This window comes from Boleophthalmus pectinirostris, unplaced genomic scaffold (assembly GCF_026225935.1).
Source record: "Boleophthalmus pectinirostris isolate CB_2022bp ecotype Guang Dong unplaced genomic scaffold, ASM2622593v1 HiC_scaffold_16, whole genome shotgun sequence".
NCBI classification, from domain to species: Eukaryota; Metazoa; Chordata; class Actinopteri; order Gobiiformes; family Gobiidae; genus Boleophthalmus; species Boleophthalmus pectinirostris.
In genome coordinates this window covers 20,286,779-20,430,329 of record NW_026571095.1, presented here as the reverse complement: position 1 = coordinate 20,430,329, position 143,551 = coordinate 20,286,779, and the positions used below count along the sequence as shown (strand labels likewise).

The following is a 143,551-nucleotide window of genomic DNA, read 5'->3' as shown; positions in this document are numbered from 1 at the left end:
AAAAATGTCACTTAAAATACCTATTAACTAGAGATGTTGACAGTTTAGCAGTTACTTTTACATACTTACAATAACATAAATCTGTTTATGGTTAGCCTGTTTTTAGACTGTCAGAAAACTGTCAATGTTGTCATTATCATATTATGAGAAACACTGCTTACATTTGCATTGCAAAAGCAAGAGACCTAATTCTTGACCCATCAAATTTCACTGACTTAATCTAAGCAACTGAATGTCTAAAAAAGAGATTACATGTAATATACTTGGTAGCTGTATAATATAGATATACTCACTGTTGAGCTGGCTAATCTTGGTCTTGGCTCCGAGGAAAGCTTTTTTGGTCTTTTCTTCTTTGTCGGCCATCTGCTGTTTGAGCTGCTCCTCCCGGTTCTTGCTCTCAGTTAACTGTAGGAATTAAATGTTTTATACCACGGTCAATCAATTGTATTGTGTATAATATGTAGATTATTAATTAAAAGGTGCACTAAGCAACTTTTCTGGGTATGCCACCCAGTGAGGCCAAATTACAGATTAGGTCTGCGGAGACTGAAACCTGCTCTCAGTTAGAATACATATATTTCAGGGTAATAAAAACAAAAACACATGTAATTGAATAAATGCAAGATGCAGATGTTTAAGGAAAAGCAATGCCATCTCTATGAAGACAAGCAGGTGGTAGACAAATGATAGTGCACCTTTAAAAAAAAAAATCAAGAATAATGTTTCAGCTTAAATAGAAAAACACCCTTCATACCTCCTGTTTGAGTTTGGTGAGCTCATCCTCTCGTCCTGGGTCTCCACCTGTGTTCCCCTCACTGCTGTGGCTCTGTGTGGGCTGTGAGCTCTGTGCTGCTTCATATGCCTGTTTAACCTCCGCGAGCTGCTCCTCCAGATGCTTCACTTCTGCATCACGCTCACCTAAAGTCTAATAAACACCAAGAATTGCACATAAGATAAATTAATACAACAAGGCATGGTAGATCTTTTGATTTATTAAGAGTAATGCAGAGTGAGCCATGATTCACTCGCATCATCTTTTTGGGTAATCTAGCCAGTTATTTATTACTAGATCATACAGAGCAGAAAAACATCATAGAGCAGCCTCACAGCAGATGAACTAAATGTCAAATATCAGTAGTTCACTGCATGCATTTTTTTTTTTAGCTCAAACACTTCACTTCATTACAAACAAATAATTTTTCCACAAACCTTCTGTAGGTTGTCTATTTGTTCTTGAAGCGCTGTTCCCTATAACAAGATAATTTGTTTACCACCATACAATTATAATAAACTTATTTTAAAAAGAACAACACTACAACTATACTGAAATAAAAACAATTATAACAATTACTTCCTTACCTTGGCCTCTGCTTGGCTCAGGGCTATCTTGAGGTTGTTGACTTCTTGGTTGAGGCTCTGTTGTGAGCTTTGTTGAGTTTGTTGAAGTTCTTTCTCTTTTTGTTGGAGGTTTTCCTTTGTCTGCTGCAGCTCCTTCTGGATCTGCTGGATCTGATTCTGCCGGGTCTGAGATTGAGTCTGTGCTGTCTTCAACTGGTTTTGCAACTATAAACAGTTAAAATAAATCATTATTTACAAAGTGAAGTTTTAAAAAGTGTTCATATCGATAAGTTAATGCAATACTTGAATGCGTCTTACAATGCCATAAACTACATTACTATACAAACATTTCTTCAATATTTTTTTAAAAGGACAAGTCAATGAATTTCTCTTTAATAATTTAATACTTTAATAACTTAACATGACTTCTTTGCAAGTTGTATGGCCAGGTAAAGGAAATAGATGAATGTTTTGCAATGCCATAAACTGCATATTTCAATATTTGCTAAAAGTGTAGGGAAAATAACTGAATCTGTTTGTGCAGTCTTATACCTGTTGGCTGTGGGTCTTTGCCTGCTGCAGCTCCTTCTGACCCTGGGTGAGCTGGTTCTGATTTTGCTGGAGTTGTGTCTGTGTTTGAGAGAGTTGGGCTTGAACCTGAAATACAAAAAGTTATTAGTTTATTAATGCATTGATTTTTCTTATGATCATAGTTTTCAGGTTGCAGTACTTGTGTGAGTTGATTCTGGCTCTGGTTCAGCTGGTTCTGAAGATCTTGTAACTTCTCTTTGGTTTGTTGACTTTCCTTTTGAGCGTTCTCCAACTCCGATTTGGATTTCTGAATCTGAACAAATGAAGTGTATCATCAGTCACCACAAAATATATTGTAAAAAGGTATATGGCAGTGCACAAAAACATCTGTTGGTATGCCACCAGCTTGTCTCAATGGAGATAAATAGTTTAATGTCATAATGTTGACTATTCCCACAAAGCAATAACATCTCCATGGAGACAAGCAGATGGCAGACCCCCACCAGAAAATGTGCATAACGCATCTTTGAATAAATAAAATATTTTGCTCACCTCTTCTGCTTTCTTCTGCATCTCATCTTTGTTTTTATCCAGTTCTTCTCGGGCTTTCTTCTGCTCTTCCTGTGCCTGAGTGAGGAGCTGCATCTCCTGGACCAACTTCAGTAACATAAAAAATGTTTTATATTATACTTTTCCAAGTTTAACCATGTTAACATGCTATTGTCATACTAATATAACTATTTATTAATTTTAACTTATGGAGATTTTAAAAATTCAATTGTGCTGACTTATAAAAAAAAATCCTATACCATTATTATTGGTAACACAATTTTAATTATATAAGTTTTTTTTTCCAAGGAGCCCTTATTTAGACTTCCATACTTCAAATATCCTGTACCTTGTCATGCTGGGCTTTGAGCTCCTCGTATTGAGTCTTGTAGCGGCGTCCAATCTTCTTCACTTGAGTGATCGTTTTGTTTTTCTCCAGGATGTCATGGTTTTTGGTCTCCACCTCTTTCTTGGCATTGTCCCTTTCTGTAGTTAGCCGTGCCACTGTCTGATTCAGTGCTTGCAGCTGAGACTGACTGGAGTTATTGCTAGCATTGGCTCTGGCACACATAGAGACAATCAACGAGGTTATAGATACATGCACTCAACAACCTTTTTATGTATGTATACTTAAAATTTACTTAACACCTAAAATACGCTTTAAGGAACAGTGGTCATGAAGAATTACCGTACTGGCACATCAAGCTCAGCTTCCACTGGATATATTATCTTTGACGTATTTACTGATGTAAATGATGTATTTACTGATATGGAGCTAAAATAGGACATTAATTTCTTACTTGGCTAGTTCAGTCTTTAACTTGGCGCTCTCTTCTGAGAGATGTGTGATGCGTTTCAGCTGAGCGTCTCTCTCAGTCATCAGTTTCTGTTTCTCCTCAACGTCCCCATCTTTCTGTTGGTTGGCCATTTGCTTTGGGCAAAGGCAAAAACAAAGAAATTCTTAATTTGGTCATTAGAACAACTGACATGATCCATGTTATTCTACAATAATGTGAGGAATTAAAAACAGCTGAAAGGTGCCATTGCAGGTTGTTATATTGTACTTGAGTGTTTTATTATATTCAGCCCATTAAAGAATGGAAGAACTACAGATGGAAAATAGCTTGTAGTTCAATCTGGTGTTGAGCATTTTTTGTCTTTGAGAACAATGGCTGCACACTGTCCTTGTTAAAAATAAATAAATAAATAAATAAAATAAATAAACAAAACTTACCTGGGCTTTCGCTTTCCAGCGTTTAAGGTCCTCCTCCAGTATTCTCTTATCTGCCTGTAATGAGCCGTTCTTCTCTGAGAGAGCAGACAAATTCTGGTGTAGAGGGGCTATGTCTGACTGCAACTTGGACACCTACACAACAAATATGCAAAAGGTACTTACATAATTGGATGTACTTCATGTAGTTATGTACATTTATGCCTCTGCTTGTAAATAATTACTTTAGAGCGGAAGATCCTGAGTTCATGCTCGAGCTTGTCTTTGTCGAGTTTGAGCAGCCTGTTGGTTTCCTGAAGTGAATTGATTGTCTCCATTTTCTTCAGCTGTTGCTCCTGCTGGGCTACGGTCTTTGCAGTATTCTGAAAAAATTATAAAAGGAAAAGTAAGCTTATAATTGTATAATTTTAAGTAATAAGTAGAAAACTTGAAAAGCTTTGGCTGAAATTGAATGTGGCAATGTGTGATGTGTGAACATTTGGTGGTGCCATACACTAAAACAACATTAACTGTAAAACTTTGAAGGATATCTTTACTATATTGTTTTACTGTAGTAGAAGGATACTGAATTTAAAGAGAAAACACTGTAAATGCCATAGTTATTCTTAGTGAGGTATAGTTCAGATCAATATATTTGAAAGTAGAGGTGGGCGATATTAAAATTAAAATGGAACATTTACACAAATGTGCAGAATTATCACCTTACACCCTCCTGGTTACACTGTTTATGTTCTTTGTATTTTGTTAAGTAGTTATTAATGACAATATGCTGCAGCATTTATTTGTACCTGCATCCTTTCCCGTTCAATATTCAGAGCCTCCTGTAGCTCCTTCAATTCTTGATTTTGATATTCAACACGCTGTTTGTACCGAAGAGCTTCTCCCTCAGATGCCTCAAACTGAGCAACAGCAATCTCTTTCTCTCGTCGCACAAACCTACAAGACATTTCAGAATGTATTCAATACAAACGGTTTGGAAAATGCAATCCAAATAGAGTATATAATGAAAAAGATACCAGAATTAATTCATTTTTTATTTATTTGAAATGATTACATATATGCTACAAAATATAATCTTCAGTTTTAGAAAGACAATTATATAAGTTTTACATGCCATTTGATGCCATTGATACTACTTAATATACAGTGTTACGGGATTAAGAAATGTTACAAAGTTTGATTAAAACAATTGTTAGCATAATAGGTATGTATCTATAATAGATGGAGTACATTAAATAAGTTGTGTTTACAGTGCAAATAATCGTGGGACCTCCAAGACGTAAAGAAATGGTAAAAATGTATTTGTACGTCAGTGTTTTTGTTACATAGAAAAGCTTCTTCTCACAATAACACACTTACCTGAGTATCTCCAGAATCTGCTCTGTGGTCTTGCCCTCTTCACTGAATGACAGGTCCAAATTCTGTTGCTGAGGTTCTTGCTGTGATCGAGTTGCAGCGGCCAGTTCATCCATCTGTTTGTGAAGAAGTGAATTTTGTTTCCCCAGCTCCTCACAGCGACGGCTCTGATTGGCCAGATTTTCCTGTAGAAAAAAGGTAAAATATGTAATCATGACTAGGCGATAAGGTTTTAAAACAATTGTTCTTTAATTGTAAATAAAAAAAATTAAAAAAATGACTGGTGTAAAAATTTAGTAAAAATGCTGGCAATATTTAAATTTATATACACCCTTTTTTCACCAATAAAAAAAATTGTAGAATTATATTAATATAATCAATTTAATCTACAACAAAAAATATGAACTGGTATAATCTCATTTTAAACATTTTAAAGGATTTTTACCTTCAGCTGTTTCTCCACTGTACTCCATGTTGCGTTTTTTTCCTGTAGAAGCGCTGTGGTCTTGTTTAGTTTGTCCTCTACTTCCTGCTTGGTTGTGGAGATTTCCTGGAAACGTTTTTTCAGATCATGCAGCGCTTCGACATCAGCTGCATGAAGCATTAACTCCTTTTCGTACTTGGCTTGAGCCTCTTCTGCAATCTTGGTCTAAAAATAAATGAATAAAATCAACAGAGCACTTAGTATTTCTGTGTATTTCTACAAATTAGAAGTCGAACAAGAATAAATACCTGCTGAAGACTCTCTTGAATGGCTTTCTCCTCTTGAGTTACAGCTAAAGTGCACCTCTCTAAAGCCTCCTGCTGCTCTGTCTGACTGGCCTTCAGAGTGCGCTGGAGCTCAATCACCTGTAACAAACAATAAAAAAAAAAACATTATCCTTTATTACAGGAAAGGTGCTGTTTAGAGTCTGATTAAGCATGCAACAGAGTAAATAGAGATACTTGTTTCTCCACAGCATTCACAGCTTTCCTGCGGTCCTCTTCCCCCTGTAGCTTCATCTTCTCCACTTCCACAATCCTCTGCTCCAGCTGCTTCTGTATCTCCTGAGCCTCTTTCAGACGGATCTCCAGAGGGATGCGGGACTAAACAGACAAAATACAGCCAACATAACTTTCATCAAAAGACTATGACATTAGGCTGATATTAGTGTAATAACTTGCTGCTGATGAATAAAATTTGAACTCTTATTTTTTATTGTATATCTTTGAACTTGAATGTGTTTCTTCTTTGTGCTGCAGAAGTTTGAATTTACTTATAAAATATCAGTAATAAAATGTATTTTATGCAGTTTATTTATAGCAACTCAAGTTTTATTTACAATATGTCTAAAGTGGCTAAGAGTGATCAATATTTTCTTTCATGCAATATTTTCTGTAGCAAAATATCACACTTGAAAATGTTTTGTCAAATGTAAATGTAGTTATACCTCTTTCTCCTTCTTCAGACTGTCTTCCAGTGTGAGAACCACAGATCTGTACTGCTCCACTGTAGCATTAGCATTCTTTAGCTGCTCTTTTAGTTCATCCTTCTGTTCTTCAGCAGTGCGCAGCTGACTTTTGACCTCATTGAGCTCCTGTTCTGACACAGTCGGCTGCTGGGAGACTGGGGGTCCAGGTGAATGCACTAAACACATAAGAATGAATATTAGTATCATCCTCAGCATTGATTTTATTTATTAATGGTGCATGCGTTGTGTAGTTTAAATCCACAGTTTGCTAAAGCTGTAAAGGGTATGGTTTATATGCTTTCATAGATGGGGTAATATAAAACAAACTATATCTTTTGAATGGAGAAGTCTTCAAAATGGTGGCAATAACAGAAAACAAACTGAACTGCACACTGAAAATGAATTCCAAAGATAATTTCACTTACATTTGATTACAGTATTTTTGGGTAAACTTTTGTTGTAGTTCAACGGAAAATACATTTTATCCTGAACTAGAAAATATTTTGGTCCAGGCAGAGCTTCCATACATTTACAATTTATCATCAAAGTCATCTATGCCATGTTAGAGGTATACTGATATACTGAACTGTGGATTTCTATTCTTTTTGTAATGTTGTCTATATATCTTTTGTTCTGAACACATTATTAGACAAGGCAGTAAGCAGTGTGAAAGGAGGGTGAAGAGTCATTCAGCTAAATAGTTTAAGCTAGGAATTGTGGTTAGCAGGTGCATAGACCAAACTGCACGGCCATTGTGAAACCCAATTATTGTAGATGTCCAAATTATGCTTTACTTCAAAATTGTTCTCTAATAATAAAACATTTCCACAGCATTTATAGATATATAGTCTCTAACCTCTCAGTGGGGCCCTTAGGGCCACTGCTCTTCCGGCTGGTGTTGCAGAAGTGGTGGTGGCAGTGGCCTCTGGCCCAGAGGCAGCCGACGCCAGCTGTGCTTTCAGAGCTGCCACTTGCTGTTCAGAAGAGCGCAGCAACTCTCTGGTCTTCTGCTGCAGTGTATTCTGTGTCTCCAGCCGTTTCTTTGCTTCCAACAACTGGGCCTACGAAAAGAGCACAAAATATAACAATAATTTATAGACTAGATTTTATAATGGAGAAAACATTTGAACTTGAGACACATACATCCATGGATCGTCCAAGAGCGTGCCGTTGTTCTACTTCCTGGTTCAGCTTGGTCTTCATGGCGGTCAGCTCTGACTCAAGTTGTTCAATTTTGTTATTAAGTCGCTGCCGAATGTCTGTCTCTGTGCGCTCCATTGTAAGCTACAGAAAAATACAGATTAAAATATTTAGGAATATGTCATATCTTTTTGAAGCAGTGTAAATTGTTACTGTACCTGTATAGTTTTAAGGTTGGTCAGTAGTAAGTTCTGGTTACGCTGTTCAATCAAAATGGCCTCCTTTTCTTTACTGAGTCGACTCTCCGCTTGTCTCAGCATTTCCTTTTCTTTGGTCAAGTTCTGTACACGAACCTAAAAACATAAAAATACCAATGATATATAAAGTACTGTGTATTGTATTTATTACATCACAGCTTTAATAAAGTATTACATACCTCCTCCAGTGCCAGTTTCTCATTGACCTGCCGAAGATCTTGACTCATTGTGAGGAGAGCATGTTCTTGACGCTGGGCGGTAGCTGCCATTTTCTTGTTCCTGTCCTGTAGAGCTGCAATCTCTCTGCGGTATGCAGCTAGATTCTCCTGGAGCATGTCGTATCTGAAAAATGAAAATATTATAAGTAAAATATAAATAGCTAAATATTCTGGTCAGGTAAAACGTTATAACCACCATCCTATTAATCAATGTTATGTATATAATTACGTGTTTTGACCAAGTGTCATCAACTTAGCCACTACTAAAACCATAACACCTTATTTCTTCATGAACTGAAAAGATCAACTGTGAGATCAATATTTTTGCCTTACTCATAAATCACACACACTGTTTATCAGTCTTTGTTGTTGGTATGCGGTATATCTTTCTACTGGTTGAAAAACGTACCTTTTGATGTTGAAATCGAGTTGAGAAGTGAGTTTGGCATTTCTGGAGGAGAGCTCAGATAACTGCTTCCGTAATCTTTCATTTGTTTCATTAAGCATTCGATCATTCTCTGCTTTCTCCTTCTTATACAGCATGAAAGAATCATTAAGCTGGAAATGTAAATGTAAGGAGTTTTTAGGTAAAGTAAACCGAGCTACACTGTGCTGTATGAAGTAATTTCTAAAAAAGATTCATAGAGTAAAAAGCATGTTAATTTTCTGTACCTGTTTTAAGGCAGCTTTAGCCTGGGCGGTCTGTGCGGACTCCACAGCAGCTGCTCTCTGTGGCATGGAGCGGGTGGCTGGGAGTGAAGGGCGAATCTGAGCCGACTGGGTCAAAGACTCTGGTCCTACGACAACATGACACACATTTTATAGTGTTCTGCAGTATTAATAGGAACATTTGTAAATAAATTAAATGTGGAACCTATCATAAAAGCAAGTAGCAGTATGATGTGTGCGTATGTGTGCGTGTGTACGCGTGTGTGCGCGTGTGTGTGTGTACTACTAATTGCTAATTTTGCAAATGTAAAACCACTGGTGAAGTACAATACAGATAAACCGAAAAAATGCGATTACTTTTGTTTTGTGAAACAATTCTTGATACTAACAAACGACAATAATATTAATGTCAGTTAAAATTTGGTATGGACAAAAAGGTGAACTTGATCAATTTTGTTAGAAATTAGAAAGTAGTAGATGTACAAAAGTAAAAAGTAACAGCTATTTGTATATGGTATATTTGTACAATTTCAATTTCTCATTGTAGTGTATTAATACCTTGAGGAGGCAGCGTGTAGCCAGTACTCTGTGTCAGTAACGCCTTGTACATGTCCCTTTGTCTGGCATTAGAATCAGCCAACTGTTTCTGCAGGTTCCTCTGCTCTTTTAGCTGTACAATTTCTTTTTGCAGGTTATCTACACTGGTCTCCAACTCAGACACTCTAAAAAGAAAAGAAGTAGTAGTTAGAAAAGGTATTTATTACATAAAATTCCTTTGAATTTGGGGGGAGATTTTTTTGTAAATTGTGGTTTTCAGATTCTATGAAATATTCTAAAGGTGAATGCACACATGTTGAATCTGATCAATTCTAAGACTGAGTTGACTAGGGTCTACTCAGTATTTTACAAGGAAAAAATCAGCATTTTAACTATATTCATTTTAGTTGCCCCAACTGTATTAAATAATATTGCCCTATAGAATCTTATGATATAATCTGAAATACAGCAATAGATTCCTACAGTATGAAAATGGCTGATATCTACCGTTCTGATGTAATTTTGGTCTGCTTCTTGTTCTTCTCATCCTCTAGTTCTTTCAGTTTTTTCAGAATGTTTTGGTTTTGCTGTTGAAGTTCCTGGATGCTACAAAAAGACACTTGTTGTGGCCGGCCCTCCCCCATAGTGGAGCTGCCTTCGTTTTTGATAATCTGATTCCCACGTGCTTCTTCCAGCTCCATAAGGAGAGTACACACCTGGAAAGGCAAAATCAAGGAACGCTTAAAAAGCATTTAGGTCTTTGTGTATGCAATCAAAAGTAAAAAAAAAAACTGTGTGAAGAATATGATTTTTATATTAAAAAGAAAAAAGTATTCTATGCCAGTTGTCTTGCACTAAATTTGAAAGGTGCACCGTGTTTTCAGATGGCTGTGCACTTAAAGCTTGTCTCTCTTGCTTATTGCTTTTAATGCTAAGGAACCTCCCAGGCAAAGCAATAACACAGCCTGGGGGAGAAAAGCTTGTGGTGTACCATCACCCAGAAAAGTTATAAAGTGAAATTATACATATAGAAAAGTTAAATTTTGGCTTCACCTGTGCAGATGTGTCATTAAGTTGTCTTTCTGTGCAACTCTTCTCCCTTTCAAGGACATCACATTTTTGTTTTGCCTCATCTTTCTCTTTCTGTAGACTATATATTTCCTGTTGACAAACTCCTGTTAGTTATCAGTTCTAAGTAAATGTTAATTTAATATTGTAGCTATATTTAAAAACAGACCGAGCGAGCTTGTTCCAGTTTGTTACAGAGTGAAGCCATGGACCGCTGCATGCTTTCGTACTCTTCTCTCTGTCGTTTTAGGACTGGTGCTTTAGATTCAACCTCCTGAACAATCTCATCCAGGACCCGGTTGACTCTCCTGGTCTCCTGCTTCTCAAGCTGCAGCTGAGTCTGACACTCTGCATATGCATTATACAGCTAAAATACAGAGAAAATAGAGTCACAGTTAATTTATAATCAGGAAGAATGTAGTATTGTCATTTTGAATCTTACATCAAAAAACTTCATGCCAGGTTTGACAATGGCAGCGATGGCGGCTGCTGAGGGACACATAGCATCTAACTGCTCCTCTGTTAATGACTGTGCACCTAAAAGAAAAGATCTGTATTAAGTATGATTAAAACTTAATTACATTAACATAATCAGTGTATTCTTCTTACAGCAGTGTTTGCCAGCAGCCTTCACTGATACATTCTCAAGCTCCTTTTCCATTTTCTTTATCTTCTCTCGGAGTTCAGCCTCAAGCTGCGTCTTTTGTTCCTCCACCTCTGAGACTTTCTTTTCCAGGACTTTATTGGCTGCCATAATTATTAGATTATCAGAATACAGAATAGTAAACAACACAGTTTGCTGAATAGTTTTTTAAAAATTCCTCATTACCTTCTCCTGTCTCTTTAACCATCTTACTGAGGCCCTCCACAGCGCTGTTCAGTTCATTGTTCTTTGCCTTCATTTCAGATGCTGTGCTCTACAGGTATAATCAGTTATTGTAAATGTTTCCTACATTTATTAGTAATAAACAGTCTTAGTAAATAAATAGGTTAGATAGAGACTGACCTCGTGTAGTGAAACCAATTTAATCCGTGCATTAAGTTCATTCTGATATTTCTCCTCCATGGCACAGTGTTCCTCTTTTGCCTAAAAGAAAAAATATATATTATTAGTTGTATTATATTAGAATATTAATTTCAATCTATTTTAGTACAAATATATCCAACTGGCTTAAAAATGTAGAGTCAATCAATGTGTCTTTTGATTAAAAAAATTGCTAAAATGACCTTTTTCAGTTTGTTGTTGAGGTCTTCTGATCTCTTGGTCTGACTTTCACTGACATCCTTTAGTGAGGTCAACTGGCTTTCTAATCTGGACACCTAAAGTATAATAGTTAAAAAATGTTAATGGGGATGACTGCAGTGCCACAATATGGCATTGCATTCCTATTGAATAAAAGCTTTACCTCTTCCTTGCAGGTCTGCAGATTTGATTGTAGCTCAACTATCTGTTTTCCTTTCTCTCGGTTCGTGTCTAGTAGTTCGTCAGTCTTTGCTTTCAGTTCAGACGTGAGCCAGTCGATTTTCTGTTGAAGTAGCTCTTTCTCCTGCTCCATGCGTTTCTCCCGGTGTTGCACAGAGGCTTCAGACGACTGAATCTCATCCAGTTTCAACTGCAGATCCATCTTGATTTTGTTTGTCTCAACCAGTTTCTCATTCAGTCGTGTCAAATCCTCTGCACAAATATATCATCACAAATTGGATGTAGATATAAATTTGTTGATTGTTATTTAATATTTAGAATTATTACCATTCAGGTTCTCCACCTCCTGTGTCCTCTTCTCCAGCAACCGAGCCAATTCCCTTTTCTCAGCTTCAATTTCATATTTTGTTTTGGTCTGCTGTGTTAAAGCATTTGTTTTGTTATAAGGAAATAACAAAAATAATATTCAACACGTTCATCACAGTCAAGTAATGTATACCTGTTGTGGTTGAGATGTTTTTTCATCTGCTGATTCTCCCTCTATTCCCTTTAAAGTGCTCAGCTCCTCATCTGGACAAATGAAGCCCATCAGTGACAGACTAACATAATACAGCTTTATCTCAGCAGCAAGTGTTTCAAACTTACTTAGTTTTTTGTTTTCCTCTTTCACGCTTTGTAAGTCCTTTGTGGATGTGAGGAACTGCTCCTGAGTTTCTGCAAGTCTCTTTTCAATGTCAAAATACTGTTGCTCTGTAGACACAAAAATAGTCTAAATTTATAAAAGGAAGATATTATGTGGTCAGTTTAATCTACTAGTATTTGCACAGAGCAATATCAGCATAATGAGGATTGTATTAATGTACTGTTTGTGCAAAGTCTCAAAAATTTAGTCTTTAGTTTATACAGATAAATAAGACTGTTTTCACAATACCCCAACATAGCCCATTTTCTCGTCTAGTTAGTGCATTAGCCTCAAAATACTGCAACTAAATAATATGGCACTTAAATATCAAATGAAATGTACATTTAGGTGTTTTTTTTAATGACGATCAAGTACTAAATAAGTTAGCTCAAATGAGAGGGCTAACATGAGGACACATTATTGAATCATAAATCATACATTCATCTGACAATCTTAAAAATAATCTGGTCCTAAAATTAAAATCTTAATTAGTAAAAAATATCTCTTATACGTGTTATCTAGGAGGTTGAATGGGACATACCGCTGTCAGCTTTGAGTCTCTCCCGCTCGGTCTTCAGAGCCTCGTTAGCATTTTGGAGCTCCGTAACAAACCTCTCCAGTTTGTTTTGGATGCCTTTGGGAAGTTTGTTCAGCTCCGTCCGCTCCAAAGCCTGCAGCAGGACGGCCGCCATCTCCACCAAAGTCCCACAGCACCCAAAACGTGGGGAAATGCAGAACAAACTTTAGAAATGTAGTTGTAGGACTCGTGTTTAACCCGCTAAGGATAAAAACGTGTAAAGTCGCACGGCACGAGGACCGGATGTGTAATCTATTCCTTCATCATAAACTTTCCTTACTAGAAAAAAATGACAACAAATACCGATTAAGTGGCATATGTAGATATTAATTAAATATTGTATATGGGTATTTCGATAATATCCGATCATTAGGGCACAAAATCGTTAATATCATTTATTCATTTACCATGAAGATCATCGCTATAAAGGCTCTTTTTTACAAATTCGCAAACTTGGCCGACTTTATAATAGTTCCCATATAAAGACCGAAAAAAAGACCCGAAATGATTAATATTTGGTTCCAAATGATGATAGATCCATGTAGGATATGCATAAAAATGTTCGCGCTTGATTCACTTACGTAAAATATATGAGACGGAAATCCACAGACGCACAAAGCATATTGGGAAATGTAGTTTTCTTGCTTTGCTGACGAACAACCACGATTAAATGCCAGCTGGCATGGACTACGAACATTTTGAAGGTTTATAGTGCACTTTTCGGTGTAGTCAGCATTTTAAGTCAAAGGTAAGCCTTCAGAAAACACATTTTATATAGTGGTGTGAACCTGACTGTTTGTTAAAGCTGAATAAAGTTGCTGTGTTAAAGCTTTTACTTTCTAATTCACATCACACCAACCGCGAGGAGAATACCTTCTACACGCTTGATTAACATAATTGTCCGAACAGCGTGCTTGTGTACACTGTTCTGTTACTCTTTTTATCTAGAAAACATGGGTCGTGGGTACGTTGTTGAAGATGCTGTGGAGAGTTATCTGTCTCAGTTATGTGAAATAAAATCGACTACAATCACAGGCTTGCTTATTGGACAGGTAACTGTCTTTGTCACTCTGTCATAATATTGTAATGCATTATTTACAATAAATCCTTTATTGCAGAGTTCAGCTCAGAGGGATTACATTGTTATGGCTTCAAGAACACCTCCTAAAGAAGACTCAACTGGAAACTCGTTGGATAAGGATTGGGTCACAGAGCATGCCCGCCAGGTAGACAAAATTAGTAATAACATTGTATTAAGGCAAGGCAAGTTTATTTGTATAGCACAATTCGTACACGAAGTAATTCAAAGTGCTTTACAGAATAAGAAATACATTAAAATCATAATAAAAACAAATCAAAACATAAATAATCATGAAGATTTAAATTTTAAAAAGAGAGACATAAATTGGAGAGAAGAGTGCGGAATGAAAACCTTTCAGTTATATGCACAGTTAAACAGAAATGTTTTGAGCCTGGATTTAAACAGCGTCACAGAAGAGGCCTGTCTCACATGTTCAGGAAGACTGTTCCAGGTTTTAGCTGCATGAACCTGAAACGCTGACTCCCCTTGTTTAGTCCTGACTCTCGGCACCAGCAGAAGGCCGGTCCCTGAGGTCCTCAGAGTGCGAGGTGGTTCATATGACACTAACATGTCACAGATGTACTTTGGTGCTCGGCCATGGAGAGACTTGTACACAAGCAGAGCTGCTTTAAAGTCTATTCTCTGAGCCACAGGAAGCCAGTGCAGAGACCTGAGCACAGGACTTATGTGCTCATACTTCCTAGTTCGAGTAAGGACCCGAGCTGCAGCTTTCTGGATGTTCTGCAGCTGTCTCACAGCTCAAGACACTTAATGACATTAATCTACTTAACATGTGATGTAACTTTAACTTTTCAATGGTTCATAGGTGTCCCGGATGCTGCCTGGAGGCTTGTCTGTTTTGGGAGTTTTTATAATAACTGAAGTTGATGCCAAAGACACACAAACGACTCTGCGACAGGTAAACAACCATTGTCAATCTTTAAGCAATGTTACAATCTCTGCCTCTAAATTAAAGTAAAATTATTATTTATTTGTGTCTAGTTGGTATTTTCTGTGGAAAACCTCATCTCTTCTGAGCGTCTCTGGAGCCCAGCGGATGATGATGTTACAGACTGTGTGACTTTGCACATCAACTCCAAAACAAGAAAGTATCCTTTTCCATGACATTATTGCTGGTTTTAAGGACTCTTTGGGCATAATACAGTTTCTTAACCTAATTCTACAGAACTTTGTGTAGAACCTTTGACGTTAAAGACCCAAAGGTTAGTACTTGTTTTTTCTTTCCAAATCAGTACTAAATTGTGTGGAGGTTAGGGCTTAGTCATCTGAATTCCTTGGCTTAATCATAGACGCATAGCAGAAAACAACAGTCTTGTTTATAAAGATGTGTTGTGTTCCTCAATGGGCTGATGTGCCTTTTATACTCACTGTTTTTCAGAGTATGGCAAAGCCTGCTGATTGGAAATATCAGTCTGGAGTGTGTTCATCATGGATCACTGTGTCCTGTTGCTTAAATGTCAACTTATATTTCTCGCTACCAACTGGCCCAAACACCCCAGAAACAATAGAGAAATGCATTAAGGTTTGAATGCCTGTAGGCCACATTATAAACAATCTACAATACACCTATTTCTAAATGATGTTTTTTGTTTTAGAATGAACTTCAGATCTGGGCACAGCAAATTGAGAGTGGAGTGTGTTTGCTTGATGGCAAAAGGATTCCAGATGATGCTGAACTTACTACAGGACAGGTAGGATGTAAATTATTTTGAAAATGTTGTTTCTTGGTAAAATATTTCAGATTCTGGAACTAAAATTGATAATTGATAATAATAGCTGCAAATATGAATGACGTATAATTTGTCCTGTTTGTTTGTAGAGGAGGAATGCAAAGCAAACATACACAGTTCAATTGTTAATTTCCCCGGTAAGAATGAATATATACACTATAGTTTGAACAGTTTTGTTGTTGTTATTGTTTTTATCAACTACATTGTTTTTACATTGTTCGTGTATATTTTATTTGGTTTTCATGTCCATTGCATTATACATCGGTGCGTCTTATTGAGTCCAGTGTGAACAGCGGATAAGCGATGTGGTGCAGAAGTGTGGAGGCAGTGCATCCATCAAGGGAGCTATCCACTGTCGAGCTTATGTGCACAGCAACAAACCAAAGGCCAAACTGTATGAGAAGGTAAACAACCTAATTTGATTGAACTATCCAATGCCTATGTTGAATATTTTTATATTTATATTTGAATACTTTATTTATTCCAGCTGTTAAAGAGAGACATTATTTCTACAGTGGCTACAAGGGTTCATATGCTTTTGGAGGAGCTTGCGACAGCAGAGGGGCAAAATAACAACTTTGGAGGTATTATCATGCAGGGCTTGACACTGCAGACAGGGTCAGGGTCTTGGTGATGGGTGTGAGAGATCAGCCAATCCACAAGGCAGGAATTAGACTTGTGTAAATATATCATTTTACCTGTCTTAACAGAGTTATTAAATTTTCCGTTAAAATCCTGAAATACTCGAAACACCTTTACCTAAAATGTTCATAGGTGGTTATTGTGAAAAATATATATTAAAAAACTCAAGAGACTAAACCCAGAAACCTGGATTAGACCAGAACAAAAAAAGGTCCACATTCTTCATTACCAGTCTTGTTTTTTTTTGTTTAGTTTTTTTTTAAGTAGCTCACTATAGTTCATAAATCATGGACACTGTTTGCATTTTTAGTTTTTAACCGTGCGACTGACGAGATGTTTTTTCTTTCCTTTAGATGAACTCTTCATCCCCAGGCGTATCTTCTGCCCGTTGAAGGGGAGGGGTCCGATTTCTGTTTGTGATTATCAATTCAGTGACGAAGGACCCTCAGAGGCCACTGAGCGACTGAAGGAGATGCTGGATCTTGATGCGGCAGAAGAAGATATCGACACAACTCAAGAAATCATACCTGAAAATATCAACATAGAAACTGAAAGTAAAGCAGGTGGGAGGACAAACCACTGTATTGTTCTACATTCACCTTCAGGGATGTCACCATATAACATTTTTGAGTAATTAAATTATTGAGATGATTTTTTTAAAACAATGATTTAACACAATGGCCAAACAATAGATAAAAAGTTTATTTTCTTTCATCCACATTGTCTAATGCAAATTGTTTATTATAGTATAGTGAAGTCAGTCCTATGAAATCTACCAAAGAATTTATATTTGTATAATTAGTTGTAACTACTTCTCCATACTTGTATGTAGTTTCTTACGTTAAAATTCTTCCTCTGCAGAGCTGCATTTTGCAAACATCACATCCTCTCATGTAATCGGTTTGTTGTAATAAAGCTCACTTTAACTGCCATTGATAAAATCTTCTGTAAAGGTGTGGTTAGTGTGTAAATTTACGAGTGTCTGTCTTAGACTTTGGACATCCGTGTTTCAACAGTACAATGACACCACAATATCAAATATTTTTGTTTACAGACCCTATCCAGGAAAAGGTTGAAGACCCTATACCCCAGAAGAACAACTATATTGGTAAAATACATTATATTTACACAAAACAATTTTGCTCCCTAAACTGAATACAGTAAGAAACTGAGATTACAAAAAATTTATCTTTTCGGTGATAAAACATAATCCAAGGCATGTAGTTTACTTCAGCACTAATCAGGATCACAGACATATGTAACTATACAATATAACTCACCATCTTGGCTGAGTTGAGTTTACAATTATCAAATATTTTGACAACTTTAATTTAATAATTTGTTTCAAAAATTCAAGGTATGATCCACCGCAAACAAAAAATTGAATTCAGATATGGATCTTACCTGGACGACTGAGGGATTACACAGACATCTCTATAATTTATTGTTTTTTCTTTTTTTCTTTTTTTAGGTGTTGTCATGGCCTCTGCAGTCGCCTTACTCGCCACCGCTGCCTCACTTCTGTACCTCACTGATGTTTAACACACCGTCCACAATAAAGTAAAACCAAATGACTTAATTGCATTTCAATAATTTGAGTCACATAGTCAACATAAACAAACATTACAGCACTGTTCACTGTGTGCAATCATGACTTATACTCATGCAGAAAAACATTGAACAGGGAAGTAATCTAATATTTTGAATATATATTATATTTGCAATACAAAAAACTGGCTAAATGTATGTAAACATAAAGTAACTAAATTTTCAGTACTCATAACAACCCTAATCCTATAGGGTTGTCAAAATGGGTACCCAGATACTAAAACTAATACTGAAACCAGTATTGAAACTAATTAATTAATGATTTATTAATTCTCAATGAAACTAGATCCTAGATTAATCCTGAAAGAAATAGCATAAATGTGGCCAAATTTGACCTTTTAACAATAGCTTCAGAACGGTCTTAATCTATGTCTGATATTTCTATGTGATCATATAATATAGTTAAGAAAATTATGTTTTTCCTGTATAGTGGGGTTTTTGTTTTTTTGTAGTAGTATCAAATATTGAGCATTTTCGTATTATCAACTGTTGTGGAAATATATCTTGATGGTAAGCTTTGGTGAGTTACAAAATACAAAAAGGGTTATTCTTTGTTACAACCACCCATGCCTTCCCTGGCCACAGACCGGCAGCCTCCCCCAGAGCATCTGTGTTCTGAGTATTTATACTAGAATTATAAAACTACATACATATCAAAGCAAAGTGACTTTTTTCACAGCCATAAGCTAATCAACTTTTACACTTGAAGACAGGTAAAACAACAACAACAAGGGTTTCCTGGAGGGTGGAGATAGCTGTGTCACACATGTTAATGACTGTTCTGAGTCTCTTGAATAGATCAAATGTATTTTCTTGAAGATATATGATAAGAATATTTTCTTCACAACCTGAATTCACATGCATTTCCATCACAGAACATTTAGCAGAATAATTTTAGTAATGTGAAGAATATGAGTCTAAATTCATATGGACATAAATTTAATCTTATTGAATCTTAATTATCACTAACTATTATCATATTGATTTATCTGACTTGCCCTGGCAGGCTTGTTATTCTACGAAATGTCAGTGCAGGTTTATTCGAACTGGAGTTGGAATTTGGACCCAGAAGATTACTACTGCCACTGTTTGGTTTGCTGAAGCAGAAACCTTGAACTTAGACACAGCTTTAAACTTTGACTCGTGCAACAGAAGAAAGCATGTCTTTGTGAAACTTTCTAGTCACATAGAGAGAGAAGACACATCAGTCGCAGTTGCTTTTGAGGAGACGAGTTGTCCCGGACAGTGTTTCGGACCTCTATCCACAAAGCCAGAAGACTCAAGAAAGCAGAGAAAATCATTTGTCAGAAAGGATCAGCAGGCATTATGTTGAGCAAAGATCTGCCAGATATTGAGGTATTCCTGTCTACTTTGTTATCATGTCACTTAGATTTTGCATTGCATTTGCATTTTTGTTTATGTAAGCATTTATTTTCTTTATTTCAGAAGCATAGAATTAAATAATTATCAGCAGTTAATTTAATGAAATATTTTAGATTTATACATGAGTCCTTTTATATATTGTAGTTAACTACATTACTATTTAACAGTGCATGGATGTACAGATGTTTGAAATATTTTGAATGTCTCATCATCAACTTTTAGTTTCTAAAGTTATTTTGTACCTTATCTTTTGAGATTAATTTGTAACTCAGTACCAGCTCCCTCACCAATTAACTTGCAAATTAAAACTGTGCAACTGCTTTCCTTCCTTCCTGTAACCAAACAGAAAAATTATTGAAACTTCTGATTTATTAAACTTTTATTTTAATTTAATATTAAGCTTTTATTTAAGAGTAACTTGTAACATTAATTTATCTTTTTGTTCTGCCCTGCACTTTATTTTTGAGCTGAATAGTTAAAACCAAGTTGGATTGTGTGGCCTGTTGTAACCTCTTACAGTGTTATGTAGAGGGGCATTAGTGGTTAGGTAAGGGACACATGGTCATTGTTGAGGGATATTGACTCACATGGAGCAATTGGGCAATACATTCAAGTGGTCAGCATCTCAGGGCAAACACATTATCAAACCAATTGTAAACTTAATGACCTAAGTAAGGGGGTCTGTAGAGTCGGAGTAATAGTGAGCAGTGACTTGGCTGCACTTTTTATCTCTGAAACCTCAGCTATGTAATCTTAAGTAGTAGTAAACTTTCTGCAGCAGTTCTTTTGGGTTTGGTGCATTGTGTGCATAGTAAATAGTATAGTATTATATAATTCTAAAAATAATAATAACCAAACTTATGTTGTGCTATTTGGACAGCCAAGTATATTTCACATTACAAGAAAACAAAACAATGATGTAAAAAATAGAATACAATCAAGGAATAATACATTTGAACAGGAGGGAATTGGCATTGCTTTGTGCACCTAAAATGTTCAATTTATTATTTAGAGCATCCTGGCTCTTAACCCCCGGGTGAAAAGTCATGCTCAGATCATGTCCACATCCAACAAGAAGAAAGAGAAGAAACACTGGAAAAGAAACCAGGACAGAAACTGTGATGTGAGTGTGCCTATACATGCTCTTTGTATCAGAGTAATCAAATCTAATATGATTAAATTGTCTCTGTTTTTAGTCCTGTGTAAAGCTAGAAAACAACTTTGATGACATCAAACACACAACACTGAGTGAACGTGGAGCTCTGCGAGAAGCACTCAGGTTTAAATAAAAATACAGTTACTACTTATGTTATAGTGGTCATTGTTATGAAATAGGAAAGCAGTATTTCAAGCAGGAGGATTCTAACTTATTTCTCTGACATAAATTTGTGCTTAGGTGTCTCAAATGTGCTGATGCCCCTTGTCAGAAAAGCTGCCCTACAAACCTGGACATCAAATCCTTTATCACAAGTATTTCGAATAAGGTAAACCTACATTTTAATAGTAAGGCCTCTCCTATTAATGCTCCCCTCAAAATGTCTTGTGTATATGTGTCTTGTATTTATCAGAACTACTATGGGGCAGCCAAGGCCATCTTGTCAGACAACCCCCTGGGCCTCACCTGTGGGATGGTGTGTCCCACGTCAGAGCTGTGTGTCGGTGGGTGTAACCTTTACGCTTCCGAGGAGGGGCCCATCAACATTGGGGGGCTGCAGCAATTTGCCACAGAGGTATGATAAATAAGTGGTATTCAAAGGATGTCTTTTGAAAATCTAAATCTGAATCAAGTTTTCTATTACCAGGTTTATGAAAGTTATTTTTTTTGTTGCACCTTATTCTGTTTTAAAGTGTTGCTATAGAAAAAATAAAAACTTGATGATGAAGATTGGTATTTTTATGTTTAATGCTGTACTGTGGGGATCAGTCCAGGCAAAACAGCAACATCTCCACAGAGGCAGGCAGGTGGTGACGCTCTGTAGTGCACCTTTATAATGCATTCCTATTGTCCTGTCCTTAGATATAGTATTGAATTGACAGACACAACATCAGAAATATAAACTTCAGTAACTGACATAAAATCTGCTGTTTCATCAGGTGTTCAGTAAAATGGGCATCCCTCAAATCAGAAACCCTGAGCTCCCTCCGGCCAGTGAGATGCCAGAGTCGTACCACGCTCCAATCGCTCTGATTGGCTGCGGCCCGGCATCCGTCAGCTGTGCTTCCTTCTTAGCCCGCCTCGGATATGACAACATCACTATATTTGAAAAACAAAAGTACACTGGGGGGCTGAGGTACGGGATTTGTATTAGAAGGCTTTTTAATTTAGTGCCAGTTTTATTTAGTTGATTTGTCCCTGCATATGCATTATTACTATAATTTCTAATTCATAAATACAGATCTCCCATAATGCATAGTTAATTAACTTGAGAAATTGCTTTATAATATTAAATAAGTCATATGCAATATTGCATACTATGTGGTCTTTTCCCAGTACATCAGAAATCCCTCAGTTCAGACTTCCATTTGAGGTGGTTCAGTTTGAGATCAGTTTGATGAAAGACCTAGGAGTCAAGGTGTGTACATAAACATCTATATATAAAGTATCTCTGTAGTATAGGCCTATTGTTAAAATTTCTATTATGTTCATATTGTGTAGGTGTTGTGTGAGAATGGACTTGGTATTGGTGGAATGACTCTGACATCATTGAAGGAAGAAGGATTCAAGGCTGTATTTATTGGAATTGGTAAGCCTAACAGAAATCAATGATATAAGGAAATGTTTATTATCAAATATATACATGGATTATTATGTTTGTGTCTGTAGGTCTTCCTCAGGCCAACCGAGCAAAAATCTTCCAGGGTCTAACAATAGAACAAGGTTTCTTTACGTCTAAGGACTTCCTGCCGATGGTGGCCACAGCCAGCAAGAAGGGTACAGTCAAACACACACAGACTTCATATTGTATTTTATAGTAATGCAGTGAGATTTAAATTTTTGTACACAATTGCAGGTATGTGCCAGTGTCATTCCTTGTTGCCTGAGTTGAGAGGAGTGGTGATAGTTTTGGGAGCTGGAGACACTGCGTTTGACTGTGCTACCTCTGCTCTGCGCTGTGGGGCTCGCAGAGTCTACGTTGTGTTCAGGAAAGGATTCACCAACATCAGGGCTGTGCCAGAAGAGGTATAAGTCATCCTGGAGTAGAACTAAATTGAGTATATACTAAGGTTTTTACTGCGCGTTTGTTACTGACATAGTGTAATTGTCAATTTGACGGCACAAACAATATTGATTTTAATAAAAAAATCTCTGAGTTAAATTAAATTAATCTTTCTCTCCTAATTTTATCTTAATAATAAAATGGACCCCCCTTATACATGGGTTTTAGTCATGTTGTTATCAGTCATCATGCTATGGACACAAATATAAGGTCAGTATGGAAACAGTGCTTTTGTTTGTTTGACATTTGAAAGCCATGTTTGGTGATGAAGTGCTTATCCTTTGTTGCACAGAAAAGCATACAATTACATCTAAAGAGAAAGTAAAAATCTTTGTCGTTAGACTTTGTCAAACCAGCCATCATCCCAATGTTAGAAAAATATGAACATCACAAAACATTTTTCAGATGGAGTTAGCCAAAGGGAGCAGTGTGAGTTCCTGCCCTTCCTGTCTCCTCGCGAAGTGATCATGAAGAACGGGCGAGTGGCGGGGCTCCAGTTCTGTCGCACAGAGCAGAGGGAGGATGGACAGTGGATTGAGGATGAGGAGCAGGTCGTCCGGCTGAAGGCCGACTACATCATCAGCGCGTTCGGTTCCATGCTGGATGACCCAAAAGGTACAGAACACCAAAAAAACCTATTAAAGCTACTATGTGACCATGGAGTTTTTACTGCTATGCTTGGAATATTTCACATTATGACAATAAACTTAAATATCTTACATTTATTCAAATACAGGAGTTTTTATTGCCCAAAAACATTCTTACTGTGTGTAGGCTTACCTCTTCATAAATCTGGCCTGCAACTTGGGCTGGTGGTGTCACCACTCCCCTTTGCTTTGAAACAGGTAAAGCAATCACATTATAACAATAATTGGTCAGGTTAAGGATCCCAGTTCAAAAAAGTAGAACTTGAGTAAAACTCAAGTTTTTAAGTGCATTGTGGATAGCCACTCTAAATTGTAGTCCTACATAAAAATCATGGACTGCACCTAAACATCAACATCTTTTCTGTTGCCACCACATTCAATAGAGAAGAGTAAATGTTTGAAAAGACATTTAGAAACAAACTCTGAATCTGTCATTTTTGCAAATTGTTTAATAACAAAAGTTTCTCTGTTTGCCCTCTCTGAAAACCGTAAAGTAAGAGGGTTGCTCATACAGTATGTTGTTAATTTTGTTTACTTCCTGAGCACTTGTGGCATGTGATGCTACTGTATTTTTCATTCATATCATATTTCCATCTTTCATATTTGCAGGGATGTTGCTGTTATTACAGTAACAAAAAATAAAATTTCAAGTGTCTTTTATTCCTCCTCTTGACTGTGTGTTGACTGTTTTGTGTGCAGTGGCGGAGGCCCTGTCCCCTGTGAAGATGAATCGCTGGGGCACTCCTGACATAAACACGGAGACGATGCAGACTTCGGAGCCCTGGGTTTTCGCTGGGGGAGACATTGCTGGTTTGGCAAACACCACAGTGGAGTCGACCAATGACGGCAAACAGGCCTCCTGGCACATACACCGGTACATACAGGTACAACTGGCTTTCATTTTTAATTAACATAAGTTTTTAAAAGGGATGACATATGGAACAAAAACAAATCATTTGAGCTATTCATATGTTTGAATGTTAATGAGAAGACCTAACTGTTTTTGGCATAATTTGGTATACATTTCATTCCATTATCTCTGTTTGAGCAAAAGCTATACTATATTTAGCTGACAGGATACATGAAATGTTGTTCATTAAAGATAAAAATGTATACCTGGATAGAATTTTAAATATAGGTACTTATTTAGTAGTTATAGCTGACATAACTGACAATGAAATACAATTGTACTTGCACATAACATTGCATTATGTGTTTTTTGTATGTCTGTTCTTTTTTTACATGTCTAGATTATAAAAAAGGTGGTATGTTGTAGTACTTGTTAAGAAGTAGATGTTGTGTATCTAAAATGTGTATTTTTTTTATTCTATTTTTTTTACCTGTCCTAAAATTGTTTTCCTACAGTCATTGTATGGACAGACCATAGACACAGCCCCAAAGCTGCCGTTGTTCTACAGTGCGATTGACTTGGTAGACATCAGTGTTGATGTTTGTGGGATAAAGTTTCCAAATCCGTTCGGTCTGGCCTCTGCCCCTCCCACCACAAGTACAGCCATGATCCGCAGAGCCTTTGAACAGGGCTGGGGGTTTGCTCTCACCAAAACCTTTGGACTGGACAAGGTACTACCCGGTTATTAAACACAGACAGAACAGACATTAAATTAAATTCCTGGGAGGCAGATGGTTCACTTGGTTGGGCTGTTTTGGTATTACACAAAATATACAAATACACAAAATGTAATAATGTTTACATTACATAATATACATTCACATTATTTACATTTACAGTACATAAGCCCTATAGAGTAAATTAAGGTATTTGAGATTACAATGAATAAATGCAGATGATACAATTGCAAGCATCTTAAAACATGTAGTGGAGAATTTAATTTGGGGGCAGGAAGTCATTGCCAAAACATCGTATGTCTACATCATAACAGGGCAAATAATGTGTTAAATGGTGACTTGTCAGAAAAAGTTATATTTTCAAACTAGATCTATCAATGAAATATAGAATGTGAAAATCTTAAATGTATGTACTAATATAATTTACACCAACCGACTACTCAAATTCTGCGTGTGTCCATGTGTCGTCAGGATTTGGTGACCAATGTGTCTCCACGTATTGTTCGTGGGACCACCTCAGGCCACGTGTATGGCCCAGGACAGGGGTCATTTCTCAACATTGAACTCATCAGTGAGAAGACTGCAGCCTACTGGTGTCAATCTGTTGCTGAGTTAAAGAAAGACTTCCCAAATAATGTAAGACTTAAGTTTTATTACCTCCGCCAAGGAGGTTATGTTTTTGCCGGCGTTTGTCTGTTTGTTTGTTTGTTTTTGTTTGTTTGTCAGTTAGCAACATAACTCAAAAAGTTATGGACCGATTTTGATGACATTTTCAGGATTTATTGGAAATGTGAAAAGGAAGAACTGATTTCATTTTGGGGGTGATCCGGAAGAAATCCTGGATTCTGGATCACTTTGAAATTTTAGTTAACATTGTGGTAAATGGGGCCAAAAAATTTGTTTCTCAATATCTCGGTTAATTATTCACCAAACCCCATGAAATTTGACTCAGGGATGGACAATGGGATCCTCTTTCATATTCCAAAGGCTGATCCAGATCTGATCCAGAAGACTGATTTTATCGCAATTTATATAAAAAAATGGGGGTAGTCCTTGGCGGAGGTCTGCGCTCTCTGAGTGCTTTTCTAGTTAAAATTGTATTGCTGTATTATACATAACAGTAATATTACTTTTTGTTTCACGTTCAGGTGGTTATTTCCAGTATAATGTGTAGTTACAACAAAGAGGACTGGACTGAACTTGCAATAATGGCAGAGGTGAGTATAAAAAAGTGCAATGGTAAATGTTTTAGGTGGTTTAATTCTAGATGCAGCACATTCAATAGTACACACAAAAGTATATACTACAGTATATATACAGAAGCATTTGTTGTAGTTGACTATTCCAATATGCAACTATAACATATGAAATCCTTTTTGTTTTTACATGCTAAATCTTCATTTAAAGTATATTTTTAAAATATCAAATTATCAGTTATTTATGATGTTTAGAAATCTGGAGCAGATGCTTTGGAGCTGAACCTGTCTTGTCCACATGGGATGGGTGAGAGAGGCATGGGACTGGCTTGTGGACAGGTATACAATAAAAAAAATTCTAAAATAAATAATCTAACATAATATATAAGAAATACAGACACTATTTTGTGTGTGCTTGTTTGCATTTCATTAGGACCCAGTGTTGGTGCGTAACATCTGCCGCTGGGTGCGTGCTGCCACTACAATCCCATTCTTTGCAAAACTCACACCAAACGTCACCAATATTGTAGACATTGCCAAAGCAGCCCATGAAGGTATAGCAAATAACAAGACACTTACATAAATATTTTTTTTAATATAACATGGATGTTTTTTTTTTATTTTCAGGAGGTGCGGATGGAGTAACAGCCACCAACACTGTCTCAGGAATGATGGGTTTGAAAGCTGATGGTTCCCCCTGGCCTGGAGTAGGAGTGGGAAAACGTACCACGTATGGAGGCGTGTCTGGTAAGAAACAATATATAACATATAATAATTTGAGTTATTATTAATTATTTAATTAATAAAAAAAGTTTGGTGACCCCTGGTCTAAAATATCAGTATACATTTTTTAGCTGATTTTGAGCAATAATCTATTCTTGTTATAAAGCATGAAAAGCCAACTGCCCTAATGTCTGCCTTGCCTAACAAAAACTGATTAGCAACTATTATTTGAATGTGCAGGTAATGCCATTAGACCAATAGCCCTTCGAGCGGTTTCAGCCATTGCCAGAGCCCTTCCTGGATTCCCCATTTTGGCAACAGGAGGCATAGATTCAGCAGAGACAGGGCTGCAGTTCCTTCACGCTGGTGCATCAGTATTACAGGTGAAAATGACTCTTCTTCTGTTATATTCAAAAATGCTAAAAAGATATTGTAATTTTATTATTCTGTATCTTATTATTTATTTACACGTCCTCCTCTTTTATTCTCCCTCATAAACGATACAGGTCTGCAGCGCTGTTCAAAACCAAGACTTCACAGTGATTGAAGATTACTGTCTTGGTAAATCACTGTTTGTTCAATGCCTATGATCAGCTTTGTACAACAAAGTAACCCAAAGCAAGAAGCTCATTCAGCTTCCTGAATAGATGTTCAACTTGAGAATCAAAACTAAAAATAGAGACAGAAACCTTTAATCATGCAAATTTAGTAGTGATAATATAGTGGTTCCTGTGTGCAGGTCTGAAAGCCTTGTTGTACCTAAAGAGTCTCGAACTGGAAAACTGGGATGGTCAGTCTCCTCCAACTGAGAAACATCAAAAAGGGAAGCCAGTACCCCGATTGGAAGACTTGGTAGGAAAGGTAAACAAATAAAATGTAAAAAAAAAAATATATATATATATATAAGAAAATAAATACATTAAAATATGCATTCAATGTCTATTATCTGTGCAGAGTCTCCCCAGCTTTGGGCCTTACCTAACACAGAAGAATGAGGTGATTGCTGAATATAAAAAGAAACTCAGAGAAGCAGGTGAAGTGGACGTAACAGAGATCAACATCAACAAAGTCAAGTCGCCCAAGAAACCTGTGCCTGCAGTGAAGGTGCGACACTTAGTATTAACCGAGACATCAGACATAAAATCCTAGATTAGATAGTTTGATCATTTGAGTTTGAAAATATATATTCTGTAGCCTCCACTGTGTCTGAATATTTTTTTTGACTGATTCTTTATTTTGAACCTGGATGCATGTTATACTTGGTTGCTCTAAATTACATATGTTAGAAAGGGAGTATCATTATTATTTCAAGTTTAACCTAAAGAAATTTTGTTTTTTTGTATGTAGGATGTGATAGCTCGAGCATTGCGTCACATAGGAGCTTACCAGGAACTTGACAACACTGAACAGGTAAATGTATCCATGGACACCTGAATAAAATTGTGTACAGTACATGCATAAAGATATATCATTCTAACTTGCAATGTTTTTTTGTTCAGGTGGTAGCACTCATAGATGAAGAAATGTGCATCAACTGTGGCAAATGTTATATGACTTGCAATGATTCAGGATATCAGGTACAACTATAATGTATAAAATCTAGAAATACAGAAATTAATTATACATTGAAAATTTACCATTGTTATTTTCTTCTTCGATCTTTTTTTCTCCAGGCCATTACATTTGACCCAGAGACTCACCTCCCGTATGTGACCGACAGCTGCACTGGTTGTACTCTGTGCTTTAGTGTGTGTCCAATCATAGACTGCATCAAAATGGTGACGAGAACAACGCCTTACGCTCCAAAAAGAGGAATTCCCATTAATCCTGTCTACTGAGAGCAAGAACCAAGACCAAACTAACAATCTAACAATGTGTACCATTTTCAGCTAATAAATGAAAAGCTTGTAAGAGACTCAAGCATGTCCATAAAAGAAAGTAGCTGGTTTAAATAAAGTTTTCACTAATAGGTTTGTTATAAAAGTAATCTGTCTAAAATCTATTGATTAACTGATGTGAGTATTCTTGTATGTCAAAAAATAAAATCCAGTTAGGTTCAATGGCTGAAAATCCGATCCACAAGGACAGCTGGAATGCAGCACGATTCTTTTTCTTTTCCCCCCAGTACAAATCTTTCCAGTAGTTTAGCTCACTTTCTCACAATAACATTTCACTAGATCATAATTATGGCTTGTATAATCAGGCCTATCTGATTACTATTTTGTATTTAAAATAAATAAAATTACATTGCAAGCTACATGCTTTCATTTATTTTCCTCTGGAATTGTTGAATCGCACACTTCCTCAGTCAAAATGTGTATTTAAACAATAACACCTGTGGTTTCTTGAAACAGTCGGGGCAACAGCTAAAAAACACAGCCACGATCAGTTAGAGGATTTTCTTGGACTTTTAATTTTAAATGCAATTAAAGCCGCGCGCGGCGATGGTGGCCCTCGCCCCGGGCACGCACCGCCCCCCCGGCGAATGCCGGGGACTCGCGACCGCCCCGACACACCGCTCTCTCTTCCCGACAGCTCCCGAGGCCAACAGCTCATCCACCAGAAAAATGACATAGTGTACCTTTAAAATTGGATAAAGTGAATGATTCTAGAGACAAACTGTAGACACTAAGCCACAGGTCACGTGACTTTAATGGTCAAGAGCACTGTCACACGTTTTCACACCGCTAGTTCGATTATTTGGTTCGCACCAGGCAATAAAATTGTTATTATGTAGCAAATACACTCCAGTGTGGTCCGCGTTCACACCGGCAAACGAACCAAAACTGGTTCGATTGACGTGTCTCTTGTTTCCCCGGTAAAACAGCGATACTCCAGTTATCAACACCGATGTTCCTGTTAATACCACGGGCCGTCCTCATCTCAAATTATCACCATGAACTCATAAAACAGCAACATGTAGAACTTTGTACAAACTCACCGCATCAGCCCAGAGTTCGGGTAACAGCAGCAGCCAACAGCGCTCTCAGTAGCGCGCAGCTCCTCAGGACGGGGCTGGGGTCTGGTCCTTGGTCTTCTGTTACAAGTTCGTTGGTCAGATGGTCCGGAGGCTCTGTCCTCCATGTGCTGGTTCCAAACGGTGGCGAGCAAGACCAGTGCTTGATGGATTGAGTCCCAGCGGGTACTTTCAGTCGTCTGCGCGCTGTTTCCGTGCGGGAAAAGCAAGAATGCGCTGTGGACTACAGGTCCGGGTGGGCTGCTCCGGTTCTCCGCGCTCAAGAACCGCGGCTGGTTCCAAGGTGGTGCAGCATCCGGACAGAAGCGTGAGTCCAGTTTGGTTTGTTATATGTTGTTCTGAGCGTCCGTCCTCCGCGCATTTGGTTCTTCCCGGGGAAAGCGCTTTCTCAGGTCGAGGCTCCCTGCTCCAGCTCCTCTGAGCCCGGACGGAACCGGAGCTGCCCCCGCTGGTTCAGGACTCTGGTTTGGATCTAGTCCGACTGTATTTCTCACACTAGGCTAAAAACAGGACCTTTTTTAAGTTGTATCAATTGAATGGGCGATTGCCTATTGCCGTGAAATTATTTGGTTAATTAAAGCCTAAAATAACAAATGTTGGTTGCTGTGTGATCACGGGGGAACACCGGGTCGTCTCTGTGCGTGTAAGTCCCGAACAGGGGTACGCACCCCCAATTTTGACTCACTCTGGAGCCACACGTTCGCACACTGATACTTGCTCTGATCTTCGTGTGTTACATTCTCTGTATTGGCCATTGTTGGTAAAATAATTCGAAAATGAATCGCGTCTGCGTCTGGACAACAATCTGTTACTGCGCTGGAGTCGTACAGCGCGTCATTTCAGGCAGAGGAGACGCGTGTCCCTCCCATGATGCATTTCGAATAGTCCGTTTGTCCATACTGTCTATGGTTTGGACCCGGGTTCGCGTTCACACCAGAGGAACCGCACCAAAGTTGGTCATTTGGTGCGGATTCAAGCGAACCGAGACCACCTCTTTTTTGAGGTCTCGGTCCGCTTGATTTGGTTCGGGTCCGAGTCTGATTGACGCTTTCACACCAACGCAAACGAACCGAACTAACCACTTTTGGTTCGAATGGACCGTTTGGTGCGCACCAAATACTGTCGGTGTGAAAACACCCTAAGTGCATGAAAACACATCCTCCACCAGAGAAGTTACATAGTGTGGCTTTAAATTTCTCAGAAGTGAAATTATTCTAGAGGCCAAAGTGTAAAACTAGGGCATAGGTCTTACTGACTTTTATGATGAGGAGTACGTCAGTGAATGTTTTGGCAAAGTTTTACAAATGAATGTAAAACTAATTTTATGTCACACAATAATAAATTGTGTGCATTCATATAGGTGGCGCTGTATCCCTGATAACTGTATTTGACATATCAATGGAATAAGGGTCATGCAGTGTATAACTGATAGAAATGTCATCACAATCGGACAAAACATGTGCATATAATAATTTTTACAATATTTTTGGGGGGATTCTCTGTGCCCCTGCTGGCCAACCGTGAAAAATACACCATGACTGTAATAGACATTTTTGCTTATAATCATGCATAGAATTTATTCCCCGACTTTGGTCCAAGTCCGATAATGTTGACATGTTGCGTCAAAAAACGCCTTGACGCCTCTATTTGGACGCGTTTGCATTTGAGTTTAGACGCCCCCGACGCGCGTCTTTGACGCCGTGAACAAACGGGACAAAAATACTTGACGCGCGTCCGTTGCCCTGGAAACAAAAGCTCGGTCCGGGTCTTTTCCCGAAACAATATCAGACCAGACTGAGAGAGTGTTTTTATGACATAAAACATCAGCGGAGGAGATCGGGTCGACGACTGGGGCGTATATATATTTATACTCCGCTAATGATAATAATGTGGCCGTGACAGGTCACCGAAAAAACAGGAAATGAAGGCGTTATTCGCCGGCGTGCTACGGGCGAACCGTAAGGAGTATCCCAAAAAAATTTGCCAACTTCTGTGAGTTCATGTCTTTAGATGTGACATGTCAAATTTGAGCTCATTTGGACCAAACCCCGGGGACTTGAATCTTTTTGTAGACCCCCAAGTCAAAACGGCGGCGAATGTTTGATCCAATATGGCCGACTTCCTGTTCGTCATAGGGGTGCACAATTATTGACTTTTTTGCTTGTAATCATGCGTAGAATTTAATCCCCAAATTTGGTGCTAATCTGATAATGTTGACATTTCATGTCAATGGTAGGGGGCGCTATAGTGTTCACTTTTAATATGTTTTATACTGTTTTATATTCAGGCTGAGATCACACATTAGTGATTCAAATTTCAGCACGATCCGATTAAACATGGGCATGTAATCATTTTTAAACTATTTTTGGGGGGAGTCTTTGCGCCCCTGCTGGCCAGTGGTGGAAAATGCATCATGTCCGTAATAGACTTTTTTGCTTGTAATCATGTCTAGAATTTAATCCTCGAATTTGGTACTAATCCGATAATGTTGATGTTTGTCAATGCTAGGGGGCGCTATAGAGTTCATTTTTCATATGTTTTATAGTGTATTATGTTCAGGCCATGATCAGGCATTAATGATTCAAATTTCAGCACAATCGGACTAAGCCTGTGTGTGTAATTATTTTTTAAAAAATTTTTGGGGGAGTCTTTGCGCCCCTGCTGGCCAGTAGTGGAAAATGCATCATGTCCGTAATAGACTTTTTTGCTTGTAATCATACATAGAATTTATGTCCCGAATTTGGTACTAATCCGATAATGTTGACATTTCACATCTATGGTAGGGGGCGCTATAGAGTTCACTTTTATTAAATTTCATATTTCATCACATTCAGGCCTGGATCACGCAATTGTGATTTGAATTTGAGTTCTCTAGGACAATGCCTGTGGCCGTGACAGGTCACCGAAAAAACAGGAAATGAAGGCGTTATTCGCCGGCGTGCTACGGGCGAACCGGAAGGAGTATCCCAAAAACATGGACGATTTGAGTGAAGCTATGTCTGTAGATGTGACATGTAAAATCTGAACTCATTTGGACCATTCCCTCCGTTACCGACATGAGTTTTTAAATTTTTTGTCAACAACTTGAAAGAATATCACAGGTTTAACTTTACCCTGTTGGAGTGTTAACTCTTTCCTACATTCTGATACTTTACTTATTTCAATAGTCCCTCTAGTTTCTGAATGAGAACTATTTGAATGTCAAAAATCTACCCGTTTCCCTCCGTTACCGCTTGACCGGACCCCAGTGTATCAGCAGTAACCGATCTATCCGAACTATTTAATGTCAACAAACATCGTTAGTCATTAATGATTCATTTATGTTTAGGTAAACCACAAACAACAATTTAGCTTTGTAACAAACCTTTGACGAAGTGTTCACTGCAGACACGAGCATTTGCGGATTCTGCTCCTCCCGACCGCAAACGTAGGTTTGTAATAGAGCCCGACCGATATATCGGTTGGCCGATATTATCGGCTGATATGGGCAACTTTAGGCATATCGGCCGATATGCTTGCTGATAGGGGCCGATATTTCACATGGGCGTGTTATACCTCGTTATAAAGCTTAGAGTCTAAGCTTTATAACGAGGTATAACACGTCCATGTGAGCCTTAGACTCTCTACATTCTGTTCATTTAATCCAATTTACAGACAGATAAATGTCCTAATATGTGGCTCCACATCAGTATTTATCTACGGAGTCATTTGTCTGTGTGTGTCTGTACTGTCCCTGAACACACCACAGAGTCGTCTCTCACATGTGTTTGTTTACACCTGCAGACACAGATCCAAACACTGAGATTATATTCTTTTTACGGACAATCTGTTTGAGTCTGGATTAAAAGGACATTTATTAGTGCAGAATTGTGATGTGAGGAGGAGCCTGTATGAGCGGAGAGTGTTGGAAATATGTCGACTCTGAAGCTAGTTTTTGTCATTTGTTATGGGTTAGCTGCTGTAGCTCCCGCACATAAACAGACTGTTTTCTATTGGTCTGTTCTAAAGTGACTATATTGGCCGTATATTTGCTACTGGACCTGCACTGATATGTAAATGAGCTGTGAACAGATGTGTGAATTATGATAATTTGCGCATATAATTAATTACCGTGGCGCGCACGTATTTACGGCTAAAGGCTAATAGCGCTACTTTCTTTACTAGTTATGGGTCCGTCGCGAACGAAATGACTCTTAGAACCGGCTCTTTGAAGGGAACGACGGGAGCCTGATCCTTATTGGGAGCCGTGTTTTCTCTTTCTCTCACTTTTTTTCTCTTCACGCCGCGTGATTCGTGGTTTGACAGCGGCAGCGGCTAAAAACGAAACTTTGAGAAATTTGCGTGTACGTAGGATTAAAGAAAATAAAAATAAAAAAACGAGCATATTTTTTTTTAGTCCTTTTTCAGTCCTGGTTTAGACCTGGTTCAGTCCTGATTCAGTCCTGCTTGCAACAAAACAATCTGAAGAGCCACTTGGGAGCCAAAAGAACCAGCAGCTTTTAGTGAGCCGAGCCAAAAGAGCCGGTTCTCTAAAAAGAACTGGAATACCCATCACTAGTGTCTAGAATGTGATGCAAAAATGCCATTAAGCCAACCTACTGTCTGTAAATATGATGTAAAGAGGCAGAATAACAATAAATGTTGCCTAAATAAACCCAATTTAAAATCCACCAGAGCCAAACCTAAGTTTTTTAAACAATTCAACATTTACAGTGAATTTTTACATCACTAAATATATCGGTGATTATATCGGCTATCGGCAGCGCCAACTCCCATTATATCGGTTTCATATCGGCCACAGCAAAATCCATATCGGTCGGGCTCTAGTTTGTAATCCACTTTTTATGGCGTTGTTCTGTCAGCTTTTCCCATTTCTGACCTTTGTGGACGACTATCTTCGGTACTCTAAAAAAATCGCTTTTCCTTCTCTCGGTTAGAACAATTGGCACAGCCGTAAACTGCACAACACATCGGCATTTCCCTCCAGTCGGTTCACTTCTTGCCCTCCATCTGATTTTGCGCGCTGACAAACGTCGCCCTGTAATGTCACATGAAACCCAGATATTCAGAATTATTATTTCCATGTAAACTCCAAGGAAAATATTTTAAGTCCAAACAATTTAATCCAGAACAATTAAAAAACATCATGTGAACGTGGCCATTGTGTTCTAACAGTGAGTTTTTTAATCATTTCAATACCAGGTTTAACATTTGTGCGTTTACCTTTTGGATATTTCGTGGCAAAGTACAGTGTGATAAAGAGTAGAGGGGTGTGCAAAAATATTGAAATATCGATATATCGTATCGTTTAATGTGATGACACAGTATCGATATTGTGGGCTGCTCTATCGATATATCACCAAGAGTATTTTTGGTTTATTTTACTAAATGATTTTGTTACAGCTACAGTTTCGTTGTTTGTTTAGTGGAAGGAAACTCGTTTGACATTTTCGCTGTTTTGAGGATTAAAATGTTTGTGTTTCATATGAACTTTGCACAAGAAGTGGTTTAACAAAGATTTTCCATGATTTAGCCTTTATTTTTTACTGAACCGTATCGAATCGAAAGCGCACTGTATCGAGGTTTGTCTCATATCAGTGACTTCTTAACAACACTCGGCCTCAGTCAACAGGGAAACGTGGCTCTTGCCCCGTCTGGGAGTATGACATCATCACATTCTAGAACCTGAAAACCTCCCAGTTCCATCAGGTTCACGGCGCCGATGACATCATACATGTAAAGTTCCATAAAGCCTTGTTACCATGGCAACTCCGGAACTCAAAGCTAAACTTCAAAGCTTTGTGGGCTTTAACTCAAAGCTTTGTTTGGCCTCGGGGAGATTATAAGAGTAGGCAAATCGAAAATCACAAATCGAAAATCACATATCGCTTAATGGAAAAGGCACATTTAGCTGAGCTTGACACAGAGCAAATCGTACAAAGATTTCAAACAGTAGACTTCACAGAGGAGACTTTACAGAGTAGATTTCACAGAGTAGGTCGCACTTTTTATCTGCGTAACAGTAAGTACAGCAACACTTACAAAACAACTCAATTATAAAACAAAAATGGCCAGAAATAACAGAGGAAATATACCCTTGACCTTAAACCATGACCTTAAACTAAAGAACTGTGGTCTTCGTGTGATAAAGAGTAGAGGGGTGTGCAAAAATATTGAAATATCGATATATCGTATCGTTTAATGTGATGACACAGTATCGATATTGTGGGCTGCTCTATCGATATATCACCAAGAGTATTTTTGGTTTATTTTACTAAATGATTTTGTTACAGCTACAGTTTCGTTGTTTGTTTAGTGGAAGGAAACTCGTTTGACATTTTCTCTGTTTTGAGGATTAAAATGTTTGTGTTTCATATGAACTTTGCACAAGAAGTGGTTTAACAAAGATTTTCCATGATTTAGCCTTTATTTTTTACTGAACCGTATCGAATCGAAAGCGCACTGTATCGAGGTTTGTCTCATATCAGTGACTTCTTAACAACACTCGGCCTCAGTCAACAGGGAAACGTGGCTCTTGCCCCGTCTGGGAGTATGACATCATCACATTCTAGAACCTGAAAACCTCCCAGTTCCATCAGGTTCATGGCGCCGATGACATCATACATGTAAAGTTCCATAAAGCCTTGTTACCATGGCAACTCCGGAACTCAAAGCTAAACTTCAAAGCTTTGTGGGCTTTAACTCAAAGCTTTGTTTGGCCTCAGGGAGATTATAAAAGTAGGCAAATCGAAAATCACAAATCGAAAATCACATATCGCTTAATGGAAAAGGCACATTTAGCTGAGCTTGACACAGAGCAAATCGTACAAAGATTTCAAACAGTAGACTTCACAGAGGAGACTTTACAGAGTAGATTTCACAGAGTAGGTCGCACTTTTTATCTGCGTAACAGTAAGTACAGCAACACTTACAAAACAACTCAATTATAAAACAAAAATGGCCAGAAATAACAGAGGAAATATACCCTTGACCTTAAACCATGACCTTAAACTAAAGAACTGTGGTCTTCGTGTGATAAAGAGTAGAGGGGTGTGCAAAAATATTGAAATATCGATATATCGTATCGTTTAATGTGATGACACAGTATCGATATTGTGGGCTGCTCTATCGATATATCACCAAGAGTATTTTTGGTTTATTTTACTAAATGATTTTGTTACAGCTACAGTTTCGTTGTTTGTTTAGTGGAAGGAAACTCGCTATAAATCCGATAATGTTGACATTTCACGTCTATGCTAGGGGGCGCTATAGAGTAGATTTCATATTTCATTACATTCACACCAGCATCACGCAATTGTGATTTAAATTTGAGTTCTCTCGGACAATGCCTGTGGCCGTGACAGGTCACCGAAAAAACAGGAAATGAAGGCGTTATTCGCCGGCGTGCTACGGGCGAACCGTAAGGAGTATGTATCCCAAAAAAATTTGGCAACTTCTGTGAGTTCATGTCTGTAGATGTGACATGTCAAATTTGAGCTCATTTGGACCAAACCCCGGGGACTTGAATCTTTTTGTAGACCCCCAAGTCAAAACGGCGGCGAATGTTTGATCCAATATGACCGACTTCCTGTTCGTCATAGGGTCATGCTCCAATTCATCTTTTGGCTTGTCTCATTGTTCTCTATCACTGTCCCGAATTTCGTTTCCCTGCGACAAACTTTGCCTGTCCCCACTCCCATAGGGGTCCAATTCTAGGCGGCGCTGTTGAGTCGGGTCACTCGGGTCATTGTTGCGATGCCCATTTTATCGAATTTTTCGCCGGGCCGATCGATCTGGACCCCGGTTTGGGGACTTTTCGTCGATGTTCAGGGGGTCAAAAATACGATTCAATGTGGGAAAAAAAAAAAAAAACGACGAAGAACAATACCCCTCGCCCCTAACTTTGTTAGTGGCGAGGGCCAATGAAAGGTATGATATTTTGTACGCGTAATGTTGTATTTAGTTGGCTAATGCACTACAGTATAAGATAACTTAGGCACGTGTGTTTGTCGATATTAAATAATTATGCCGTATTGCGAACAGGTACCCAATCGCAAGTACAAGAAAAGTTAGACGTAGTATCACTAATTTATTACCTTGGGTATTTAAATCGTAGTTACTACACCCATGCGCCAATGCGCATTGCGCGCCTACCACCACTTGATGGCGCCATTTCACACGCGGAAAATAAGTTCTATTGTAGGCCTATGACAGGTGTCTCCAACCTTTTTCCCCCTGTGAGCGACTTTTGTAAAACGAAAATGCCAGAGAGCTACTAATTGTAGCAGTTGCTAAAAATGTAGTAAATTCAAGAGCCATGGCAAGCTGTAGATGAGGTACAGTTAGATACTTATAGTACATAACCCTTTATCCAGTATTCAGTGTACAAAATTTGAGTTATTCACCACAAATGTATAAATCAGAAATCCCATTGGGGGCTACTTGGAAGTGGGTGGAGAGCTATCGGTAGCTCCCAAGCTACAGGTTGGAGACCCCTGGCCTACGATGTTCATCTGAGATACTTAGTTTTTCAAGTTTAAAACTCGACAAACTGAACTGTAATAACAATTTTGTTTTGCTTCTTCTCTGTCAGCTGAAATGACACGCCTAAGTGAACGTCTTATTTCACTTGGGTACTATGATGAAGGGGATAAGCCCAAGGTGTCATATAAAGAAAACTTAAAAAGGTATGGTCATAATTGTATTTGGTCAACTGATCTAGACAGATAATAGCCTATATATTATTTTTCAGAATTTTTCAAAGGAAGAGGAGATCTCAGTTTGGCAGCCCTGGCACACCTAATCCTGAACCAGCAGTAGATGACACTAGATGCCATACTCCCCTATCTTTATCTGCCACAAATGCAAATTTATCTGTGAATGATCTTGAGAGGTCTTCCTGTTCTGACACAGTAAACACTTCAATTGCTGATGAATGGGAAACTCCTTTAACTACATCTTTCATGATCATGGATGAAGCCAGAGACCCATCTGTTGCAGCTCTTGATACAACAGAACTTGAAGTGGCTTATGATAATGATCAGCAAACCCTTAAAAAATGTAATGTATTTTTGTATGTAAATTTTAAGTATTTTTAATATATGTATTCCTCCAAACATTAAAATAATCTATATTGCAGTTTTGCTGAGGGGCATTTCCGTGTTTCTTCTGGCCGTCCTGCTGTGTTCTGCTGTGTCCCTTAATTCAGGAAGTTTGTTACTCCAAATGCAAACCTTTAACTCAGGCCTCTGGGAGTCCAGGTATAGTGACTTTGAGGCTTTAAAGGAAGTCCAAACTAACTTAAAGCAGCTACAAGAAGAGCTATTTCGACTAAGAAATAAACTCCTACCAGAAGGACTTTCTATGCCCAACTTTGCACTGGAGTCACAGGGTAAGCATATGAATAAGGCCTACAGTCTCTCTAAGTTAAATAATTACAAAATGTTACACTATTACACAAAGCACACAAAAAATAGTTGACGTAACATGGGTAACAACCTTGAAGAGCAACTGCATTAAAGCAGGCTATTGGTAACTGCTTGTTTTTTATTCAGTAGCTTTTAATATTTTAATGGAGGAACATTTTAACCTCACAACAGACTATGATATTGTAATATCATAATAATGTTTCCTGAACTCTGTCTTCTTTTGCAGGGGCACGTGTCCTTGATGCTTATCCATCAGAAAGTTACCATTCTCCCTCGCTGCCTCCACTGGTGACATTTTTATGCAAGGCATTTTTGTATCCTGTCTACTCACCAAGAACTATCATTCAGGTATTAGATTCAGTAACTAGGCATCTATAAGATAATAATCTAATTATCTATCTAACTATCTATAATTGGATTATCACAATTACCGTAATTACATTTATTTGTCCTCAATCTCATATGTACATACATCTTTTTTGTATGATGTTGTGCATGTGAAAAACAGTTTGTGGAATACAGGGGAAAGCATCCCTCAATTCGAGTAAACAAAGTGCTCTCCAAAATCATCTTGCACCACAGGGTCCTCAGAAAACTAGAATCTTTTCTCTGTCTGACCACAGGGCCACACGGAGGCGCTTGTTCCTGGCCGGTGCTGGTCTTTTGCCGGACACCAGGGACATCTGTTCATATCCCTCTCGCAGCCTGTCGCCATGTCCCATGTGACTCTGGGGCACATCTCCCGAGAGCACGCCCCCTATGGGTTTGTGTACAGTGCTCCGCAGCATTTCTCGGTCTCAGTGAGTAAGAATAGAATTAAAATACAATAAAGTGAGGTATGATACATTAAAACTTATATTTCTGATTTCAGGGTTTTTTATCTGAAAATGGAGAGGGAACACACTTAGGGGATTTTGAATATGATCCAGAAGGAGAGTCGTTTCAAACTTTTGAACTCTTTGTGAGATTAAAATCGTTTTTATGTCTTAAATCCAACAAATGCATTATGGTTTAAGCCTATTAAATGTCCTTTTGTCTTTCTACAGGGCCCCACACAGACTTATAGGTATGTGAGGCTAGAAATCCTGAGCAACTGGGGACATCCAGAGTACACATGTGTGTATTCCTTCAAGGTGCACGGAAAAATAAAATAAAACTCATAAATAAACAAGGCAAGCATTGGTCAATAGGATTACTTATTACTGGATTGTGCTAATATCAAAAACTAATGCAATGTAGGTCAATGTAATAAAAAGGCAGGTCATTTGAGTAGTAAAAAGCTACTACCCAAAAACTGAAATTGAAAAAACAAATTATACTTCATGCTTGTAGTATTGTCATAGAGGAGTAACCAAATTTAATTTGTAGTCTGTAATCTGTGCTTCAGTAGAGGCGATAAGTGACATGAATATATAGCCTTCTCATTGTTTAATTTAAAATTTGTGTTTTTATTGTGGTAGTGGAATAAATATTTAGCCTACTTTCGGTCATTGTCCTGTCCAGTCAGAGGGTGGCGCTCTCCCTGTGATGTGGCTATTATCGACCGTAGTTTTACAAAGAGGAAGCGCGTCCATCTTTGTTGCCCCGCTCACTCAGGCATCGAGGTGCTGAAATCTGCAGACAAAGAGGACAAAGAGCTGCGATGGACGGGTAAATCTCTCTTTTATACAATACAGGGTTCTCCTTATCTCCATATTCTGCATGTAACCATGATAATATAATCTAAATGCAATGCTGTGGTCTCTTAAATGCACGCTAGCGGGTTAGCTTAGCGGGTCTGGCCATGATCGCGTTTTTCACAAAGGGGAAAATGTGGCGTTAGCTAGCTCGCCATCACGCATCAGTCGATCAGGAAAGCCTAATGTTTGTTTTTTTTTATTTATGGCTTGTGTACTAGAGGTAACACACTGGCAAATGCGAAATATTGGCGTGTTTTGTTTTTTGTATCTGGGTCTTGCTATATAGAGCTAACGATAACTATTTGATTAGATAGAATAGATCTGTGGTAACCCCCAGTTCAGCGTGAACACAAAAGGATCATTTGTTACCTGTTGGTAAAGGGATTAACGCCACACTAATGCATTTTAATCAAACATTTTTGTGTAATTATAAAGATGGCTTTGTATCTTTAACTACATGGCATACACGCAGAAGAAGTGTTTTTTTTTTTTTTTTTTTTTTTTTTTTGTGTGTGTGCGTGTGTTAAACGTATCTTTAAAAATTGGTGATCAATAACTTGTAGATAATGGAAGCATTTAATGTCTATCTAACTTTTTTTTTTTTTTTCTTCAGTGATGTTGCGGTTGGTTTAAAGGTATGTTTTTGCAGCTATTGTCAAGTGCAAGTGAAATTGTAGTCAAACCATATTTGAGCATGATTCCTTTGTAATGAGCCTACAATTTTATGTTTTTTGTAATTTTGTAGAGAGGCTCCGATGAGCTCAACATGTACGGTAGCAGCTCCAGCACTATGGCCGGTGGGTAAAGCATCAGTACTCAGTCGTCATGTTGGAACAAAATCCATTACATCATTCTCACATTTTGGTCTGTGTATATATGTTTAGCCAATGGTGGCGACACCAAGAAACAGCGACTAGATGACCCTCCTCCCTCCAGAGTTCTCCACATCAGGAAACTCCCCAGTGAAGTATCAGAGACAGAAGTAATCGCTCTGGGTCTTCCTTTTGGCAAAGTCACCAACATACTGATGCTGAAAGGCAAAAACCAGGTACTGATTGTAGACATTATCTTAAAAAAAAGTTTCACAATCTTGCCTGACTCTGTGTTTTTGTTTTGATAGGCATTTTTGGAGCTCGGTACTGAGGAAGCTGCTATTACAATGGTCAATTACTACACTGCTGTCACGCCACAGGTTAGTGAAAGTATTTCTGTTTGTAGTTCAAGCATGTCTGAAGTCCAATGTCTAATACACTTGTAACCTGCACAGGTCAGGAATACCCCAGTGTTCATTCAGTACTCCAACCATAAGGAACTGAAAACTGACTCTGCTCTAAATCAGGTATATTTCTTAATACATTTGGCATTAAAAAAAAAAAAAAAAACTTTGATATTTCATTTTGTCTTCGTTTTTTTTTTTTTTTTTTAAATCCAGAGGGCCCAGGCAGTGCTTCAGGCAGTGTCTGCAGTGCAGGATGGCAGCTCTCCCTCCTCTGATGCTGGAATTGTCGAACTGGCTCCTCCTCCAAGCCCTGTTCTCCGTATCATAATTGACAACATGTTTTATCCAGTGACGCTGGATGTTCTGCAGCAGGTAAAATGTTATTAATAGTAATTTTGTGTCTTATTACTCACATATCAGAAATTGTTCTGTAAATCTTAATTTCAATTTTTTTTAATTTCAGATCTTTAGCAAGTTTGGAACTGTCATGAAGATTATAACCTTTACCAAGAACAATCAGTTCCAGGCTCTTCTGCAGTTCAGTGATCCTGTCAATGCGCAGCAGGCTAAACTGGTAATGTAACATTCATTTCATTATTAATCTAGTTGTTTTTTTTTTCTGAAAGTTTAAATTTTCTTTTCAGTCCTTGGACGGACAGAACATCTATAATTCATGTTGCACTTTGAGGATAGACTTCAGTAAACTGGTCAACCTTAATGTTAAGTATAATAATGATAAAAGTCGAGATTACACCAGACCTGACCTACCCACTGGCGACGGAGAATCAACCAGCAAAGACCATTCTTTATTGGGTACGTTTCCAAATAGTTTGTTATTGTTACTTTCATCTGAACGTTGTGCTGTTGACTAACAATGTGGATATTGTCTTGCAGGGACCCCTTCTGGAGCTCTGGCATCCTATTCCAGTGGAGGTGGTTATTCCTCTTCTCTCTCCCTCTCACAGAGCGGAGGTAAATATGTAAAATTCAAATAGTGACTTTGGTCTTGGTGCAATGTGCGGCTAAATTAGTTCAGTACTCTGGCTGCATCTGCCCAGTGGTCTCCAGACACTGGAGAAGGTCTTAAACAGTTTGAAGACTCATTTTTATGTGTTCTTTATCAAGTGTACTGTTATCCTAATAGCTTCCCATTGTGTTGTAGAGGATTTGTGCTCTTTCACACCTGTGGCCTCTTTGAAGTGATCTTGGCGCTCAGGTTTTGTTTGTGTTTGTGTGTGACAGGAGCCATCAGCCCCCTGAGTGCTGCGGCGGCCGCTGCTGCAGCTGCTGGACGAGTGGCTCTGTCTGGGTCCGGAGTATCCGGAGTCCTGCTGGCCTCCAACCTGAATGACGAGGTACACAAGCAAAATCAATCTGTTTCTTAACCTGTTCGGCGATAGATATCTTAAAATGTAACCAATTGTTTTTATTTGATATGCCACAAAATATCGTTTTGATCTACTTCTGACTCCTTTAGGTAAAGAAAAAAATGCATAGACCGCTTAGTAGGGTTGTCAAATGCAAAAGTAACTGTCAAGTCTACTGCAGTTGTTACTCAATTTTATTTAATGAATGTACTTGAGCAGCATTAAGAAACCTCAACAGCACTTGATTCCAGCACAGGTCAAAGAGCTTGCTATTTCCCTATGACTTGACTTTAGACTTGTGTTATTTGTGTCTCTCTGATATGTTTCTCTGTTCAACTCTCTCTATCAGAATTCTCTCAGCTCCTCTACAAGTCTGAGAACACCATCAGCACTCATTTTAATGTCCTTAGTGTTACTTTAACAAATATGGTACTTACCTTCACCATATTTAATAGACATAAAATATATTAAAAATCAATCCTACAACACTCAAAATACAGTTATCAGCACAATACCAAAACACTTCAATCATTCTTTTGTTTTGTAAATTCGAATGTTTTGTTTCCTGAAAACGTTTAATCTGCTTCATTGTCAATTCCCTTTTGGTTAGTTTTGCTTCCACCCTCTTTTATACATAGCTTGTTCGGTATAAAGTGTGCCAGATGTGGTCCGAAGGATTTCCATTATTACCTATTTGCCAAAGTTTTTTTTTCCTGTATAAATTATTTATAGAAATTTATAAATAAATGTGTATATTGTACAGTCTTAAAACAACTGGCAAATTAATTATAATGTAATTGGTGAACTTTTTACTCAGAAGTTTCTTTCATGATTCATTGTTTTTAAAAAACATATGATAGATCTGTTAAAAGATCTTCAGCATTGCCTATGCTGCACTGGCCACTGTCGAACAAGTCCACAATTTATTTGCTTTTTGTCCATTGCTCAATAAAACGTTTGAGCGCCTCATCCCTTCATCCAGAACGTGTGCGTGTGAGAAGTGTGTGTTGGGTGGAAGCAGTAATCATTCCTTTGATGTTCCACTGATGCTCTGTTTACTGACCTCTGCTTTGGTTTTTGTCCTCCTCTCCTCCCCTCCCTCTCTGCTCCCCCTTACCCTCATGTTTTTGTTTAATTTCTTTTCTAAACATTTCCTCCCCAACTGTTTGCTCAAATGTCCTGTAATTTCTACTTTTTTAATACTACCCGCCCCTCCACCTATGTTCCCCTCCTCGCCCCTCCTGTGCTCCTAACACACTCTTGCCCCTTCCCTGGACGTGCCATGCCTTCTCTATCTATGCTCTGCCCCTTCATCACGGACACCACCACCGTCCCAACGCTGGGCGGTCTGTACCTTCGTCTGTCCTCTCCTCTGCTCCTCCTCCTCTGTCCTCTGCTCTGCGGTCTCTCTCTCTAAAGATGGTCACGCCTCAAAGTCTCTTTACCCTCTTCGGTATGTTCAACCTCTACTACTCAATCTGTTTAGCTCTCTCTGTTAATCCAAGTTTTCTCCACTCGTGGTTGTTGGGCGAGATATTCGCCTATTTTGTCACAAAGTGAACATGACATGGAGCCGACTGCTCCTGTGAAAACAGACAGTAAAATGATCCACATTCTCCTGAACCAAACTAACTAGTAAAAGGGGGAGGTTTACAATTTTCTAGGTAATGTAGCAAATAATTGTGAGGTTTCCAAATGTACATTGTAATCTGAATGCTCTAAAACGTAATTTTGAAGAGATCTTAAAATAGCATGGAAACAGGAAATGTGAGTAGTGAAATCTTACCTGGAGGCCAGTAAATTATATAGCCTAGAGAATAAATAATGGACTGTCCTGTCACCCGATGCATATTCTTCAGTTGGGAACTGTGGTGATCACTATAACTGTGCTTATAATAGTTAATTGTAGTTTTAGATTGTAGTTTGTGTATATACTGCAGTCAGCCAGGACCATGTGGATCATTTTAATGTTTGCGTTTCATCCCTTGTTAAGAACAGTCGAGTTCACTCTAACACGCTCCTAAAGCCTCTGAATCTCTCCTATCTCTTTCTCTGAAATTATCAGGTACAGACACAATGTACCACGAAGCTTATTTCAAATGCCATATCATTGGTGCCCTTTTGAAGTTGGTTATTACTGCCACACAAACGAGACACTGTCAACCAGCCTGTTTAATCCAAACACTCTGTTAACATTTAGAGGTTTATTTTAGTCCAGTGCTTCTGGTTAAATGTGTTTTTCTCACTGTGCCTGTGTGTTTTAGCAGTGTACGTTTACTGCAGTATTTTTCTGGTTGGCAGTCGATAAAACCACCTGTTAGCATTTGAAAGGTGTTTTAGAAGAAGTCAAATGGGAAGACTTCCATTTCTTCTTTTCATTTGTCTTTCTGGCACTAACTTTATTCCTTCATCCTTCACACCTCTCCTGTATCCTCGTCGGCTCCATCTTTCTGCTCTGTCTGTCCTCGCCCTCTGCTCTGGCTCTGCTGTTTCTCTCTCTGTCTCTTTCTCTCTCTTCAGGGGTCTATGGTGACGTGCAGAGGGTGAAGATCCTCTACAACAAGAAGGACAGCGCTCTGATCCAGCTGGCAGATGGCAACCAGGCTCAGCTCGGTAACTGCTTACACACCATAGATTAAGCAAAATTTAACTATACACTGAAAATTCTGAAATATTGTTTTTCAGAGTCTAATATTAATTTTTTTTTACACAGCTATGAGTCACCTGAATGGACAGAAAATCTTTGGTAAAGTAATGCGAGTGACACTGTCCAAACATCAAACAGTAGCTTTACCCAGAGAAGGCCTGGATGACCAGCTCCTCACTAAAGGTGAAATAACAAATTAAACTACAATAATATTGACATTGGTACATTATGTAACAGTTTTGCATTGATATTTTGTCCATGTCTTACCGTATTCAAAATATTTGATCTAGATTTCTCTGGCTCACCGCTGCACCGCTTCAAGAAGCCTGGCTCCAAGAACTTTCAGAACATATTTCCTCCTTCTACAACACTTCATCTCTCGAATGTTCGGTAATAACCCTGTAGAGGCAGAACAGATGGTTGACTTATATTTCTATTATTGATGGTTATTCTGTTTTTTCTCTTGATCAGGGAGGCCATTGGAGAAGATGATCTTCGTCTGTTGTTCTCAAACACTGGAGGAACTGTGAAGGCTTTCAAGTTTTTCCAGTAAGAATTTTGTGAAGTGGACTCATATTTTCTTTTCTTATTCAGGAAACTCCAATAATATGTATTTGCTTGCTTTTTAGGGACCGTAAAATGGCTTTGATCCAGATGTCATCAGTGGAGGAGGCCATACAAGCGCTGATCGATCTCCATAACTATGACATGGGTGGAAATCATCACCTCAAAGTCTCCTTCTCCAAATCCACCATCTAATATCCATCCCTAATTCTCACCAGTGAGGAAGCCCTTTCCATCATGCCCATTTTATGTTTTTACTGTTGTTTTCAAATGGATTTGGCTAATGTAGAGACAATTGAAGTTGAAAACAAATGTGAAATTCATGTTTAGCTGTAAACATGGGTAGTGTTTTTGTATAGTTCTAGCGAAACTTTGTTGGTTTGCATAAATGTAATATTTTATTTACTTCACAAATCATTATTCCCACTGTGAATTTTCTTTAAAAGGTTTTTGACATGTTGCTAGGTTTATACCGAAATTTGATAAAAATGTAAGTGCTTCTTTTCAGGTTGAGTTTCTTTCCTCAGTCATTTCTAACATCTTTGTCCCAAATTTGGTTAGTGATTTTTAAGAAATGCTTTAGCAGCCCTTTCACTCATTATTTTATCTGTAAAAAGGCCTGTTAAACTCACTCTTCTATATTTTGCATTAAGCCATTCAAAAGCATTGCTACTGATAATTTTTCTTATGAATGTTAAGACAAGGCCCCTGTGTGTTGTGTACAGTTTTGAGCGGAGTGTCCATATGCATGCAGGGTTTAAAAACGTGACTCTGGTCTTAGTCTCTTTTGGAGGAGACGTGTTGGGACCAATGTGCCTTTAGTCTGATTTTCTGTGATCTGTTTTACCATTTCTGTATTTTTCCAGTTGGTCTTTGGTTTGTTGAAAATAAGTATAGTTTTTATATTTTCAATTGTGTGCTTCATGCCTTGTCCAGTTTCCAAACAACTCTAATGAGGGTTGGTCCTTTAGTACAAATTTAAATGTATGTTTTCTACTTGATATCTGAAAATTTGCCACATATGCTAAGTAGTTTTTTGGGTTTTTTTTTTAACTAATGGTCCACATTCAATGGTGTTGTGTGCATTAGAAGCTGTCATCTTGATCGACCAATCAATAAAGTTCACTCACTGCTCACTACTGTGTATTGCTTATCAAACACTTGTATACATTTGTTACAGAATCATAACAGGGTGTCTTCGTGAAATGGTATGGAATTGACTACTGTGCAAAATTTGGGGTTTCAGGAAAGGGCAAAACGTGTAATTATTGTCGTCACCAGAGGGCAGTGCATAATAGCGTTTGTTTAGAAAAACTGTAAGGCATTGTCTTTTTTTCTAGGCAATAAAAGCTGCAAAAGCTTTCACCAGTTTCCAAACCACAGTGAGTATAAGCAGATGGAGTTACATCCGGGGCCATCAGACAACTGTTCCCTCGTGCAGATGGTGAGCAGAGCTCGTGGGCAGGTGCGGTGTGGACCCCACCGGCGGCCATCTTGGATCTGATCACCTGTGGCCCTTAATGGATCCACGCTGTGGCCCTTTCACATCTAAGCCACATTCAGCTGCTGTGCTGGAGGAGCAACAGAAGGTCATACAAAACTGTATAATGTTAAAGACAAGGGACTCATTCTCTGTATTATGTGTTGATGTGATGGATTATATTGCCTTTTTTACATGTTAGCAATCTAGACACTACAGTAATCCATTATTTATTTACTCCTCATTAAGATACTTCATAAGTCACAGTTGACTTGGGGCTAACTGACAGCAGCATGGCTGCAAAGCTGTTTCTACTACACCCTTCCCAACTATCAGGCACACACCTTTGTACATAAAAAGGCAAGGTGGTAAAGTGTCTTGCTCACAAGGTAAATAAACACCCATTCACACACACATTCATACACCAGTGTATTCAGACACTGGGAACGAAGCAGGTTGAGTGTCTTGCCCAAGAACACAACAACAGTATTCATCAGTGGGAACTGGAATTAGACCGCCAACCTGTGTGTCAGTGATGTAATGATGTTTATGTTGTGAGCGGGATGTTGCTCAAGAATACAACATGTAGCAAATTTTTTGGATCTTCTTTATCCAGGCTTATGATCATCTGAATTAAAACTACAGTGGCTTGTAATCTGACTGGATTTGCTGTGTCCCAGGTATGTAGGCACTAACACCATCTATAATACTTGGTTTCGTTTTTAATATGAAGAAGTGGGGCTGGCAAAAATTATAACCATGTTTCACAATTATTTCTATACTGTAAGAATGAACTTGTGAGCTTATATATTTTGTTAGTAATGTTTTTGGACACTTACTATTTTAAAATTCTGTATTCAGGGCCAAAATGAGTACACACATTCTGAACCAAAGGAAATTAAGTGTATTATTGATAAGTTATTGAATCATTGATGTCACGATTATAAATGTGATTAACTGCACAGGCATGTAGAAGTTGAATAAATACATGGGAAAAGGAAGGATTAGAAGAATAGTCTTTTGTTTGGACTGGACAGTGACACAGAGGTGGATTGATGACCTCACAGCCCCTCCCTGTGTGCACTCAGCCGTCCAAGTGACCTACAGATCTGTATTTGATTCATACATCATCCTTCCTCCTCTGCCCTACCTAAACCATCCTGGTACAGGATGGAGGGGTAGCATCTGTGGAGTGGGGGCAGGTGGATGACTACTGGGGTGACATATAGTGACATCATGTTTTTTTAAATTGGAATTCCAACATAAAACAGTAATTTAAAGGTGTTAGATATTGCACCCCTACCCCCACTTGCGTCGTGCTTCCATGTTTTAATTACTCATCAATAATTTATGTAGTGATCAATAGAGGTCAACCAGATGGGTATAGAACGAACTGCCCCCACAACAGGCTTCATAGAGAGGGGCTTTTCTGACATAACATCACTGAAAACCTGGCTAAGATACAGTAGCTCGAATTAAAATAGATTGTTGTCCTTGTTTTATTGCACTTGCAAACTGAAAATAGTGATTCTCAACAAAAGGAAAATACCTGTTCATTACACTGTACCAGAGAATATCTAAAAAGGTAAATTCACAAATGTTGAACATGAAGATTTTTATAAGCGACTAGACCCATTACCTTGTGTCTACAACAAAAATCTGCATTTTAACAATATTCACCTTAGCTGCCCCCATCTATATTGAATATTACTGATGTATAGAACATTGTGATGTCATCTGAAACACAGCTATAGCAACATGATGGCCATTTAGATTTAGTATCATTACACATATTGTTTTAGTTTTTCAAAATGTAAAATATTTGATAAGAAAAAAACCTGATCACCTTAACTGATTTTCTATCAAATTTCAGCTCTCTGTTACTACCTCTTACCTACCTACCTACCTACCTACCTACATACATACGTACATACATACATACATGTGATTCTCTATGTTTCTATATAGGCCTGCTGTCTGACAATTCAAATCTTGGCATTCTTACACTTTTAAATAAGCTGTATGTTCAAGTCACCTCAAACTGGCTTTTCTTTGATCATCTAACAACTTCAAACTTCAAAACATCTAACAACTCATTGTAAGAGAATTGAAATAATTTATCCTCCACGTACATCTCTCTGTTTAACATTGATTCACAGGAGCTATAGTAACATGCTCATCTTCCCTTGGCATACCATCGGCATACCATCATCTAAACTGTGGCATATTGCTGTCTAACCGGTGCCTACTGGCCTTCATAGTCTCACCACACTTTATAAATATTTATTATAATATTTATAATAATCACGCTTTATGAACCTCCTCCTTTGGAAGCATAGTAAAGGGACTTGAACACTCAAAGACCATACTATGTTCACTTTTGAAATCATACTATGTTGACTTTTCAAGTCCCCCTGGGGCCCGTATTAATGATGGTAAATAAACTTTTCCTGCTTAAGATGTCCCGTTGGTCTCCAGCCTTTTACTTCCACCCTTTCTTGGACAATGAAAACTTCTACAACACTCATGTTCTCATTCCTAACCTTTTTTAAGTTCTTCATAGTCTTTACAAAGCATACCTTGTCTCGAATAGGGGAAATTTCAGGTTGGTTGCACTTTTAAAATTAAAGACACTACACTATACACTATAACTACAGGTATAAATACAGCCTATTCTGTAATTACGAAAAAAAAAAAAAGTTTTCCAAATATGTATGGTCGACTCATTGCTCTGCCTTGTCTAACTCTGCTCTTTTTTACATTTTTGTTTCCTGCAAAATGAAAAAGCCCCTACAATGGAGTCATATGACACATCTTATATTAATGAGATTAGCCCCATTTTGAGCTGTCCACATGTCCGTGCGTACATCTGTCCCTCTCTGCGTCCCCCGCCCCATCTCTTCCCCCATCTCTCCCCCAGACGGCCAATCGATATGTGATGTCAGGATGAAGTAAGCGTCATTAGGCCTCATGATAGGACGACACGGTGTCATGAGGGACCTCAGCTGGGAATGGATGGGCCCAATGCATCGAGGCTCGTATTTCATAGCTCTTTCTTCACTTCTCCATCACACTTGTGTTTTAAAGGGGACAAGACTCAGGAGCATAATTCAGAAACTGACCACTTTTCTCATATTAAATAAATGGTATATAGGATTTTTGGACTTATTTATAGACCAACAAAGGCTAGGCTCAAATTTAGATTTATGGTCCCTGTATCACAGCAAGCTGATACACAGTGCGGAGATGGAAGGGAAAGACCCACAATTTTCTCAAACCTTTCCCACCGAGTACCATATTAGAAAAGATTTAATTTAACAAGTTTCACTAGATCTAAAGCAGCTCCACGCCAGCACTATTCTGATCTTAATTAGAGTTAAGCCAGATCCCAAAATAGGACTACACACCAGTGCCATAGTGCTTAGCCAAAAATACCTAGGTTGAAGAAAGTGAAAAGACAATTTTTTGGGCAAAAAAATAAAATACTAGCCGATATAATACTGCTTATAACAGTCTCAGACACACACAAAAAAAAAAAGTTGTGTGTTTCACCACATTTACTACAAACACCAACAGATTTTGACTTGGGTGCAGTCAGTTAAAAGTATATACCCAACAACTTTCAACTCACTCAAGCCAATACACTGTTTTTGTGTCCCTAGGCAAGACACTTTAGCCACGTGGCCCACTCCACATGTGTCAGATAGCATCACAAACAGCTGTGTAGTCTGGGAGGACATCTTATGTAAAACCCACTATTTAATGCTTTGGTTGCTTTTCACTTTTTGTGTTATCTATCTATCTATCATCTTATATTGGCTCTTGTATCTCTCACACAAAAATGGAGCTTGTCCCTGCAGACCACAACCATGATTCTTATCTGTATTGATTTAGATGAAGCGATGAACTGAATGGAGCAGAATGAGATTTTGTCAGATATGAAATTTAAATTAATCAAACTAATCTTTCCAGGATACACACAGAAACGCTGCACGTGTGGCCCCCGTCTGCAGCGAGTGAGGGTCCTGGAGGTTTAATATGAAATGAATAATGAGGTAATTCTGCTGTCATGAGTTCTCACTGGATCTTATTTGGCATATAATAATTCATGGATTTTAGACAAATGATTCCTTCCTGATTTGAAGGTTTTTGTGAGGACCTTTGCCCATTAAAATATTGTAATATATTGTAATATTCATGTAATATTTTAAATTTAATTGCATAATTGGTATAGTGACAGAGGAACTTTGCCATAGCTTAAAACGCAGGAGTAGTTAAATTAGTCAAATTAGCTGACAACTGTATGTGATTTTAAATCACCATGAAGTTTCATCCTATATTATTTTTTCTTTGAATACACCATTGTCTCTTCTCGTGGTGTTAACATGAGTCATATGTGAAGACCAGTCCACAGCGGGCAGTGGTGTCCTTACATTACACCTATATGACATACATTGACATCACTTACACCAAAGTACTGTTGAAACCAACTCAAACCCTTGTCCTTTTAAACATTGTAATGCTGAGTGACTAATGCATTGCTTTTAGCTCCATGAGGCTTAATAGATTGAGACTGAATGGCACAAAATTATTTGAATCCTCTGTGAGTTCATTTAGATGCACTTGTCATCCTGCTTCAATTTTAACTGCAGTTTGGGGGCACTAAAAGCAGATCCCATGTTTATTGTTTGTTTGTAGCTGTGACACTTACATTTCCATTCATAAAAGAATATACAATTCCATTAGAACTTTTTTTTGTTGTTGTTGTTTTTTTACAACTTCCTTTCACTAAAGTGGCCTAGAGGTGATAAAGCAAACACTAATGTGGAAGTAAAGCACATCAAGTTTTTTAGTTTTATCATTTTGTATAAGAGATTTTCCAATCCAACAACCGCACTTTGCACGTTTACCACCAGATGTCAGTAAAGATGCCAAAATACAGCCCAGTCCTTTAAAATGCATAGAAATATATGTCATTTATCTTTTGCACCTTTACATGTTCTGCTTGAAAACACAGCACACATTGTTCTTCCCATCAGTCATTGCTCCCAGTGTACATTGTGTATTATGGGTGATGTGTAATTGGTGCGCGGCCTCACAATGTCACGTTTGTACATTTGTCTCCCTTGGAAACAGCGGAGAGCAGGACATAAGACCCCAGGGCACTCAGGGAGACATCTGGACAAGCCTTGCCCCCTCCCCTTTTCTCTCTCTTTCTCTCTTTCTCTTTCTCTCTCCTTCTCGCTTTCTCTCTATCACCCCTCCTCTCTTCCTCTCCCTTATTCCCTATCACCCTATCCCTCTCTCTACCTCTCCCTTTCTTTCCATCATCCTCTGTCTTTCTTTCTCTCTCTGTCTATCACCCTCTCTACTTCTCCCTTTCTCTCCATCAGCCTCTCTTTCTCTGTCTGTCTTATTTGTCACCCTGTCTCTCTCTCTCTCACTCCTTCTCTCTACATTTCCTTTTCTCTCCATCACCCTCTCTCTCTGTCGCTCTTATTTTGTCTTCTCTCTCTCACTCTCTCACTCCTTCTCTCTACCTCTCTCTTTCTCTCCTTCAACCTCTCTCTGTGTTGCTTTTACTTTGTCTTATTTTGTCTTCTCTCTCTCTCTCTCTCTCTCTCTCTCTTCATCACCCTTTCTCTCTAATTGTCTCTTATTTTATCTTCTCTCTCTTTCTCTCTCCCTCTCCCTTTCTCTCCATCACCCTCTCTATGTTTCTTATTTTGTCTTCTGTCTCTCCCTATCTCTCCCTTTCTCTCCATCACCCTCTCAGTGTCAGTCTTATTTTGTCTTCTCTCTCACTCTCCTTCTTTCTACCAATCCCTTTCTTTCCATCACCCTTTCTCTCTAACAGCAACTTATTTTGTCTTCTCTCTCTACCTCTCTTTCTTTCGCTCCCTAACCCTCTCTCTCTCTCTCTCTCTCTCTGTCCTTCTCTCTACCTCTCTTTCTCTCCTTCCTTCCACCTCTCTCTTTCTCTTCCTTCTCTCTTCCTCTTTCTCTCCCTCACCCTCTCTTTCTATCTCTCTTGTTTCGTCTTCTGTCACTTTCTACCTCTCCATCTGCCCCCTCCCACTGCCTATCTGTCTTCTCTCCCCCTTCCTCCTCCTCACTCACTCCTCTCCCTCATTCTCCCCATCTTTCCTCTCTCTTTTTATATTCTCGTTTACCTCTACCTTCTCTTTCTCCCCCCTTTTACTCATTCTCTGTCCCCTTTACTTTTTATCACCTCCTTTTCTCCATTCCTCACTCCTTAACTCACTTCTTCTGTCTGTCTCTCTATCTCCCCTCCTCCCTCCATCCTTCTCTTCCTCTCCTCACTCTCTCTCTCTCTTTCTCCATGTCCTATAGGCTATCATCTCCCTCTTTCCAAATGTCATCTCTCTTCCTTACTCTTCCCCTATCTCCTCCCTCTTTCCATGCACTCTGCCTCCCTCTTCTTGCCCCTCCCTCCCTCATTCCCTCCCTCCCTTCCTCCCTCTCCCCCTGTCACTCTCTGGGGGCGATCAATCACGCTGAAGGCAGTGGGCTGTAGGTGGTCAGGCTGGCGGCAGATGGCTCTTTATCGCCATCGGAGCTCAGACCTCTCTCTCCATGACAACGGAGAGCGCAGAGCAGGAAGTGACACGTCTGTGGTCCACTGACTCCGGCCCAGCCAAAACACACTCATCTGGACATGGATATCACAGGCTAGAGGCTAAAAGACTTCAAGTTTTAGCTTTATGTTTTATCAATGAATTAATTCAGTTTTTATGATATTAAAAAGGCAAGTTCATTAGGCCTGTGTGTCCCAAAGCGACTCATACTGCACAGCAATTCTGAAAAGCAACTTGATTGTTAATATATTTATAATTTATGTTTTCAAAAGCTACCGTTCGAAGTCAAAATCCATAATCTAAAGCAATAGTAATTTAATTGTTTTTATTTATGGGGATTTCCACCTCAATTCTAGCCAAGATGGTACCACCTAGTGCCTCTGCTTAATTTCATTTCTCTCCAGTGACTAGGTCAGGAATCAGAATACACTAGATGGTTTGCAAGAACCTTGGAAGTGTGAGTCCGGGCACCAGCCAATCAGTGAAGAGCCATACATTCTGTGTTGGCAACGATTCCCAAGATCGAGGATTTAAAACCGGTACAAAGAGAATGTTTGGTGAATTTTATCAAGGGGAAAGACATTATTGCCCTTCTTCCTACTGGATTTGGGAAAAGCTTAGCCCCGTTAGCGGTGCATTACATACGTCATGACCAAATAGCAGTGACTGGTTAAATAAAAAAGTACCTGCCTACCGTCGAGCAAACGAATCCTAATGTTGCGAGGTCAGATGGTTTCTATGAGGTGAAATCAGCTAATGAATCAGGCTACCTCAATTCACCCCCCAAAAATGCAGTTTGAACCCTCATATTGTCCATTTGCAAAGAAAATTGGTGTATGGGTAAGTCATAGCCAAGAAAGCCAAACTCTCAAATTTTAGCATGCTTGGACGAACGATTTCCATGATATTGCAATTTAATTTTTTCACCTTTTTGCATGGTCGCTGAATTTCAAATTGCATTTACTCAGCAACAACTGGTCTGATATCAAAAACCAAGGTATATCTGGAAAGGGAACATCATAAGGCATCCAAATCTGACATTTATTTTGAGTACTTTTGAGATGAATTACCTTTTGATCTATATGTTGACCTTGAAATTGACAGTAAGGGACACACCGGACCTCAATGACACCAATAGAAAAAATTTAACCCTATATGTTTACAACATACTCTAAGAAAAATTGTCAATCACACAGCACCAAAAGTCACTGAAAATTTCACAACTGTCTTTCTTTTATGAAATCAGGATATTTATTGAGGTTGGGTGTGTCCCTTACTGTTAATTTCAAGGTCAAAATATAAGTCAAAAGGTAATTAATCTCAAAAGTACTCAAATGCAAAAATAGATTTGGATTTCCTATGATGTCCCCTTTAAAGAGATACCTTGGTTTTTGATATCGGACCAGTAGTTGCTGAGTAAATGCTATTTGAAATTTGGTGACCACGTAAAAAAGTGAAAAAATGAAAAAAAAAAAAAGTTGGTTAGTCTGATTCATCATAGAAACCGTCTGACATCGCAGCATTATGATTTGTTTGCTCAACAGTAGGCAGGTACTTTTTTCATTTGACCAATTGCTGCCATTTGTTTGTGATGTATGTAATGCACCGCTAATGGGGCTAACTGGTATATTAAGCTTTTCCCAAATCCCGTAGGAAGAAGGGCGATAACGTCTTTACCCTTGATAAAATTCATCAAACATTCTCTTTGTTCCAGCTTTAAAACTTTGATCTTGGGAATTGTTGACAACACATAATGTATGACTCTTCGTTGATTGGCTGGTGCCCAAACTCACACTTCTGGGGGTTTTGCGAACCCTCTAGTGTATTCTGATTCCTGACCTGCTCCTGATCACTGGAGAGAAATGAAATTGAGCAAAGGAACTAGGTGGTGCCAGCCCGGCTAACTGTTGGTACGATCAAACAAAAATTTGAAATTTTCTGGCTATGATTTACCTATAAACCAAGTTTCATCAAAATTTGACGTGAAGTAGGTTTTAACTCATTGAGTGAAATGAGGTGGACTGACCCTTACATACAAATCACACATGGGAGGAGATGGCTGAAGTACAGCCATAATGAACAGAGATAATGAGAATCAAACCCACAACCTTGTTTTGCTTAGAGGAGAGCTAACCACTCTGCTACTGTGCAAACCAGAATAGAATAAAACATATGTGCTCTGTGCCTTCAAAAGTAGGCCTACTCAAATAGTGCATATAAACAGGAAAGTAAAACCCATAGCTATAAATAAACTGAAATATGCATGTGCTATGTCTGCATCTGAGAAACACACACATACACACACACATACAAAAACAACAATATATTTTGGTTTAATAAATCTGCTCTCTGAGGGCTGTCCACATGCTGTTAGTTGGCGGTTGTAAGTTTCATGTCTGAATCAAATCATCAGGATTATCATCAACAAAATGCGGCATTTGTTTGTAAATGGTTTTGATCTGAGTTGGATCTGATCTAATCTGAGTAAAGTCGTAACAACAGCTCTGGCTCAGCGGCCTGGCATCGCACTCGCAGACGGATGTACCACAAACCAGAGGAGCCAAACAGCTATTAACTGAGATTTAAGGGAATTTTTTTTTAGCAATGTACAGTTAAAATGTACAGTGGCAAACCATTTAGATTCAGTATAATAACAGACGATTTGAAATGATTAGACGACTATTCTCAGACATTTTTTTCAACCATTGCATAACATATATTTTTCTCATTTGTGAAATATAATACTGTGCTATGTCATTCAAATTACAATGCATATATGTAGGCCCAGGTTGGATTTTTTGGACATCACACTTAAATCATTTATGGAATAATTTTGTGTCATGTAATTCAAAATACATATTGAAAACACTATCAAGATGCCCCAGTATTATAGGCCGATTATAAATGATTGAACTAATTTTAAATCTATCAATATTAACTTTCTATCATAGCAGCCATGTTTTTTTCCTGGAAGTCTGGGGTGTGAGGGTACAGTGCAGGGTGGGGGGCAGATGGGGGTAGATGAGGGGGCAGAGGGGTGACTGGTGGATTTCACGTCCCACTTCCTCTAACGGGGCGATTAGGCCAGACGTCTGTCACGCTCCTCTCCTCTCTGCTCTGTCTGCCAGGAAACAACCAGGATCCCAAGGAGCTGCTGGAGCTGAAGGGATGGTCACTGGGCTGTAGTCTGATACTTGACTTGGAACTTTGATTATACATTTATTTATAAATGTATTTATTTTATGTAAGATCTTTAGACAGGTTTAATATATATATAAAAAAAGAAAAGGACAATATTGCCTTTGTTGTTTTGAAAAAAGCACTGTATATATGTTGTTTATATTGTCTATTGTATAAGTAAGGCTGCAAAAAATATTATAATAATAACAATAATAATAATAATAATAAACTTGCATCTTCCAAATAAGAATAAAAAGTGATATTTCTGAACTTTTTTGTCCATTCTATTTGAGTGCGAGTTTAGTAGCCTACAATACGTGTACCTCAACCAAAACAGGCTGTGGCTTATTTTCAATGGACTGCCATAATAACATTAACATAATACAAAAAATACTGAGAGTACATTTTTGTCTGTATCAGCCAGTAAACATGTTCACTCCCACCCACATACACACACACACCTACACACAGAGTGGCCCTCCTGTCAGTTTGAGTTCTGTCAGCAGGTCCAGCGGGAGAGCAGCCATTTCTGACACACAACCGCCACAGAGCCATACTCCTCCCTGTTTCATACTCCATCTGACCCAAATCGTTAAAGTACTTCACTCATGACTGTTTTACTGCCATTATTCAAAACAATCATGTATGCTAAAAGTTAACAACTAAATGCCTAACAAAGTGTCATTTGCTTCCCAATACAAAAGCCTGTGAAGATTAGTCTAGTTTTCATCCCAAGTTCAATTTCACCATTTTGAAAGTGGAGAAAATACGGGTTTATAAAACTTAAAGCTTACATTTTCCAGAGTTTCCACATATAAGACCCCTTCATAAGAGATTGTTCCTTAGAAATGCTTTTTCATTTTATCGGTTTTGTACCAACTGTTTTCAAACAAAAACATCTTGTTTCACAGAATATAGACAACAAAATTATAGTGTTACCAAATCTGGCCAAACTATAAAAATCCAAGTTGAAATACAGTTAAAATTAGAATAAAATCTAGTGTAGTGTAAAATGTTTATTACTTTTGCATAAGGACAATGCAGACACACAGTTTGGTTTCCTAGGCGAATATCATGATTCACTTTTATTAAAAGCATCATAGCTACAATTCATCATACATGATGTCTCCAAAAAAAACAAAACAAAAAGACACACACCAAAAAAAGAGGAAAAACATTTACATGGTATGTCTGTAAACTTCAAGGCTAGATAAGAATTTTGAGGTAATGCTCTTCAGCTTGCTGGCTAAAAGTAACAAAAAGTCCATTTTCAAGAAAAGTAGCTAAGTAATAAAGGTACCTGATTATTTTAACTCTTTAACACCAGTGCATCAACAGGAACAGAGTGAGACAAAATTGATTGCAGTACATATCTGTCATTTACAGTTTTCTCTATTATACGACACTTGTGGTTATTCATAGTGTGTGGCGAGTGTGGGTGAGTGATGTTGGACATTCAAAAGCTGCCTTGGTTATTGCTGTCTCAGCATCAGCAGAGAAGGGCCTGTGAGAGCGAAGGTGACCCCAGCGCTGTCCAGTTGGCCCTGTGAAGCCGGAGGGAGTCTGCCTGTCTGCTGGAGCAAGTGTAGTAGACCTGGCCACAGTGAATGTACTTCCACATATCTGAACCTCGAGAGGCGCTCGGGAATGGGCACGAAAACAACTCAAGCACCCCCTGTGTGCTTTTCAAGTATTTCATATGGACTGAAATGTGTGTGCTGTGGGGCCAGGCCAGAGTCAGTGTGTTTGACTAGAGAACAGTCTTTATTAAGAGAACAAACGAGGGAGCAGCACTTGGTCTGAAACTATCGGCAAAAATGAGTAGCAAAAATAACATAACAACTTTTCATTGTGGCAGCAAATGGGAATTAAATCAGCTGATGTGCCTCGTTATAGAAGAACCATCTACCTGAAGTGCCACTGCTCTGGTCTATTCACAGGAACCCTCAGAGGGGGGCGTTGTTGGGGCCTGGAAGACCTGTCCATCGCTTGTCTGTAGAGGGACTGGACCAGGCAGTAGACATACTGGGTCTAACAGTGTGGGACTGACAGTACTGGTTCACTCATACAGTCTAAAATCAGTCTAACCGCGGATTCTTTAGTGTATGGGTGAAGTAATGTAGAGGCAGTGAGTGAGACTGGCCTTTTACTGGATATGTGAGAACTAAAAATACCTGCTCTAAAGTAAAACAGCTAAATCAACCATTATATTTTCCTTCGCAGCAGCTTTGTCAGACAGGTTAACAATGGATAATAATGCCATTTGAGAAGCACTGATTCAAGAGACGCTGCCAGCAACAAACAATCCTGAAAAAGAAGGAAACGAAACTAAAGAGAACCATGGTTTGAGAGCTGAAAGCAGCAATAATAATATTAATAATAATAACAATAATAATAATAGTACTAGTGGAAACTGGTGAGTTCCGACTGAGAGATAGTGAGAAAAGAGTGGGCACCAAGGCCTCGACCAGAAAAATAGAAACAGTCTTTGTGAGGATTTTCCCTGACTAAACTATCGTTCAAAGAGACTTGTCACACCCCCGCCTCTCTGACGCATAGCGAATACACCTGGCCCAAAATACAAACTGAAAAATCAACAACAATTTAAAGAAAAAAACGAAAACACAAAAGTCAGTCGTTAATAGTTTGGATATTTCTGCTGGAGGCGTGTAAACGTGAAGAGGTCAGAGGTGAGGAAATGTCCAAGGCCAGTTTCAGTTCATGTTTCAGTCACTTTTGTCCTTCTGCGGAGACTCTGCTTCCTCCTCATCCTCTTCCTCGTCCTCCGCAGCGACCATCCCATCTTCCAGCAGGGAGTCTTGGGTTGTGTCCAATTCATCATCCTCTGCTCCCGCTTCCTTTTCTGATCTGTCCTTCTCGTCGCTTTGGGAGTCTGAGGGCCCCGCGGCGCCCCCTAGTGCTCCGGCCATGGCAGTCTGCAGCTCAGCCAGTGTGGAGGCAGAGGGGAAGCCTGGCATGAGCCCGCCCAGACCTGGAGGTAAAAACATGGAGGGGTAGAGCAGTCCTGGGGCCACCGTGGAGAGCAGGAAGGGGTTAAAGGCGAGAGAATTGGCGGACATCCCGGCAGCAGCCAGAAGGGCGGCAGCGTCTCCGTTAAGAGTAGCATCAGCTGATTCAGTCGTGGAGGCTTGTGCTGCTGCCTCTTCTGCTGGTTTATCTGCTGAAGTTTTGGCATCTCCTTCAACTTTCTTCTTCTTTGCCTCTGGTTCCCCATCCTCCGCTCCTTCGACCTCCTCTGCCTCCTTGTCTTCATCCTTGCTGTGCTTGTCTTCACCCTCCTCGGACGTCCCGTTGGTGGTTGCAGATGCAGTAGCGGCAGACGGACTGGAGGTGGCAGTAGCAGTGGTGGCCGCAGCGAGATTACCGCCAAACAGACCTCCCAAACTGAACATGTTGGGCAGAGCGGCCATATTGGGAAGGGCACCCACTCCCGGCATCATGAGGGGAAGCATGGAGGCCGCGGCTGCAGCCTGTTTAGGGTCAGCGGTGGGGAAGGCCATGAGTCCAGCGGCCAATTGCAAAGACTGGAGGCTCTGAAGAGAAGACAGGTCCATCCCACCAAACAGACTGTTGAGCAGCAGAGGGTTGATGCCTCCTGGAAAGCACAAAGATATTTATTAGGGCTGGGCAAAAATATATATTTTTTAAATCGCGATTAATCGCATGAGTTCGAGCGATTAATCGCAAGTTATACGCAAAATCAATTAATGAATTAAAAAGTAGAGTATAGCGCTCTTTTATTGGAAATGTAAATGAAAGAGCCATACATTTGTTGTGCAAACAGCATTTCTTTCACAGGGGAACCCTCAGAGCCTTCAAGGTATTCAGGGAAGGCTCAAGAAAAAATACTGAATGGACATTTGTGCTACTAATATATTTATTGAATATTTTTTATGCTGTGACTAATGAACACTACACTAGTAATAATTTCTAGATCAGTGTTACAAACTTGGACTGATATTTCTTAGGAAACAAAGGGTTAATATAATGGAATGGAAATGGACCAATCACATTTTTTCTTCCAATGGTATCTGGGTAAATCAGTTACTCCAGCACTGAACTAAAGAGATAAGCTCAGCTCAGAGCCGGTGTCCGCAGCTGAACCAGTCGACAAACTCGCGGCCAGAGCTGCAATGGGAGTCGGAGCCTGCGGGCGAACCCGCGGCCGGGCCCGCTGCATCTCACGTGGTCAGAAAAATGTGAAAAAAGTGTAAATCAAACTTAAAGAAACTCTCGCGGTGGACTTTTTCAAAATAAAAGCCAGTGAGAAACAGACATTTACAATAATAAATAAATAATAAAAACTGCGTTAACTGCGTTAAAATAATTGTCGGCGTTAATTAATTAGTTAACGCAAAGTTAACACGTTAACGTGCCCGGCCCTAATATTTATGAATACATTTTTCAGGTATAGAGAAAAAGCTACTTCTAATCAAGCTCTAGCTATCTAGTCACAAACATAAGATAAATATCAGAATGGGAGTCTATGTTAACGTTATGAAGTTAACAATGAGTAGACAGTCTAAATACAGACTTAACCAAGTATAAATCAAGGATCAAAACTGGAAGTCAGGTGAACCCCTCCACAGGTAATACAGACTAAATAAAATTGTATTCAATTTATATAAATTGAGCCTACCTAAATAGTTACTAATTAAGATTTTCCTTTTGTAGCAGATGAGATTTTTTGTTAATAGTTCAAATTTGTTTTAAAGTGCTAATTTCATGTTTCTTACCTGCAGAGGATGCTGCCGAGGCCAGAGAAGCTTGAGCTGCCTGAGCAGCTGCCACTTGTGCAGCCGCTGCTGCTTTGGCGATTTCAGATTTAGGCCGACGCCCTCTTCGTCTGACGCCCTCCTCTCTTACAACCGGGCCGGTGAGTAGGCGGTCAAACATGGCTTCTGGGAGGAAACCCTGTGTAAAGTATTGCATTAGGAAATCTCCATGAATACATAATAAAATATAATAAACAATACATAAAACTACAGGACAATGCCAGAAAAGTACTTACAGACTGTTTGACGATGTCTGTCCAATCAGGGGCAATAGAAAACTCTGGGTTCTCCAAAAGCCATCTGGAGAGCTCCTTCATAGGTGGAGCCATAGCGCCACCCATCTATAAAACAAAAGATAAACAATGAGTGCGCAGTGTTATTATTATATTATACGGTAGGGAAATGTGAAAAATGGGTACAAGTAACAACACTACCACTACACTACTACTACTATATTACTACTGGCCTTGCGTCCATTGCGTCTATTGACTACAGGCACCCTCTCCTCTCCGGTCAGGGTATTGATGTCAATTTTGTTTGGGTTTCGACAGCGATGACGTTTCTGCTTGGGCTTTGAGAACTGAGACAGGAGCATTTCTGCATCAGTCTTCTGCAACAAAAAAAGGAAATATTATTAAAGCACTCAAAATGCATCAGAAGGTTATCAAAGTGAAAAGACTTACTGGTGTGAATCCTGACATGTCCATAGCAAATGAGGGGTTCTGCCTCAGCCACTCCCCCAGGTCTTTGTTGGACACTGCAGCCTCTTCGTCGTCCAGACTTCCAGAGGCCAGAGAGCGGCCACTGGGGCTCTGGTCCGGCACAGTGATGGGTCTGCTGGCAGCTTCCACATTGGCCACCTTCACAGTCTCTGCCTCATCCTAAAAGATAAAACAAAAAATTGTTAAAGCTGGAAAAACAGCATAGACAGACATACCCAAATTTTAAAACCAGGCTGACTGATGTAATCTGAATTTGATTTTAAACCACATGATTTCATTTTGCATTGAAAACCTTGAATCAAAAACTAAATAAGTAATCGCATGTTGTAAAAAATGCATACACAATATTGAATTGCATTAAAAAAGGGAAATTTGGCCTTTACTGATTTTTAGCGTGGCGTTGATCCATTATAGAATGCATTCCATCATCTTAGATTAATTTATTTATCCCATAATAAACTTGTTGTACTTACCCCAGAGGGTCTCTTGTTTCCAATAAACATCATATCAAGGGTCTCTACATTTTTCCTTCGTCCACGCCTCCTCCTCATCATCAGTGGGATGTCCATGTCCAGAGACCCATTGGCCCTGTGTCCTGTGGAGGAGGCCTGCAACAGGTCCATCTGAGCCTTGAGGGAGGGGGTAAGGCCACTCGAGAAACCAGCCAATGAGGGAGAGGCTTTGTGGTGCATACCCTAGAAGCAAGATTAGACGTGATTGTTGTACTTTGATGGTTCAGCAGACAAAAACTATTCACTGATAACCACAACAAACAATAGAATATCTTATAAAAAATATATTTAACAGATTTTCACTTGTAACACAAGTTCATTTACCATCTTCATCTAGGTAAATTTCTCTGATGCACTTTCATATTACTAAGTCTAAAAGATCCTATTTTAGGTCCTTTAGATCCTATTTAATCAGCATTAGCATTACAACATTCATGTTACCACTTTTTTATTTATTATACAGTTCATTCGCAGTGTAAATATATCAGATTATAGCAAAGGTGCAAAGATGTCCCGAGGCAGGTAACAGAAACGGTTACAAAAGAAAACATTTAAATATCTATAAAACCAATACTAGAATAGACGCTCACCTTTGTTAAGTCTATGGCCTGACTCTGGGCATCTGTGGTGGAGTGACTCTCTCGAAGCTGAGCCACCATCTCCATCAGGTTACGCCTCTTTGCTGCTCGCTCCGCCTCAATCTCAATCTTTCTCCTCCTCCTACGCCTCTGTTTAGGCACTCCCAGACCAAGAGCATCCTCCTGCAGGACATGACGTGTTTTACAGGTCAGCAATATATATTCATGTGTTGTAGGGCTTAACAATTTGGGGAAAATATTATTGTGATTTTTCTGACAAGAAATTAGATTTGCGATTTTAGTTTTAATAAGACTCTCTTCCAAGTTCACACTGAACTGCCAAAAAAAACCCAATCACACTAATGTTTATACATTTGCACAGATCTAAACTTCAGGGTTAAACCATTGTTACACAGAATAATAATATTTTGTTTGTGGAAGAAATTGTAGTGGAAATTGTAGTACTAAAAAATATGCAGCCTTTGTGATTTGCCAATTGCATCCATTAAAATGTATTCCAATTCATTTTGCAGCTGTAATGTACTGAACAGTAAGCAAAGTTTACACCTGAATAATAATGAATATTAGAATGTGCAGACATACTAAACTATACATACACCAGGGATCCCTTTAATGTTTCACTTTCAAGCTTAATCAGCCCATTAACATCAGATACATTATGACAAACATGATGTACAATTCCTATCATTAATTCCAAATATTATGCAAACTGTAATTTATAAGATCCTTGTTAGCAGCTTGACTCAGTAATTGGATGATAATATGAAATATTGTTCATACAGAGTAGCAACTTTGTATAAATGTACTCCATTTGATTATCACAGTGGGGACACAGAACAAATTAGATCAAATTGGGTTATCTGATCTAGTCATTTGATTTCTGGTGTGACTTTACATGCACAAAACAAATTTGATCAACAAAAACAGCACTTAATCTATAATTTTTTTAGAAAAACTGTTGAATTTGAAGACCAAGTACTATAAATCAGCAGACTCTGTCAAAACACACTGCATAAGTGACAAGTGCAAAAATTAGTCAAACCTAATAACTCCAGAAATCAGATAATGATGAGATTTTTGGTGACCATGTAAACACAGACAGTGTCACTTGTTGTGTTGCATTTCCATTGAAAAGTAAACCAGACTTGACACGTACATGGACTTGTGGAGACAGCGTGGTATCCTCACTCCCGCTGTAGCCTGTGTGGAGGCCAGCCATCGCCAGCTCGGCCAAGCTCCGCCGCTGCTCTATCCCTGCGGCGACAGACGGCGTGGAGACGGATGAGCCGTGTCCAGGCAACAGGTTTCCATGGAAGTCGAAGATGTGGCGACGGTTCACAGGCCACTTCCCCTTCAGCACGGCCTCGCAGATGTTGTCCATTCTGTTGATCATCACTCGATCCTGGAGACAAATTCAACAGTTTGGTTGTAATTTCAAGAACGCAATTGGAAGATGCAACTTTTACTCATTTACTGCTATAACAATAAAGTAGCCTTATTTTTGTTTCGCACATAAAACACCACATAAAACATTGCAAAAATACCAAGAGATTAATTTAAAAAAATTACTTGAAGGTAAAGTTTTCCTAACTCGATGGCTGCAGTGACGTCCTGGTTTGATCCCAGTTCAGTCCTCCTGGTGTAGACCTTGTTTGGCCCTGATCTATACCAGGTTTCCTTAAAATCCTTCTGAGTAATTCTCTCATACATTTCTGTTTGTGTGACTGCATTAAATACAACTGTTAGTTCTTTGGCACTTTATAATGACACAAAGCAAGAAGACTTGATTCATAGTGCCGTTGGACACTTTTGCTGTTATTGGAGCCAGCAGCATCCCGCTGTTTATGTTTTGCCACATGTATGCTGCTACTGGTCTGAGCTGCTGATCGTTCAGTGACTTCATGGAGGCGTATCTAGCCCCACCCCTCGTGAGCCGGTCCTAAGTCCTAACTGTGCCAGACCCCACTGGAAGGTAGTACACCTCCAGAGATCCACTTGGTACCCTTAAAACATACCACTCTTATGGAAACAAGGCTTAAGCCTCAAGTGTTCATAAAACTTGATTCATAATGAACAAATTGTTTATTAAGTCTTTCTTTATTCTTTATTATATTGTAAATAGTGTAGTTACTGTATTACCTAGTGTTTTGGGTTGGAGTGGGTAATACAAATTTCCCATATTTCTCACCTTGGGCCAAAAGGAGAAGGCAAACGTGCGTTCCTGTAAAGCCTGCAGCGCTGAAGTTTCTGGGAGGTCATCGGGACAGAATCCATCTCTGGTTTCATCTCGGGCAGTTGTGCTCAAAGATGCGATGCTCTCCTCATCAAAGTTTTTCTGCTCCGATGCTGCGCTTGCTGTGGCAGGATAGACAGAGAAGTCACGTGGACACTTAATTAAAAAGGTTTTCAAATAGTCATCATGGGATAAAGCTCATTTTGGTCTCTCGCCTCTGGAACTGGACTCATTAAAACACTGCCAAGTCATGAGGGGGGATCGGAAATAGGCCTGTGACTGGGAATGGGCCAAAATGAAAAAACGGGTATGAATCTAAATTCTGCATTCAAGAACATGCATATTCATTTACGATAGGTTTCTGTTCATTTGCCTTTACCAATACAAGCCTCTAGTAGTACAGTACAGATGTGAAAATCTTGACATTAACTTTTCACAACATTTGGGACAATGTACCGGTGTGCAGTAGTTTGTAACAGATCCTCTTCCCAACAACCCTCTCTATTAAGGGCTAGACTACATACTAACCTGTAGGATTTTAAAAAGCATATTTATTTTCACTTAGCCATTTTGTACCTTCAGCCTGTGATGACTTTTCAGATTTGTCATCTTCGTCCATCCTCTCCTCTTCCTCCTCCTCTGGACTCTTTTCAGGGTCAGCTGACTTGGGAGATTTTGGAGACTTGGGGTTGACTTGTACCTCTGTCACTTCCTCCTCCACCATCTTGATTTCGGATTGTGCTTTGGGAGAAGAGGCGGGCTGTTCCTTGATCTCGGTTTGGTCCCCAGGAGCTTCAATAGGAGTCTTGTTATCACTTTTGTCTAGTGAAGATACAGCCTTCTCCTCCTTCACCTCTGTTGTGTCCATTTGTTCAACTTCCTGTTCAGTTTTAACCTCTGATTTGACAGAAACTTCTTCCTTGACTTCAGCAGGTTCAACTTTGGCGCAAGAAATTTCACCATTTTCTCCAGTTTCCATTTTAACTTCATCCTTTCCTTCATCAATAGACAAATTTAGGGCTGCGCCTGCAGCCTCGGCCACTCTCGCCAGTTCGGCCGGAGTGTGGAGAGGCCCGGCGCTGTCCTCCAACACCGATTTAGCCACATCTCCCTGGGCTGCCGTGGTAAATCCGGACCCCCGCTGGCCTGTAAAACGTTGGTGAGCTTCCAAAAAGGACAAACCGGGATCGTTGAGTATGTGGTAATCCGTTCGGCTCACTCCATGTTTAGCTGCTCCCAGGAGGAGGTCGCGGTCATGGCGGCCACACTCCCACCACTCGGGCAGATCGGGAGAGGGCTGGCACAGCTTCAGTCGCTCTGTAAGTAGGGGATGGGGCAGGACTTGCTCTCGGATGCGGCGCAGAAGCTCAATCCGATACAGGGTGCGAGAGGCACGCTCCTCTGTGATTGGGTCAATGATAATGCTGGGGTCAGGCAGTTCTGAAGGGGAGAAAAGACAATGCTTTAGTATGTATAGAAGACAATTTTTAAAACAATTTCACTAATGTGCTCTTTTTACTCCAAAGACGAAACAAGACAACCCATTTATCCAGTTTTGGTAACACTTTACAATGCCTTAATAAAGCATGAAGATGTAATTGAAAATGGAATAATTCCAGTTTAGTAATTACTTCATTGATACCCTAACCCCAACTCCTAACCTCTGAAGTATTGACAGAGCCTGAATCATTCTTTATAACCCATTTGTTCATATCAGCCTTATTAGTCTCTAAACAGAATTATTATACAGTGACAGTTTTACACATTTTTTTTAAAGATTATCTATGGTATTATATTTACACTGATTAAGATAAAAAACAACATTTAACCTTTTGTATAAAAATATGTGAAAATGACATTATCTATTTAACTTACCTGCATCATTCTTCATCCGGCAGACTCGCTTACACATGGCGATAAAGGCATAGTAGTATTTCTCAAGACTGTCATCAGTCTTCTTGTCCAGTCTGGCAATGGACCTGAACTGAGCCCAATCGAACTTCTGTTTCTCTGTATCAAAGACAACTCCAAAAGTGGACACAACGCGGTAGAAGTCTGCCTCCTCACGACGGGTCCATCTATAAACAACACAGAATCCAAACTGAGTATACAAATATTTTTACAGGGGTAATTAGAGCATTTGTCACATTTAAAAGAACGTGAAGATAATTATGTTGTACAGAGAGGCCAAGGTTTTAGTTAGTTAGTCATGGGATTGGTTTAAGAGGTTGCTGAATGTCCAGTGCCCTGCCAATCACCATAGCCATTGATAATATTATAGTTTTGGGAATAAATTGTTTACTATCACATTGCAATTCTGAATTGCATAAATTCACTGCTATATTTCAAAAAGAGCTGTAAGTAATCTACATGTTCATCGTCTAGTCAATTGATTAAAAATTTTATTTTACAAAATAAATAAACACAATTTTGATCCAATTAAAAGATAAAAACAATGGTGACTGAAAACTTATAGATAGAAAAGCGCTACTGGTCAAAATAAGACATTGTTTAATCCTTACCTCTGTCTCCTCTCGTAGTACATAGCTCCATCAGGCATCAGTGGACTAGCAGCCAACACCGGTGAAGCATCAGCTATAAACTGCGACCCTTTGGTAAAGTACGCTCCTCCTTTGGCCAGGTACGCATTTCCGTCCGCCATGAACACCGCGGCGCCATCTTGGAGGAAAGCAGTTGCCCCGCCTCCAGCTTCAGTTACCATAGAGATTGACGGCATAAAATCGCGCCGCCGTCTCCTCCTGCCGTCAGGTCTGTTCAGGGCCTCCTGACGCAGTAGTTCTCTGCGATTGGATCTCTGGTAAGCCGTGATGAGGCGACGCAGGCGGGCTGTGAGGGCCGAAGCTGCGGGCCAGTAAAGCTTCTCATTGGGTCCAGGGGCTCCACTTCCCGAAGCAATGACTTGCCCATTTTCAGATTTACCTGCAGATAAAAGATGGTCAATTTGTTATTTTAGATGTTTCAACATTTTTGGTTCTCCTGTTACAGCTGTATGATGACAATATGTTCATGTTTTAACTGGTAAAAAAAGTAAAAAATAAGTTTCATTTACACTGTTGGCCTGGGTGTACAGAAGGATAACCAAGATTATGATGCAGTTTCAACTAGAGCCCGACCAATATGTATTTTGTTGTGGCCGATATGAAACTGATATAATAGGAGTTGGGGCTGCCGATAGCCGATATAGTCGCCGATATATTTAGTAATGTAAAAATTCACTGTAAATCTTGAATTGATTAAAAAACTTAGGTTTGGCTCTAGTGAATTCTAAATTGGGTTTATTTAGGCAACATTTATTGTTATTTTGACTCTTCACATCAAATTTACATACAGTAGATTGGCCTAATGGCATTTTTGCGTCACATTCTAGCTACTGGAACACTGGAATAGATGGGTATTCCAGTTTTTTTTTTTTTTTTTTTTTTTGGAGAACCGGCTCGGCTCACTAAAGCAGCTGGCTCTTTCGGCTCCCAAGCGACTCTTGAGATTGTTTTGTTGCAAGCAGGACTAAACCAGAACTGAACCAGGACTGAATGTCGGGACTCGGTTTCTATCTTTCTCCTGCACTCGAGCCCAAGATTAGTCCTGGTTTATTCATTTTATGCTGAACTGCAGCCAAATATGCACTTTTTTTATCCTATGCACACGCAGATTTCTGAAAGTTTCGTTTTCAGCCGCTGCTGCTGTCAAACTACGGGTCTACATGCGGCATGAAGAGAAAAAGTGAGAAAAAGCGAAAACACGGCTCCCAATAAGAAACATGCTCCCGTTGTTCGCTTCAAAGAGCCGACTCTAAGAGCCGCTTCGATCGCGACCGACCCATAACTCCTAGCTAGTAAACTATCGCTATTAGCCTTTAGCCGTAAAAACGTGCGCACCGCGGTAATTAATTATATGCATAAATGTGGATCATTCACACGTCTATTCACAGCTCATTTACATATCAATACAGGTCCAGTAACAAATATACGGCCAATATAGTCACTTTACAATAGACCAATAGAAAACAGACTGTTTATGTGCGGGAGCTACAGCAGCTAACCGGTAACAAAACCTAAACTAGCTTCAAAGTCGATGTATTTCCAACACTCACCGCTCACACAGGCTCCTCCTCACATCACAAGTCTGCACTGATAAATGTCCTTTTAATCCAGACTCAAACCGATTGTTCGAAAAAGAAAATAATCTCAGTGTTGCGCACTGCTGCGGGTGTAAACAAACACACGCGAGTGAAGTGACGTCACTCTGGTGGTGTGTTCAGGGACAGTACGGACACGGACACAGACACAGACAAATTACACCGTAGATAAATACTGATGCGGAGCCACATATTAGGACATTTATCTGTCTGTAAATTGGATTAAATGAACATAATGTAGAGAGTCTAAGCTTTATAACGAGATATAACATGCCCACGTGAAATATCGGCCCATATCAGCCGATATGTCTCCAGGTACCCATATTGGCCGATAATATCGGCCAGCCGATATATTGGTCGGGCTCTAGATTCAACGTTTAACCAATATGAACAAAATTTAATTTAAGATATAGAAACTAGAGGCAAGTTGTCATTATATTTTGTAATGATAGCCTTGTGTTAGTAGTTGAGTTGTGCCAGTTTATTATGATGGTTATGTGAAGTGGGTGTGCATGTTTAAAGGTTTTCACTGCAATTTTCTGTGCTCTTTTTAGTTTGTTTACCTTCAGTCTCTCCATCGGCAGTGTCATCCAGAGGGGAGTTGGTGAAGTCGTCCATGTCATCCTTAAAAGGCATACGCAAAGGTTTGTACTCGGGATCCTCATCCTCACTGCAAATCAGAAAAACAAAAATATTAGACTTGATTTTAAGTATACCTGACATCCTAGAAATACAAGAAATACAATACAAGTCAACTAGTTTAGCACTGCAAAATATAGCGAAAACATAGTGATAAAACATGCTGCATATATTGACACAAAGTTCAATTCACTCCAGTGTCTCCAGAACTAATGAAAAAAAAAAAAATTATAGATTTGTATGTATTTCAAGAGGCTGCAAATTTGAATTGCTCTGGCTGGTATGGTAAAAACAAATTTGTAGCATATTGTGATGCCCCATTATTACTGTAGCCCACTTCAAAACTGTACAGCATTAAAAAGGCCATTTGGATTTAGCTAAATTCACTCTTGGCAACTCTAAATCTCGCCAAAGCCAAAAGTAGCAGTGACAGAAGTGGACAGTGATGGGTGCCCTCTTACCCCTCGACGCCATCTGCCATCATGTCAGTGCCCCTCTGCTCGGCCGCGATCGCCTTGGCGTCTGGCATGCCCACTCGCTCCAAGAAACACAGCGCCGGGTCGGCTCGCATCGAGTTGTACTTCTCATAGCCTGCAGAAGAAGAGTGTGTGAAGAAGAAGCAAGCACGGAGGCTGTTTAGTATACTGACATTGAGAACATTCTACCAGGTTAAATTTACCAAATACAGATTTAAATGTTTGGTTTTATACATTGTGAGGTGTCAATTTACTCCAAAAAAATACTCAAAAATAAATAACCAGACCTAAGAAATATTTCAATAAATGTTTTATTTAAACTGCAATGAAAATAAATGAGAGCTTAAATGATGAAACAAATTAAAAACTGTTAGACTTTCAAGTAATAAACTGAAGTGGAAGCAACAGAAAGATCCTAGAAAGAGGTGACGGAAAGTTGTGCCTGAACAGAAGTGGTGCTAGGATGCGCAGACACCCTGGGCATCCATATTAAAATGAAGGGAGACAAACAGTGGCAGAAGGGCAGACCCCAGGAGCCAGCTGCTGACAGGCTCAGAGTTTGTGTGTGTGGACAGAGTTAGCAGCATGATGCACGTGCGCGTCAAGAGTGTGCACGTGGAGAGGGGAGGGAGCCTGCAGGTGCTCATTTGTGTCAAGAGAGGGAGGGGAGAGAGAGGGGTTTGAGAGAGGAGAGGGGATAAGCAAAGAGGAGAGGAGAGAGAAGGGGGGAGGAGAAAGAGTGAAAGAAAGAGGATATGATAGGAAAGATGGGGAAACAGGGAAGAGATGAAGGGTAAACAAGAGAGAGTGAGGAAAGAGGTGAAAGAAGTGAGGAAAAGGAAGTAGGTGAGAGAGAGTGATGCGAGAGAGAGAGGTGAGAAGGGAAAAGCAAGGGGGAGAGAGTGGGAGGAAGATTGAGTAAGCAGGAAAAGGGAATGGAAAGGATAGGGGGTGTAAGAGACAAGCAGAAAAGGGAGAAAGGAGAGAGAGCGATTGGGAAAGAAAGAAGGGGGCAAGAGAGATATAGAGGAAGAGGAGTGGAGAGAGAGGGTGTCATGGCGTCCATGTGAGTGAGCTAGTGGGTGTTTGTCCGTTAGAGGCATTCAGGCAGAACAGATTAGACTGTGCAGGTCCTACTGAGAAATCGGCCAAAAGAGGGAGCAAAGGAAGAAGGAAGATATGAGTTTAATGGTGAGGAAATGGTGGAAGAGGAGAAACTGCAACCTGGAAAATGCATACAAATATAACACAAGGTAGAATGGGTATCAACACTGGTACAAGGAGTTCAAAGGGATGCTATAAGTAAATTGAATTATAATGCTTAAAAAAAATTTGTAAATTAGCAGTCATGTAATGTATGGTTACGTGAAAAATAAATAAATGAAACAAGATTGATATGTCATTAAGGCAATGCAACAAGTTAGGATATCAGGAGATCATAAAATTGTTCATTACATCTAAGGAAATTAGAGAAATAGCTGTATGCCTCACTATTTGGACAGAGAAAGAAAACACACCAGAAACTTAAATATGTAGATGGTGCAGATAATGCCATAACATGATTAGTGAGCTTACGTTTACTCTAGTACCAAGCACTGATGTACTCCGTTGGGGATTAACCTGTATAATACTGTTTGGTGGCAGTTTTGCAGCATTAGAGGAAAATAATTCATACTTAGGTTGACCAGAGGGAAAAAATAAAATGAGAAGGGGAAAAGATGAGATGCGGTAAAAAAGGAAATGCAAAAAATGCTTTCAGGGGCCCACAATGAAAGGAAATTATGACAGTGGCCGCTAATGGAAAAAACAGAAAACTGGACAAGGAGGGTTTTGTCATAAAAGTGGAGAGAAAATGACAGGGGGAAGAGAGGGAGTGGAAAAAGAGGAGTGCCGCCATAACATGACCACATCATCGTCTCTTTAACCTTCTTCCTCTCCATCACATTTCAATTAGGAGAGATAGGACGCATTGTTCCTAACCTCTTCTGTCACCAACTCACAGCGCTCCCAGCCTGCAGCCAAGCGTTAATCATCGAGCCCTTTATAAGCCATAACTCTTGTGCCTTGTGTCTGCATACGAGGCAGTGCCATGTATGTGTGTGTGCCCCTCTCTACCTCTCTACCTCAGGGGCCTCCCATGTGAACGCGGATTATGATTAACTATGGGTGAGCCCTTTTTGTATTCTTCCCCCAATGTGTGTGTGCATGTGTGTGTCCTAATTGAATCATAGAAGGTGGCATTGATGGAAAAATTATGACAATTAAGCCAAATTAATATGAATGAGGGTCTTCAACCACAGCCCACATGACACCCATCCCATTGGCCTGTCACCCAGCGTCACATTTAGAGTTAGCAACCAAAGGTGGGCCAACAGGGAGATTGAAGAAACTCATTTTTAAGCTAAGCATGTTAACCATGTCATTAAGCCAGACCTGATTCCCAAAATTAACACCTGTAACACCCTCCAAAAGAGCAACCACGCGCGCTTTAAGAGGCAAAACGTCAGTAGCCATCAATCACAATGCCACCACATGCAGAGCCAACCCAGCTGCGTACCACAGTTACCACGGAAACACCAATCAACCGGTGGCAGCGGCTGAAAGTGGGCGGGGCCTGTTTGTGTGTTTGGAGGAGGGTGTGAGACGCGAGCCACTGGGGGTGCTGACAAGTTATGGCTTTGCAGCAATGGTGATTTACAATGCAACTGGATTACCAAGGGGTGGACTGCATTGTGCTATAGTTTTCACCGTGGTTTAAACAGTGTAATAGATTTACGCTGTGGCAAATGAAAATGATGATACACAATTGAGAAGCAGTCATATTTTAAAGTTTGGCCTAGTTAAAAGTTTGTAAATGTTGTGTTTTTGAGAAACAAGGAAATTTGACTCCTGTCATACTAGTTGGATACCAGTTTGCTCTGATGTGTGGCCTCCTCGTTTCAAAATCACTGGTATCTTGAAAGATTTGATTCACGTGATCTAATGCACTGCTATTTAGGTTAACCACTGTGTTTCGCCTGGTTTAAACAAATTAATAGATTTCACTTTTAAAAGAATAAGCAGAAATAGGAATTGTCTTGAAATTAGAATAATCAGTCAATGTAATACCCACAAGCACAACCATTATGTAGCATTACACTAAACATGTCTATTTTAGAAATGGTTACCATCCATGCAATTGGTAGTCATCATTGCTTTTTTGTCTCAACACTGAAAAGGTTAAACAGTGAGATCATACCAGCAATGACTAAGTTTTAGGTCAAGTTGAACTTTTCTTTTATGGCTTCTTTTCAGATAGTATTTGTCCTGTAGTAAGCTTTTTATTTCTAATATTACCATGACAAGTAAGATTACAAACAGCAGTCAATTGAGAGAGCAATCTTTTAAACATAATAGTTCCTCTGCATAATATACAACATTTTACAGTTCAGAGTTCAAAAGTAGCAACATTTATATATGACTAAAAGTGCAAATGGAAATGCAAATTGGACTATAAATTTATTACTTATTAAAAAGTGCACAATGTAACTTTTCTAGTGGGTGGTCTGCCACCTACTTGTCTTCTTGGAGATGTAATCGCTTTGTTCCACAAATACGGTACTACAACTCTCCATCACCATTAAGGCATGCAAGTGACGACATCAGATCAAGTTACTGGTCAGATCTGTGTAGAGGTGACCCCGCCTGTTGCATGTTTTCTTAGGCATTTTCTTTAGCAAAAAAAACAAAAAAAACAACCACCTATAATTGCAATTGTAAATGCAAGACAGAGTATGTTTAAAACTACAGTATGGAACATACCAGGCAAAGCAATAAAGTTGAGACAAGCAGGTTAAGCCCCCTCTCACCCCCTCACTATAAAAGCTACATAGAGCACCTTTAAATAAACAAACTAGCCGGTTGACGTGTACTGAACTTAAGCAGATCAGATGTGTTCTTACCGTGCTTGAAAACTCCGATGAGCAGAGATTTGTCGGCCTCAATGTCCCACCAGTCAGCGGGAACCTCGGCGTGGAGCGGCTGCGGAATCCAGATGTCCAACTCACTGAGGAAACAAAACACAAGGGACTTATAAGGACAACATTTGGATGTTAAGGAAGTTTAAGAAGACTAAAATTAAATGTATAACAGAAAATGCATTGTGTCGAAATGCTGTTCCAATTTAAGAAGGGTCCATGCTATTAGTTGAATTTTAATACGGATTTCATAATTTACAAGTCCTAACTTGAAAAAATGAGAAATTTTACCATTTTAATGTTGAAGGAAATAACTAAAAGTCTGTTCAAGAAATTAATATTTAAAGCCATTTTTAGAGTTTAATAAAATTAACTATTGTAAATCAATCAATGAGGAAAAAAACTGAAATGGACATCTGCCATGGGCAAAGTTATGTCAACAGAACCCATTCCTACTTTACTAAAAAGATTGAAAACTTAAGCTTAAGTTTGTTTTTGGTTAACTGTAAAACTGAAAATGTAAAAATCTGGTTGAAAAGTGTATTGTTAAACATGTTAATGCACCAGATTGGGAATTTCAGACTAATTTTGTGTTTCAGAAAGTAGTAAATCCTCCATTATGAAAAGGTGTTTGCAGTTGGTTACTGGGAGAAATCACACAATGGAAGCAGATAGACCGAGGGTGACAGAAGAGAAGAACCAGAGAAACGGTCCCTTATCTCGGCAAACAGCAGCATGCCCGGCCTTGGCACCACATCGACAGACTGGCATGCTAAATCCCCCTGGCATATGTTGGCACGACGGCAACCCGTATGCTCACGTCTGGCACGCGGCAACACACACACACTCGCACAGGGGCCTGTCACAGTAGCCATCGGCCGGGGGAGGGGAGGATGGAAGCGGAGGGGGACAGAGCGGAGAGATCGGCATGAAGTGCACGTGCAGCCCATTATAAATGCATTCACATCTGGGTGAAAGGGTGGAGAGCGGGGGAGGGGACCTAAAGATGAGACTCAAGTGCACTGCGGAAAAAAAGAGGAGTACGATGGACAGATGGCAAGAAAGTGTAGAGCAGCTGAGGGAAAGGTGCAGCGAAGGACCACCAGATCAAAACATCCAGTAGTGTACACTTCAACTGCTCTGAAGGTCCGTGTGCAAAATGCTAATGAGTTAAGCTTGTCAGAAAATGTAAAAAAAAAAAAAAAAAAAAAAAAAAGGCTAAATGGGTCAAAATTGTAATAAAAAGAACATTCCCCTGGTAGTGTCAAACAGAGATGTGTGTTGTGTCTGTCAGAATAAGAGAAATTCTGCCAAAGAGGCCAGTGGAACAGACCAAAATATATCCCAGTAATAATTTATAGGATTCATATTCATATCCATCTCTATTAGATCCAGTCATGATCCATTCGTCACATCAAAGGCCTTTTATCTGCAATAGCTTAACACGCAAACTACAAGGGCCATGAAAAATATTCCTAGTTGGGAATCAAATGTCTGTATTTGAAAAGGAAAAATAGCAACAGGTAAGGAAGATTTGAAGGACAAATCTATATTTTGTGCAATAAAAATACAGGCAAAGTTATTTAGACTTCCATTGTTTCTCATGAAATGTCAACTTGAGTACAAACCTTGAGTCTGCTCCCTCCAAGATGCGCTCCGCTAGATCTCCAATCACTTCCTGCCTTAGATAGTACAGCATCCTCACACGCAGCAACACCCTGAAACAAGAAAAAAAGTTACACCAACTGTTACCAAATGCTCAAAAAGGTCACAGATTTGGCATGTTTTCCTGTCAAAAATATGGCTCATAGCATACGAGTCAGATCTGATCTTGTGACATTGAAAATAACATGGAGATCTGCTTTATCTGTAAACATTTGTCACCACATTAGTCACCAGGATTTAATGCCAATAACTCTTGAGGAGTGGAAGAGGGGGAGGCGACAAGAGGGAGGAGCGGGCAATAAAAGGGCTGGGACGGAAGAGGGACAAAAAGTTTGGAGAGGCAGCAAAAAAGACGAGGGGGAAGGGGAGGCCGAGAAGTCATTTGCAACTCATTCTGGTGTGGGGCGTTTGTGCTTGAATGGCATCACAAGTTTAGTGGGTGCGTGCGCGTTAGCTGGCAGCCTGTGTGTGCTCATCCATCAATGTGCCAGGCCTGATTAGCCACACAACGCTGTGCTCCAGCCTAGCAGATGGCACCACATAATCACCCCCAAGTGTGTGTATGTGTGTTAGCGAGCGTCTTTCACCCACTTCCAACAGGTCTGCCAGCAGCGCACCTGGTCTGGCACGCAGCCACGCAAACGTACACAAACACAAACAAACTCCCTCCTCAAGAAAAATAGTGAGAAAAAAAATCTAGGAGATTCAATCTGGACTAGGGTGGAGTTTCTCCCTGACAACAGCACTGACCAGTCTGAGTCCAAATCTGAAGTGACTACTCTCTCCATACATATACAAGACACAAGCCAATGATGTCTTCAAGAAATGTTGCAGCAATGTGTGTCTCTTAAATTTAACAGTAAAAACAAGCTGACTGCTAATTGCTAAAAGTTTATCAAAATACATGCATAGATACATTTACACTTGTTTTAGAATCTCATTCCTTTAAAGTTATGAGTACTAAGTCCATAAGCCATCCCAGTAGCCCACATATGGAGCAAAAAAACTGGTGTGATTGACACCTCACTCACCTGCTGTTGGCATCAAAAAGAACCCAATTTCTACAGCGTTTAAATAATTAAACCCAAAATTAATAATTGATCAAAAGCTTGAAAATTTGAAATATTATGGTGGAAATTAAAGCAGAGTTTTGATATGTGCCAATTCACAAAGTAAACAATTAACATGGTGGTAGTACATTACTTAAAAGGTATACAGTGAAATAATGTAATACAATGAAAGTATGGGATCCTACTTATTGCAATGGTGTTTAAGATGTCTCTTGTAGCTGTCCTCCTGCAGTAGGTGATCAGGATTACAGCTGGCCAGCCACTCTGCACGGGGCATCTGTGTGGCAGGGGCTGGGAGCTTCCCCTTTTTGCCCTTTCTGCCACGAGGAACAGGAGTAGACAAACCTAGGGAGGGAAAAAAAAAGAATTCAGTGTAATTACAGAGGATTGAAATCACTTCATTGGGTAAAGATTTCAAGCAGTGTGATTTCAAAGAGTGTTTTAATTCCACTATGGGGGCAGGGAGAATAACCAACACCTGTGATATATTTTTTCCACATTTAAAACTCTAAAATGATTGTGCAAGTCATGAACAGAGCAGATTACTCTAAATTGCTTGATTATTTCAGAATATAATTTACCTGAATGGTTACTGAGTGTTTTTGTCGTCCCATCCTCGCTTGGGGTGATCAGGTCCCAGATGAAACTTTTGATGTTCTCATCACCACGGTAATGCAGCAGGCAGTAGGCCAAAAGCGCTCGGCAGATTGTTTCTACGTCAGACACCTGCAGGGGGCGCTTGAAACGACCATGAGACAGGATGTCTCCCCATCGTCCCCATCTGAAGAGGACACAAGTATGTCAGTGTACTATTACAGCTAAAATTAATTAAACATTGCATTTATATTGCGCATTTCAAGACACCCAATACTCTTCACAGAGCATTATTCATTCACTCCACACTTGGTGGTAAGCGACTACTGTAGCCACAGCTGCCTTGGGGCAGACTGACAGAAGAGAGGCTACCAATGTGCACAATCAGACCCTTCAGGCCACCACCATCACTCACAAACACAAACTCTACTTTCCTACAAGGCAATGTGGCTCAAGTGTCTTGCCTCAAGACATCAGTTTTTTGACAGTGGCACCTGGGATTCCCAGTGGTCACTCATCCAAGTACTCCCCAGGCCCGGCCTTGCTTAGCTTCTGAGATCTGACGAGATCAGGCTTTGACAAGCTAGTATGGCAGCTAAGCAATCATAATTGAGTCAAATGGGTAGGACAAGTAAGAAAAGCTTTAAGATGATAAATTATTTGAACAAGTGTTTCAAATATGATTTTTTTTAAAGTCTATCCTGCCATCTTCATTTTATTTTGAAGCAATGGTACCCATAGTGGAGTACCAATTTTTTACTTCTCTGCCAATCATAATCTACACATTTATGACCTCCATTTCATACCCAAGACTTAGCAAAAATACTCCAGTAAAATACAACAGCTCGACACTAGCTAAAGTGGTGATTTAAGTGTTAGTGGCACCCTTATGAGTGTCCCCCAGCTTAAAGTGGATCACAGCCAACCCCCCTAGAACATCACACCCAGAGAATCAGCTGCCCTCAAGGCTGTGATGACACATATAGCCACTATCGGATCTGTACGCCACATTCTCCTAATTTATCTATTGCGCAAAACGTTCCTGGGATAAAGTTGAAGCATTTCTCACTTGGCCTCAAAATGGTGGGAAGCGAGAATATGGATGATGGGAAAAGACAACAGTGCAGTGGGCAGAGGGGACAGCCCCGGTCAGACACTGTGTTTTTGTGTCCTATAGCCTCAGGCCACAAGACTAGACTGGAACAATAACAATGCTGACATCTCACTAGCACCACTGTTCTGCTCTGCACAGACACAGCCAGTCAGCCATGAAAAGAGGATGGTGAGCTCTGGTAGTCAACAGCCCCAGTGGTAAATTGGCAGTATGATGGGGTTGTTGTGTGGACTGGATACCATGTACTGTGCTTACTGTAGAAATTAGAGCGATTTAGAGTAGATTAAAGATTGACAACACTGAGCAAAACAACGTGTCAGAATAATCAAGAGTCAGTGATATTGCTGGTCCAACCTGAGAAATAAAAAGCACTTTGCCAAACTTCCTAATACTGGCATTACTGAATTCTGAGCATGTTGAAGTTTGGGAGAAGGTTGAATAAGACGACAAAAGAGATCAGTTTTAGGGCTGGGCCATATATGGGGATGACACAAAATTTTGAATATTGGGTGCGGAGTTAAACAAAGGCGTTCAAATGCTTTCAAGACTGACCCATAGACTAGGAGGTTCTTCTCCACTCTGAAGCACTCGGACCGTGGATAGCCCTGGGTCTTGTCTTGCGGTCTTCGTGGTTTGGATGTGGGTTTGCTTGGTTCGTCGTCGTCACTCTCCAGTTCTGAAAACTCCATCATCTCATCCTCCTTCACGCTGCTAAAGTGACGCGTTTGCTTCCTCACTCGTGGTGTGTCAATCACCAGTGTATTCTGCAGATAAAAAGTAATTTAATGTTGTCACAATACCACAACTTCAAAGTTGATTTTAATGCTAAGGAGCATGACTCAATACTGTCACCAAAATTGTTTCTTGTACACAAAATTTGTTATTTTGTGTTGATAATTACCATGTGTGCCTTACATTAGTTTTAGAATGGTCTCGATCTGTATCAAATATTCAGGAAAGGTCAAATTTAGTCGTGGAATTTTTTTTGTTCTGATATTAGCTTCAGAGTCAGTTGGTATCTGGATATCGATACTTTTGACAACCTTAATCTCAATATGCTGTACTTTCACATTTTTAAATACATTTTTGGTTTATGTTTAATACACCTGCTAAAACAATACAGATGGAGTCAAATCCACCAGCTAAGGCATCATCTGTCTCAAACACTATGCAAAACACCTTCTGGTTAGCTTCCACTTAGATGCTCATTTGTACATTTCCTGCTTGCTTGGTTTCTTCTGACGCGAGACCAAGGAAAAACATGACATCTTTGCTACAAATCTCCGTAATTGGATATTTGGCCCCTTGTTTCATTTGTGATGCTGAGAAAATTGCCGCCCAGCTCGGATATAAAGTGGCATTAATTATGTTGTCTAATGAAATACATTTTTATTGCATTAATTTGATCATTTTTCCCCTTCTTCTCACAATCCACATTAATATGCGCAAACATGGCGGTAGTTAGTTCCACAATTATCACAGAGAGACGCAGTCATTTTCATTTCAACTTCACAACATCACACAATAAGAAAATCCCGGGGGAGCAGGCTTGAGTGGAGTGTATTCAGGCTTGTAGCTGGATTAAGTGTTCCAGTAGAGGGCCCTTAAAAGAGGCAGCCACAGTGTAGAGGGGAGGTAAAAAAAATGTGAATAAAAGGGAGGGAGAAAAAGTCAAACAGAGCGCACGGATTCGGGCAAAGCTGAAAATAAAGATCCCCGTTAGCAGGAGTGTGTATGTACAATGCAATGGCTTAGCTCTTATTTCCGTGCAGTTTTTCTTTTTTTTAGGGGAGCGCTAGGGCTAAGTGATATCTCTGTACCCTCCAGGCATCTGCGCCCTGTTAAGTGGAGCTAAGCAGCTTACTCGCGCGCTCAAACACACACACCAGAGCAAGGAAACATGGGTAATTAAGGAAGAGAGGAGATTCCCAACTGTCAATATTAATCTCTCCCTCTTTCTCTCCCCCCTGTACCCAGCGCGTGGCTTCCTGGTCTCCCCTTCTTTTCTCAGTCACTAGCGATGACTAAATACCACTGATAGTAGTAGCTCCAGAAGGGGACCACCACCAGCTGTGTGTGGCGTAGGATTTATAACAGCAGCAGGTGTACTCTGTGTGGGCTGTAAATATAATTGTCTGTTTTTGTACAAGCGTGATCCAATTTTAACTCTTTAGGAAGGAAAGAAAAAGAATATGATGTATGTCAGAAGAAAGCAACTTGTATGATCTGCAAAATAAAGGTACACAACGTAACTTTTTTTGGTGAAGGTTAAGCTACTCACTTGTCTCCATGAAGAGGTTACTGCTTTACAACAGAATTACATTAAATATGTGCCATTTTTATTGCCCAAAAATAACTTTAAAAGCACACATTCTTGCTGCGTGTGGGCTTACATGTCCACTGTTCGACCTGTAACTTGGATTGGTGCAACCTTCACAGATACGCAGAAATACCTAGTTCACCTTTAATTCCAAAACATATTAAGGGGCATGTGGTGCTTATGCAAATATATAGCAATCTCAACGCTAGAAGCTCAGATTTAGAACATAATATTTATATAGCAACAGTCATCACCTGCCTATATTTTAATTGCATAATTTAAAGTGAACAAGAACAATTACTGTTTATGTAATTAAAAAACGTGTGCCCATAGTAACATGACCAAGCCGTCCTCTACTACATGTGCAGTCACTGAACATAAACCTAATTAACATCAAGCAGAGCTCTATAGTAGTATATTAGTAGTCATTGGATACAGTATAGAATTCTTTTCATTAATACATGAAAGCTGGTGCTTACCCTTCCAGTGATGGCATCAAGGTCCAGTTCAGCCTTTTTGGCCCATTTTTGCCAGAAATCAGGATCTTCAAGAGAAATATCTGTTCTGTTTCCAGTTGCAACAAAGCTGGCCTATAAACACAAGAAACACGTGATAAGAAAACTGATCTTAAGTGTTGAACATAATTACATTTTACAGTCTTGAGTTTGTATTTCACCTTGGCGAAAGTGGACCCCTTGCCCTCAGACTCAATAGTGATGGTGTGCGTTCGTCTCTGCAGAATTTGGTCAATATCTTCTTCACAAAACTTGGATCCTTCGTCTTCTTCGTCCATAAGAGCTCCATAAGCACCTTTTCTCAACAGGTCCTCAATTTCCTTCTTGGACAATTGCTGAACCTGCACCATCAAAAGCACATTTAGCAAACAGTCAAAATGTGTTTAGAGGAATTATTCAAGTTAATAATTTATAAATCAGAAGCAATTAATATACTTAAGAATCATCAAGTCATCATGGATTTCAAAATCCATGGAAACCTACTCAAATTGTTAATTTGTTTCTTATGAAAATTGTGAATACCATTATGTTACCAACTACTCAATCAGATCAAAAATAGCTATTTAGGTTATCAAAATGCAAAGGCTGCCATTGTTTAGGTAATACAATCTCCAATGCAAAGAACAAAATACCTGTAACTTAGACATTTACAGATATGATCAGAAATGCATTGCATTGCAATTGAAATGCATTGAAAGTTCATATTTGTCTTCTCTCACTTGTCAGTGCTTACAAAGAACACTGTGATCAAAATCCTTATTTTTAAAACATACATATTACAAATTTAAATCACTTTTTTTTTTTTCCCAAAAGAGCACATAAGTTAGTGCATGTAGCTTACCCCACTGTTGGCATTCTCACGGCCACTCATACTCTGCAGCACAGCCTTGTCCAGCCCCAGCTTCAGACTGGCTTTGTCGAACATCTCCCTCTCGTAGCTGTTCCTGGTGATCAGACGGTAGATCTTCACTGCTTTTGACTGCCCGATACGGTGACATCTGGCCTGGGCCTGGAGCAAAATGCATATAAAGAGTTACAAAGGCACTCAAATACAAAGCGTTACAGAGGCACCCAGCCAAGAGACATGGAAATAAATGGCTCTACTACAACCGTTTCAAGATCAGCAGATAGAATTAGGTGGTCATATTAAAAAATGTTTTGGTCTTACACCAGCGATGAGCAAATGTAACTTATGCAATTTAACCAATTTGTTTAAAAAATAACTGATGAAGAAAATTGCTTAGCATGAGTCTACACTTCACATTTTAATGGTGTTTATTTTTTACATTACCAATGTCATCTGTCCAAGAATATGTGTGTTCATTTCAATATCATGTAATTAAACAAAAGAGAATCATTGGGAAATGAAGAGCTATACTACCCAGGGGTTTCAGAATGATAGAAAATTATTAAATTTAATAATTCATTATTAAATATTGAATTAATATTTAGTTTTCAAGGGGGAAGTGTACATTTGCATTATAGTAATGTAAATGTACCTGAAATAGCCAAAAGGCTAGTTTTCATTGGCAGTCACCCTGCCAGATTTTAATAGATGCCCTAAAATGTTGTATATAAAAGGATGTTGAAAGCTTGAATATTGGCTTTAAAGACCCTTCCTGTTGAGAATTAGTGTGCGTTGTCTTACCTGGAGGTCGTTCTGTGGGTTCCAGTCTGAGTCAAAGATGATACAGGTGTCCGCAGCAGTGAGGTTAATGCCCAGCCCTCCCGCTCTCGTACACAGCAAGAACACAAATCGATCAGAGTCCGGTCTCGAGAAACGGTCGATCGCCGCCTGTCGGAGATTTCCACGAACTCTGCCATCTATTCTCTCATACGGATACCTAAGAAAACAACATCAAGGCCAACGCTCAAATTAGATCAGTTAAAAAGAAAAGAACTATTGCTAAGCCCAAAACAATTCAATTTAACTTCATATATGACTGAAAGGATTTTATTCTGCACTCTTTAAATGGTAATTTCATTATTATTTGTGTTTAAATTTGAATTGTGATTGTAATGTCTTATTCAGTAAAGCACTTTGTAGAGCGCAAATCGTATACATTAAGTCAAATAAACATTGCCTTGCTAAACAGCACATAATTCATATATTGGCTCAAGTTTTAGCAAATGTGATCCATTTTCCTTTTATTGCAAAATTTGGAATGACAGCAGCAAATTGTTGGCTTAAAAGTATCTAAGATTATCCTCCATTGGGGTAGTTGGGGTAGTAGTGAGACACACAAGCACAATGGAACATAAACTACGGAACAATGCAAGTTCTATGCTCATTTAAACTTAAAAAACAAACCCAAGAAATTAATACAATTAAAAGTGCACAGGTGGTGTTCAGGAACAATAAATGATTAACTCAACTGCGATAGAAAAACGTCATATAGAACTTAAGAGGATGGCCAAGACACTATTAAAAAAGGTCACTGTTAAACGTTCCTGTGTGCAAAAATGTTTATTCTATTCAAGTGTGTACATGTCCACAAGAACTACTTGTGCAGACAATGGACCTTTTAGTTCTTGTTTAGAATAGACCTTCCCCTAAACTTGGATATTTTTGGATTTTGATCCTGTCTGATTTTTGTGTGCTTGCCAAACATTTTAGGTATAAAAAGGGCTGTGCAATAATCAAATTTTAATTGAGACTGGTCAATGATTATCTTAGAGCTTTTTAAATCAGTCTATGACCAATTTTTTGGTAAATGTGATTAAAAGTGTGTTTGTGTTCAGGAAATTACAATTGAAAGTCTTTGTTCCTTGTTTTAGTGAGACAAAATAAAATTGAAAATTGTGACTGATCAGTATGAGGAAATGTGTCTATATAGTTTTGTCATATCCCCCAGCCCTAGGTATAGCTGAACTTAAGTTGATGTTTACCGTCTCTGGATGAGGTAGTCCTCCAGGATGTCAAGGCAGCGGACCATCTGACTGAAAATCAGGACCCTGTGGCCTCCAGCCTTGAGTTTGGGCAGCAGTTTGTCGATAAGCACCAGTTTCCCAGCAGCCTGGATCATGGCCTGAAGAGCCATATCTGGCATGTCTGCGCTGTGACTCTCCCTAAACTCCTCTGCGATTTTCTCTTCAGCTCCTAAACACAATACAGTATATCAGCTACATTATACAAGTTCAATGTCAAAATGTATTTACTAATGATAATATCAAAGACAATCGGGACATTACATATTAACTGGTCAAAATGTTACTGGTTTCCCTAGATAATTTTTTGATTGATATTTAGAATAGTCGTTCAGGAACGCAAGAGGTGCCAGCCTCTTATTTTTATTATGTTTATATTTAATTGACTTTTATAAGTATGTGATATGTAAGTGACCGAGTTACAGGAAACTTGTACCTCTACATTCTAATGAGATTTTAATGGACCCCATGAAACTAAATGTTGTTTGTGCATAGGAATCTGATATCTGTTAAAAGCTTTCAAACGTGTTGTATATTGATAATATTATCAGTATTATTGGTATTGCATAATTATGTACCATTGATGAGGTAAGGGTGGTTGCAGCACTTTCTCAGCTCCATCATGGTGTTAAGCAGATTTGGGACATTGCCACTTCCCCCTCCTCCACCTCCTCCTCCACCTCCTCCTGGGCCCCCTTTAGACAGGAAGGAAAAGTTCTTCTCCAGAATAGCCCGGTAGTATTTCTTCTGGATGTTTGTAAGTTCAACCTGAAACAAAACATTAGTCAATTAATATTATATTTTATGTATTACTAAAAAATAAGGAGTAAATTTTGTTATGACGGAAAGTTTTACCTCAATTATAGTTTCCTCTTTTGGGGCAAGATTTTTCTCTACATCCTCCTTCAGTCTTCTCAGCATCATAGGTTTTAAAATGCCTTGCAATTTCTGAACCTAAAGCAGAACAAATATATAACTTCATGATCTACAAGAATAATATCTGTATCTAATCTCTAACAACTAATCAACAAGGCAAGGCAAAATATTTATTAATAATTTACCAAAAAACCCAGGCCTACAATTTTGTTGAGTCTCACCTGTTCTTCAGTCTTTAAGTCTCCAAATTCAGTCATAAAGGTCTGTTCAGAGGGGAATCTCTCTGGCTCCAGAAAGTTGAGTAAGCTGAAGAGCTCCTCCACAGTGTTCTGGAGGGGGGTTCCTGTCAACAACACTTTGTGCTCCTGTCGAGGGGAAGAGACAGGACCAGAGATATTTAGAGACCAAAAATGGAAATCAGGATGTGCAGAGGGACTTGGCCCTCCAAACAAGAGGAAACAACAAGAATATGAGCCAAATTTACAAAAATATAGTGGATGTTAATATAGACATCTATTGTTAAATCATAATATTTCACAGGCCTGTACAGACGATCATGGGCAATGTAACTGTCAATTTGCAGATTTAGTTGATTTTGTGGTGTAGTTGCCAATTACATAACCAATAGACATTTTTAATATATTTTTCTATGAAAATGCCAAATAAACCCATTCAGGAAACTGGCTCAAGTCCCAATCTGATAACATTTTAAATAACATCTGCTTTTAAATAATAATTTTTTTGTTTGTTTTTGCTGTCCTTGCTAACAAGTGTTATGTATGATCATTAATGTGAACCTACCCTGCCTAGCATAAGGTGAAACTAACCAATAGTTCTTAATTGGTGCCAGAAAAAAGTTCCACTCACCATGTCCATCATTTTGAGTCCTTCCAGTAGTTTGCAGTTTCGGTTTTTAAGGCGGTGGGCTTCGTCGATGACCACACAGCGCCATGGGACGCTGCGAAGCTCAGGGCAGTCAGCCAGGATCATCTCGAAAGTGGTGATTACAGCATGAAACCGATACGCTCCCTTTATTACTTTACCCTAGTTCAAAGGGAAGAGGTAGCCACCAAGATCAGACAAAAGAACAAATATAGGAACAAAACGCACTACTAAATAATAACACTACAAAAAAAAATCCAAATTAATATGAATTTAATTAATTTCAAATGTATCAAGTTATTTATTAAAGGATGCCAACCACAATTTTCCACTGACAACAAATCCATATATAGACTTTCTGTGGAAGCTGTAGTTGTGACATGAAAGCTAAGTTAGCTATAAAAATGGCATGCTTGAAGCAATGATATTAGGTTCCTTTATGCCAGCAACAGAAAAACCTATGGCAATTAATAAAAGTTCTGCCTGCAGACTTACTGTGATGTAAAATAGTGGAAGTCCAAATAAAGAGTGACTAGTAAAATGCCAAATTAATCCCCAGCATACCAGTGATTTACCTGTGCGTCTCTGTAGTACATCTCGTAGGCCTGAATGGTCTTCCTGCTAGCCTGACTGCCGTGGTAAACTATAGCATTTAGTTCAGTCCAGGTCCTGAACTCTCGTTCCCAGTTTGGGATGGTGGAGAGCGGCGCGATGACCAAGAACGGCCCCTGAATGCCCTTCATGTAAATCTCATAGAGGAATGTAATGGACTGGATGGTTTTTCCAAGACCCATCTCATCAGCCAAGATACAGTTACGTCTGCACATAAAACAATAATGAAATGATAAAGTGTGGAAACATTTGAAAAACGTACAGTTTAAATTGTACTAATGCAAAAAAGCCAAATGTTAAGATGTTCATTTGATTCTGGCAAGATAAGCCCCCCTTCCCTTTTCCATTGCCTATTCGTAATTTTCCAAAGAGGTGAGACTGTTTTCGACATTAGTAATGCAAGTTATTATCATCTGCAGCAGAATATCATCTTTGAATTTTCCATGCTTGAAACTACATTAATCAGTACCAGGCATTGTCAAAAGACAAATTCCAAATTGGGATGAAATCAGTTCTAAAACTTGGATCAGATGAAACCAGAGCTGAACCAGTCACAAACTGAAGAGTATCTAGGAGTTAAGAAGATTCAACCAGGACTTGGCAGTTGCCTGCAGAACAAGCTTGCTACCAACTAGAGGACAAAATTAGAATAAATCAGGCTACAAATTAAACAAACTCATGACCAGAAAACTCTCAGAGGAAGCCTGTATACCGCAGCTTGAGACCTATTGATCTAAATAATGGCTATTCTAGTGCGATTAGTACATTCAACACTCAGATGGCACCACTGGGCAAACGTAATGCCTACTATTTAGCCTGGCCAGTTAATGTCCTGCTTAATGTCCACTTAGCTCTATTAAAAGGATGCCATGATGAGTGCGGTGTGACAAAGGTGGTGAGAGACCCATTCAGGCTTAATAAAGAGGGACTTACGAATTGTACCAGTTGAAGGTTAGCCAGTTGAGGCCTTCGAGCTGGTACTCCCTGAGTGCGTTGCCGTTCCTGTATTCTCTTGAGCCCTCCAGCTTTTTCCAGTCGGCTGCGTGGGGCCGATCCTTCAGAGGAGAAACAGAGCTGTAAGATCACCGATAGTGGAGGCTAGTATTATCAAGAAAATTCACGCTTATTTTGTATTTAGTGAAACAACTGGAAAGCAATGTTTATATTTGATGTAAAAGACAACTGAGGGCAACTGACAGCACTAAGTCTACGGTGTGCATCTGTTATTTGCTGCTTAACATTTTGTACATTTCTGGCTGGTAACCTGAAAATTGTTAACTGAATAACATTTTGTAATTTATCACCAACTAAATCCATGAGATTATAACGTACATTGATAATTTGTACCATAGAAAAACAGATTTTAAACATTTGTAATGATTTAAGCCTTCATATACTGTATGACAGACATGTTTAGATTTTGGACTTAGCAACCGATTACCCAACCTTTTTTGGAGGCTGCAATATCGACAGTGCCAAATTTAAAAAGGCCTCAAGTCGTGTCTTTGAAGGAGCACTTCTGACACGAGTCTTAAGGAGAAACAGTAGGCAGTACTTAAATAGATGGACACAGAGGGAGAAAAGAGTGATGCAGGCAGCGACCACAGCCAGTCAGCTGCTTCTGTTCAGCATTAAACACACTGTTAGTGGTTTGGCCCGGCCACAGGAGCAGGGCGTGTGTGAGCGAGGCTCAACCACCGCAAGAACGTGGCCCTGTGGAGAGCAGTTAAAGCAGCAGTAAATCTGAGGGAGGAAAGGCAGGCAGCAGGCCAAGACATACAAACACACACCTCCTGCCCCGCTAAGGACGTCCCGGAGACAGATAGCACCAAAGACACACGCGGGACTCACCACTCTTTTAGTGTTGGGTGTGCGTGCGGCGATTTGCTCATATTCCTCTATTTTGGATTGGTCGATGTCAGCCTTCAGCTCCCAAGTGGAGTCTTCGTAAGGCAAGCTGCACCATTTCACCAAATACAAGGTCACCAACTGCGCACACACAAATACAAAAAAGGGCCAAGGGCGTTTTGGGTTAGAGAATAAGAGACAAGTTTAAAGCCATGAATGATGAGAGAGGGAGATCAAAGCACCTCTCCATTTTCGTCTGTGCTCTCGGAAACGTCCAAGACACGGTCCACTTCCACGTAGTCTGGGTTAAAAGGCTCATCATCCATCTACAAAAGAAAAAGAGCGACTTCAAGCATTGAGAGGATTTTTATGGGTTTCAAAATTTCTGGTTTGCAGCATAAAACTAAAAAAAGGACAAGAGTGCTTTCAGTGTGCATGTTTGAGTTACATTTCCTGCACAGTGCGTGGGTCAGTGTCCTAGGGAGAGGGTAATTGCAGGTTACCGCGTGGGGCTTACCTCTGTTATGAAGTTGTTGAGTTGCTGCTTGGCCTTAAACCTCTTGACCTTCTGCTGTATCCTCTTGTCTTTCTCCAGCTCCTCCAGGTCAGCCCAGCGACAGTGCAGGTACGAACTAGGACGCACAGACAATACATTTTACTACTTTATCAGAAACAATATAGGAACTAAGATCTAGAAGTGATTTGGTAGTTCAGTTTTATTAAGGATTTAGAGGATAAATCAGTTTTTTCATGGAGAAAATATATAAAACCAAAAAACACAACACAAATGCAAGTGGGCCTTGCAATGAGAATTGCCAACAATAATTTTTACACTATCAAAATTTCCTTCATCCCATTTTGTCCTATTAAATACAATCAAGAAGCTTTATGTGGAAAGCTCTGCTTCTTTCAACTCTAAATAGCAGTATATTAAACATGAAAACTCAAACAAATAGAATTCAGTAATCTAATGTGTAAAGGTCATTTTGTCCTCCAGACAGTTAAAAAAAACAATGGTAGTGTATAGAGCAATACTATTTATAATGAGTCATTTATACACTAGCAGCCTAAATAAATGTCTAGCGGCTGCACAGTAAAAAGGGCTTTCGAGCTTTTCACACTTCTGGACTGGCCGCCACAGTAGTGCAAGCTGAAAATAGGGCTAAGAGAAGAGACCGCAAGCTGTGAAAGACAAAAAAGGTAGGGGAAAAAAAATGTGTTACTCACAAGCCCTTGAACTTGACGTAGAACTCCTCTACCTCCACTTCCTCACCGGATTCAAGCTGAGAGCAAAAGAAATCTAGAGTTAGTCGGAGCAGATAAAGCAATACAGTGAAAGAGCAGCGCGGACTATTGTTACACACACAAGATGTTGTTGATTTACCCACAAGAGCTTACAATTCAGCCTCGACATGAACCAAGCACTCCATTTAACTGTTGTATTCACATGTCAATCTCTCAGGCCGTTTTCAGACGCATTTGTTTTGATCTGTGTACAAGAGGCCATGGCAGGTGCTTGATCAAAATGTGTCAAAAGCACATGATTTTAGTATGAGTGCTTAATGCTAGATTGTATACTTTTTCCATTTGACAAGAGAATGACATTTGGGTATGATTTGTTTTGGTGAAACAGAAGAAATTAAATACAGTTGAATGTATTACTTTGTTATTATTACAGCTGGAGTTTGTATGTTTAACAAGCACAACTGACAATTTCACATGACAATTTTGAGAAATTAATTTCCAAACAAACACTAATACAACAAAGAGTATATCTAAATACACAAGAAGTGTGAAGAGAGAACCAATAGGCTTTGTTTGTCTTAGCATGTTTGAGAATTCATTGATCAAAATTGCATTTAAATAACATTATAAATGATTTACAGGTGGCTAATAAAATATGGTGCCTAAATGCATTAAGTTTAACTTCTCCATTATGTAGGCTTATAAACTTTCTTTAAATATAAACATTTAAAACTATGGCAAATCAAATCAAACTTGAACATTCTGTACTAAAGTTTAATTCTTTATTGGATTTTACAGATAATTCCAGAAGTACCATAAACTTGCTTGTTCACACCTTCCATTCACCATTCCTTGTGAAACTCTTGCATACATACCACGCTGCTACTACTACTGTAATGCCATGAATCATCAATCACACACAGAGCCTGAGGAAACGCTAGCTTGGCGTCTGGCGTAGCTAACGTTGTGGTTTTGGCCCAGTTCCAGGCCCGAGGTCAGCCCTGAATGGAGCTGTGAGAGCCTGGGAGAGGAGGTAGGGGAGTGAGCTATCGGCAGCTGGCTTTAGAGAAGGGAAAGTTGGCTGGTGACTGGTGTGTGCACGCGAGTTGGCTCCGGGACGGATTTTTTTTCCTTTTCTTTCTTAGAGCAACTCGTCGAAAACAAAGCCCAGACGGACACACACCAGCAGTCAATGAGCGGCAGACACAGCTCCAGGCGCACACACTTGAAATACTAGAAGTCTTGTCTCCGCTTTCCCAGTGAATACACACTGTCTGCGGCGCGCTGTGTAATCTGCTTAGGCCAGCTGTGGAGCGGCTAATCACATGACGTAAACTGACTCGACCTGCGCTGGCTCGGGCGGCTGTGGGTGGAGGCACGTGGAGGGCAGGTGGGGGTGTATGTGGGGGGGGCAGGTGGGTGTGTTGTGGGAGCCGCGTGTTGGGGTCGGGGGCATTTAGGGGTCTCACCTGTTTCTTGGAGTTGCGCATGCTCATGATCTTTTCCACAACAGGGCCTTCTGCCTCTGCAAAGTCCTAGGAAACAAAAGTATTAAAGTCAGGCCTTAAATCTAAATTGTTGGCTCTAGGGTTGTGTATCATTAAGAAGAACCTCGATACAGTGCACTTTTGAATCGATATGATATATTGCAAATTGATTCAATATGGTTCAATAAAAAAATAAAGGCTAAATCATGTCTGTGATATTAAAAGTCTTTTAAACCACAAAGTGAATATGAAACACACCCATTTTAATAATCAAAACTGTAAATATGTCAAATGTGCCTCATAAACGAGTTTCCTTTCCCTGAACAAACAACAAAACTGTTGCACTGTAAGAAAATAATTGAGTAAAATATACAAAAAATACTCTTGGTGATATATCGATACTGTATCATCACATTAAACAATACGAGATATTGATATTTTTATATTTTTGCACACCCCTAGCTGGCACCTATTCAGTCGTGGCAAATCAACACACAGATTTTTATACTGAAGTTAACTTTTTGCATTCTCGCATTTAACCATTTATTTTGCTCTAACGTTTTAACTCACACCAATTTATATAATCTAAAGCGTTAGTAACCATGTGTTGCCAGGCCAGCCAAAACTACATGCTCTTTCAATACCATTCAAAGGCGCGTTGTCTGAAAATTTAACACGTGACTGAAAGAGCACAACCATAAACAGAATTGGTTAATTAAGTGCTATATGTTTCAGAAAAAATGTGGAGAAAAGTTAGATTTTGTGTTAAATCATGTCCATCCACTGGCATCTTACAAGTATGCCTGCACACAAGTGACAACATACACCAGGAAAAACAAAGAAATGTCAGTCTCAGCCAACTTTCTTCAGTAATATAATAAAACTAGTCAATGTCAGTTCTACAGATTTTTCTAAACAATAGTCAACTCTCATGCATGGCTCATAGGTGGCCTAGTAGTAAATGGCTGATTGCTAGCCTGAAGTGCTCAATTGCCCACCATTCAACCCACCGAAGTAAGTACTATAATTTCAACTGGTTTAAATCTCAACTTAATCAAAATTACAGGCACTGTGAGGGCAATAATATTAATGCTATGAGACACACATACGGTGATTATTTTATAGAACTAACCTGCTGTTGGGATGTAGATGAAGGGGATTTGGGAGCAGGGGACTCATCTCCACTGTCTCCATCATCTGAGATCCTGAACTCAAGATCCTCGGTGTATCGCTTCCTCTTCACCTGCCGACAAGACCGGCGTTTCTGGAGAAAAAGACACATTAAATATAAGATATAAATTCAATTCAACCTGTTAACATTACATCACCACAGCAATTTAGGTTTTTGCAACCTACTATAGCATAACCACTAGTAAAGACATTCAAATTGTTGTATTTTCTGACATAGGCAGCAAACTAGAAACACCGTACTTTCATTATACATTATACACTTCCGTATGCTCCACTGTGTAGACTTTGAAAAAACATCCTCTGATTTCCTGGCTGAAAATGTTGCCAAATAAGATGAATACTGAGAGGATTTAAATGGATTATGTTCATGTCTTTCTACATTAAAAAAGGAAACATGTGACCAAGTTTGCGGTCATCACATTTTGTATATTAAAGACAAAGCTTAGTGCTGTGGTATCATTCAATTAAAGTAAAAGGCCATTTGCGGCTCACGAAAAGTTGCTGATGGAACTGAGTTAAATTGGCAGAGAATTTAGCTTGGTTGTTTATAGCAAAAACTTCATGTCTTTGCAGAAGGGAAATGATGTATTGCAGCATAATATGAAAACATCGACTGCACAAATTTTGGAGTCAACATGAGATTAATATGAGATTCCTTAATTTTATGTTTTTAAACTTGTTGTTGTTAACTTGTAATCCCAGAAACAAAGGAAAAAGCAAAAAAAAAATTAAAAAAATTAAAATTCCCATTTTGCTTGTTATATTTAGTCTTGGAGCAGCTAAATTTTGAAACTACCTGTACACCGTCGTCATCCTCCTCCTCCACAGGTGAGGGGGGTGGGGACTTGACTTCCACATCCTCAACGCTTGATGACTCCCTCTTCCTCTTTGATTCCTTCTTAGCAGCGCTGGCCCCTCCTTCAGACTCCACTTTCTTACAGCTGCAAGAAAAAAAAAACACCAAAAAGATTTTAATCCATGATAAAAGTGTTTTGAAAGTACACAACTCTTTCCGCTTTGGGAGGCAAGTGTGTATATGTGTGCGTCTGTCTCTCCCAGGGCAGTCGCCATGTTTGATTTACCCATTTAGAAGTCATTAGTGTGCCTGAGGCTTTGGCACACAGGGGGTTAATATGATGAAAGGCAGGGAGGGGGCGGGGGCAGTGAGATGGAGTGATATAAGAGGAGAGAGAGGAAGAGCGTCAGGAGAGACAGACACTGAAAAAGAGTAGAGACCCCGGAGAGCAGAGAGCGAGAGAGGGAGGGAGGGAGGGAGAGAGGGGGAAGGAGGGCGTTCTGTATGGGCCCCTAGGCTTCCTCTAATCTCTGGCACGGAGAGAGAGAGGAGCAGGGTCTGTCTGCTCACTGTCCGATCCACACTTTAGCACACACTGCTGCTAAGAACAATGATACTTCAATGAACAGGCGCACGGCAGGAGATTTCAGAGACAAAATGACAGAAAATTAAACTGTTAAGAGCTCACTGCAACTAGACTAAGTGATAGGGAGTTAGGGAAGTTTCTCAGCTCTGACCCGTTAAACTGTCAATAATAGTGAAAGTAGTCTAACTAAGATGATAAATATAATGCCATAAATTAAGACTTTTTTGCTTTTGTTGTAGATGTTACACAAACATTAAATCAAAAGCAAGTGTGCAACAGGTAGCGGTGTTCTGCCATGATTTGGTGCATCTAAAAACGTTCAGAATTTAAATCAAACCAGAGAATTACTCATGTTAGCCTTACCCATCACGAGGGGTCACATTTTCATCTCTCTTTTACAAACTATGTGCACTGCATGTGCTGTACATCACTCAAAGTACAGATAAAACACAAGACTGGGATTACTTTATCATCTCAAAACACACATTTTATTAGAAATCTATGTAAAACTGCTTTAACAGCTGAGATGAGTTGGTGATTATGTTGGTTGTGAACCTACTCTATTGCTTTCCATTATGTGAATTCATACATTATAAATCTCACTCTTAATCAGATGGGCTGTCTCTGTGTAGAGGCTACAGTTAGAATCAACTTTCATTTGTCCACAATGAAGAGGATTGACAGCAGTAAAAGTTACGTTGCTCCAGTTCCAACACTAAACGTACACATCCAGACTCCGTGCTATCGTGTTTATGTCCTTGTGCCTCTCATGGCCTGTGCTCCTCTGTTAAGACTCTGTCGCTCTCCCTCTCTCCTCCTCTCACCCGCTCCCTGTCTCCCCCTCTCAGTCCCCCTCTCTCGTCTCTCGCCCCCTCTCCGTCCCTGGGGCCCTTCTCCTTTCATCCTCACGCCAAGAGCAATCACCATCTCCGTGGTAACGGCTGGTCATGTGACCTGCACCTGTTCCTCTGGCTGGTCGCCACACGCTGGAGCCATCTGGCCACACACACACGCGCACACACGTCTCCACTTGGCTGCCTCCTCTCTTCCTCCTGGCTTCTTCATGGCCTCGCTCCTTTTGCTGTCGCTCCATCATCAACTCTGTGCACTCTTTCATCCGCCATCTTTTACATTGGCTTTTTGGCTTAAAACATAAAATGTGCCTCTCTCCTGCTCACCTCTTGATCCACCATATGATAAAGGATAAAAGTAAAACGGCAAAGACTTTACTGCTACATTGCACACTTGGATTGAGGGATTCTTCAGTCTACCTTTAAATTCAGAAAAACAACACAGAACTAAGCTACAATGTGTGTGACTGTCCACATACAAGTAAACAATTCGCTATTGTCTTAGCAAGAATATTGAACATTGTCAAACACACACCATTTCCCCATAGAAGGATCACCAACTGTCACCATAAGAAAAGGTAAAAAATATTTATATAAAGCAACCATTGGTCAACTTCCAGTCACGTGACCAAAAGGGACATCAGCAATATAATGCTCTTGACAACCAGTTATTAGAGACCACTTGCAATGCATTATATATAATTATAATTAGCTTTAGCATAGAAGTGCCCTATAAATAGCCTAAACGTATAATTAGAAAAGTTCAAAGTTGTTCATAAATGGACACTACTACTTAAACTTTGTATTGGAAAATATTCAGAGGAAGAAGTGTAGGCATTTAAAGAGGGCATTACAAAGTTTCTCATTTAATGAAAATACCATCATTACAATCCTACACATTCTGGCACATCCCAGGAATAAGGTTTTGATCAGGTGTATCCACTCCCCTACCCTCTCCCCCCAATGAGCCAGTCTCCTCACTTTTGTCCTGGGACCTCACTCTGGAGCTCACACATGCGCGCCAGCTGTAGAGATGCTCTTTTCAACCACAATCACTGATGGAGAGGATATAGGAAGTAGACACGGGGAGGGGCAAGGCACTCCAGTGAATGGTACAAAAAATGAGGGAGAGAGGGTGGGGTTGGTACGAGACACCTGCTCCATGATGAGTCATCCTGCTGAACCCCAATACACAAATATGGCTTTTAGTTTAAATACAAAACGGATCGAAAAGGCTAGACCAGCAACCACCTTCCTTAAAAAGTACAGAGCATTTTTAACAAAGCAGGGTTGTTGGACTTCATGTGTGCGCACTGTGCAGCAAACAAATCAGCCCTACACACACCATGAAGGAAGGGTGTGGCAAAAAAAAAGAGCAAGGCTATTTATAGATGTACTTCCATACACAAAAGGTGGACAGGGTGAGAGAGAGGGAGAGACAAAGAGGGAGAGGTGAGAGAGAAACAACAAAAGCAAGAAAGAGGGAGACAGAAGAGAAAAGGAGAGGAGACAGACAGGAGAGAAAAAACAGAGGGAGGAAAAGAGAAGGTCAAAGGATCAGAGTGAGCTGACTGGACATTTACATGGGCAGTTTTATATCGTCCAATACTGCTGCAATTCAACCTACTCAACACTGACAATACAGGACATTCAAGTAAAAAGTGCAGAATATGATATATTTAAGTCAAGTCACTTATTCTGTTTGAAAAATTTGTTTCCCTATGTAGCAAATGTCTCTTTAGAGGTAAGTGCCCAAACAGGCAGTGACTTTTCTTGAATTTTCAAATTGAAGGGCTGGGAATTGTACAAAATTGTATAATGTAAAGTCCAAATTTGTTTTACAATTGAAAAAAGTATATTACATTAAAGGCAAGTGGAAAACACAAATATGGACATGGATTTTCATCGAGGTTGGGATGGATTTGGTTCATGAAGACTAAAAACTGTAAACTGGTTATATAAGTCAACAACAGAAGTAAGGGTTTGAAGCAACTTCCTGATAAAAACCAGTGAAGCAGAGAGCTGCACTGTCGTGGTTTATTTGTTCATAGAGACAAACAGAGCAAAGGAAACAGTCTGTAGTCTGGTGCGGCCCACATGAAAAGTGCTCAGGGCCTGTTGCAGCTGGGAGGCCTGGCTTCTCCTCCCACAAGAGGAAATCCTGAAGCAAATCCCCCCAAAATGCAAAGAACTGGTGCTGTGGATTTGAAACCTCCTTCTCACATGGTTTTCAAACTAGTGAAAAGTCTTACAGTAAGTAAACGACACGAAACACTAAAGGCTACGCAAAGAGGTCTATGTGCCTGGAGCCTTAAATCAGAGAGGAAGAGGGGTGGAGGGAAGATGAAAGGATACACTTCTCTCCAGGAAGAAGACATGGAATTAGAGGGAGGGCAACTAGAAACAAGAATGAAGAGAAAACCTAGTGATTGTAGTAGTCCACCATTTTAGAAACTCACTGAGTGACCGGCAGACATTATTATGCTAAATTAACCTGGGAGCTCAAGCCCGCCACTCAAGATGGAGGCGGCCCTGACAACAGATAAGGGCTAGTTTACCAACACACACAAACACAGGGACAACCCCACCCCCACATGTGATCCAACAGACTTGTGGCTGCGCAGTGGTCAGCAGCACGGGCCTCATTATCATTAGACGCCATTTTCTGCCACAAGATTACTACTAAAGCCCCTCCCCCTCAACATACATGTACAAAACGGACCCTTCACCCACGCTTCAAGACCTACCCTGTGCTCTCTCTCCTCTTTCCCTCCCTCTCTCTCCCCCTCCCCTCTTCTAGTCTTCCTCACTCCCTCCCCTCTGCCCTGTCTACCCACAGCCGTTCCTCCTGCAGCGGCCAGCAAAGCAGGGGGGCGACACACACACACCTCCCCCAGCGCTGACCCCTGCCTGCTGCTCGGGACCGCCCTCTTTCTCAGGATAAAAGGAGGGGAGAGAGAGAAGAGGGGTGGGAGAGAGGGAGGGGGAGTAGGGAGTTGTGGGGGGACGTCCCGGTACATTCCACAGCCCGATCAAGTTTCTACCCTCAACAATGAGAGCACCTCTGACACTCAGTCCCACTCACCGATACGCTGCATTCAGAGCCTGCACTAAAATACATGTTTTTTATCTAAATGGAGGATGCTACTTGTGTTTAGATGAGATCTAATTGCATTCTGCTGCTCTATATGCAAAGTAGAGGACCTTAAGTAGAGGACCTTTGCAAAGGCCCAATCTGACAGCAGTTATACTGTCACAACTACAAAACTGAGTGCTCTAAGGATTATTTGATTAATATATGGTTATGTCCAAATACTGTTGAAATTTTATATCATTCAATCCTATAATGGTCCACTTTGTGCACATTATAGCTACAAAAAAAAATTCTGTTTGTGGTTAGATTTTGCGCCAAAAACGTCAAAGAAAACCTTATACGTTACCTCTAAAACATCTCATTAACAAGCATTAATGTTAGCCTCAAAGGGGAAATCAAATGCATACTTATCTATAGCAGAAAATGATCCACCACAGCCGCTCGATAGCTAGTGCTTTATAAAATTAGGAAGTAATTATATTGGTCTTGCATTTGTTACATTCCCTCTGATGTGCTAGGCCTAATGTGCAGCTGTCTAGTTTTATTTTAGTCATCTTAATCAGAAACAGATGATTACAATTAGCACGCACTTAATGAGCCACAACAGTAATAGCAGTTATAGGCAAAAAACAAAAGCTAGAGAGGCATCTGACTGTAGCAAACCTCTGCAAGCAACAAATCATTTATAGAAATGTCCTACAGGCAACAAACTTCATAAAACCAGCAAAGCAATACAGCTGCACTGACGTTCGCTGATTGGGTAACATTGCAGAAAATCTCAGTCTAATCAATACATTATCACTAAATTTCATTAGGAAAAACAGGCAAATGGCAAGATATATGAACAAAACGTTGCTAAAGCAGTCAAAATTTACATTAAAGCAGACCTACTATGCAAAATCAACATTTTAGAGCCTTTAACTTAGTTTCTTCTTCACAATTACCCTCTCAAAGTTGTATTTACCGTGATTCTTGTATGCTTGCGTAATCTTCATTCCCCTGTATTCAAGATTTCATTACTCTAATCAACCTCAATTTCATCGCCACTGTTATATGCCCACTGCTCTGTACTTCGTTCTCCAATTTTATTTTTTTTAAATCTGTGACACAAGTAGCATAATTTTGCACCATTTAAAAAAAAAAATCTGCTACTTGATAGTGTGATGTGTAGCTATACACCAGAAGTGCCAAAAACATTTCAGCTCTCTGTTTACGGCAACACCAGTATTGGCATTTAAAATGTCCAAATTATAACAATGATCCACAAGTGTCACAGATTACAACTATATAGCAGACTCCGCACAATATTTCTTCTTCAGTGTAGGGATGTCTATGTGCCAGCCTCAGTAATGGCATCTCAAATATAGGATGTATGATTTTCCCCAATGTTGTATCATCCAATATCAAAGCTTAGCTGATATTTTTGATAAGTTGTCCCAGTCTTAATTTGCCCTTTTGTCCTCAGAGCATCATGTGTGTCTTTTTAAACAGAAGAGATCTGAAATGGCAAAAGAAGCGCTAAGTAGGCTAAATTGTGGTTGTAGGGTTTCATAACCATGCACCATATTTTTTACAAAGATGAACTTAAATATTATTTTTTATACATTTTATATATATATATATATATATATATATATATATATATATATACATACATACACACACACACACACACACACATACAACACATACATACATATATATATACATATATACACATACATACATATATACACGATATATCATATATAAATATATATATATTTGAATGATACTAAATAAAGTCAAACTTTACAAAATTGCTAACTTAAAATGAATTGAAAGAAGTATTCACCTTAAATTTCATCAAGTAGCAGTAACTCAACCCAGTGGGTCAAATAGGATCAGAGGGGTTCAGTGGCAGGTGGGTGAGTCAGTGCCCGGGGGAGCTGACCCGTGCTTCCCCCCCAGTTTGTCACGTGACTAATGTGTACAGCAACATGTTCACCGTCTACTTAGGAGCCACTGGAGACTCAGGGCCAGTGCCTATGTCTGTTAGCGGGACTGTAAGACTAACCAAAACAACGTACGAGTAGTAGATGTTTTACATTTCTAACCATAATTAGCAAGTTTCATGACAAAAAAAATACATAAATCTATGATGATGGAAAAAAGGTATACATACATGATTTATTTTCTCAAAAAAGTCAAAGGAATGCAGTTTGAAAGCAGTTATTTAGTAACTTCTTTTGTGTTTAGCATCGAATTGGTATATCTTAAAAATATACAGCATTTACAGTTTTAGCCATTTTGAATGTGACTGTGCCCCTTTGTTGTCAAATTCTTTTAAAAGCCAGTGTAATTTCATAATCAAAACACAAGTTAGTGAACACTAGTGTGTGAGCTGCCCTTACCTGGTTTTCTTGGGCGTCTTGGCCTTGGGAGTGGAGACCTTTGTCTTCTTCTCCTTGGCCTCTTTCGGTTCTTTGGGGGTCTTGGGCGTTTTGGGTGCTTTGGGTGTTTTGGGAGTCTTGGGTTCTTTAGGCTCCTTGCCCTCAGCGCCCTCTGCCTTGTCCTTTGGTTTCTTTTTCCTTTTTTTCTTCTCTTGTGGTGGTGAAATTCCCTCTACAGTTCCCAGTTCCCCCGCATCACTTCCTGTTGCGGGAAATTCAGACTTCATGTCCTCCTCTCCTCCTTCCACTGATGTGTTCTTCAACTCCTCATCCTCTGCATCGAGTACTTTAGCTTTCTTTTTCTTCTTCTTTTTTGGCTTGGTCTCCTGGTCATTGGGCTGCTCTGTGCAGATATTTTGGCCAGAGGCGGTCGACCTGTCAGGGAGCATCACTGAGCCTTCTCCTGACGGGTCTGTGGGGGAATGCTGCAGGAAAGACACACAAGAACGGAAACTTGTTATAGCTACATTGAAACCTTTAAAACATAACAGATTTAAGCTTGAGAGGAAAAAACATGGGCTTGTGTGCTTACAAGATGTGGCCTGTCCATTTACAGATCTAATATTTCTATATTGAACAAAGAGGGAAATGCAGTTATATATCTGCTGTCTTAGATAACGAAAAAATTACCTAGAATGAATTGTAATGGTGCAAGTGCAAAAGGGAGGTAGAGGTGTCTTTATAAAAATCTTACTGCCTGACCTGGAATGTAACATTCAAGAGATCTACAAGGCCCAAGAAGGTTTGATGGTAGATTTGAACACAGAACATTTATTATGCAATACAATGGCATGGTTATTTGATATTGAACTGTAATATTCCTATAGTGCAAAACAATGTATTTCAGCATGGTGAAGAAGTGACATTGTGGTCACTATAAATAGAGTGCCTTTGATAAAATAATTAATCAGCTGAATCCAGCATATATATATAAAAAAAAACCAAAAAAAACATTGGGTACAGAGTAAAAACCCCTCCTTTCCAATTCAGCCTTATGTGCGAATGACCCCCAGTGAAGAGTGTCTAAGAAAATCAAATATGGCCCCTGTAATATGGAGCACATGTGCTGTGAAACTCGTCTGCTAATGTGCCATGGGCTCGGCTGCAGCCTGTCAGTCAATAATGCTATATTTGCCGCGGACTGAGGGGGTGATGCCAGACTCCAGAGCTCAGAGGAGACATCCATCCATACGCACACACACACAAACTCACTCTCCTCCGACTCCCCACCGATTCAGTTTCCTTGCCCCTCCAGCAGGCTAACCTTGGTAAACAAACTGGCTGACACCTCATTTTTCCTAGTCTTTTGCTCTTGTGCACACTAAACCTTGCAGTCCTCTCCTCCGCTCATTGCTCTCAAGTTCGCTCCTAGTGACAGGAAACTGGTTGCCAGCTGTTGGGAGGCTCTGCAGCTGCCTCTCTCTCTCCCAGCCCTCCTTCTTTGCCTCCTTCCTTCTCTCCAGCTGCTCAGGGTCCCAGTAGCAGATGGGAAATCAGGCATCATGACACGAATAAATTATCTCCATACTTCAAAAAGGCAGCGCCAGGGAGGCAGAGTGCGTGTCGGAGAGCGCAGAGGAGTATGCCTTTGAGAGCAAGTGAACGTGCACGAGTGTGTATGAATGAGGGGCGTGTGCACATCAGCAAGTTTACAGCAAAACGCCGCCGCAGCAGCTACTGTATCTGTACCAGCGCAGGTTTAGTAACACTTCGCGATACTTGAAGTGCACTGTGTAGTTAAAGTAGCCCACCAACGGGTCAGTAGTTAGGCAACTATTATTTGTGGTCTTAAATATGTCTGATGACCAAAAGTAATCCATTCATGAACAAGCCTGTGAGAAGTGCAATTTTTCCAAAGACCATGTGCTATAGCCATCTTCACGGTATTTGGTCAACTTGTCCTGCTCTGAGGGAAAGATTTCTCCCTAATCACAGTCAGGTCTGAACTCTAACAGTTTATATGACTTCTTGCCATATTGCCCACTGATGTATTCACAATATTAGATAATCCAAAATAGTTTCCTTTTAGTCATTGAAATTAATAGCAACAGCCAATTCCGGGACAATCATGCTTCCTGCATCCCAAACGTTAACCTTTCTCCAAATATGGTCATCACATCTGGCTCCATAAACAGTCTCCCAGCTACCGGAGGCCAAAGGAGAGTTAACAGCAGTATATCAGCAAACTCTTCCTCCAATCCCTCACTCCCAACAAGCTAATGCTAATGCAAATACAGACCCCGTTATAGCAAGCTACCGCAAGGTCACACACATGCACACAACACCTGCTGACACACGTAAACTGAGCCATTTAGACACCAATGGGGGAGAAGGAGGTGGCTCGGGGAGAGGGAGACAATCGCAGAGTGAGAGAGGAAGAGCGAGATGGGGAGAGAGAGAGATGGGGGTGATGCGGTGCCAGGAGATAAATCTGTCCTCCTGCCAAGCTTCCGAGATAATCAATCACACGAATGACAATGGAGACACACACGATGTATACACAAACAATCACACACAGACACACACAGAGAATCAGGGTGAGCAGGGAACTGGTGTCGATCCAGTTTACCATCCAAAATGAAAAACAACAAGGACAGGTGTATTTACATGGACATGCAGCATCCAAAAGTAGAAGCTGAAAACTGCATCTGTGGTTGAGGTCCCACTGTATACAGGCAAGAACATTCAGGTCTTTAATTCTTAAACTTAATATGTAATGTATTTCAAATTTCTAAATGTTCTAAAAAGCAGCTGACTTAAGCCCAAACATACATTCAAGGTATCAAAATATTCAACTTACTATAACCAACTGTTGCGTTAAATCTACAGTAAGGTAAATTTTATGGAGGAAAGTTCACCACTAGATCGTCTCTATAAAGATGGTATTGCTTTGCCAGGAATGCTCCACGGGCATTAAACTTTTTCATCTGTGGAGAGTTGACCCCCACCAACAATGGATGTTTTTCAAAAGTTTAATGCCATATTGTGTAACATGTAAGCAAAGCAATAACATCTCAATTGTCAAGCAGGTTGTGGAAAAGTTACATGGCGCATGTGTGAGACTAAAACACTAATTGACACTGAGGTTCCTTATGCCTAAATGCTTCAAAGCATTGATTTAGGCTCCAGTACAATGTTTAAGTCCCAGGCCATGAGTAATTTTAGGAACTTTAACTTTAATATTGTAGCAGTCAATATTTATCAGTGGAATCACAAGTTCCTGCAAATATATTGCCATTATCGACCAAATCCACTCTAGAACAGTATGGCTTTTCAGATGTACTTATCCAACATAAACATCTACAATTATTAAAGTTTAATGACAATATTTAGACAAAACAATGGAGGCAGAAATCAGAAAAGTGAGAAGGGAATGTGTGGAGATGCAGAGTTAAATGTAGCGGCTCAAACACTTAAACCTCCCACAGGATCCACTGAAAGGAAATCCTACTGTTCCTCCCTCTGCGCTGTCGTCCATCCATTCATCCATCCTTCTCCAGTTCTCTCCAGACAGCAACCATCAGCTCACCCCCATGTTATAATGCAAAATCCAAGTTTATCATATAATTAAATGTGTACCATGTCACTTTGTTAACTGCCTTTCTTATGAGAGCGTATTGCTTTGCCTGGCATTTTCCACAGGCTTTAAACATTTGTAACTAGTAACTAGGACTGCAATCCGCTCTTGCATGGCGTTTTGAGTGATTCATTTTTGTTTTCACAGATTTTTACTAGAATAGGTTTCTCTGACTAGGCTGGAAACTTGCCCACACTAGTGCTCTTATGATCTGTCCTCAAAGGATTATGAAGAGCACCATCTTCAAAACAAGGGCTCAAAAGTGAGTCTCCCACATAATACTGCATTGAATGTAAACTCCTTTAGCTACAACTTTGTAAGGCCAAGATGGGCATTTTCCCATATAAATATGGTCATGAAGGTTGTTTGAAGAGTAGAACGTAGAGCAGTAATGCAGTATTAGAATATCAAGAATATAAGCTGATATTTTGGCATGTTCTATCTGAATTTTATAGTCAATATCAACCACCCCCATTTATGAATACTTTTACAACAACTTGAACTTACCAAAACTGGAATTATAGAAGGACTACACCCTTTTTTCCTTACTAAAATATGCTCTCATTACTTCCGTCAATGTGTACAAAAACTGCAGTAAATTATGCAAAGTGGAGTATTTCCTAGAAGCTGTAGAGGCTCCATGGTATTGCGGCTCCCTGACAGCATGTATGATTGGGGGAGGGGCGAGACAACCATGCTATATGTCAAATACAGTGCTGCACGCAACGCAGCGTGAGAGAGGGATATGGAATAAAGGTCGACACACAGCACTCTGCAGGAGCTGTGACCTTGAGCTGCTGCCGAGGGTGTGCACGTGAGGGTGCATGAGAGCGTGCACGTGAGGGCACATGTGCATGTGTAATAACCATTCTTAGTGAACAGATGGAGCTTAGAGTACCAGACATACAGTCATCATGAGTGAATGACCACGATGTGTGTTTGTCTCTTTCTAACAAGTGCATCGCCAGGATCAGACAGGGTGCACACTAAAAAACACTTCACAACACTTCACGTTTTCTATGCAGGGTCCACACCAACAGGTCAAGGTAGACTCTGTAGCATTGGAGGGGAGAAGAGTCTAGGGCTTTAGGTGACAAACTCAAAAAAAAAAAAAAAAAAATGCAGCCCAATTCTCTCCCCTTCTGTAGTCCATAAAAGGCCTAGGGTAAGCCTTTAGACCAACTTTAAGATGCACAAACAGAATTTAAAAAAGGGCCAAGGTCCATTTTGTACGTCAAGTATAAACTATGAAACTGTTCTTGTGGATGGGTACCACTTTTGAGTGTTTTTAATGGTAGTCTCATCCCAGAGAGGACTCCCTTTTGCCCACACACGTGCTCCTCTCCTGCAGCTGGGCTATCCCATTTCCTCAGGCACGTTCGTCATCCCTCTTCAGACTTCACTATCCCAGACCACAGAGTGCGTGTGTATAATGACAGGGGCCACTGCAGGCAGCGCACCCAGCCGAGGAAAGCGCTCACCAGTCAGACCTGGCATCTAGGTCAGGAGTGCTGGATAAATTAAGTGTGACGGCTGAAATGTCAACCACAAAACGCAGCGGCGCGGGGCTGGAGGTGGGGCCAGTGGAGGAAAGCGGGTGAGGAGAGCGGGACGGAGGGTGAAAGTGGGACTAGATCTGTGGATGTGGCCACAGGGCTCCTATTGTGTGTGAATGGGTCAGTGGAGAAAGGGGGCTTTGAGCAACAAAACAAGCTAATGGACGGCTGGGACACGTGACCGGAGCAGCGACGGAGATGCCACCAAGAACTGCTAATGTCTTCCGTCCTCCCTCCTCCCTCAAGACCAAATCACAGACTACATCTTTTGAGTTCTTTTTCTTGTTTTCCTACTTGTGCCCTCTTAGCGGCTGGACCCATCCCCCATCTTCTAATCACCCCTCCACAAGCTTTTTCCTCCCCTTCTCTTCAACAATTCCCCTTTTAAAAATACCCAGCATCCGGCTAAACATCAACTAGGATGTGACTAGAGATGTGCCAAAAATATCCAACTGTCTCATTTACGGACATACCCAACTTGAAGTCAAAAACAAGGCTCTCATGGATCTGTAAAATGAGTGAAAACCTAGGGCACAGATTGAATATTTGTTGCAGATGAGAAAGCCCTGACTGATTTGTTTGATAGGGGCTAAACATTGAGACGCAGACGGAAAGAGCGGAGACGGGACGGGGGGAGACAGGAAGGGAGGTTTCCTGAAGAGAGGAGGGGACATGTGGGAGCAGGAGGGAGGGGGGATTATGCTGGTGGCGCCATAGTTTGTATGAGTGCACGTGTGTCAGGATATGGAGCTCACAGGAAACAAACAGCTGCAAAAATCTATTTCCCCTCTGTACAGAAACACATGGACTAAAACCAAAGGCCTGGGAGAAGATGGCATAAAACACGAGCTGTAAGCAGATTTTCTGGCTACACCCATCAAAGACACTTCCACAATATTACCACAAGACAAATAGAGACAGCTATACCAGAAACAATGTCACCCAAGTGACAGTTGGGTGGTTCGCAGTCATGGGGAGATTGCACTTTCAAAATGAAATCAAGATAAGTAAAATAATGGCAATATTACTTGGTTGTTGGGCAGATTGTTAGCAGGTGGCACTGACTGACACTCTATAGCCCAGGCTTTTGTGAACAGACCCCCGAGTCCGATACACTGCTGTGTTCTCAAATGTCATGTACACACATAGCGCTCACTTCCTCTCTGCTCACACTCTTGATTCCCCACCCACATGAAAAATAAACATTCACATGAAAAACACAACACACAAATACAAACATGCACGAGCCTGCTCTCACAATTGCCATGACACTTACCTGAACATGAGGCACTTTCTGTGGGGTGAGGGGGGGCGAGGAAAGTGGGTGGGGGGCAGCAGGTGCCCAGGGGTGTGCAGCCTGGTGGGGGGGCAGGTGTTGGTGTGGAGGATGAGTGCTCTGGTTTGGGCCCTGAGCTCCGTGCTGACCCACAGCAGGGCCCTGGAAGCCCATAGGGGCGGGAGTCATGGGCTGTCCGTTTCGAGAAACCTGCTGCTGGGCTTGGAGCAGGCGCTGGTCACCCCCCTGACCCACCGGGGCTTCATGAGGACCTGAAGGCGGAAAAGGACAACTCTGTCAGACCACATTTAGATAAAGCATTAAAAAAGACCACATAAAGCAGATGAGGTTAGCAGAGAACTAAGCCAGTTCTAGAATTAACTAGTCATATTAGCAAAAGACGTCAGTTTTCTTGAATAGAAAAGATCGATGCTTGAGGTTTCTTATTCACTAATAATGCTTGAATGGACCAGTCTGTGGTATAAAGCTCCACGCTGCCTGTATGAAACCATCTGAATAATTTATATTAGAGAATCAAGTCGAGACGACTGGAGACCAAGTGTGAACCTCAGCATCTCTTCAAGACTCGAAGGGGAAATATTCATCTCCAAATTTCTTTTCAATACTACACATTAATAATAATTATTCTAAATTCATTATTAAAAGGGTAACCTAGTTCAAACAACTAATTCACCTTGTACAGTTAGGACTCACTGTAGAATATGTATCCCATGCGCTCATTGTTTACTGTCGACAAGACCTAGTCATCTTTAAGACTTGGCTATAGACATTGAGCTACAAAAATGAATGTGCACACCACTGCTTATGGTGATCTGTTTAGGGATGTTAGAAATGGCAGGGGCATAAATTAAAGTTAAACACAAAATAAATGATAGAGCAGGTCTGGTGTTCACCTTGCTGTGGTGGGATGGGGTGTCTGTTTGGGCCCATGGGAGCCCCATGCTGTGGTCCGATGCCTGGATACATCTGCCCTGCAGTGGGGGGAAGGTGCGGCTGCTGGTGCTGGGGGTGTGTGGCAGACATTGGGGCCTGGGGGGGTCTCTGTTGGTGGGACATGGCGTGAGGTGGCGACTGCATGGAATTGTATCCAGAGACTTCTGAGGGTCCCACTAGTCCTGCACTGGGAGGTCTCCCCTGTGGCGGAGGAGTCGGGGTGCCCAAACCTCGCATGGGGGACAAGGAGGAGGGAGAAGGGTACGATCCCTGAGCTGGGGGGGCAAGGTGGGACTGGTTCTGGGAGTGGTTAAGGGGGTGCATAGGCTGGCCCTGTTGTCCTGTCTGCTGCATGGGGGCAGGATGGGGCTGGTGTGGGGCCCCAGGTGGGTACCTCTGACCCTGCTGCCCAGCCGCAGGGCCTGAGGCCTGAGGGAACCTCTGTCCCAGAGCCTGGGCATTTGGACCTACATTCGAGTTGGCCCCTTGATTCATTCCAGGCCCCATGGGGTACTGGCCTTGATATCCAGGGTACTGGCCACCAGGATAGCCCCCCATGCCCTGCTGGGAGTGCGGGTGAGTATGCGGTGGCTGACGAGAAGGGGAGTGGGGGTATCTAGGGGTGTGGCCCATATTTGGATAGCCCTGTCCTTGTTGCTGTGGTGGATGGGGATGTCTCATTTGGGGTCCGCTCATACCCACATGTCCCAGGTAGTGTGCAGGGTCCTGAGCAGAGGCTGGTGCCATGCTCGGGGAGGAGTAGTGTTGGTTCATGCGTGCTGCATTTGCACCAGGAGGGCCCTGCATCCCACTGTAGTTGCCCTGAGGCATCTGGTAGCCCCCCATCTGGTTGGGAGGACCCTGCGAGGGGGGCTGTGGGTAGGGCGACCTGTTCTGCTGCTGTGCCCAGCCCCCTCCAGCTGCCCCCGCGTCGCCAGGGTAGCCTCCGTGATGGGGGTTGGTAGAGTTTGCAGGGTTGTTGTGGTAGTGGGACGCCATACCGTTCATGGCTGGGTTAACATTCGTTGGCCCCTGACTCGGACCATTCTGGGCCATCATTCGCCCTGGGGCAGCTCCACTCTGCTCATAGCCTCCGTAGGAGCCATGGTCATACATCTGGCCCATTTTTGGCTGTCCAGGAGCAGGTGCCATCATGCCTTGGTGATACGGCCGGTTCCCCTGATGGTCATGGTTCATGGTGGCATTGGTCTGGGCCGAGGCTGCCTGCTGAGGGTAGGAGTCTCCCAAACCATCAAATCCATCAGAGAACAGCCCCGCATCGTCCCCAAATAAACTCAACATCCCAGGGTCCGCCATGACGGCCCACAGGTGGGGCTCTGAGAGGTGTGTTGTGCACAGAGGAGTGGTCAGTGGTCGATGTTAATCCATGGTCCTTTTTCAGGTATCTGTAAGAATACAAAGAAATCTTTTAGATAATTTGGACAAGCATTTATAGTCCGAATATCTGAAACCTTTATACACAATTTATAGCTCCGGTTTATTACAGAGCTTTTCTTAACATCAGTTATTTTGATAATTTTGAAGGAAAAGAGGCGTGGAGATACCTTTCAAACAAGCATATAATTCTGCATGTTTGTTTTTTCTTTAAGTCAAGATCTTTTATTAACAGGTCCAAGCCATCTAGTGAGAACTTGTCCCCCTTGGTTGTTTAGCATAGTCAAAGTTTATGCAGTTGACCACCCCTGAAAAACCATTGACAGAGCTTTCATTTGTTATAATCAATGGATTTCAACAAATAAGCTCTGTGTGCACCCAAAACATGCACATTTCATATTAACCCCTCCCCCACTACATTTTAACACCAAACAAAAGAAGTTCTCTCTTTTCTAACACAGTCAGACTCATTGAGCGAGGCCGAGTGTGTGTTAGAACAAAGGGCTCAGCAGATGCAACTTTGTTTGAACAGCAGCAGCTGCCATCCAGCCCACATCATCCAGAGATTTTCAACCAAGCCACTCGTCCCCTTATCACTCCCCTCAGCCACCGCAACGCACTAACCAATCGGGGAGCTGATGGGACATCCTGGCAGCTGGAATAGTCACCTGCACCTCTGTTTAAAGTATTCTGTCTCTGAGCAGAATTCTTTACAAATCTTGATATATTTCTGTGTGCAAGATGCGATGAAAAAAAACTTCTGCTACAACTCTCCCCTCCCCCCAATTTAGTTTCCAGGAATTTACCTTTTGATTTCCTCTGTTCTACCACAAGCAATTCATTCTCAAATTCAAAAACCTCACCAGTCTTACTGTGCACAAATGTAAAATGTTACAATTTAATAATTATATCACAATTATTGATAAAGCAACCAAACAAACTGCCCCAGGACAGATGTGGCTACAGAAAGAGCTAAACAAAGTATCACAACAAACTCTTACATAAGGGAAGTAACAGGAAATTACTCCAAGTTATAGTGTGAAAAAAGCCATCACCATTTAAGTTTGTGCCTACACAGATTCAAATATTTGCTCTCCTTTGTGACGGGAACAATTTAAAGAGTGATTTTCACCACTTGCGTATTAACCCTAAACACAAAAGATTCCCAACGACTTTTGCTTTACACTGCACAGACCTGGGCTGAAAATTAAAAGTGGCTCCTTGTGGGCAGTACAGAATAGCCATTGAGTGAGTGGGAAGGCAACAGGGCGACCATTAGCATGACAGAGGATTACTGTAAAACAATCTTGGTGCAGCCTCGGGCCGCTCTGTGGGAGCCTCTTCAGGGCCAGCAGCAGCCCCTCTGTCTGTTGTTGTGTAAATGGTGGTTAACAAGGCCTTTCTTCCAAATCTCCCTGAACCATAAACACACTCCCAGCTCAGACAGGAAGACAGGTGCTCCTACACTTTCACGATGCTGTGGTCAGCAGCAGAGCAGCTAGCATTACATATGAACATTAGTTTCTCAGTTTATACAAAAGTTTAATGAAGGGGCGTGCATTGCCTTGAGGCTGACAATACAATACCACGATATGCATGATTCAATACATCACGATATATCCCAATACGAAAACTACACCTTCATGAGAACAAAAACTGTATGAAATATAACTTACGAAATTTTTTAAATCATGAGAATTTCAGTGAATCGGTGAATTTAATTTATTTATTTTTTTTATCGTTTTGAATGCATTTTGAATCAATTCGAGAATTGTGCAATGAAGTATCACAATATATATCTGAATAGATTTTTTAACACCTCAAATGACAAGGGTTGAAAACTAACAAGAACGTAGACATGGAGTGGACAACATGCAAAATATATATATAACATTTTTTTAAGTCTTGTTTTATCATAATTCATCGGTTTATATTTGGTGAGAATGGCAATGGCTTCGGTTATCAAAAAAACCCCAACATGTTGAAATCAGTTTCATTTTTCAACTCTAAAATGCCCAACATGCTATACTGTCACTTATTTTTCCCACATTTCCTACAACTTTTTGAACACTGTGCATAATTGCAGCCATCCTCCTATAGCAGAGCTCAGAACATAATTTTCCATACTTTTAATAATGAAGAGCTGAAAAATGTATTTGCTAAATAAAAATCCCTACAACCAGCATTTAACTCCTGACTACCCAGACACCTTGATAAACACAGAAGCTTCAGTACTTGTAGCCATTTTGAGAAAAGCAAACATGGTCCATTCGCAAGAGCAAATACATTGCCCTTACCCTATTGTGGTAATACAGATTAGTTGATTTGTGAAATGTTGCATAATCCGTAGATCAGTAATCACCTTCTTCCAAAGAACTATCTCTTTATGGAACAAATACAATTCTTTGCTTTTACTATGAGGGGACTTTTTGTGGTTATCAGCCTTGAGTAAGCAATGAAATACGGTCATGTTACATCACTTCCTGCGTTTCAATCACAACAGAAGAGGAAAAGTTTCAGTACAGAGCACAGAATGCGTGTGGTAGGAGAGTGTAATAGTGTAATTTCACAGGCCCTGCAGCACGCTACTATGAAGGAAACTGATTTCCTGTGAGCCACGCACAACTACAATGGACTAAAGTATGAGCAGAGTCAAGCACCTGCCTCCTAGTGCGTGCTGGAGGCTGCACCATTGTTTTAAGCTATAGTTAATCATCTACGTATGGAATATTGCAACAAATAAGCAATTTGGATTCCTCAAAAACAACATACCCCATCTTTAGCTTATGTTTAGGACATATGTGCCTACTAGGGATGGGCATTCGATGAAATTTTCTTAATCGATCGTCGGAAGAATTAACGATCGATTATCGATTAATCATTAACGTTTTTATATTAAAATGATCATCATTATTATTACTATCTGCACTACTAACCTGCATAAATAAATTAAATTTTACGACATATAAACCGTAACGACTCTAGAGCCACATCAAACCGTTTGACATTATAATGTGTTTAATTCAGTTTTGCGCAACTCTCACAGAAACGAAACTTAAAACCGCATCGCTAATTTGCATAAACTCAGCGAAGATAAAAATACAGCTCTTGTGTCGCTGATGCGGTCAATTTCTGTCGGATTAAAAGACATGATTCAGTGGAATACAGGTTAGTGTGACCATATTTGCGTTTGTCAAAACCAGGACACCGTACGGGGCGTGGGAGGTGGGTCCTCGTCATCGACATTGCGCGACTCTCACCTGGTAAAGCTTTTTCCCACTAGACACCGAAACATATGTTCCTGCTTTATACACTGTGCACATGGACTCACACTTGTACCGAACGCAACGGAAAGCGTGGAATTTCTTGTACAAATCATCGTGAAATACGCATTTGTGCTTCGGTACGCTGCAGACTGACAGAATGTTTGTGTTTGCTCGCTCCTTCTGAGTGCAGAGAGACACATGTACGGACCCTGTTTGGTCACGCTACGCACAGCAACCTACATTCGGTTTGTCGCTTAAAATGAACGTAATCGATGAAATTCTTAATGATCAATTATCGATTAATTGATTAATCATGCCCATCTCTAGTGCCTACCTTATAGTTTAGACCTAAACCTGTTACATTATCAACTTCCTCCATTTGCTGTTGTTTCAGCTGTACATATTTTGGACTTCTCTCAAAAGTCAATGCTCCTGCTAAAAACACTGATATTTTAAAATCAAATATTTTAAAATCATCTTTGTTCTAATATGAAAATAGTGGATTGCATTAGGGGTAGAATCCCACAAAAGCAGTTGAAGTTTACGATAGAATATTAATTAATATTGAATTGCTTATAAACACAAATTAATTAAAATATATGGTGTTATGCCATGTATATTTTTATTCCATTATTTTACTTTGGGCCCAGTCAAAGCCATTGCTCCCACAGGAAGCACAGGTCTCGCACTGAGGCCCAGCTGTCAGCACAGAGGAATTGGGTGAACGGTCAGTGTGCCGCTTTAGACACCAAATCGCATCAAAGGATGAGGCACTTACCACACCCCTCCCCCATGACAACACATCACACGTGGGCAAGAGGGAGTCAATACATGGCTACAGCAATGGGATACGGAGCTGAGCTTTAGAGGTACAGGAGATGGAGGGCTAAATAAAAGAATGTTATAAAATGAGTCCCCATCCCATGAGCAAATTCATACTATATTCTAGCAAGGCTAAGGTCAGTATTTTGATTTAAAATGACTCCCGGATGGCATCTGAAATGTCGTAATACTCATACTGAATTGGCAACAATATAGACAGATGTGAACTTAAACACATAAGTACTTACTACTGGATAGCACACTACACAATGTGAGGAATTTCAATTTGACAACACTGTGTGATGGTATACACGGGCAGTCAGTAGCTACAACAAAAGTTTGTCTCAGGCTCCGTGAGATAATGTCTCTGTAAATTGTACTGGTTAGCTGAAGCTAGTGGGGTTTCCGCATATAAAAGTGGGTAAGAGAATTCGGTAGAGACTGTCCCGTTCACAGTAGACCTCTGCTGTTGCCGGAGCGCTGTCTTTACTACTCATTCTGCAGCCAAGATTCCAAAATATCAGACACATTTGAGAGGAGTCGCAGCTCATCTTTGGTCGTACTATGGTTCGAAGTTTGACATTTGTCCCTGTCCCATTCTGAGACCTAGCTATGTGTAGGACGCAAGATTTTCCCTATGATCAGAAATCTTTCATCATGGACTGCCAACATCGTGCCGTTGACACTCAGCTTTGTGTGTCATCTATGCATGTTTGCTTAATTATTCAATCTCTTTCAACGTGTGATGTTGTAGAAGTAGTAGATGACAAACATTCATAGTTTAAATGAAACTTGATAAAAACTGACATATGCATGTAGGTCCAGGAAAATCATGGTATAAATCGTGGCATATCGTCCACTAGGGCCGTCGCAGTTAGGGAATTTCTCCTGGGGTATGGTATCAACAGCACGGTATGCGATGATATTGCAACCCTCCCCCACCCCACATCCCCCGGAGTTATAATATTTCCAGCGGCACTGAAAACTCTCTCCAATGATGCACTTGTGGCGCAGATGCACATATACCTTGGTTAACATTTAGCTTTGGAACAAGTGCCGCTACATCCCTCCAGCTCTCACTAGCTGTTTTCAGGCCAGTCAGAACGGTGCTGGTATCCGCACCAGTTCCACTGGGAACCAAAGTGCTGACTGGAGAACGACCAGTGTTCATACCATTTACGGGAACCCATGATGCGTCATCGACAGAGGGTGTGGATTTACCACCAAATAAAAACAAGGCCATATGAAAACGGATGTCACAGAGAGCAAAATAACAATCATGGATCGCATCATCAACACCAGTGAGCGTTTGTACTTATAGAAGTCATTCTTTATGTGAGCCAAGCTCTGCGACAACATCGATCTGTTGTGGAGAAAATGTCAGCGACGCCGAATACAGATGTAATCTTATCAGACGAACACTGATGCATGCAAAACAAACGGTACGTAACAGTTTTTGTAGACTTAAAACTTTTAATTTAATATGTGATAGTTTCAATTGCTCTTTGTTTATTTTACCGCGTGTGATCCGGATGAACGTGCTGACATCTTCTGTGTCGTCACTGTTCGCTTAGAAAAACCAAGTTTTACTTCGTTCCCGTTGGGAACCAACTTTTTGGTTCCCGAACGCTCTGATTTCCGGTGTGAACACGTGAGTCGGTTCAAGATTAGGTGCGGGAACCGGAACCGGCACCGGCACGGTTCTCTGTCTGCCTCAAAATGCCTACTGTGGCAGCTCAGGTCAGAGTCCTGCACCGGCTTGGGTACCCACGGACTTGAGAGAGCCCCTAGCACGAGCAAGTGGAGGTGTCTGCAAAGCGCGATTGGGCGATGGTCGCATTTAACTCCGTGCAGTGTGGAGCTCTGTGCCGGTCCTTTGGCCTGCGGTCACCAGATGGCTACGCGGGTGCACCATAGTCCCGGGTTAGTCCTGGGTTTGTCCTGGGTTAGTCCTGGGTTCTAACAGGCACGGGCGCTAATGGGTGGAATGTTAATGGGTCCGAGCGGGTGCGGGTCTCTAAAAACGGACCCGTGCAGGACTCTGGATTGGGTTACGTTAGTCACGTGCAGTGATCGCAGTGGCCCAACATCCACTGCGATGGGCCTCTTAGTACTACAGCAATTCATTTTTGCGGTTATTGCGACAGCCCTATCATCCCCCCTAAAGCACTGCGTCATAATTAACTCTATTTAAAGACAAGTTCATACCAAAACCCTGTATACAGTACACACCCAGTTGACAAATGGCTCATTGCATTAGTGGTCAAAGCACAGGCATCATGTGAATTTGACCTCTGTTGTAGCACAGACTCGGGCCAAGTCATGACCCGGTCAAGAGTGTAGACTAGACAAGTAAGATCTACCAGGACCAACTGTGATCCACTGGCCAATATGAGAAATGGTGAAACATTGTGTCCACTTTGTGCCCCTAAGGGAATAGACCAACAACCAGATGCCACTTGACACCCTTGCTGCAAAGACAAGATCAAGCCAGATTTCTAGTTTAAAGGATAAACCTCTACAAATTGTGTGCAGAAACCAATTTCAGATTTTCAACAAGCCCCCATTAAAATCTGTACACTGTATTTCAGTTTACAGTAATGCATTTACTATATTTGCCACAGATCGGCAGGTCCTAAACAATAAAGCCTCCCCCTCTTACATAATCTATATAATCATGATTAACCTCACCACAATTACATTACATAACCTCAAAACTCGTTCCATTTATATACGCAACAGCATTCAGCCTTAATTCAAAACACATTCAACCAAAAATCATACACTACATTATGCAACAACATTTTCCAACTTAAACAAAAACTGAATACATCTTTTTACATTAACATACCCCCTTTCAGACAGTAATTTCTCTTCACACCTTTGGATAGTACTAAGTGTGTATAAAAAGCAGAGCTATTCCTGGCCTGGTGTGGGCCTGGTTGTGCTAGGGGCAGATGACTTGACGAGTGCAAAGGAAAGTGATGGGGTTCAGCAGTGTGGCTTCACAGGACCACACTGATCTTTATCAAAGGCTTTCAGAGGCTACACGTTTCACTTTCTATACACCCTAAAAACCAAATAAAACAACAAGCAATACATTCAATTTGAGAAGTATTGAATGAAACAAGGAAATTATGCTATGAACACTAGTACTACTTTAACTACTAGGTAAGTAGGGCTGTGTCAAAATTCATAAGCTCGATAGATTGTGATCACTACTTTGGTCGATCTCGATAAGGCATGCACTTTTTAATAGACAGGACAGTCCAATCATGAGGCAGAGTGTGTGCTGCTGACACGGACTTAATGTTGTCTTATTTAGGAAAGAGCAGTCAGGGCTACAGAGAGTTAGTTTCCTCATGTTTCACAAGTTTTGACTTAAAAAATCCAGTGTCTCCTTTTCTCTGCCTCTGTATGTGTGGTGCCATCTGCCCCACCCACCCTCCCCATCTGATCCAGCTCCTCACCTTTTATCCTTTCTCTCCTCTTCTGCTTCTGATCATTATAATCCAAGTTACGGAAAGTTAACGACTGTTTTCTCACTGTTTGAGTGAAACTTAAATCCTGATTTAGTGCAAGGACATTGCATGTGTGTGTGTTTGTGCAATTTATTAAACCTAATGCATGCATGTGCATTCCAAATTTCAAATGTGGATTTCTCCGGGGTTATTGGTCCTAGCCAATCCTTTATAAATGTATGTTTTCAATAAGACGGAGGAAAATCAAAACAAAATCGGGATCAATTAATATGGGGAAAAATTAATCGTGATTTTTTTTTTTTTTTTGCCCATACATCAAATATATATTACTACATAATCATGTACGTTCAAAAAGGAGTGGGAAGTTTTAACAACTTTATGTTGCAACTCAAGTGTTAATTTCTGGGAAAAATGAGTAATAATCAGAACATGTTACTCAGTAGGTGAACTTGCCTTAAATAAAGCAATAGTAAATTTGACATGAACAAACTGTACAAGGAAGCATGTGCAAGAGGAAATGGATTGTATTACCACAAAAGAGGATGTGTCAAATATCTAATATGTAATTTCAGTGATGACTAATGCCAAACAAAATGGCAGAATATTGTGTATAAAGTTACAAAGACAGGCACAAGAGGAGAAGAAGAACACAGTGACCAAAAGCTTAATCATTTGTCTCTTGCATCAGTTCTGCTCTAGTCCAAAAACTACAGTAAAAACCGGGATTCAACAGAAGGGTTTTTATGCTGACTTAACTCAATATAAGTGAGCCAATCTTGCTAAATTAATGTAAACGAAGTGCAGGGTAAAGGCTATAATCCGAAGAAACCTTATGCAAAAGATACATTTATTTTACTGACCATATTTAGCATCAACATTTAGCGGAATATTACCCGTCTTTTCAAAAAATTTACCTTTTCAGAATATTTGTGTTGATCTATAAACTGAAATGACAAAATGATTAAAAAAAATACAGATGCCATAAAAGGGACATTGGCTGAGGTAACAGTTTTCACTTCACTAGCCATTTTCCCTTTAACTGTATTCTTCCAAACATTTTTGACTTTAGGTCAATGGATGGAAGCCTGAGGCCTATGTAACAATATTTGGTCCCCAGTTCATAGTTTAATTTCTGATCTTAAAGGATTAACCCACTATATTTTTTTATTTCTTTAATGACATGGTCAATCAATAGCTTGTATAATTTAATGTTTGCATAGTTGACAGACAAAAACAAAGCCTGTTATGGAGGTGCCAACAATAACAGTGATTGGACTATGGCCCGTGCTGACAGTTTTAAAGTACAACATCGACGAGTGACAGGAGAAGGGTGTGGTCTGAAAGTTTGACATGATTTACAGCACGAGTCTAAGCAGCTGTGGCACGTGCACGTTAAGTCTCCAAGATGAAGCCAGCAGCAATAATCAACTCATCTGCTCTGTACACCACTTACAAAAACTGGCACCTTAGAATACATCTGCTCCTTTGTAACTTTTGACATGGTACAATAAACAAACCTACTGCCAAAAGTCTGATAAACAGCAGCAGAGTACAAATGTAAAAATATTAACTGTTTTACAGAAAGGGAAACCACGATCACTGTAACCTTAGTAAATGTACAGTGACTTGTAATTTTTGTAGCAGCAGTAACAACCTTCGGGGACATTTTGTGATGTGATATTTGCCTCATTGATTATAATTTGGAACAAAGTTTTACTATGTCTTTTTGAAAAAGAAAAGTAAAAAACATAATCAAGAGGGCGCCATTAAAAACAGTTGAACTCTTTCCCAAACAACATTCTTTTACAGACACGACTCAAGCTGATCATCTATGATTAGAAATCACCTGATCTTGATATGATTAAAACTTAATTGTGCAGCTCTACTTCAAACCAGTTCACATTATGTTTGAGCACAGAGTTGCATTAAACATAAAAAGCATTGAATCACTGTAGGGATGCATCAATCTGATATTAGAATTGGTTATCAGTGCAAATACTGAAAAATTTGTTGGATTGGATATCCGTTTTCAAATATCGGTTCAGCTGATGTCCTGGTTGGACACATAAATCAATGTAAATGTAACAAGACTATTTACTGGTCGTAGACACCCAGAGAGTCTTATAATGCATGGACTTTTATTTATCTATAAAGAACTGTTCTGTAATTACCTGAAGAGTTATATACCACATTTGGATCAAATTTGGATTTATGTCCTTCAAACTAAAATTTTTTCTCATCTCTGTACTGGTATCAGTTAACATTGGGTATCGCAGATACTTCAAGCTGTAATATCAGAACTGAAAAAGCTGGATCAGTGCGTCACTAAAATCACTGTATGAGGTCATGAAAATTCTTATCCCTGTGACTATATGATCACAATTTTATCACCGTTTCACCCAGTCCAGAATTATTTTTATACAAAAGGGATATCAGTCTGTTCATCACTCTCTCACACCTCAAAACCAAGCTCCAAATGTGATGGTGAAATCAGATTTTTTTTTTCAGTGATGCACTGGAAACAAAGGAGCTCATTGGTCACCCATCATTTTGAGCTAAATGGATTTTCTCTCACTACAGTTCAGTGCCTAGCTCATTGATTCTGCAGAAATTTGCAATGTTTCAGTCCCCCGTGATATTCTTTTCTTTCTCTTTGTAAGCAGTCATATTTGTTTTGATATTGAAGAACCATGCGTGCCCCTGACTGGCAAATCCACCTATCTGAACTCAAGGAGATTCAACTATGACGACTTCATAAAAGAATTGGAGAAGTGCATATTCTAATTATGGGGCAAACCCAGAGAGGTCAAAGAGGCCAGAGCACCAACAACTTGCCCTTCTTAATGTGTTTAACTTTATCAATCCCTTCATTTCAGACTTAACAAAACTGCAGCTCAGTCAGTTCAAGTTAAGTCTACAAGGGAAGCACAAAGTCACAAGAGCAGGAGATGAGCCCAGAGCAACAGAACAGAGCAGAGCAGGAGTGTGTGCTGTCGAGACTTTGGCAGCTGAACTGTCTGTAGCCTCCAGGCTTTACTACAGGAAATCTCTGCCATGTCAACACTGCCACGCTTCCTCTTAGCTCCGCACACAGAGAAAAAGACACAACAAAAACCAACCAACAGCACTGTAGTACAACCTTTAAGTGGTAAGCAATCCGGAGGTTTTCCTTTTGGTGAACACGTGCACAGCCACCCACCTCCACAATATCGCCCAGGATCTAAAGCCACTATAATTTATACCTTTGTTCGCAAATGGAGGACAGTGTGCGGGGAGCTTGGGCTGTGTGTGTAATTATGCTCAAGTGTAGGGGATGCAAGCCTTGTGTTTGGGGCTGGGATTTGGGCCCGGAAGGAAGAGGAGAGGGGGGGAGTGAGAAGAGGGAGAGAAGGGTGGGAGGGGGCAGGGTGGGGGTATCAAGAGTAAAGGCAAGAAAGAGCGACGCAGTGAAGCTCGAGAAAATCTGGTTATTTTACGCACGGCTGCTTCGTTAATGGACAGTGTGTGTGCCTAGTGCATGCTGTGTGGTGTTGGAAGGAGGGGGAGGAGGGGATGGGTCAGCAGGAAAAGGGCTGTGTTTATCCAATCTGTTCCCTGCCTTTAGCATGTGGTATAGGAAAAACCACTGGCTCCCTCTTAGATCCCGGAGGACAGACAGGGCCAGGCTCAGGAGAGAAGAGGAGCGGAGAAGTAGGGCACTGCAGTGGGCCAAGGAGCCAGCAAGAGGACATTAGACTTGAAGAGTAAGAAACAGTCACATGTAGGACCTAATGGGGACCCAAAGTGCTCAAGTACCACCCACGTGTAAAATTGTTTTTTCAGGGAAAAAAAAAAATCTTCATTTCAGTTTTAACAAGATAATACTTGAGGACTTGAGGGTAACTGTCAAAGCAAGATAAATCTAAGCATAAATCTGGACCAAGCAGCTAACCACACAATAAGCTGTAAAACTAGCACCAAGTTCAACAAAGTCAGAACTTGAATTGCAAAAACTTGAATCTCCAGTTTGACAAACATCAGTGTGGGAGTCACGGTCAAATCAGTCTCTTCAGATATGTCTAAAAACAAAAAACAAAAAAAAACAATCTTAAATTCATATTGTAACCATTTAAAACAAAACTCACAATTGATATACCTCCCTACCTTTATTCATTGTTAGATATTGATGTTGAGTTAGTCTGGTTATGCATAGTTGAGGGATGAATGTGTGGGAAGAAAGCTGCTAAGGTTACAGAAGCCAGAAAGACAATTTCAGTGAAAACAAATAAGATGTCAATATAATGACCACTATAACTGTAGCAAAGTTTATTACTTATTATTTAAAATTGGTTTCTAAGCCAATTCAAAATATTTTTGACCCAATGTCCATGTAGATTGTGGTATTACGTCCAAGAGTGTCCCCTGATGTTATGACGTCCAAAACATTTAACCTCTGTCCGCATGGTTACTGTCTATAAAGCCTGACTCAGCAGATATCTCCCCCACTCTGAATCACGGTCACCTTTCTCCTAAGGCTTGACACTGGCCAAGAGCAACACACTTTCATGGGAACGGTTTGTCCTTCTGTTTACATGACATTATGCACTTGTTTGTACCATAAATATTGCTTTACAGTAAATCTAGATTATGATGAAGTTGATGAATAGAAAATACATCAGAAATCCAACAGCATGAGGGGAAAAAGGTCTTTCCTTGATGCAAATGAGTTTTCTAAAAAGGCATGCAGCACTTACAGTTACTCTGGGGAAAACCCTCCAACTCAAGTTTCAAAAGGTAGATTTTCATGACAAGATTTATCTTGAACTGGGAACCTCCTCGTCTGCTCATCTCTATAAACCACTAGTGGTTTTGAGAGATTTGTCACCACAGACTGCACTGACGGGCATGGAAACATCTGAACTAGAAAGATGAAGCATTTTCCTGTTTCTTTGGTAGAGGTTGTATTTTTAACAACCTGCTTGTGATTCCAAATAAAGGTGTATTTAACTTCTGCTAAATGCCCGAGAACAAAACTGCCAACTGAGATAAGACCTGTGCTGACCCATTTCCATCACAATAGTGTGTCGTTTATGACAAGTACTGCGATTAAATTACATTTGCAATTTATGTTTAAAAAGTGGAATTTAGTTCAGAGTGCACATTGCATATAACTCCACAAGTATTAACATTTGAGAGATGAGTGAGAATTGAGCTGAAAGTAATACAAGAATTCCATACATTTCAGATGATTTTTAAAAATATATATACATATCTATTTTATAGATATATCTACAATATGTCTATATATCTATAGAAAATGTAATTGATTCATTTGTGTTTTAATCAAAGATTTAGAAAAATGGCCAAATTGTGTAATCGAGGATTATTAGAATGAAAATGTGAACAGCAATCCCTGCTCTGCCTTCCATTAAAATAGATTTAAAAAAAACATTTTTTGCACATATTGACTATTACTAATTTTATCTATTTTTGGCGATATCGCCAAACCCTAGTTTGTAGATGTGGCTAAACTACAGTTGCAACTAGATTTTTATAGTAATAACATAGGATATTATGTTCTTTGCAGAGAACACTGCAGCCTTTGCAACTTCACTTCAGTGCAATATTGTGCAGCCCTACTTCACTGAACTTTTGTAGCTGTTGATTGCAATTTTCTGTTACCTAAAATACTAACTTCTACAAAAACTGTTTGAATAGCAATAAAGATTTACCACATTTCTATTGTACCATTCTCTTTCTACAAAAGCGTGTAGAGGCCTGGTCACAACCCCCACTCCACTATAATCAATCACAGCTATTGACATGCCCCTTTAGGACCAATGGGACAGCAGGGTCTGGACCTCTTCCCTTGAGATTGGTCAGTTCCCTATGGCAGTCCCGCCTGCTCCTGCACTAACCACCAATTAACTTCAGAGCTGGTCCCATAAAGACGCAGGGTAACTTCTCCTTTGGGACAGGCACACAACGGCCCCCTCTCTGGACAGCATCAGTAGAGCTCCTGTGAGTAGGTTCAGGGTCAGGGGTAGTCTTTATACAATCATAAATTAGGACAGAACTCCATGAAAAATTACACACAAAGAGGGCAGTAACAAGGAAAGTGGTAGCATAACAAATAGAGATGTGCAGTAGATGTGCTATAGGAATATATCCAATGAAACATTAACAAAACCAGAAGCAAAGCCAAGTATTTAACCAGGTCTTAGAACTAGAACCAAATAAGAACATCTCTAGTTGAACACAAAGAAAGATTAAAGAATATACAAGTAGAAAAACTGTTTGAGTTTCAAAATGCTAAAAAAAAAAAAAAAAAAAAAAAAAAAAAAAAAATGCACTAAATAGTTTCTTATAGAGATATCTGAATTTCTATTGTGCTGGCTTGGTTTGCTGAGTGGCTTAACTGCACTACTTTTCCACACATGTAGACAATATGACTCCATTTTACCATCCTCCACGACCTCACATCCATCTGCATTTTCCCAGTTCCGTGTTGCCTTCATGAGCAAGCAGCACTTAACCTTTCATCAGCCATGATTCACTGGAGAGATGCTGCTGAAAACAAGGGAGCGCTGGAGGAGGCCACATCAGCGCCATTACTGCACTGTGTTCAGTTGGTACCACCTCCCAATCATAATGCTACAGTCAGTGCTCAACTCAAACTTGTATGTTTGGTGCAAATTAATTTTATTCAATACCTGAGATTTTGTGAATTGACTGAATAGTGCATTATATCACACAATCTACCCAGATCTACACAGGACAAAATAACTGGATAGCTTGGACAGTACCAAGCAATGAGGTTTACTGGTTGAGCAGGTTATAAAAAGATCCTATGCCTCTTCATATCACAAGTCTCAATAAATACTTAAAGTATGATCTGAGCAGGCATATGGTATAAAGACAAATTAGTATCACAACGGACATAAAGGTGGAGTGGCAACTTGAGAGGACAATGATCTTATTGGATCCTGGATTTCTTATTTCTTTTCTTATTTATAAACTAATCGAGCGAAAAATCATTATACATTTATTCTTAGGGTAATATACAGTAAAGTCTGAGACCGGGTAAAGAATCCAGACTTTATACCAGAACTGAACTGCATTTGGTACTTGAAATGCCTTTGTAGGGTACAGTTGCTGTGCTGGGAACACAAAACTGCATTTCAAACTCCAACTGCGCTTATTATTTGCCTGATTTCATATTTCTTGCCCACCTACGACAACTTTGGGTTTTAGAGCAGCGAAGGATGAAGGAGGAAAAACAGGATGTGACACAAGCGAACAGACGCCGGGAGAGGTCAAGGAGAGATTAAAAGACACACACACACATACGCGGGTCAGAGATGTACTTGACAGGCCGTCTCCTCGCCAGCGCAGAAAACACATACTGCCCACACAGATACTTGAGGCACATTATGGCCAGCTTTCGCTTCTAGGCACAGCTCCTGAGGTCCAGAAGGCCTTCGCTGCAGGGGGAGGACAGGGGGATGGGGTGAGTGTGAGTGCGGAGGAGGAAGAGTTAGAGCCAGGTGAGAAGAAGAGAGAGACACAGTGATGACACTCAGTTTTGAATGTCACAGCGGCGCTAAAGACCCCCGCTAACCTTTTGGCTGGAAATGAGAGGCGGTAGATGGAGGGAGGCAGAGGGAGAGAGAAAGAGGGAGGAGGAGGGGAACAGACAGCCAGGCAGAGATGCACAGAGCCTGGGCAATCGTGGGTGGGTGTGGGGGTCTGTGGAGGTGGAGCGATGGATGATGAGATGAAAGAGGAAAACAACAGCAGCACTTCTCATCTGCGCTAACAGATCTGCTAGCCCTGACAGTGATGAAACCAGACAAAATGGCCACCAAACAATCACTAGCACTGTGTCCGGTACTACACACCAATGGGTTTGAAAAGGCTCAATTCTTATGCACACTGAGGGACAGGGCCTCACCTGGCATAAGGAAGCAAGGACTTCTGAAAAAAAGTGAGCCAAAAGTCCAAAAGTAAGGCTTCAAACTACTACAGGGCAATGGCTGGTGGCTGATTTGGTAGCACGTGTCCCAAGTATTGCAGCTGAAAATGTGTTTTACTACAGGCTTGAGACTTTTAGCTCTATTTAAGTTACTCCTCAACATTTATTATCCTTTGCTATACAATCTTTGATTGTGACAAATTATTTGGGGAAAACACATCTGAGCACAATTTCTCTCCATTTTAGACAACACCAGTTCCTGCTCTCACATTCAGACATAAACCACTATATTTCACCATTTTAGTTTGTAATGTTTTAACTGTTGGCAATAATTCCACACTTACACATATCACTAGAAACATTTTATAACCCATTCACTCTTTGAGAAAAGTAAAATGTGGCTTGCGTCACTTGCATGCAAGAGCAAAGGCAGATGGTACATGACTAAATGTTTGCTAAAGTAAACTTTGATAAGTGCAAGTGCATTTCCATTTACCAACACGTACATTGTGTAGCTGTGGCTCTACTTCTCACTAGGACACTTAGCTGGAATTTTTTTCATTTGTCACCAGTCAGACCTCATGGGATTCTGTTAATAGAAAGAGCTGCTGCTGATTTGACTAAGAATAATGAGTTCAAAGACTCTACAATAACTATTTTAGTACACTCATCTTTGTTACGTCAAAAATCTTCAACGTGTGTCGATCTTTTAGTAAGAGTTGGCACAAAATGCAGTCACTTTATTGAACAAATCCGATTTTGCAGACATATAATTGCTGATAATTCAACATGTGCAAACCCAAATTATCCTCTAAGGCCAAAAATTTAATGTCATTTTTTTTTTTAAATCAATAACTGTGACAGTGAAAATAGACAAACAGCTGTAATTACCGTGTGAAGTTGAAATGTTCCAATGTCTTAGACAATGAGTGCGTATACATGGGCATCAGTATCAGGTTTTTTGAATATCTCGGTTTTGTCATGGTGCATGCAATTCCGAATAAGCAACTATTCAGGTTATGAGAAACTGGGATACTGTAGCTGGTATATTCCAATAGTAACTGGGATACTGATCTGCATGTATACGCCCTCATTGAGAATTTAGCTTTGATGTATGCCACAAAACCAACCAAAAAGGCAGTCAACTGTTTTGATGAAACTGTAATAAACTAATCACTAGAGATGTGTGGCACTTAACAAAGACAAAATAAAGTGAGACTGCAATAAAGTACAGGGTCTCTGATATTATGGTTGGTGATATCATTTCTTAAAACTTGCAGTATACCTAAGTCAAGGTCAGTGAATCTCAAAATATGAGCATTTACAATTAGATTTGGTAAAATAAAGGACACATTACTTTAAAACAAGTGCCAGGAGTTGGAACTACAAAAAGAGGTTCCATGCTGATGTTTATCAGACTGGTCCGGACAGGGCAAAGCCATAGACCGCATCCAAAGTTAAACCACAAGAAAAGGCAAAGGACAAACGAGACAGAAGACCAAATAGTGCTGAACATCTGTTGTGTGTATGTGTGTGTGTCTTTGTGCTTGTGTGTGGTCGGGCCTCTTATCTTTCTCTCTCTTTCTCTCCCCCTCTCTGTGGCCTGCTAAACATGACTAGCTGCCATCTTGGCTCACAGACACAAGGTGGTGGGGGTAGCAGCTCCTGGCTTTAGCAGGAAAAAATGCGCACCGCACTTGTGTAACGCCAACTTTGGCGAATGTGCATAAAACCACCGGGTGAATGCGAAAAGGTGATGATAATCTCGACAATCTGTCCAAAAATCCAGTGCGTCAGATAAAACGCCAAACGAGTTGTTATCAGATCTGCGCAGAGTCCGGCAAAGTTGCGTGAGAGCAACAACCATTATGCAAGTTGACCACTTACTCTATGCATAATGGAGAAAGCGCAAGATCTCTCAGTCTTCTACACAAATGACAGAGAAACGAAGTACACATTTGGACCGAGTAGGTATATGCGCAGAAGAGACTGGATACAAGCGCCAGTAAATCGGCAGGTGTGTGGACAGTTTCTCCTCGTCCGAACCAAGTAACAAGTGTAGCTGAGGTGGCTGCCAAAGTTGACTATACACTCTTAAGTGTAATGCAATACACAAGCACTCAAACATACGCCAAAAATGCGGAAAAGTGCGGCGTGTAATGAGTCCCACTTCCAACACAAACTAAAGCGTGCTTTCCTTTGCCTCCAAGCTACAGTCACCCGTAAGAGCGCAGGGAACAGGTTAGGGGCTAACACTGGGGGCTACAAAGTAGTCCACACACACATACAATGAGGAAAGTTGCTAACAGCTAGCTGAAGTTATGTGCCCTAGCGCTGGGCTAAGCTCCAGCGGCTAGCGCTGCTAATTAGCTTATCAGCGGCATTACGCACGGCGTTCCGGATCGACAAACTAGTCGCTCATCTGGCAAATCTCCGAGAAAACGGTGTTCCCGCAAGTTTACTGCAATACATGGGCTCTAGTATCATTTGCCGTTGCTTTAGTTTTAGTTTCATGAACTGATGAGCGACGGGACAAGGTTAAAAACACGGCTGTATCGGAGGAATGACCGCCTGGCCTCATAACTCCCCCTACTCCACCGCTCCGTCCTGGCGTCCACCAAAATTGGCGACTACTATACGCACTTTTCATTCTGCAACTTGAACATTTTACTCAGTTAAGACACAATTCACTAATTTTAGAACGAGTGCCTTTATTTGCCCCGTGTACGTATTACTTTTGGACATATCTGCTGAGTATAGTCCGCTGGGAATCTCCCTGAGCTCCGTTCATTCAGTCGCCAGTGACTCACCTCTACACTGAGCCACCTCGTGTCTTCTACAAGCTTCAACACAATTAGCTAACTGGGCTAACCAACTCTTACCTAAGCGTGGATAAAGTTAACATTTTAATCTAGACTTTGTAACAAGTTAACCAAATAAACGTGTTAGAAAGATGCCGATTCCTGCTAGTGTTCAGGACGCATTTCTTTCCACTTTTCAAAGTAATGGGACTGTGGTGCGTGTGTGTGTGAGCGATGCAGCGGGTGGCAAAGCTAAACTTGCTATTGTTAGCATGTCGGCATGGCAGCCAGTCGAAGCTTCAATGACTTTCTACTGAAATTTGCGATTTAAATGGTACTTGAGTGTACAGTAAAACCTACAACGTGGTTCTTGTGAGTTCTGCTCTGAATGAAGCGCGTATCTCGCCAAGCCAACTCGTACAGTGGATTAGACGAGTCCGATTGCCGTGGAAAAAAGTAGAGAAAACTTGCCATTCAGATATGTTTGGATTCGGTTTGAGTAAGACAAACAAGTAAATTATCAAATGGACTAAATAAGGAGCAAAACTGAGTTTTAGCTTACCCAAACGCGCTCGGTGACTTCGGTCTTTTTATCAAATCAACTCCTCGTTGCGGGGTTAGTGTCTCCGCTGCTTGGAAAAAATCCGCCGTGGTCCTTTTGAAATATAAATAAACAGAGAAAAAGTTCAGGTTTGATATTTTACATGCGATTTTAGTCCGGCGTGCCTCTCGAGCGCGACCTCGCCGACTAGTGTGCGTTGCTCTTGTCTCCTTTGTGTTAATTTCACTCAAATCGAGTTTAATCCGATCGATCCCCGGCTGGTCGCGCTCCCGAGTCCTCCCCTCCAGACACTCGCTCACCTTCCGCGGCCAAGGGGGGCGCGCTCCCGAGCACCTCTCATACGGATAAACAGGCGGCGTGCGCGGTCACTGACCCCGCCGTGCTCGTGTGACGCTCTCTGGGTTCTCATTTAGGGATGGGGGAAAAAACATAGGCGTCACCAAGCACAAAAAGTGGCCACATGTGCGAAATATTCAGGCTGGGTTTGGTTTTACGCATACGCATGGTTCCATAGGCACGCGTTAACAGGGCTATGTAGCCCATTTTAGACTAATTAAAGCGAATTAATAATGAAACAATAGTGGAGTAATACTTTTAATTCAAGTTTCTGTGAAGTAATAAAAGCAGTCTTCCAGGGGCAAAACATTGAAGTTTGGCGAAAAGGATCGATTTATTTTATTCACAAGCAAACAAAATTCCATTAGAATGGTTTATCACATCTCTAAATCACTTAGTTCTGACAAACGGGTCAGCACTGGGTCAGCTACACCTTTCATAACAATTTTGAGGGTTTGTACAACAATTCATACTGCCAGGAGCATCCTGCATCAGTCAGGATATCCAGACCATGTGACCAGTGAACGATAGTTTGAAATGAGAAACCTCATATTAAAGCCCCCTATCTTAAATGAGATTTTACATTTAAAAACATGTTCTTGGATAGAGCTGAACCTAAGATGTAATTTGTTCATGACTGTTGTCATCATTGCTGTGGCAATTACTCACATGTATGTTGGAATTTATTTTCAAAACTCACAAAACCATCTTTCACTGCTATTTTTTCTTGTAAACTAACAAAGTCATAATTTTTTTTAATGATTGAGGTCTTTGTTACTTTTCCACAGCAAATGATTCATTTCTGATTATTGTAATTTACTGATCTGGCCTTTTGAACTGTACTCTCATCCAGACTGTGTGACAGAATTCTATGAACCATTTTCTTAAGAGGAAATTATGTTAATAGACTATTAAACAATTTAATAATGGATTTGTCATCAAATATGGTATCATATGCAATGAGGATTAAGAAATCATATCTTAAAGAAAAATTGGGATGCATACCTCAATGTAAGCCATCCTTAACATAGTCTGCTGCATGTGTTTTACACATATTTCCAAGCTACATCTGGTTTGATCTTATTTTAGTTTGCTTTGAAAACGAACATGCAGAGACATGAACGTTGCTGAGCCATAGAACATACCTTTTATACTTGTAACATTTGTGCTGTGTGGCTCATAATACACAATTTAAAACTTTAGGCTGTATGGTGGCTGTGAAGGTCCAATTCGGCTTCGTGCAGAGATAAAAAGGGACTAAACCACATCAGAAATGAACAGTTGCATACAAACGTCACTTTTTGAATCACATGCCATACAGTCTATTTAGAGTCTATTTGATGTAAATTGTTTTTGATCTCGACAGTAAACAGAATTAACCATTTTTCATTTCTGTCTTTTCAGTTGGATGTAGGACATGGGAAGGCAGCCAGGGAAGACATCAAAAGTGAATTGCATGAACAGGCCTTAACTGATCTTAACTGGTTGGTAAAATGTGCAGCTTTGAAATCTTCAGAACAAACGCATAAACATAACCTTTAAGACTAACAAATTAAGGTAGGCTATAGGCCATGTTCTTTCCTTTTGCAGTTCCTGGGACCCTATCAAACGGAAATACATTTTTGAAATTTAAAACCCAATAGTCCTGACTAAACCTCAAAATGAAACTGACTAAACTGACTCAAAATTTGGAGATGGGTCCCTTTGTCAAATGCAGAGTAGTAGTACGCTGATTGTCACATTGTGTAAAAAAAATATTCTCAAAAGTGTAATTTGTATATCATCTATTTTAATAAAAACCTGATTATCTTTATATTTTTCTTATATATTCTTAATAAATGATAAATCCTCAACTTCCTAGGAACTTTTTCAGTAGTAGGTCTACATCATGTAACTTTCACATTAGCAAAATGTTTGTTTAAATATGCCACTGTTTATGAAATATGAACTATTCACATGCATTTTGGTTTAAGAAATGATGTTGTATTTGACTTTTATGCTGATAAATTGATGGTCATAAAACAGTCTAGTTGAAAAGCAGAATATCAGTAAAAGCCACCAGTGAAGGCAGTGCACTACACAAATGCAAACCCCTTGTCCACACAAGTTTGATTCATTGAGCAGAGTCTGGCGACCTCCATCAGGAAATACAATCTGACGACGGCTGAAGGTCAGGAGGAGCTATTCCCTCAGCTCCGGTCCAAACGTATTAATGACTTACACAGATAAACTGTACAGGACCTAGTGATGGATTGTGTCATTAAAGACTTGATACCTGGTGAGAATGAAAGAATAAAGTTAGATCTTTCATTTTCCCTCATGATTTATTTTAATTCACATTTTTATTAACTTTTTGTTTTGTAGTCCATGTGCCAGATCAGAGTGACTGATTTGAAAGTGGGTTAAAGGGTTGAAAACTGCCCCTATAGGTTTTGAAAAGATTGAACAAATGAGCAGTGTGTTTGGATGAATTGTTTTTCAAGTTAGACTATAACTTTGCAGTGTACCAGTCCAAACATAAGCATGATTACGTAAATTTTGGTTATAAACAAAAGTACATTTCAGACCCTGCTCTCGTTCCCAAAATGCTTGACTAAACCCCAGATAAAGTTTAAAATTCCACCTATTTTATTGTAAAACATTGTGATACTTTTCCATTGGCTGAATTGTTAGTTTGAGTACAAGGGAAACATTGGGTCATACATCTTGTATAGTAAAGTAAAAAGCAAAAAGTGAAAACACACATTTTTACCAGAATAATAACACACCACAATCTTTTTTTTTTCAAACACTGTATTTTCCATCTCCACATAACCAACAAAATGACATTTTTGTTTAGAATGTTTTATTATAGTTTACCGTGATAGCATTTTTAGCATATTTTTTCTTTTTTTTTTTAAGTTTTATTTTTTCCCAAAGAACAAACACAGCAAATAACTTTTTTGAAAGGGGAGGTAGGGGCAGGAAGTAGAGGAGGAGAGAGGAGGGCCACAAAGATTAGATAGATCGATCCATAGATGGTTAAATATAAATGCGTTGCGTTTGGCTAGTTCCTCCCCTGTTCACCCCTCAAAATCCACGCATACGCACACACACTCACACTACATGTCGCTTTACAAAGAATAACCGTTAGTCAATAACTGTCTGAATATATAGTAATTAAAAAATAAAAGTAATAGAAACATATAGCCGACAAAACATGACAAGTTTTCACACAGTTTTGTATCGCCCTGCAGTGAAACTCTCAACTGTTAAGCGTAAAGAGGACGCGTCTTAGTATAACACCAAAAATGCTTTAATATATACTTCTTTATGTTGCATGTATGCGGGCTACATGTGTGTGCGAGCATGGAGAGGACACGGTTAATGCATGTGGATTTTTTAAAATGCCCCAAATCATAAAGTCTATCATAAGGAATTTTTGTATGGCTAAATATTACGCTATGCTCAGACTATACTCCAAATTATTTATCAGATTTTGTTACTCATTCCAACGCGCCTTTGTTATCTAGCAAAACCTATGTGGTCTGAACCTAGCCAAAGCTGTGTCTATATGAAATGCAATGCCAACTAGCTAGTTAGTGGTAAAATGCCTATTTGCATAAAGAAGGTACATTTAATACATTTAATTTAGCAGCTGTCCATATCTCTCTCCGTGGGGCAGAGTTAAGGCAGACAGCTGATCCACTTTGAGTCAGATTTTCGTGGGACAAAACAGATAAGAATAATTTTCCTCCAACAAAATACAGGTAAACATGTAATTTGGCATTAAAATTGATATAGAGCTAATGAGAAGAAAAGAGGGGTGAGAGGCGGGTGGAAGGTAAAAGGTGCACTATGTACCGTTCTGGACTCTCTGGAAATGTTATGGCTTTGTCTGGAATATTCCACAATATGACATTAAATGGTATAAGCACATGATTCCACTGTTTCAAGTTATAAATCAGATTTCTGGAGAGGCGATGTCACTCACAGTAAGAATGTATTTCAAGGTATATTTTAAACCATAAACACAATTGTAATCAAATAAAAGCAAAGTAATGCCATACTGTGGAACATTCCGGGCACAGCAATAACATTTACACAAAGACAAGCAGATAGTAGTGCACCGCCACCAGAAAAGTTACATATTGCTCCTTTAAATTTCAGCAATAAACATTAATTAATACGTACATTAGGAGGAAGCAAAAACAATGCAGTTACGAATCAAGCGCTAGACAGTATACATATCATAGCGGTCGGCTAATTTTAAGGTGGAAATTCAGGCTTTTAAAATGGATGAGCCTTGATATTTGCAGTTGAACCTCACCAGGGACTTTCAATGCCTTAATATGGCCAAGTTAACAGCTTCATAACAAAAAAAGACATTTGAGTTTTAAACTGTTAACAAGCTGTTTCAAGGCGTCATTTCCCAGTTCTAGTGAGGATACTCAAATAAGCTCGACTTCATTCAAAAAGCTACATGAAACTCAAGAGCCATATATACACAGAAATGCACCTGATAAATATAGTTATCAAAAAGAAAAAAAATCTCTTAGTTCCAATCTTTTTTCCCTCTTCTTTACTTCATGTTGGCCACCACTGCGCTCAACATCACCCCCTAACCGTTTCCAAAAGACATCCATTTTCAAACAGTTTGGTCATTTATTCTCTTAAAACACTTTTTGTAAGCCACATCCAGTTTATATAGTGTTCTTTAAATACAAAACAAAAACATGACAATAATTATAAAGGGGAAGAGACAAAAAGCATCACATGTTGGTAACTCATTCCAAAGCCTTTAGATAAACTGACTGACATTTCTCAATATACCTACACATGCACACAGGCACAGCATGTAAACTGGACAAGTTGTAGCTCGCCTTGCTATCGACATGGCCGCGTCACTTCTTTTAAAATGAATAGACACAACACAGCGCTGCGGTTTTTAATTCGGTACAGTCAGACTTGTGTCATACACCGGAAAAGCCACTGAAATTTGAAAACTATGGATTAATTATGACAATAATGCCGTAACACCTCCAGCAACAAGCAAAAACTCTGCAGCATTTTAATACAGGTTAAAATCTAAATTCGAATAAAATGGTGGATGAATTTGGGGGCGGGGTCTGAAGTTGGCTTTGTCCTTGTTAAGACTACATATGTTACGCTGACTGGGACGCAAAAACTACAAAAATATACAAGGAAATAGGAACAGAGATGGGTGAGAGAAGTCAATGGACAAACTGTTAGTGAGCCTGGACAGTTCTGTAGAAACGCAAGGGAGGGTTGGGGCAGGACGATGGATGGTTGGGGGGGGGTCGGTGTGGGAGAGGAGTTTCCCGAATACGAGAGGGGCATCCTAGGTCGAGAGGAGGAGGAAGCGGTGGTGGTTGGAGGTGAGTAGGGGGTGTTCAACAGCAGCCGCCTCCAGCATGTTGGCCTCCCTGGCTACCGGACAGTGTGGAGCTGGGGGTAGGGTGCTGGGGTCCAATCTTAATACCGTTAGCCTGGAAGAAAATGGAAAGAAATACAATTATTGGTCATTAACATGACGTGACTTAAAACCCTTTATTTTGTCCAGGGATGGGAATATTTGACATGCAAATTTGTCAACATTTCAAATAGCTCAACTTGAATTCCTTGCTTATTGTCCGCCAATTTACAATTATGGGTCAATGGGCACTTGCAGGCATACAAAATTAATCTCATTAATATGATATGAAAGTTCTAGACAAAATTGGTAAGACCAAGTGTTGGAAAATATTATATCTACACCTGTTTTTTGACAACAAACAACAGTTCAATAACAAACCCCCTGTAACCAAGTCGTTATAGTGGACTTCCTTGTTTTATTTGTTTAATCTGGTGTCATAAATTTGCTAATGAGAAGTCTAGTGTGTAAATGCAAGCTGTTGAGCAGGTTATTCCTGCCACAGATCATAAATATACCGTTTTTAGTGTTGGGAGGCACTGGAGGAAAGGCCAACTTGACCAAAAGACACAACACCATTTACTGGAGCATTGTTACTGAGAATGAAGGAATGAAAAGGCAACATATAATAGATATTGAAAGAATCTTTCCAGGCAAAATAACACATTATTTCAGAAAGGTGGTACATTTTGGTCAGGCAAATGTTTTCTAATGCCTCTAAACTGAAAGCACATGACTCAAGCGTCACTAACTGTGTACAGTAAACACACTTGGCTCATAAACAGACTTTCCTCACCAAAATAAAGGCAGCAGCAACCATCTGTTAAATAGGAATACTTCACTAGAATCTAAAATGTACAATGTGTTTAATGGTATACTGTGCATAAACAATAACAACATTATGGCTTTGAATTGCTAGACAGTATACAATTAATTCCAGGGGACAATTTTATGGTGGATTTTTTTGCAATAACTTAATTACAGAACTACTTTTAAATAATAATTTATTACAACAAACATAAAATAAGGAGATATTTTACACGTTATTGTATTAGAAAAGTGTGTACAGAGTTCTGGAGTTCTTATAGCTCAGAGGTTAATGCTATAACCATGTGCATGTCCTTATTTCACACAATAATAAAGAATCTAACACTATAAGAAAATAATAAAGCTATATTCAAGTTTTCTCATCAACTCCACTGTTGCCATTTGTGCTTTCTCTTCCAAACAACCTCTGAAGAAAGTACAAACTATGACCCTGAGAGAGAGAAAAAAGACATTTCCTACATTTGTGTTACATTATTCCCCATTATACATCACTAATTGTTTCTTTACAGTGGCCTCCCTCCGCTGCTTCCTTGAAAAACACTGTTATGATTACTGCACAGAGGAAAAACAAAGCGCAGAATAAGTGTGTCATTGCTTTCATGGCGGGATTAGCTTTAGCTGTGTGCGCGCTGCCTGCGGGGGCTCCTCCATTAGATCACATCAGAGAGGACGCAACAGGTGCCGGCGCACAAAGGCAGAGGAAACACCGTAGCACTCAAGGACACGAGCAGAGCAATTGAAAAAGAACAGACCAGAATGAAGCGAAGAGAGTGGGGACAGGTGGGCGGTGGGGCAGGCTTAGGCCTTTTAAGCATCTCTGTGGAGTATGCAGTTTTCCTTCTCAGACTCCTTAGAAAAAATACTCAATTGCAATTGTGCTAAGATTTGCAAACTGGGATCAAAATTCGATCTTCAGTACAGGTTTGTAGATGTCGAAACTACAGGGTTGTTTTGTATTTTTGTTGTTTTTTTGTTTTTTTTTACATAAGACAGGAATGTTTTCATAGGATAGTCAAATAAGCTAGGTGTGGGCAGCCAAACAAAATATTGATATTATCGTTAATGTTTGCTTTGGATATAAGAAATGAATATCGAGTACAATTGCAGCCATACTGGCTTGTCAAAGCTAAGCAGGGCTGGGCCTGGTTAGTACTTGAATGGTAGAGCACTGGGAGTTTCAGGTACTACAGGGGCACCAGTGGCAAAAACTGTTATTGTGTTCTTAGACAAGAAACTTCCATCTACATTGCCTGGTGTGGTGTGCACCTGAATGTGGTGATCTAAGGGGCCGATGGTGCAGATAGGTAGCGTGTGGAGTGAATGAATAATGCACTGTAAAGCTCTTTGGGTGTGTTGAAAGGCGCTATATAAATCCAATGTTATGTAATGTTATTAAAAAAAAAAAGTTTTATTTTGTCAGTAATTTTAAAGTAATTACACATTTGTCTGATACTCAAACCTCAAACAAAAAAAAGATTTACATTTCTGATAAGATCTGTATACAACTGAAATGATTCTTGCAGCTCTACTTACTACTCACAGTAGCAGTAGCACCACTGGGAAACTCTGAATGCTTTAAATCACATTTATTGAGCCCAGGCCCGCGCGTGTGAGAGACTTTTCTCAGACCGACTGCCAACAGTTCTGGAGGGGTTTCCCTTCGCCTCGCAGCCCAGTCAGCTGATGTGGTTTGGCGGGCCGGTCTGTCTGCGCTCTGGCTCACTGTTACTAATAACAAAAACACGCAATGCAGGAACCCAGGCTCTCACTTGTGCTGCTGTGTGGAGAGGGGCCGCAGGCAGGACTAACTCTTCATCACGTCATTGGCCAAAGCAGCGGGGTGACTCCATGAGAAAATCTACCCGTCAGGCCCAGATTTATAGATTGATATCTAGATTTATATCTATGGAAAATCTTTTATGGACTACACCATTATAGGACCACAAGCCAGTGCTGGTTGTGGTGCTAGTTCCATGCCCAGATAACAGAAAAAGGCATCAACAAAGCATAATATTTTGCTGTGGGCAAATTCTCTCTGGAAGAAGTTTAAATAATTTAGTAAATCCGTAATGAGTTTCCTAGAAACTATACCTCCTGGAGGTCATAGTAGTCGCACAGTATTTCTCAAGAATGTTAACTCTGATTATGACCCAGGACTAACACAAGTCTAATCCAGGTGTCAACCAAGTCTAAACCCAGTCTGAACCAGGACTATACCAGGACTAAAAACTAAACAAGAAATCTATGTGGACCTCAGTATTTTTAAAGCTCTGGGTATGACTCTGGGAACTACTGTGTTTTGTCCTAAAATATTGCACTCATTAAACCACTTCCAAAGGAATTATTGAATTGCAGCATTACTGGTTAAATGTCCTCTTTGTATTTGTCCTTTTCAGCACTTTGGAGGTGGCTCTGCTCCAGGTTTACGTCCACAAAGAGAAACCTGATTCCCGACCCCTTGCTCACCTCCACACAGCTGACCAATCTGAGTTTTGTGTCAGTATCAGATTGTCGATTTGGAAATTGGAGGATGAGTCCCCCTCCTCCTTTAATCAAACATCACAAACTGTGGAGGAGGGGTCCATGTTATTTGAGCCTCTTTGTCAGAGCTTCAACAACATTCAACAAAAAGCAGGTTATATCAAGCTGAATATTTTTTGCAAAGATTTCAAGTTGGTGAATTCAATTACTTCCCACTTCCCAAATGGATTAAACATGTTTTAAAGTATGCCTAAAATGGCTGTTTAAGATTCAATGACAACATTAAGACACAGAAACATACATCAGGTATCCAAAAAGCCCATGGTCAAAAATTTGAATGATAAGAAATCAACTAGACGTAAGTAGTAGTATTTGAGTTGAGTAAAAGAGTAACAACTTCATCATGGACCAGTTCTTTACCAATGCTTTAAACATCTTAACTTTTGCTTTTTGTTTGGCATGTTGTGTCCAGGTGTTTTTAAGCTTAAAGTTTTTTCTTTCCTTTCATCCTCTCACTTGAACATTTCCTTCAGGTTTTATGGATGTTGTGCTTTCAGACCCAATTCAAAGGCAGGAAAATGACAAGAGATGGACAGCAATTTTTGTTCTGTATCTACTGAATAGTATGAAAGGTTATCTTACACTTATCACATGCAAAAAGCCACAGTGTACAAAGCAACAGACTACAGGTTACATTATCTCTGTCTTCAGTGTAACTGTAGTGTGTATAGCTAACTGCTCTACATCATATGAAAGGGGCTCGTCAGTTAATATGGCAGGGGGCCACTTCGAGGGGCTGCCGTCGAGGAAAAGGAGCTACAGAGCAGAAATACCTCGGAGCATTTTTCAACGGCCTTAAAGAGTACACAGAGTAACTACACTTGCAATTGGCTGCTCGGTGCTCTGGACATTGGGCATTCCTGGTTGGATGGTTGTTCCAGAGGAGATAGGCATCTGGCTAAAGCTGGAGCAGGGGAGCTTATGGACTGGCTAGCTGTTTGTTTTCTTGCCGAATGACTGAGACCTTGTGGGATGTGAGGAATTTATGAGTTGGCAAAATGCCGAGAGAGAGACAGGCAGCTGAGGCCCGGGGTGGAAAATAGAGCAGGGCGATGGGAGTTTTGCTTGGCTACAGTCGAAGGAAGCAGAGAGCTGACTTTTTTTTTTTTTTCACTCCTTTTGAGGCTAGTGGGAGCGTGGCAAACCACACACAAGGCTGAAAAACCACAGACAGGAACAAAGATGGAACGATTTGGAGGAAAAAAAGAAAAGAGAAAGAGAGAAGTGTGCAGGCCAGAGCAATGTCTCACCTCATTGTTGATATCAAACACTCCCTCCTGGATCTTCTCGTAGATCTCCTTGGCTGTGTTGATGAAGGCCTGGGGGAGGAGGAAATGAGAAGGCTCAAGAACAGAACATTTTTCAACAGCTACAATAATATTTCAGCAAAAAAATCTAAATTGCATTACATGGAGTGTTATATATCCAGCTCCTCATACCTTATTGAAGAGTCATGAACACTACAGAACCAAAGACACCACTTTATCAAACTTTGAGTATAGACTCACATGGGGCATAAATGGAGTTTACAAACAGATTTATATATATTTAAAAAAAGACAAATTTATTCATAAATTTTAAAGTAAAATGTGCACACTAAGTAAAATGAGGTATATGTTTTCCAGTTACAGCTGCAAGTAACACAAAACACATTTAAAAACTAAAGAATGGACATATCTGGTGATGATAAGAAACCATGTTTCGTTTAGTTTATTGAGGTGGTTGACCTCCAAATGGAAAACTACTGTAATGATTTTCCAAGAAGACAATTATAGTTTTAATTATGACCAAAGTAAAAACAAATTAATGATTTAACCAATGTCACAGCTGGAGCAGGCTCTGGGAATTCTGACTCTTATTCCAAATCATTCAAATAATGTCATAAAAACATGTTTTATTTGTTTTTATCATTACACTTGACATGCATCAATATTTACACAGCAGGGTATCACCTGGCTATGAAAATGAATGAATTGTACTTAGTATTGCTTTCAGTATCAGCCCATTTTGTCCAAAATGATAAAGCTTGACATCATACAACATCATACTGATAATTTTTTTATCTTTATGTACCAATGTTCGATTCATCATTTTATATCAAAGTCAGTATTTCTCATATCTTCCATCTCCACTTGCTCCTCTGTTACACATAGAGACGAGGATCAAGCCTGTTAGCATAAAGTGGAATTAAGCTCCCTCTGCAACAGGGCTACACCGCACTACTGAAGCGTTTTACTCATGGGACGAGAGCTCGTGGTGGCAGCGTCTCCAGGGCCTAAACTGACGAACAAATGGGACAAACTGTTCATGTAAACTGCCTCCGCCTCCGCATTCAACCTCCAAGTCTGAAACAGCAGGTATTAGGTATGAGATTAAAAATACGAGCTGAACTTGTACCTGGCACTTGTCAGAAATAGACGAAGGAGCCCAGGGGTTCTGCTCCCGTCCTACGTCCTGTCCTGCTTTCATCCTGGCCCTTTCTATTAATGTAACACTACTGTACAAGCCTAGAGTTTTAATATCTCCCACGCATTACAGTTACACAAAGCAATTTTATCAGATTTACAAAGATCAAGCTCATTCTAGAGTTGTATTATACTGGAGTCTATTTAAAGGTGCGCTATGTAACTTTTCTGAAGGGGGGTCTGGCATCCACTTGCCAACATGGAGGTGTACCTTCAGTGCCATACTGAGGAACATTCCAGACAAAGCAATAACTTCAACTTTCATAAACATGAGCTCTGGCTTTGATTTTAACATAGTGTGTTGCTTTATTGGCCACATGGACATTTCCTTGGACTTGTCCTAGGTATACTTTAAATGCTTGTGTCCCATCTTCAAATATTTAATTCAAATTAAATTTTTGTCTTTGAAATCACTTACTCATACCTGTACCTTAGTGGCTAATCACACATTTATTCATCAGTTAGGGTGTTATAATATAAACAAATAAAATATAAAATACATACACACAAGCTTACATACATAAACAGATATATACACATACATGCACACATCCATGCACACATAGATAAATAAACATACGGATGTATGTATGTAAGTCTATCTATAAATGTACATAGGTACTTATGTATATATGTATGTACCGTACATGTATATAATACATAAAATGTATATTGTAGAGCTTAGAAGCTGGTCTTGTACAATCACGTTGCCATCTGAGATAGGATTGTTTTTCCAGCCCTATAGAGGCCCCACAAATTGCATTGGTGCCTTCCTTAACCTCATATTGATAGATCCACAGAAAACATACAAAATGCCAATTCAATGTCTGAACACTGCAGGAGATCTTACAAGGTAGTGTCCAGTGTTGGTTTAATTTTGGTGTATTCCACCAATAGTAAACTTAAACAAATGTTAAAAGAACAACAGCACCAGGGGTTTAAAATGAAGGTTTTAAATGTGCAGCACCAAGATAATATGAAATATTACTTCTACTGTGATGTATATAAATGCTATGAAATATGTAAATATTTAACCTGGTTTAACTGTTAACAATATAGATTAGATTTTTGGCTATTTGGTCTACACACAGTTTGTCAACACTGTATTAAAATGGAAACTCTGGATGGTAGGTGGCTATTGAGTTCTGACAAGCAGGTTTAATAAAATTACTGCATTTTCCAAAGGCAGAATTGGCCCATTTTCAACTTCAGCCAGAAGAGACATTGTAAAAGCGGGCTAGTCGTTCTTGTGTGGTGGGAGTACCAGTTTTCAATTACTGTAGCTTTAAAACATTAATAGAGAAGTCATAAAACAGCTTTTCAGCCCATTGTTCAACGACATCTGACCCTTAAAAATAGAGTTCTGTACAAAATGGCTGAGGTGGTAAAGGTTGTATTTTTGTGGTTAATGACTACACTTAAAATTCATAATGGTTGTTTCGTTTCAAATTGTCATTATGGTAAAATGCCAAAAAACATTTCTTCATCTTGTTCAGACGATGCTGACTGTAACCGTAGCAAAGTTCACTGTCAAGCACATAAACTAAAAACATATGGGAAAAATTAGACATGGCAATTAAAAAAAAATGTTGGAGGAGAAATGGAGGCTAAGGAAAAGGTTACAAGTGGAAAAGATGGTTGGGTACAGTAAAGGACACGAGGTGCTTACAGGAATCTCTCTGTATCTGTCTCTCTAAGGAGCATCCCATCAACTGCGGTGTCCACCCACGAACCCTGACGACAAACCCCGCCATTTGATTGGCTGTCGAGTGTCGCTAAGGGGGAGGCGGGACCCAGGGCTTATGAATATGTATGAGCTATAACTGGTTGATATACTGCAAACGAGCGCGGGGGGTTGATGGTATAGAAATGAATGAAGGCGCTGCGCTGCTGGGCAGGGGGGGTGGGGATGGGGGGGATGAGGGAGAGGCAGAGGGGGTAAAATGGAGTGAGCGGGGGAGGTGACTGGAGGATGGGTGGGTGGTAAGGAGCGAATGATGGACAGGGAGGCAGGCACGAAGGCAGCGGCAGTATCAGGAGGCTTCAGAGGACACTAATGAGACAAATTAATCATAGCGCGCACACACACACACCTCCCCCTCATCTTAACCCCTGGGAGAGAGAG

At 40.0% G+C, this 143,551-nt stretch overlaps 6 protein-coding genes and 1 non-coding gene across 12 annotated transcripts in view; 4 read left to right on the top strand and 3 right to left on the bottom strand.

Moving 5' to 3' along the window:
- tpra (translocated promoter region a, nuclear basket protein) overlaps positions 1-13,548 on the bottom strand; it is a 20,126-nt gene extending 6,578 nt beyond the window's left edge. For 2 of the 4 annotated variants that reach the window (XM_055151528.1, XM_055151529.1), the window contains exons 1-37: positions 12,992-13,547; positions 12,414-12,518; positions 12,268-12,338; positions 12,096-12,186; positions 11,752-12,020; positions 11,573-11,665; positions 11,352-11,432; positions 11,175-11,262; positions 10,955-11,092; positions 10,788-10,882; positions 10,515-10,712; positions 10,331-10,438; positions 9,785-9,993; positions 9,299-9,462; positions 8,744-8,868; positions 8,481-8,629; positions 8,033-8,195; positions 7,815-7,949; positions 7,600-7,740; positions 7,313-7,517; positions 6,436-6,632; positions 5,951-6,091; positions 5,738-5,854; positions 5,451-5,654; positions 5,009-5,190; positions 4,438-4,585; positions 3,874-4,011; positions 3,653-3,784; positions 3,219-3,349; positions 2,768-2,978; positions 2,422-2,526; positions 2,069-2,182; positions 1,891-1,995; positions 1,360-1,563; positions 1,210-1,248; positions 755-925; positions 294-405 (exon numbers count right to left, since the gene is read on the bottom strand). In XM_055151528.1, coding sequence (XP_055007503.1) covers positions 294-405; positions 755-925; positions 1,210-1,248; positions 1,360-1,563; positions 1,891-1,995; positions 2,069-2,182; positions 2,422-2,526; positions 2,768-2,978; positions 3,219-3,349; positions 3,653-3,784; positions 3,874-4,011; positions 4,438-4,585; positions 5,009-5,190; positions 5,451-5,654; positions 5,738-5,854; positions 5,951-6,091; positions 6,436-6,632; positions 7,313-7,517; positions 7,600-7,740; positions 7,815-7,949; positions 8,033-8,195; positions 8,481-8,629; positions 8,744-8,868; positions 9,299-9,462; positions 9,785-9,993; positions 10,331-10,438; positions 10,515-10,712; positions 10,788-10,882; positions 10,955-11,092; positions 11,175-11,262; positions 11,352-11,432; positions 11,573-11,665; positions 11,752-12,020; positions 12,096-12,186; positions 12,268-12,338; positions 12,414-12,518; positions 12,992-13,142 — 5,230 coding nt within the window. In that variant the 5' untranslated portion in view covers positions 13,143-13,547. Of the gene's footprint in view, positions 1-293; positions 406-754; positions 926-1,209; positions 1,249-1,359; positions 1,564-1,890; positions 1,996-2,068; positions 2,183-2,421; positions 2,527-2,767; positions 2,979-3,218; positions 3,350-3,652; positions 3,785-3,873; positions 4,012-4,437; positions 4,586-5,008; positions 5,191-5,450; positions 5,655-5,737; positions 5,855-5,950; positions 6,092-6,435; positions 6,633-7,312; positions 7,518-7,599; positions 7,741-7,814; positions 7,950-8,032; positions 8,196-8,480; positions 8,630-8,743; positions 8,869-9,298; positions 9,463-9,784; positions 9,994-10,330; positions 10,439-10,514; positions 10,713-10,787; positions 10,883-10,954; positions 11,093-11,174; positions 11,263-11,351; positions 11,433-11,572; positions 11,666-11,751; positions 12,021-12,095; positions 12,187-12,267; positions 12,339-12,413; positions 12,519-12,991 lie in introns of all 4 variants that reach the window. The other 2 variants (XM_055151530.1, XM_020935989.2) reach the window with 2 other exon arrangements.
- Positions 13,549-13,642: 94 nt separating this feature from the next.
- odr4 (odr-4 GPCR localization factor homolog) lies at positions 13,643-18,067 on the top strand. Of its 2 annotated transcripts, none has more exons than XM_020936083.2 (14): positions 13,643-13,775; positions 13,937-14,079; positions 14,146-14,253; positions 14,935-15,027; positions 15,111-15,217; positions 15,295-15,331; positions 15,508-15,651; positions 15,725-15,820; positions 15,949-15,996; positions 16,144-16,263; positions 16,347-16,443; positions 16,855-17,064; positions 17,556-17,609; positions 17,973-18,067. In XM_020936083.2, exons 2-14 carry the CDS (start codon positions 13,981-13,983, stop codon positions 18,041-18,043), a joined length of 1,284 nt encoding a protein of 427 aa, XP_020791742.1. In that variant the 5' UTR covers positions 13,643-13,775; positions 13,937-13,980; the 3' UTR covers positions 18,044-18,067. The 2 variants fall into 2 exon arrangements, with proteins under 2 accessions (XP_020791742.1, XP_020791743.1); XM_020936084.2 differs by having other exon boundaries at positions 13,668-13,775; positions 13,976-14,079.
- A 1,224-nt stretch (positions 18,068-19,291) lies between these two features.
- On the top strand, positions 19,292-29,111 carry dpydb (dihydropyrimidine dehydrogenase b). Its single transcript, XM_055151531.1, is given in 25 exon segments — positions 19,292-19,465; positions 20,505-20,615; positions 20,689-20,771; positions 20,889-20,976; positions 21,061-21,222; positions 21,587-21,783; positions 21,984-22,065; positions 22,149-22,236; positions 22,317-22,424; positions 22,504-22,690; positions 23,132-23,325; positions 24,057-24,241; positions 24,723-24,938; positions 25,416-25,580; positions 26,093-26,161; positions 26,396-26,479; positions 26,574-26,694; positions 26,768-26,887; positions 27,104-27,246; positions 27,370-27,424; positions 27,603-27,724; positions 27,818-27,967; positions 28,211-28,273; positions 28,363-28,440; positions 28,537-29,111. Coding segments are annotated over 25 exon segments (3,066 nt in total). The 5' UTR covers positions 19,292-19,435; the 3' UTR covers positions 28,702-29,111.
- Positions 29,112-36,466: 7,355 nt separating this feature from the next.
- Positions 36,467-40,422, top strand: LOC129408391 (sperm-associated antigen 4 protein-like). The gene is made up of 9 exons (XM_055151957.1): positions 36,467-36,752; positions 38,434-38,527; positions 38,593-38,900; positions 38,980-39,231; positions 39,495-39,616; positions 39,777-39,812; positions 39,892-40,068; positions 40,140-40,229; positions 40,315-40,422. The coding sequence occupies exons 1-9, from the start codon at positions 36,623-36,625 to the stop codon at positions 40,420-40,422; spliced, it is 1,317 nt and encodes a 438-aa protein (XP_055007932.1). The 5' UTR covers positions 36,467-36,622.
- Positions 40,423-40,828: 406 nt separating this feature from the next.
- ptbp2b (polypyrimidine tract binding protein 2b) lies at positions 40,829-47,880 on the top strand. Its single transcript, XM_055151877.1, has 17 exons — positions 40,829-40,918; positions 41,561-41,582; positions 41,693-41,744; positions 41,832-41,995; positions 42,068-42,139; positions 42,215-42,286; positions 42,380-42,538; positions 42,630-42,740; positions 42,811-42,979; positions 43,061-43,138; positions 43,409-43,521; positions 44,953-44,986; positions 46,054-46,146; positions 46,247-46,363; positions 46,471-46,570; positions 46,652-46,729; positions 46,810-47,880. Exons 1-17 carry the CDS (start codon positions 40,911-40,913, stop codon positions 46,937-46,939), a joined length of 1,572 nt encoding a protein of 523 aa, XP_055007852.1. The 5' UTR covers positions 40,829-40,910; the 3' UTR covers positions 46,940-47,880.
- Positions 47,881-58,999: 11,119 nt separating this feature from the next.
- chd7 (chromodomain helicase DNA binding protein 7) lies at positions 59,000-130,262 on the bottom strand. 2 transcript variants are annotated; one of them, XM_020936063.2, is made up of 42 exons: positions 130,143-130,262; positions 129,844-129,936; positions 109,522-110,967; positions 108,608-108,879; positions 102,160-102,623; positions 95,236-95,380; positions 94,381-94,512; positions 93,231-93,296; positions 91,744-91,799; positions 91,034-91,148; positions 90,759-90,842; positions 90,520-90,657; positions 89,602-89,723; positions 88,632-88,875; positions 88,042-88,218; positions 87,396-87,539; positions 87,154-87,252; positions 86,877-87,066; positions 86,260-86,470; positions 85,019-85,214; positions 84,212-84,379; positions 83,532-83,711; positions 83,335-83,445; positions 81,088-81,299; positions 79,409-79,608; positions 79,013-79,172; positions 77,721-77,810; positions 76,078-76,181; positions 72,122-72,251; positions 71,585-71,691; positions 69,388-69,805; positions 68,741-68,943; positions 67,442-68,305; positions 66,821-66,987; positions 65,789-66,034; positions 64,624-64,794; positions 63,995-64,216; positions 63,483-63,680; positions 63,266-63,409; positions 63,036-63,140; positions 62,761-62,938; positions 59,000-61,619 (listed from the first exon to the last, which is right to left on the bottom strand). In XM_020936063.2, the coding sequence occupies exons 3-42, from the start codon at positions 110,876-110,878 to the stop codon at positions 60,730-60,732; spliced, it is 9,480 nt and encodes a 3,159-aa protein (XP_020791722.1). In that variant the 5' UTR covers positions 110,879-110,967; positions 129,844-129,936; positions 130,143-130,262; the 3' UTR covers positions 59,000-60,729. The 2 variants fall into 2 exon arrangements, with proteins under 2 accessions (XP_020791722.1, XP_020791721.1); XM_020936062.2 differs by lacking the exon at positions 130,143-130,262 and having other exon boundaries at positions 129,844-130,136.
- Positions 130,263-134,803: 4,541 nt separating this feature from the next.
- Positions 134,804-143,199, bottom strand: LOC110170416 (uncharacterized). The gene is made up of 2 exons (XR_008631906.1): positions 140,212-143,199; positions 134,804-135,668 (listed from the first exon to the last, which is right to left on the bottom strand). It is a non-coding gene; the product is annotated as an uncharacterized LOC110170416 (transcript).
- Between the last annotated feature and the right edge of the window lie 352 nt (positions 143,200-143,551).

Coding starts and splice junctions, on each gene's coding strand:
- odr4 (XM_020936083.2), top strand. CDS start 13,981: ATGGGTCGTGGGTACGTTGTTGAAGATGCTGTGGAGAGTTATCTGTCT. Junction 14,080..14,145: donor CAGGCTTGCTTATTGGACAG/GTAACTGTCTTT, acceptor CCTTTATTGCAG/AGTTCAGCTCAGAGGGATTA. Junction 15,028..15,110: donor CACAAACGACTCTGCGACAG/GTAAACAACCAT, acceptor ATTTGTGTCTAG/TTGGTATTTTCTGTGGAAAA.
- LOC129408391 (XM_055151957.1), top strand. CDS start 36,623: ATGGAAAAGGCACATTTAGCTGAGCTTGACACAGAGCAAATCGTACAA. Junction 39,813..39,891: donor GAAAGCATCCCTCAATTCGA/GTAAACAAAGTG, acceptor GTCTGACCACAG/GGCCACACGGAGGCGCTTGT. Junction 40,230..40,314: donor TTCAAACTTTTGAACTCTTT/GTGAGATTAAAA, acceptor GTCTTTCTACAG/GGCCCCACACAGACTTATAG.
- ptbp2b (XM_055151877.1), top strand. Junction 46,364..46,470: donor TGACCAGCTCCTCACTAAAG/GTGAAATAACAA, acceptor TATTTGATCTAG/ATTTCTCTGGCTCACCGCTG. Junction 46,730..46,809: donor AAGGCTTTCAAGTTTTTCCA/GTAAGAATTTTG, acceptor CTTGCTTTTTAG/GGACCGTAAAATGGCTTTGA.
- chd7 (XM_020936063.2), bottom strand. CDS start 110,878: ATGGCGGACCCTGGGATGTTGAGTTTATTTGGGGACGATGCGGGGCTG. Junction 93,297..94,380: donor CATCTACATCCCAACAGCAG/GTTAGTTCTATA, acceptor TTTGTTTCCTAG/GACTTTGCAGAGGCAGAAGG. Junction 64,795..65,788: donor CGCTGTCTCCACAAGTCCAT/GTACGTGTCAAG, acceptor CATGTCCTGCAG/GAGGATGCTCTTGGTCTGGG.